This window comes from Anguilla anguilla, chromosome 7 (assembly GCF_013347855.1).
Source record: "Anguilla anguilla isolate fAngAng1 chromosome 7, fAngAng1.pri, whole genome shotgun sequence".
In the NCBI taxonomy this organism is placed as follows: Eukaryota; Metazoa; Chordata; class Actinopteri; order Anguilliformes; family Anguillidae; genus Anguilla; species Anguilla anguilla.
The window spans coordinates 56,996,709-57,104,375 of record NC_049207.1 but is presented as its reverse complement, the minus strand read 5'-3'; the positions used below and the strand labels follow the sequence as shown (position 1 = coordinate 57,104,375).

General features: G+C 44.4%; 3 protein-coding genes across 4 annotated transcripts; all 3 read right to left on the bottom strand.

The window, feature by feature from the left end:
- Positions 1 to 7,232: 7,232 nt before the first annotated feature.
- LOC118232414 (rho GTPase-activating protein 10-like) lies at positions 7,233 to 47,418 on the bottom strand. Its single transcript, XM_035427396.1, has 23 exons — positions 46,851 to 47,418; positions 37,545 to 37,640; positions 36,935 to 36,996; positions 34,914 to 34,985; positions 33,568 to 33,669; positions 32,058 to 32,168; positions 31,304 to 31,408; positions 30,972 to 31,101; positions 30,421 to 30,527; positions 29,681 to 29,775; positions 29,119 to 29,200; positions 28,205 to 28,244; positions 27,193 to 27,261; positions 26,656 to 26,730; positions 24,799 to 24,886; positions 23,535 to 23,593; positions 21,769 to 21,874; positions 21,456 to 21,615; positions 19,494 to 19,632; positions 15,946 to 16,228; positions 12,798 to 12,899; positions 9,230 to 9,321; positions 7,233 to 8,545 (listed from the first exon to the last, which is right to left on the bottom strand). Exons 1-23 carry the CDS (start codon positions 47,002 to 47,004, stop codon positions 8,457 to 8,459), a joined length of 2,418 nt encoding a protein of 805 aa, XP_035283287.1. The 5' UTR covers positions 47,005 to 47,418; the 3' UTR covers positions 7,233 to 8,456.
- Positions 47,419 to 52,569: 5,151 nt separating this feature from the next.
- Positions 52,570 to 59,329, bottom strand: tmem184c (transmembrane protein 184C). 2 transcript variants are annotated; one of them, XM_035427388.1, is made up of 10 exons: positions 58,673 to 59,329; positions 58,107 to 58,237; positions 57,835 to 57,871; positions 56,822 to 57,027; positions 56,317 to 56,391; positions 55,957 to 56,050; positions 54,620 to 54,732; positions 54,223 to 54,322; positions 53,365 to 53,536; positions 52,570 to 52,956 (listed from the first exon to the last, which is right to left on the bottom strand). In XM_035427388.1, exons 1-10 carry the CDS (start codon positions 58,787 to 58,789, stop codon positions 52,613 to 52,615), a joined length of 1,389 nt encoding a protein of 462 aa, XP_035283279.1. In that variant the 5' UTR covers positions 58,790 to 59,329; the 3' UTR covers positions 52,570 to 52,612. The 2 variants fall into 2 exon arrangements, with proteins under 2 accessions (XP_035283279.1, XP_035283280.1); XM_035427389.1 differs by having other exon boundaries at positions 59,259 to 59,308.
- A 4,830-nt stretch (positions 59,330 to 64,159) lies between these two features.
- Positions 64,160 to 78,405, bottom strand: LOC118232589 (endothelin-1 receptor-like; the record flags this gene model as incomplete). Its single annotated transcript, XM_035427650.1, has 7 exons — positions 64,160 to 64,844; positions 66,067 to 66,175; positions 66,517 to 66,650; positions 67,133 to 67,285; positions 68,948 to 69,146; positions 73,458 to 73,585; positions 78,034 to 78,405. Coding segments are annotated over 7 exons (1,236 nt in total), but the record flags the coding sequence as incomplete, so codon positions are not given.
- Between the last annotated feature and the right edge of the window lie 29,262 nt (positions 78,406 to 107,667).

Genomic DNA, 107,667 nt, shown 5'->3' with positions numbered 1-107,667 from the left:
AATATATACACTATATTACACAAACATAAAACATTTAACATGAAATTAAAGGCACTATTAGAGGAGACTAGTGCTGTTAAGCAGAAAATCAACTGGTTAGATGCGTTGTTTCCTGAATTAGGTGGTTAACTTGGGACGTACATTGAGAAGTTCATTGTATGTTATTAAACTTTTTTCCAGTGCTAGTAGTGAAGTAGAAAATGGTGCAATTTAGCTCCACTTGCAATACAATATGAACCTAGTGTTTTTGTCTCATGACGTGTGTAACTGATTTATACATAATCTTTGCCATAATGAATGCACTTGCATATTAAAGCCAAGTAGTTTGTTCTTTTTTTATAGTCTGATAGTCCAAAACCAGCTCTTTGTGAAACCAAGTTCTTGAAATAGCTTTATTTCAAGGTTTCTAAAAATAAAGATTCATGAACATTTCTATGAATTAAATAGATCAACTGATAACATTTTATAACAAGGTGCTTTTTTCCTACAGCAGACCAAAAATGTCTGCAGAACTTTATGCTCGCTGCACATGTACAGATTATAATCTGATTTATCAAAAAGTCTGAAATTTACTGTACTTGCGCTTGTTAGAGAAACCTTGGAATAAAGTGGAACCAGCATGATAGGTGTCAGTAAACGCTGAATGAATTTGTATTTCAGCTGACCTGTAAATGCCATTGCAAACAGAACAAGAAGCTGTAATAAATATGGGTTGATGCTGTATAGAAGCTGGCAATACACAATGGAAATTATCAGTGACACTGATACATTGAATGCATTAGTGAGCGGCTTTCTTGTGTCATACCCCTCAAATGTGTCAACTGAGTGTGGACACGTCTTCATTGGACCATTTTTTAATTTTTATATCATAAAAATTACTGGTCACCAAAACAACAGTGGATGAGATGTAAGCCGTTTTGTGATTGTGTGTGGGCAGCGGTTGTTTTGGCTTCCAAGAGTTCATGTGACTAGATACTCAAAATGGCAGTTTGTTACTCTCACAAAGGATTATGGACTTCCTCCTGTCTACCTTAAATTTCACACAGAGGAATAACTGTGACTCTTGGGGCATTATTGTTTGTTTTATTGCTGAGAAATGTTATTTAGACTTTGGGTAGTTGCTCTTTGACCCCTGATATAACATTGGGGCACATCAGTGTGCATCAGTCTGTCTGAAGGAAAATGACAGAATTATGACATTAGAAAATTAATGAAATAATTAAAAAGAAATTTCCAGGCTTTTACAAATTATTTTTGCAATCTTTGCTGTTCTGTATATTGCTGTATAAAATATTGTGAAGGACCTGAAATAAGCTGTAAGGAGTTTTTTGTTTTGTTTTTTGTTTATACACAAACAAAATAAAAGATACTAACTGTTAATGGTTCATAGGAAGAATTGGAAAGTATTTTTGGAAGATGTCTATTTTGTTGGAAAAAATATTTAAGTACTTTGTCTAAAAATCATTTTTTATGTAAAGTGAAATGTTTATGCATGTTTACAGAAGAGATGTTTACAGTGTGTTCATGAAGGGAAAGTTGTGCCTTTATCTTATATTTACCATTTTCCAGTATCTGTTGTAAATAACCACAGTGAATAATTTCATTGATTAGCATAAAACATTTCGACTTTATCATGTTGTCTAGTTGGAAAACTCATAGTTTCTGTAGGTCTTCACAAATTATAATCATGTGCTTTGAGTTTTATGGCGTATAACGGTGAGAGACCAATAGTATGACCTAAGCCCTAACCCAATGGAATGAAAGCTGGACACCATAGAATGCCTTCATTGATAAGATGTACTCTGTTATCAATTGCAAGGAATTTATTTTTTCAAAAGCATTCTGAAATCAGACCTGTTAGCCATATGCAATTCAATAACACCATTATAACACCAAGCAGGCATTTCATTGGTCTGTATTATGTGTAAATCAGGACTTTTTTACTATGATAAGAAATGGTGTTGAGTATGTCTAAGTGTTTCTTTTCCAACAGTTGATCAAGGCCTTGAGGATATTAGCACTAAAGAGCTTTCACCCCTGCTGCAGGTTACTTTATTCAACTTTTTTAAATTTGATTTTATTCTAGATAGGACAGTGCAAAGATACCAGCTGGTGGTAACAGTTCATAGTGAATTGTTTGAGGTCCCTCTGGATTAACACTGACATCTTCGAGGGGGGGGGGGGGCGGGCAGGGGAGCAGGGGGGCGGGGCAGCAGTCAGTAGAGGGTGGGATAGGTAGCAAACAAGAGGAACGATAACGATTGATAATCAAACATGTCCACACAGCCAGGTAACAATACGGTTTTTAATCATAGTAATGGCAGGTAGTTATTTCTGCATTTTAACGGAAATTCCACAGAGACACATTTGCTCAGGGACAGAAAGCAGGCTGACGGGTTGGGCAGGACTGTCTGTGCAGACTCATGATCCCTGCCTCCCCTGAACCTCTTTCAGATGAAATGTTATTGAAGAAGGACTGCAGTATACAGTACAGAGGTTTCTGTTGTCAGACCCATTTGTGGATTTAGCAATTAAACCATATACCCATCACAATCACCTAAAATTCCCCCAGTAATCATTAGTTTTACAAAATATAACTTTTTTTCATCCAATACTTTGTGTAATATCTCTCTGTTACTATTTACAGTATATTAGCTCTTATTCATTATAACATCAGCAAAACAGTTGATACAAACAACTTACTGTGTATCGTTTATGCATATGGCTATAACTGTATTTGCAAAAATTCCGAGCGATTCAAATAAACCCTTTAACAAAGACGTGTTTTCATCTTTTATTTTTATTCTATTTATACATTTGAAACATTAAGTAATGCTGGCACATTTTAATTTTCCTATTAGGTCATTTCTCTGTTTAAATGGTCCACATGTGTCAAATAGAAATTTTCTACCATAAAAACTATTGTAAGAAAACAAACATTAACTATAATAGCATGAAAGTGCTTAGCTCCAGAACAAAATTAATTTGATAAAATCAAATAAGAACATGGACTTCAAAAATCTGTAAATATTTACTTGGAAAATGCAGTTATTTGAGAGCACAAAATGTACCCTAATTGCTCTACCTTCACTTGTGCTGTAAGGCTTTAGCGATCACAGTTAACAACAAAACCATGCAAGTATTCTGACTTGTAGCAGTAAAATTGCAGTATTCCCTGTAACCAACTGAAATACAACTTGTTCCGAGAAAATGATTGATCGATTTGCCATGCTGTAATCTTGGCCAGTACAGTATTCCAATTATTAATTTTTTTGTTCCTACATAACAATGATACAGAATTGTTTCTAACATTAGGTAATGAAAGTAGTGTTTTTTTATTCATGAAAACAAAGCTAGATCAGTAACAGGGTGGCTGTGCAGGGAGAGGAGAGGAGGAAAGGAGAGAGGGAAAGGGAGAGGAGAAGAGGAAAGGAGAGAGGAAGAGGAGAGAAGGAAAGGAGAAAGGGAAAAGTGAGGCAAGCAGGGATAATTAGTATTAACAAAATGAGTGCTCCTCTCCAGAGAAACGCACAATTAACCTTGTTAAGGCTGCCCAGTCTCCAGGCCGTTTGCTCTTACACAGTTCAGTTCCACATCCCACTCCAAATCTCACACACCTCCCCAGCTTTGCTGTCTCATTCTGCCAGACATCAAGAATCTGTCGGATCAGTTGGATTTCATGGCTGCTTTTTTCCGTTCTCTGCCCCACTTTACCATAATTTTACTTCCAGTAATAGTATGATTCTCATTTTCATTGTGGGTTTAAGTGAAATAGAAATAGTCTATTACGCTTGTTAAAATTAAATAGAATGAGGCATTTCTCTTGACCGAAAGGACATTGGAGCTCCTGATTTTAATGGGAGATATTGGTATTCTGTGTGTGCATTGAGAGACTGACAGTGAGAGAGGCTCTGCTCTGGTTCCTTCAGAGGGGAGGAAAAGAGTACCCAGAATCCTCTCTGTCCTGCTGTCATTGGTCACACTTGTTCTGTGAGCAATGGACCTGGGGCAGCTGCCAGGGCTGTGTGTGGCACAGACTGGCATCGGCTCTTCCTCCTCAACACCTACCAGTGTTGAGCTCAGCATGGCACTGTACACTGGCAGGTCTGTCGCACCTTCTCAGGTACAGACTACCAGGAACACCTCTCAGATAGCTGCCAAATATTACAGAAAGTTTACAAGAGAAAGAAAAAACTAGCTTGACAACAATGTCATAACTGTCACTCCATCACAGAATACTGAAATCAAAGGTACTGATCGATACTGACTATATTAGAGTCAAATAAATTATGACATTCATCATAAATATTGGTTTCCGTCTTATACCAAACACTGAGTAAATGTTAACATCCTGTTCAAAAAAGTATTTGAAATCTGTCAAATTTAATGGTGGATTGATTTAAATGTATTTTGCTGGATCATATACCAATCCCATTAATTGTTTTAAATTATTTTAAAATTTCTACTCTAGTTTTAGCTGTCCACTCATTAAAGCTTGTTGACAGAAAGGTCATTGACAGATTTTTAATGAGTAAATTCACAGAGCTGTTTTGGTTGTGTAATCTCTACTTACAAAAAAAAAAAAAACTGGACAGTTGTATTAAAGGATCTAATTTTCTCCCTGCTGGTGTATAGAGTTCAGTATCTGCCACCACACATACACCGACACAGTCAGAGCTGAACCATGCCTTCCGTGCCTGAATAATAAGTATCTCTGTATGTTTAATGGACTGTAGCAGTGCATTGGATCTCTCCAGTGCTGGACTCTTTTTAGAAACAGGTCTGACAGGGTGTGCTGCAGGCTTGGAGCTGGATGCTGAATGTCACACAGTTGCTCCTGACTGCGCTGGAGTGCATCAGACACCTCTGCACCGCTACAGAAACCGCATTTTAACATTCCGAGGGTTTATACAGTATGTGCTCTTATGTTCAGTTTATACTCCTGTTTCTCAGAATTTGACATAAATCTCACAAAATACCCCATCACCAAGCTGTATATTATTTATTTTCTCTGCTTTAAAATGAACCTGCCTTCAATAGCACATGAAACTTTTAACATTATTTTTAACAGGCTCCTCCTGTTGCGGTGTCCTGGTGCAGCACAGACCCACTCCCAGGCTGCAGTCAGCCTACGGAGCTGAATAATGCAAATCATTCGCCCATCTCATTAGCTCTGTCTCGTCTCATTATGCCAGTGTGCTGTAGTAAGGGCACACAAGTCTACTGCCCCTCCAGACATGCTGCACATTGTCAGTTTGGTCCGACTCAGTTACAGTAGAAGGCATCTACAGCAGCCATCCGTGATCATTGTATAACACGCTGTACACAAGAGGAGCACCGGTGTTATATCGCTCATGACATCACTCATGACATCACACATCGCTTCCTCACGTCTTCAAGGCTCATAGGAACTATTTGCCCTAAGTCAAGCTTAGTGATGGGCTCCATCTACATCACTAGCAGTCAGAAATACTACAGAAAAAATGTCAAAAATAAAAAAGGAGAAAAAAAAAATTGAGCAGAAACCCTGAGATTAAGAGATTCCCAATCCAACTCCTTACCTCCCTGTGCCTGGGTGTCAACAGTGTGGGCTGCGATAAAGCCATGCTTTACAGCCAGACCCTCCCCCCTTCTCACTGAGCCCCTCCTCCCCCCATCTCACTGAGCCCCCCCCCCATCTCACTGAGCCCCCCTCCCCCCTTCTCACTGAGCCCCCCTCCCCCCCTTCTCACTGAGCCCCCCCTCCCCCCATCTCACTGAGCCCCCCTCATTCCATTGCCATTCTGCTGTTATTCTACACCACAATCCTTAGAGTTACTTCCTGTGCTGAATCTCCCTTTTTAAATCCATAACAGCGTACATTCTTTCCACATTTTTCACACAGTGTGTGTAACATTAAAATTGTCAAGAACTGAGTCGTGCATTTTGTTTGTGTTCACCAGAAAATTGTTAATCAAGTAGTAGTAGTTATTAATAATAATAATAATAATAATACATGCAGGATGACCATAGCATCGCTGGTTTGCACTTGTGTGTCATAAGCTATGATAGAGAATCAGTTGTTTCAGGTATCAGCTACTTCCTATAGTAAGAATGCTCGCTTACCTGCCAAAGCTTCCCCCAGCTGCTTGGAGAGGACATCTCAATAGAAAAGCTCCCACACACTAAGTTAAAACATCGGTTTATGTAGTAGCATAATATTTAAGCATATTTCTTGCTTTTGGTGTATTGATTTAGGTTGCAGTAGTGTTTAGAATTAGAGCATGCATTTATGAAAATGTATACGACATGACAAAATGCAATGCATTGATTCTCATCTCAGACAATTCAAGATCTTCACTTCTTTCATATGACTGTCCAGATCATAAGGTTTTAAACAACTTTGCCACGACATGCATTTTGTTCCTGTTCTTCACCAGAAAATAGTTCATCAAGTAATAGTAGTTGTTATTATTTATTATTATTATTATTATTATTAATAATAATAATAATAATAATAATAATAATAATATTCATTCTCTCTCTCTCACACACACACACACCTTTAATGCCAGTAACAGGTTTCAGCTTGTAACAAGGTTGTGGGAATGATTCTCTATGAAAAACAGAACTTTACTCAAGGGTACCCAAAGGACAAGTCAGCTTGCTCCTTCTGCCCACCTAATTACTCCTGTGAGCTGAGGATGAACTCTCTGTTCTTTGGAAGACTATGAATTAGCATTCACTGAAAGGCAGAGCATATTTCATGTGCAGATTATAATTTAATTTACATGTGTGGTTGAGGAGCAGAACATACAATGTTCAGTGTCCCTCTGGTACAGCTGATGCCAAACATGCATTGTAATAACCATGATAAGAATTCAAATCCACAGACCGACTGTCATTTATTTTACATCTAAGTGCATCAGTAAGACAAATGTCAACTCCTAAGAGATTTGAATCAAAAAACTCTTTATTTGGTTAACATTGATCAACCCTCCCCTCTTAGGCTTACAAAATGAAATAAAAGTAAAACTTTAATAATATATTTTATAAATCAATTTAATAAATTACTGTGATTTCATTTCAAAACAAAAAACAAAAGACAGCTTTTAGCGAGATTACTCTCCCCCCCCCCCACCCCCCCCCCTTCAGCAGTTGTGCACAAGCACACGACCCAGGTAATATTGAACACCACCACGAAATACATATGAATTCAAACCAAACTACAAAAAGGTTGGACTTCATGAATGCTAGTTTCCATTTGAGGTCTTTTCTTTAATATGAAATACAAAAGTAAGACTTGGAAAAACAGCTTTTGAGATAATTAAAAAAATAATATACAGTTAACAGCTTATAATAAAATGTTTTTGCTGGCACCCTTTTGAGCTGAAAATACAATTTTTTTTACTGAACAGAGCAGGTGTTTAGTGCATATGCACAATACATTTCAGTTCTAAAGCCTTATACACATGCTACAGAGCCTGTAACCCTTTCAGTTCTAAAGCCTTATACACATGCTACAGAGCCTGTAACCCTTTCAGTTCTAAAGCCTTATACACATGCTACAGAGCCTGTAACCCTTTCAGTTCTAAAGCCTTATACACATGCTACAGAGCCTGTAACCCTTTCAGTTCTAAAGCCTTATACACATGCTACAGAGCCTGTAACCCTTTCAGTTCTAAAGCCTTATACACATGCTACAGAGCCTGTAACCCTTTCAGTTCTAAAGCCTTATACACATGCTACAGAGCCTGTAACCCTTTCAGTTCTAAAGCCTTATACACATGCTACAGAGCCTGTAACCCTTTCAGTTCTAAAGCCTTATACACATGCTACAGAGCCTGTAACCCTTTCAGTTCTAAAGCCTTATACACATGCTACAGAGCCTGTAGTCTTCTGTAATAACACCATAGTACACTGTATATTATATATATCGATTCAATCAATTTTCCTACGGGTTTGATATGAAGAGTAAGCCAATCAGCCAGCAGATAAAGAGTGGAGTGTAAACGGTGGTCACGTGATCTCATGCAAGAGATTTTTTTTTTTAATGTAACTGTGGTTATAATATATAGTGCATTGCATGTAATGTGTCCATTCAATCATCACAGATTCAAAATCAAAGCATGCAATAATTCTGAACATTTAAAATGACAACATGCTGTCTATTAACTGAATTTAAAACACAACAATGTACATCCACACTCTTTTATGGGAGTTTAAAAATGTGCATCTCAGCACCATCTGTAAGGCTTTTTCTACTGTCAAACTATTCTTTGAATTGTAAGACAGCAGTCTTGTTGCAACAAAAAAATATGACACGGTATTTTAATTGGCAGTTTCTGGGTCCATCCATCGATATACAGTATACTGTGAGAGAAAGGCAGAGGCATAAACAGTATGCGTGTAAATGAGACGAGGTCTATTATAAGCGCTCATGGATACCATGCAGAGGGGACGGTGGGCTCTCAGGGCTAGAGCAGCTCCACGTAGTTCTCTGGGATGAGGCCGCGTTTGCCCTGAAGTTCTCCCTCTAACCAGCCCGGCTCTCTGGAGTACATCACTGCAAAGCACACACACACAGGGCCGTGCGCCACTGGTCACTCATGGGCACCCTAACCCCATTTGCCCTTCCCACTGGTCACTCATGGGCACCCTAACCCCATTTGCCCTTCCCACTGGTCACTCATGGGCACTCTACTTTACACTTCACTCACGACTCATCACTGTCACTCACGACTCATCACTGTCACTCACGACTCATCAATGTCACTCATGACTCATCACTGTCACTCACAACTCATCACTGTCACTCACAACTCATCACTGTCATCCATGACTCATCACTGTCTCATATGTTTTTTACCTTCAGTACCGATGGTGCACCAGAATAAAAACCAATATCTGATCACTGTACTAACTGAAACACATTTCACTGCGTTATCAAAGCCACACACTTTAAACTTACTGCAAAGCTTCTCGTGATGAAAACTCAGGAAAGAACAAGGTCAAACAGTCCAAATGTTTCAACTCTGAAATCAAAAAACTCCAAAATTTCCTTTTTGCCACTTTATTAAATTTCCTCCAACTGAGGTATCTCAAAACAAAAGATCGACCCACAAAAGCCCCGATCTCATCTCGGCAGCGGCAGAGTTTCCCAAACTTTTCAAAGGGACCTGAAATTAAATCTGCTGTCCAATTTCCCCTCGCCCCCACCCCCCACTTCTGTGGCACCGATCACACTCACCGTCGTGGAATATGGCCCCGACCTGGAAGGACAGCTCCGAGTCGTGCTCAGCCTCGCACGGGTACACCGCCTTGGCCTTCCGGCTCCTGACACTGAAAAACAGAGCCAATCAGCGGCTGCAGCTTTAGAGCCGATTACTCAACACTTCAGTTTGGGCTTTAGGGCCGATTACTCCGCACTTCAGTTTGGGCTTTAGGGCCGATTACTCAACACTTCAGATTGGGCTTTAGGGCCGATTACTCCGCACTTCAGTTTGGGCTTTAGGGCCGATTACTCAACACTTCAGTTTGGGCTTTAGGGCCGATTACTCAACACTTCAGATTGGGCTTTAGGGCCGATTACTCCGCACTTCAGTTTGGGCTTTAGGGCCGATTACTCAACACTTCAGTTTGGGCTTTAGGGCCGATTACTCAACACTTCAGTTTGGGCTTTAGGGCCGATTACTCAACACTTCAGTTTGGGCTTTAGGGCCGATTACTCAACACTTCAGATTGGGCTTTAGGGCCGATTACTCAACACTTCAGTTTGGGCTTTAGGGCCGATTACTCCTCACTTCAGTTTGGGCTTTAGGGCGATTACTCCGCACTTCAGTTTGGGCTTTAGGGCCGATTACTCCATACTTCAGTTTGGGCTTTAGGGCCGATTACTCCATACTTCAGTTTGGGCTTTAGAGCCGATTACTCCTCACTTCAGTTTGGGCTTTAGAGCCGATTACTCCGCACTTCAGTTTGGGCTTTAGGGCCGATTGCTCCGCACTTCAGTTTGGGCTTTAGGGCCGATTGCTCCGCACTTCAGTTTGGGCTTTAGGGCCGATTACTCAACACTTCAGTTTGGGCTTTAGAGCCGATTACTCAACACTTCAGTTTGGGCTTTAGGGCCGATTACTCAACACTTCAGTTTGGGCTTTAGGGCCAATTACTCAACACTTCAGTTTGGGCTTTAGGGCCGATTACTCAACACTTCAGATTGGGCTTTAGGGCCGATTACTCAACACTTCAGTTTGGGCTTTAGGGCCGATTACTCAACACTTCAGTTTGGGCTTTAGGGCCGATTACTCCACACTTCAGATTGGGCTTTAGGGCCGATTACTCAACACTTCAGATTGGGCTTTAGGGCCGATTACTCAACACTTCAGTTTGGGCTTTAGGGCCGATTACTCAACACTTCAGTTTGGGCTTTAGGGCCGATTACTCAACACTTCAGTTTGGGCTTTAGGGCCGATTACTCAACACTTCAGATTGGGCTTTAGGGCCGATTACTCAACACTTCAGTTTGGGCTTTAGGGCCGATTACTCAACACTTCAGTTTGGGCTTTAGGGCCGATTACTCAACACTTCAGTTTGGGCTTTAGGGCCGATTGCTCCGCACTTCAGTTTGGGCTTTAGGGCCGATTGCTCCGCACTTCAGTTTGGGCTTTAGGGCCGATTACTCAACACTTCAGTTTGGGCTTTAGGGCCGATTACTCAACACTTCAGTTTGGGCTTTAGGGCCGATTACTCCGCACTTCAGTTTGGGCTTTAGGGCGATTACTCCGCACTTCAGTTTGGGCTTTAGGGCCGATTACTCAACACTTCAGTTTGGGCTTTAGGGCCGATTACTCCACACTTCAGTTTGGGCTTTAGGGTGAGTATGAGTGAGTGAGCGAGTGTGAGTGCGTGAGTGAGTGTGTGAGTGCATGAGTATGTAAGTATGAGTGAGCGTCTGAGTGAGTGAGTATGAGTGTGTGAGCGAGTGAGTCAGGGAGTATGAGTATGTGTGGGAGTGAGGGAGTGAGTGAGCGAGTAGGCAAGTGAGTGAGTATGAGTATGAGTGAGTGAGTGAGTGAGCGAGTGAGTGAGTGTATGAGTATGTGTGTGAGTGAGTGTGAGTGTGTGAATGAGTGAGTGTGATTATGAGTGAGTGTCTGAGTGAGTGAGTGAGTATGAGTGAGTGAGTGAGTGAGTGAGTATGAGTATGTGTGAGAGTGAGTATGAGTGAGTGAGTGAGTGTATGAGTATGTGTGTGAGTGAGTGAGTGTGAGTGAGTGAGTGAGTATGAGTGAATGAGTGAGCTAGTGTGTGAGTGAGTGAGTATGAGTGAGTGAGCGAGTGAGTGAGTATGAGTGAGTGACTATGAGTGAGCGAGTGAGTGTGTGAGTGAGTGAGTGAGTAAATGAGAGTGAGTGAGTGAGTATGAATGAGTGAGAGAGTGAGTATGAGTGAGCGAGTGAGTGAGTGAGTGAGTGAGTGAGTAAATGAAAGTGAGTGAGTGAGTGAGCGAGTGAGTGAGTATGAGTGAGTATGAGTGAGTGACTGTGTCAGTGAGTGAGCGCAACCAAATGAATCGACTGGGTTATGAAATATTCCAACCACAACTCTACTCATTGCAGACAAAACTGAGAGGGTTATTTTTCACTCTTCCACTCGGAGTATGATGTTATGTTGCTATGGCTTTCTCTGGGTTCAGTTCTGTGACGTCACGACAACCCTATCCTTATACATGTGTGAAGTTTATGGAAAATATTTTTTTAGCTTCAACAAAAAACAGCAAAAAAACAATCAGCAATGATGCTGGAACAGCAGTATGGATTTTGGCCGGCAGTATTACAAGGTAAAGACAGGAGTCTGTCAATGGCCATAGCCTGATAAAAATGAAACTTGTTTTCTCAGCGAGAAAGAACACATCCACCATCTCATTCCGAAGGCTCGCAAACTCTGACAGTTCTGCCGTCATCATCCCCTGTGATGAGTTTGAGTTTTTGCTGCGTGCTTTTAACGGCCTCTCACAGGAATTACACACCCATACTGCATAAACAGCGATGCGCTGCAGATTAAAGCAAACGGCTGATTTATTTGCATGGTGTAGTGAAGGCAGAGAAAATGGTAATAAATCAGTCATTTGATTTCATCTTCGGTCCAGTGCTGTTTATGAGAGATCAGTGCCTGTAATTCCCCAGAGAGCCGTTTAGAGGACACAGAGCGGGACTCACGACAGGAAGTAAACAGGCTGCCTGCGGCAGTCGGCTCCGCATGGGGTCTCCATGGAGACGCAGGCGTGAGCACGCTCATGAGGTCCCGGTGAGAGTGTGTGTGTATGTGTGCGTGCGTGCGTGCGTGTGTGAGTGTGTGTGTGTGTGCGTACGTGCGTGTGTGAGTGTGTGTGTGCGTGCGTGTGTGAGTGTGTGTGTGCGTGTGTACGTGCGTGTGTGTGTGTGTGTGTACGACGGAGGACGGAGTGTAGCACAGTGGGTAGGGAACTAGACTTGTAACCGAAAGGTCGCAGGTTCGATTCCCGGGTAGGACACTGCCATTGTACCCTTGAGCAAGGTACTTAACCGAAATTGCTTCAGTATATATCCAGCTGTATAAATGGATACAATGTAAAATGCTATGTAAAAGTTGTGTAAGTCGCTCTGGATAAGAGCGTCTGCTAAATGCCTGTAATGTAATGTACTGTAATGTGTGTGTGTGCGTATGTGCGTGTGTGAGCGTGTGAGTGTGTGTGTGCGTGCGTACGTGCGTACGTGCGTGTGTGAGTGTGTGTGTGTGTGTGAGTATGTGCATGCGTGTGAGTGTGTGTGCGTGTGTACCTCTCTCCCTGCTTCTCATTCTGGGTGGTAACGGGTGTGGCTGCTGTCTCAGAGACGCCAGGCTCCATGTTCAGCGTCCAGGACACCATACAGCCCCGAACTCTGAAAGCACAATGAGGGGCAAAAGCACAGTTACTCATGTGTGCGTGTGTGTGAGTGTGTGAGTGTGTGAGTGTGTGAGTGTGTGTGTGTGCGTGTGCGTGTGTGTGTGCGCGTCTGTGTGTGTGTGTGTGTGTCTGTGTGTGTGTGTGTGTGTGTGCGTGTGCGTCTGCGTCTGCGTGTGTGTGTGTGTGTGTGTGTGTGCGCGTCTGTGTGTGTGTGTGTGAGAGTGTGCGTCTGTGTGTGTGTGTGTGTGCGTCTGTGTGTGTGTGTGTGTGTGAGTGTGTGTGAGTGTGCGTGAGTGTGTGTGTGTGTGCGCGTGTGCGTACGTGCGTGCGTGAGTGTGTGTGTGTGTGTGTGCGTGTGTGTGTGCGCATGTGTGTGTATGTGTGTGTGTGCGTGTGTGTGTGAGTGTGTGCGCATGTGTATGTGCATGTGTGTGTGCATGTGCGCGCTGGATCACTGTGGCTTGCACTTGAGTAAATGCAGAAGCAGAAGCATAGATCTAGTGTGTAGTTCATACATGTAGTTCTCCTATCCAGGTCTCTCTGTGGTTCAGCATTAGTGCTGCCCTCACCCAGATCTTCTTAACCGTAGCCTTTTAACCACTGACTCCCAATTTACATTTTCTTTGCAAATGGTAGAAGTCATCTTGGCTTGCAAGCGCCTGTTTCTTTTGTCTTGGAAATCTTGCGGAAGTCACAAATCAAAGTCACTTTGCGTTGGGACAAAGGGCATTTTCCAGAGGGAAGGAGAAAATCCAGATGTTAGCGTCGCTGACATTTGGAAATGAGGACGTGCAGCTGGGACGGGCCCAGGACAGGGAGCCTCTGTGTCCCACAGACAGATTGTGACCGCACCCCCCGACTCCACCTGTCCTGCACTGAAGCGCTGATCACACGTGGAGCTGCCGGCTCTAATCCGGCTGTGCACCGGCGGAGCTGCCAGCTCTAATCCGGCTGTGCACCGGCGGCAGCAGCTCCAGAGGGCCCAGGGCGAGGTCACTATCTCCAGCTCCAGCTGCTTCACTAAACCCAGTGATGCCGCTGTTACTACCCCGAGCTCACCTGCCCGGCTACATAAATAATCTCAGTAACAGATGCAATGCACGGCCCTCCTGTTCAATACCACTTTCAATAAAACCTCAATTCGTTCTGCTTGTTAATAAACGTTACTGTCTTTCAAAAAAATACTTCTGTTCAGTTCAGAGCACTTTGCTCAACAGTACTGAATCCAGGTTTTTATATTTTAAAAAATCATTAAAAAAGTTATTACTATCAACAGTATATGTTGCCACCCTGTTTGGGGTCTGTTGCTATCAGTGCAGTGGGGTAGGAACACTAAAGAAATCCATGGGTAAATGTTACTCATGAACTGACAACAGGGCCACAGGAAGCTTGGTAGTCGTGGGAACAGTAAGACTTGTTATAAAAACAGGAAGTGGCTACATTATCTTCCTGTAGAGGCAGTCAGTGTCTGAAAAATACATAAATAATCTGAAAAATACATGAATACCCCCAGGAAAGGCGCAGAGCAATAAGTAATTATCAATCAACGTGCAGGGTAGATATCATTATTACTTTTCAAACACTTCTCACTTTTCTTTCCGATGACAAATCAATGTTGAACCGTATAATGCATATTAGATAGCACTCAATGCTAAGTATATAATTAAGAAGAAACATTTTTTGTTCAAAATTTCAAATTAAATCTGTACTTTTTTATTTTGCTACTACCTTGACAATAGGTAAATAACATTCATTTTGAAATATTTTTTTCCCATTGCTTTGGAAAAGAATGCAAAACGGCTAAAACATAATCGTGCATTTTACATAACATAACATAATGATGAGAACAGGCCATTCAGCCCAACAATGCTCACCATTTTCCTGACTAAATTAGTGCTCTGATTACCTACAGACTAGATAGTATCTAACATTGTATCAAGCCTAGTCTTGAAAATCCCCAGTTTCTGCCTCTACAACATGACCTGGCAGGCTATTCCACACATTGACTACTCCTTGCGTGAAAACATTCTTCCTAATGTCTGTACGGATTTTACCTCTTGCTAATTTCCAGTTATGTCCCCTCGTCCTACTAACAGAACTCAACCTGAAGAATCTCTTGTAGTTCACTTTGTTGACCCCCTTTATGAATTTAAAATCCTCGATCAAATTACCAGAGTCTCCTTTTACTAAGCTTGAAGAGGTGAAGCATCTTAAGTCTTTCCTCATAGCTTTTTATCTTTCACACCAGGAATCAATTTTGTTATATCCAAATCTATCCACAGCAACCACATCTTCAGACAAATAGTAATCCTGCCATTCATGTTCATGCAAAATGAAATACACAAGGAGAAAAAAAATCCTAAAAAGTAGTATTTTAACAAGAAGATAGCTTCATCATCAACCAACAAGAGATCAGAGCTGAAGAGCATCCACAGCACTGTTCCTTCAACACAGAGCTGACGTGTGAGAAAGACTGAGACAGAGAGATAGGAAGACAGAGATAGAGACAGAGACAAAAGAAGAGACAGAAAGAGAGAAAGAGAGAGGGAGAACAAAAGCTCGCGCATGACTGTTGTTGCAAATGAAGGCCTTAGCCACGCATGCACAGAGTATGCAGATACACGCCTGTAAGACATGTGATCAGGCAGGGAGCCCACAGAGAACATAGTTTATGTGTATAATGGGCCTGGCAGACTGAGCTGTGACTCAGCACCACGCTCCTCACACAGGGGTAACCCTAACCCCAACCCTAACCACAGCTGCAGAGTGCTCCCATGCACACACCGCCACCGGCCTGTGGACAGGACGGCACCCGTGCCACGCGGCAGGCAGAGGGGACTGTGTGTGTGTGTGTGTGTGTGTGTGTGTGAGTGAGTGTGTGTGTGCGTGAGTGTGTGTGTGTGTGTGTGTGTGTGTGTGTGTGTGTGTGTGTGTGTGAGTGAGTAGGTGTGTGTGGAGGGAATGCACTAGCGCTGTACGCAGTTCTGCAGTCAGGTGAGCCAACACAGACCTTCGGGCGTTCTGTGTGTGCAGCAACTCACCCAGTGCAGTCCCTTGTGGTGCCCTCAGTGTTGCCTGCGTTGGTGCTCGCGGTGGTGCCTGCGTTGGTGCCCCCGGTGGTGCTCGCGTTGGTGCCCCCGGTGGTGCTCGCGTTGGTGCTCCCGGTGGTGCCCGGGTTGGTGCCCCCGTTGGAGCTGAGGTGCCCCTGGGGCTCCTCCATGGGCGACCCGGATGCAGACGTGGTGTTGGTGGAGGACTGGGACGAGACGGATTCTGTGCTGCCCAGCGAGGCCTCCTCCGACGCTGCGGCGTTGGACGTGGTCACTGCCGGGGGGGGGGGAGAAAAAAGAGCAGTAAGAAACAACAGCTGGAGTCCACAGGGAGGAAGAACTAAATCTGTTTGGGGGGCTGGGCTGGGGAGGGGCCTGGGTGGGGGGGGACAGGCTAACAGGACATGCTAACTGGACACACTAACCGCTGCACTTTGGCCAGGACCCCAGAGAGAGCAGCGCTAACAGGACAGGCTAACAGGACAGGAGTCATCAGCTCCTTCAGCCTGCTCAACGCACGTCTCAATCATGCCAGAGAGCTGGGGACACACCAGCTGTCAAAGTATTTAAAGCTGCACACAGCAGAGATTCTGCAGAATTCTACTGATTAATGAGGGAGAAACTGACTATTAAAATTGCAAAGTGGAGGTGAACAGGTGACAGCGGGTGTATTTAGTGCTTCACTGTGGGTGAGACACGCAGCTGTGGGGTCCATATAGGCCCTCGCTCTGTGACAGCAAAATAATCAAAATGGAGAAGACGAGATCTTCACTCGTAATCTATCATCAGTAAGACTAACTTCTCTAAGCATGTGCAATATCGCTTACAAATAAAGCAGGTCTAATTCTAAAGCTATGTAAAAAATCTGGAAAGCATTTAAATAAGAAACTCAACTTTTAGGCATGCATGCATTAACATTTACTGCTATAATAAACGGTTTCCTGAAAATAATTCTGTTTGGCATATCGTGTTCTACAGGTGGGTGGAAAGGCATTAAGTGTAACTGGTCTAATTAAGAGCTCTTTGAAGTTGGAAACCCATTAATATCATGTGTTTCCTAATACGAGTAAACAGCCGTTCTGTGAAAGTGCCTTAATTAGCGGGAGAAAAGGCAGAAGCACTACTGCACACCAGAGGAGCTGGAGCAGGATCGCTGCTCATATCTCCAGGTCTGCGGCTGCTGCAGCTCAAGGCATATGGATTTGTTTCTTTATTTCATTTATCATCCTCCTCCACCAACACACATTCCCCCATCCAAATTATTCCATTTCCATTTTTGGTGGAGCAGTACATGGCTCTGTATCCTGCTGACAAACGTCAAAACATCCCACGAAAGATCCCACAGCATTTACAATTGGACACAGACATCTAGCAATAAATTAACACAAACTTTGAAAACTACCATTTAACATAAAATTAACACTTTTTTGAAAGTCTGACAAACTTCACACACTGTTTGGGTCAAATCACGCATCCTTTTCTGAACCCAAGCATCAAGAAATGCAACTGACTTGTTATGCGACAAATACCCCTGTTTCCAGGTTACCAGGTTTCAGCAGGGATACCCGTTTCCAGGTTACCAGGTTTCAGCAGGGATACCCCTGTTTCCAACTGGCTCTAGCTCCCTCTAACAAGCTGTGTAGCTTATGGAAAATGACAAGCAGAGATTGGGGTGGTCACAGTCTCAAACGAGAGTCAACTGAGAGTATCAAATGGTGACTCCAAATGATGAGAAAAGGGGGGAATCTTAAAAATAAAAAAGAATTACACAAACGTGAATACCACACAATCACATGGCTTATATGTTATAATCTACTGTCCTGTAATGATTCAGAAAATGATCTTTGTCCAATACCCACAATGTTTTGAATACGTGGTCAACAGATTGTCAACGCAGTTGTTCATTTATCATGCTTGCTGGAAAGCCTCCTAGTGAGAAACGTGTTGAGACACTTATCGCTCAAGTGGTTTTTACTCAAAGCGAGGATAAAGATCTGGGGTAAGAGATGGTGGCCACATGCTTTAAACCCGAATGAAGTGCCTGCAATTTTAATTACTGTCCTTTAATTAGGTCTAGAGGAAGATACAAAAGTTAAACAAAGACTATGCATTTCACTTTTCACATTTATTAAATACTCTGAGGTCAACCTGCTGGACTACAGCAGGAAGAGGCAAGGTGGTTAGCAGATCTAACTTCCTGTCGTATTCCAGGGTGAACAGACATGATATCCAGCCGGCAGGGCGGAGGGAGGGAAGGCAAAGTTCCAGAATGTTCCACTCGGCTTTCACTGGGCATCGGCACACATATGGAAAAGAGCCGGGGGTCTGACATCTTCAGTTCCCCAAAAGATAATCAGAGCAGGGGGGACCACAGCCCCATACCCGCACCCGCACCCTAACCCTAACCCCCGAAACGTACAGCCCCATACCCGCACCCTAACCCGCACCCTAACCCTAACCCCCGAAACGTACAGCCCCATACCCGCACCCGCACCCTAACCCCCGAAACGTACAGCCCCATACCCGCACCCTAACCCGCACCCTAACCCTAACCCCCGAAACGTACAGCCCCATACCCGCACCCGCACCCTAACCCCCGAAACGTACAGCCCCATAGCCGCACCCGCACCCTAACCCGCACCCTAACCCCCGAAACGTACAGCCCCATACCCGCACCCTAACCCGCACCCTAACCCTAACCCCCGAAACGTACAGCCCCATACCCGCACCCGCACCCTAACCCCCGAAACGTACAGCCCCATACCCGCACCCTAACCCGCACCCTAACCCCCGAAACGTACAGCCCCATACCCGCACCCGCACCCTAACCCTAACCCCCGAAACGTACAGCCCCAGACCCACACCCGCACCCTAACCCGCACCCATACCCGCACCCTAACCCCCGAAACGTACAGCCCCATACCCGCACCCGCACCCTAACCCCCGAAATGTACAGCCCCATACCCGCACCCTAACCCGCACCTGCACCCTAACCCGCAGCCTGCCGAACCCTAACCCTAACCCCCAAAACGTACAGCCCCATACCCGCACCCTAACCCGCACCTGCACCCTAACCCGCACCCTAACCCGCACCTGCACCCTAACCCGCACCATAACCCGCACCCGCAGCCCACCGAACCCTAACCCTAACACACCGCTCCACGCGGAGCCTGCCGAACCCTAACCCTAACCCTAACCCCCAAAACGTACAGCCCCATACCCGCACCCGCACCCTAACCCGCACCTGCACCCTAACCCGCAGCCTGCCGAACCCTAACCCTAACCCTAATCCGCACCCGCAGCCCACCGAACCCTAACCCTAACACACCGCTCCACGCGGAGCCTGCCGAACCCTAACCCTAACCCTAACCCCCAAAACGTACAGCCCCATACCCGCACCCGCACCCTAACCCGCACCCTAACCCGCACCCTAACCCGCACCTGCACCCTAACCCGCACCATAACCTGCACCCGCACCCGCAGCCCGCCGAACCCTAACCCTAACACACCGCTCCACGCGGGTCAGAGGTCACACCCACCTGCCTGAATGTCCAGCACCTGTGGATTGTACACGGCCAGCGGCCGCTTCTGTCGGCTCTGCCGGGTCTTGGACTGACGGGTCGGGGCGAAGGAGGGGTCTGCAGCGGAGGGCGACACGCTGGGGGGGTCGGTGAAAATCTGCAAGAGATTTACAAATAGGACTGTTGAGCAGAGGCTGTAGTCCACTGGGGGTGGAGGGGTATTCGGAGCCTGCGGGAGCGGGGGAGGGGGGGCTGCCAAAAGAGGAACCAGGAACCAGTCCTGAGTGTTTTCCATAAACACAGGGAATGCCTGCAAATCCACTCTGAATACGAACCTGTCCAACTTCAGAAAGAGGCAAATTAAAGCATGAGGGGATGAAAGATGCAAAACACACACGGGCACTTCACTGCTCTCAGGAACCAGTGTGTGCGAGGAGAGCGTGAGGTAAAATATCAGCACATTAATCAACATGGACCCCGAGAGGACAGGGCTGCAGGGGAGGGGACATGCGTGGTGACATCATCAATCTCATTAATCTTATTCGCTGGTTATATTTAGTGTCTGTAGTTTGTCACCGGTACAACCGTGCACCGTGTGCAGTTTATCTTACAGTCGTATTTATCTGCACATCCACATCTTCAATTCATTTGACCCAATGTAGAAACACAGCAAGTGCAGGCCAGGGAGGCTGCCTGGTTTGCATAGCATGCTATTGGCCAGTACAGTGTGGAACTGTGTCTGATTCGATGCTTCAAATATGATTTATTCCATGCTATATATGCCCGGGGCCACCCCTGACCTACTGGGGGCCGTAAACATAATTTTATTTGTAACAGGGTCAGGGAAAAGGCCCGGTGAGGACAGCGCCTAACTGAGAGACTGAAAGTGGAGAAGAGAGGACAGAAATCAGATCGCAGAGCTAATTCCCAGCAGCAACCACTCCTCTCTGGACTGGAATGCAAACAGCGGGAGCAGACAGTATCTGAGGAGTCAGTCTGGAGCCCAGAACCGGCCTTCCGGTGAGATGGGAGAACCAATCAGCTGCTCTGTCTGAAGCTCTGCTGGTGCTCACGCTTCCCACATAAAGTTTCAATTTCACGCACACACGCACGCACGCACACACACATGCACTCACACACACACTCCCAATACACACACACACTTCATATATCTGGATATTCTGTGATATATATTCACATTAATGCATACGTACAGTATACACACAGACATTCACCCACACATGCTGTATGTGATTAAGTATGTCAGTGCAGAGCAGGAGAACCAGTATGTCAGTGCACAGCAGAGCAGGAGAACCAGTATGTCAGTGCACAGCAGAGCAGGAGAACCAGTATGTCAGTGCGGAGCAGAGCAGGAGAACCAGTATGTCAGTGCGGAGCAGGAGAACCAGTATGTCAGTGCGGAGCAGAGCAGGAGAACCAGTATGTCAGTGCGGAGCAGGAGAACCAGTATGTCAGTGCAGAGCAGGAGAACCAGTATGTCAGTGCGGAGAAGAGCAGGAGAACCAGTATGTCAGTGCAGAGCAGAGCAGGAGAACCAGTATGTCAGTGCGGAGCAGGAGAACCAGTATGTCAGTGCAGAGCAGGAGAACCAGTATGTCAGTGCGGAGAAGAGCAGGAGAACCAGTATGTCAGTGCAGAGCAGAGCAGGAGAACCAGTATGTCAGTGCGGAGCAGGAGAACCAGTATGTCAGTGCGGAGCAGGAGAACCAGTATGTCAGTGCGGAGCAGGAGAACCAGTATGTCAGTGCGGAGCAGGAGAACCAGTATGTCAGTGCGGAGCAGGAGAACCAGTATGTCAGTGCAGAGCAGAGCAGGAGAACCAGTATGTCAGTGCGGAGCAGGAAACACATTCCAAAAAAATGTACTTTTTCATTCTTCCTCAGTCCCTAATTTGAATGCTCCCAGCACTCTGGTAATGATTCCTCCTCACCCATTGGGCGGCGCCACGGAGCCACCCACCTTCTCGTGCTGCTCAATGAGGATCTCCACCACAATATTCTGGAATTTGAGGTCCATGATGGCGGCTACGGTCTCCTCCTGGGGCCGCATGAGTGTGGGCCCGAACACCACGCCCAGATTGGCCACCGTCATCAGGTTCTGCTTACAGTGCGCAGCCACACTGGGGGACAGAGCAGCCATCCATCACAGAAGGGCCTTTAGGTAATGTATGACTGGCCCTTAACGGCGGGGGGGGGGGGGGGGGTGTAAACTTGCCTCCCCCCCCACACATACGCAGAGCAGTAGACTCGGGGTAGCTCCTGGACGCTCTTACTTGGCCAGATGGCTCATCAGCACCCCCAGGAGGTCCCGGTTCTTCTCCGGCAGTTTGTGAACCAGGTAGTGGACCGCCAGCACTCGCGACTCTGGGGTGCCACATTCTGGAAGGAGGGGTAATGCCAAAACATCACTTCAAGAACATTACAGCCACTTTTGTCAAATGTCACTCTAGTAAAGACACTCTAGTGAAGATACTCCAGTGGAAGCTAATAAAAGTGGGGAAAACCTTAAACCTCACATTTCATCTCATTTTCAGAGAGAAGAAACATAATCTAAAAGCTGCATCTAATTTCCGTCTGAAATTTAATTAAATACACACTCTACTGTAGGACTGATGCCATGCCAAATAAGTGTCATCAATTCCTTCAAAAAATAAAACAGTCAATAACATTCCTCATGACCATATGCAGTGTTGAGGAAGTTATTAAGGAGGGTGAAAAGCTTTACTTTACGAGCCAAATGTCAAAACACTATCAAACATTAAAGGGGCACCTGCAAAAAAAAAAAGAAAAACAAAGAACAAAACCAACATAAAGTACCGCACAGCTCTGACTGGACCGCAGCCACTATCCTCCCACATGCACTCAGCCCATAACTATACAAACGCCAAGCCAGGATTTCAGCAGCCCAAAAGCTCCTCACAGTCCAATTCTATGAAAAAATATAATTACTAATCCAATTTTTAATTTCCTCACGAAGCTGTTGCATGCACAAGATAAAAACTTTATCCCATTGATGCATGTTGGTGTATGAGCTGTTCGATGCTCATTCAGTACAATACGGCCTGTCTATCAGTGAGCAAGAACAGTAGAGCTGAACTGCTGCAGCACTGAAAACTAAAATAAAAAACAGGTTTATATTTAAACCTCCAAACCTACTAGCTGACGGAGCTAGAAATTAAGGGCATGATTTCAGGTAATTTATTTCCAGCAGCTCCTAGATAAGCAGAAATAGGCGTTGAACTGTCATGATTAAAAACATATCTGTTCCCCAACAGTTCAGCCAAATTCACAACACAATCCAGGGCTAGCATTCATTCCAGCATGACTCTGCAAGAAATAAAAAAAATAAAACTCTCCGTCCAGTCATTCAAAGCTCTCATTCCCAGAAACGAGTGGAAATTATAATGCACCCTTACATCTAAATACTACCTTTCACTATTAGAGTACATCAATCATCAAAGGCCAGGTCTGCCCATGCTAGCTACTGACCTGTGGCAGTGCTGACCTGGAAGAATTCTAAATAGTCACAGATGGGAAAACACTATTGGATTCCAATATTTTCTTAATTCCTTGCATTCAAGATAGAGACTAGCAAACTACTACCTGACCTAACCCTAACCTGACACTGCTAATGTAGCTGCAGACGTCCGTGAGCCACAGTGACAAGCCAGGGAAATGACAACGTCCTCATCGTGATCTATGAGCAACAAGCCATTCGACCCCAGTCATTACACCTGAATTACGCATCTTTCTAAGGCTGTCAAAATCCAGCACTAAAGTGTCTGCATCACATTTGGTAATAGCGGGCACTTACTTGCCGGGTCTATAAACTCTTTGTAAAGCACATAGGGATATGTACTTGCCGGGTCTATAAAATCTTTGTAAAGCGCATAAGGATACTTACTTGCCGGGTCTATAAAATCTTTGTAAAGCGCATAGGGATACTTACTTGCCGGGTCTATAAAATCTTTGTAAAGCACATAGGGATACTTACTTGCCGGGTCTATAAAATCTTTGTAAAGCGCATAGGGATACTTACTTGCCGGGTCTATAAAATCTTTGTAAAGTGCGTAGGTCATCAGAGGTTCAGGGAGACTCCTGCACAGAAACAGGCAAGAGGATGAGCTTCAGAGCACGAGCGCACACACAGCACACACACGTACAACGCAGGGAGCAGTCACATGACCTACACAGAGAGGAGCAGGTTCACCTGAAGCTTCAGCTGAAACTGGTCCTGGGCTAATATACGAGTTCTCATTTGCACAGCAAGAACATGTTGAATTCAGCAGCAGGTCTGACGTGCGCTTTCTGTTCCGCTGGCACAGTTTAGTTCCATTTTCTCAACCTTTTAATCACATAAATTATCTCTAGGAACACAAGCAGGAAGACCCCTAACCACAGCAATTATCTAACTTCTGCTTCTGAGTTGATGGATCTTATTAATGAATCATACAGACGTCTAAATGGTCAACTCTCTCCCATGTATTTATGCTATAAACACACAAATTAATAAGGCACTTTCATACACTAACTTTACACTGCCAAAAAAATGTTCACAGTGATGATGTTCAACTCAAACAGTTGTTTTAGCAAAAATATGCAAATATTTTTTAAGATGGATTGTGCGAGAGAACCAGATTCTTGACCTCTTCGTTTCAGACCATTTCATTTCCTTGGAGAAATCCAACCGTAATCTTTTTCTTTTGAATTCAGACAGCCAGGAGTTACTGTGGATGGTGCAGTAAGAGCTGTTATTTGTGTTGCCTGAAAATATTAATATATTAATATTAATGGGAAAAACCGGCCTTGCCATATCATCAGAAAATCAGCAGACAGTAGGGTAAATGATGGGCTCTTACCTGGAATGGGTGACTCTGATCTCTTAACACCTACTTAACCTAAACCTAAATTATTAGAATTTATTGTTTTGCTTTATGAATTTGGTTCAAATGGATTTTTCTTTGCAGACATAAAATGATGTTCTCTAAAGACTCGGTGAGCCACGTCTGCTCTGCATTTAACGATCTGTTATTGAAAGAGAAAAGGAAGGAGTGGGAGTGCTTAGAGAGAGCGAGCGTCAAATTCACATGCCTGCAGATTAAGATTAGGGCCAAAGTGCAATCAGAGTGTATAACACTGAAATGTGGAGTGTATGCCTATAAAACATTATGGATCTCTACTGTAGGCTATAAAAACGAAGCAGCACCTGTGGGACCAGGCCTGGCTGCTTCTGTTTCTGACGTAGACATGAAGCACATAATCCAACACCCACTGCTAGGCTTTCACTAAACCAGTCGTCTCACCTCAAGTACAGCTTCAATGCGCTGGTAATGGTTTTGATGTCCCAGTCCTCTGCCACAGACAAATCCACCTCGTTGCAAATCTTCTCATCTGAAGAGTGACAGTGACGTCACGTTAATGACCTGCCGAGGCTCAGTGCACTCTACATCAACATGATGCCATTACAAACCTGTGCCATTACAAACCTGCGCAAACCTGTGCCATTACAAACCTGCGCAAAGACAAACCTGTGCCATTACAAACCTGCGCAAACCTGTGCCATTACAAACCTGCGCAAACCTGCGCAAAGACAAACCTGTGCCATTACAAACCTGCGCAAACCTGCGCAAAGACAAACCTGTGCCATTACAAACCTGCGCAAACCTGTGCCATTACAAACCTGCGCAAACCTGTGCCATTACAAACCTGCGCAAAGACAAACCTGTGCCAGTACAAACCTGCGCAAACCTGAGCAATTATAAACCTGCACAATTACAAACCTGCGCAAACCTGCGCAATTATGCCAGCAGCCATACCACCACGCACTCTGCTCCTGCCGACTGGCTGAAGCTAAGCAAGTGTGGGCTTGGTTAGTACGTGGATGGGAGACCACCAGGGAATACTGAGTTGCTGTTGGCAGTGGTGTTGGTGGGCCAGCAGGGGGCAATCTTCCCTCTGGTCAAATAAACCCCAATGCCCCAGTGCAGTGACGGGGACACTGTGCTGTAGGAGATGCCGTCTTTCGGATGAGACGTTAAACCGAGGTCCTGACTCACTGTGGTCATTAAAGATCCCATGACACTATTCGCAAAGAGTAGGGGGTTCCCCGGTGTCCTGGCTAAAATCCCAGATCTGGCTCTCACAAAAAACTTGCCACCTAATCATCCCCTGTTTTAACTGGCTAAAAAATGTTCTCTCCCTCCAGTGGAGCTGCTCAGTGGCCAACAATAGAGGATTGTGGTTGTACTGGGCAGCTCCCAGGTGTGAATGTGTATAAGCGTGAAGCAGGGCGTTGCTGCAAAAGAGAATCCGTGCTCAGCTAACCTACCCTGGGTAAATAAAGGTTAAATAAATAAATAAATAAAAATAAAATGACAAACCTGTGCAGTTACAAACCTGCGTGATTACAAACCTGCACAGTTACAAACCTGCGTGATTACAAACCTCTGCAGTTACAAACCTGCACAGTTACAAACCTGCCTGATTACAAACCTCTGCAGTTACAAACCTGCACAGTTACAAACCTCTGCAGTTACAAACCTCCGCAGTTACAAACCTGTGCAATTACAAACCTGTGCAATTATAAACCTGCTACAAACAATGTTTCTCCTGATCATATCTGAGTTTGTCATACTGTCGAACATGATGTGGCAATATTGTCAATAGGTGTGGATGAATGGAGCCCTTTGTCACATGCACACACACCAATGTAAAAATGGAATTTACACATTTAACTAAATCTCAATAAGATAAGGTCATAACAGTGCTTGAATACAGGGCTTGAATTGCATATACATATACCTTCTGTGCAGGACAGATCATGGTTGGCATGGTGCCGGACATTTAACTCTGTCAGTTTTCCCTCTTTAAGCTTTTTTATAACACATTTCCCATAACACACTGGGGCCTGTATCAGGCTCAAATGCAGGTGTCTACTGGCAGGAGATGTTAGAACATGTAAGCAGCACAGCCGCTGTATTTCAGCTCGTAAGGCATGACAGTACAAAGTAGAATGAAAGTGGAAAAACCAGTCTGAGGTCAGAAATTACTGGAACAATTCAGAGGTGGTGTTCGCACAGCTTCAGCATTTCTCTGCTAGGATATAATGCCTAATGTCTTTACTGTTTAGGCCTCAGAAGGCAGAACTAAAGGTAACTTACCAATCATCATACTTAACAGCCTCTGAACTTTAGAGCTGACCCCCACGACCCGGTACAAGCCCTGGTCACAGATTCCTACATGAGAAGAAAAAGCATTTACGTAACTTCCTGTGTGAGTAAATGAAAGTTACATATGAAAGCATAATGGAACTACTGAGCCTATTGCCCCTTCTGTCTTTCAAATGGTGAATAATGTACACAGGTAACTTATATCACTCAAAAACTCACCTCTGATTATAAAGGCCCATTTAAAAGCATTGATATGATGCAAGACACTACTGCCCCCTTGTGCTAAAATTCAAACATTACACCATTTGTGTTTTTTTTTTGGTTGGAACTTCTAGAAGTTGTTACTTTTTTACAAAGACCTCCCAGAACATTTATTTAAGTGTGAATGCTAATCAATCGCCCATATTATATATACCAAATACATTTCAGTAGATCATATAAGTATCTGTAGTGAAAACAAAAACAGAAAGATTCAGCAGACTTCCCTCTAAATAATGAAAAACACACCTATGATTTTGCTCATATTACCTCTGCTCTCTATGGCATGGATACAGTTTTTCACAAAGGAAAACCCAACTTCATCCAGCTGTGCATCAACTGTAAAATAAATTTGAATTTCACATTCAATCCTCAGGAGCCAAACAAAATACAGCAAGATACACACACACACACACACGCAGACCCTAGATACACACACACACACACACAGGTAGAGCCTAGACACACACACACACAGACCCTAGATATACACACACACACACACACACACAGGTAGAGCCTAGACACACACACACGCAGACCCTAGATACACACACACACACACACAGGTAGAGCCTAGACACACACACACACAGACCCTAGATATACACACACACACACACACACACAGGTAGAGCCTAGACACACACACACGCAGACCCTAGATACACACACACACACACAGGTAGAGCCTAGACACACACACACGCAGACCCTAGATATACACACACACACACACACACACACAGGTAGAGCCTAGACACACACACACACAGACCCTAGATATACACACACACACACACACACACACAGGTAGAGCCTAGACACACACACACACACACACACATGCTGAGCCTAGACACACACACACGCAGACCCTAGATATACACACACACACACACACACACACACGCAGACCCTAGATATACACACACACACACACACAGGTAGAGCCTAGACACACACACACACGCAGACCCTAGATATACACACACACACACACAGGTAGAGCCTAGACACACACACACGCAGACCCTAGATATACACACACAGACAGGTAGAGCCCAGATACACACATCATGGTATTCCAGGGGTGTGAGGACGTGAGAGCCAGACCTCCCAGTACTCACAGCCCAGCACAGAGGCACTGTAAGCCCGAGGCCTACAGACCAAACGTAGCCTTCATACCAACATAAGTCTGATTTCCATTTTAGAAATTTCATTTCATTTCCATCAAGGTACATTAATTACAAAACACAAGCATCATGACTGTCTTACTTACTCCCTCTGTCCTTTGAGTACGTTCTACCAAAACAACGCATCTGCGAAAAACAAGAAAAAACTCATTAGAATGGCACCCAGAATTTACTTTCCTCTTGCCTCAAGGAGCAAAACAAAAACAGATTTCAAATAAATGTCTAATTGCACAATCTATTTCCTGGCCGTTTCCATGGTCATGCTGAGAGTCATGCCGCACGACCACCTTCAACTGAACAAAAAATACATGAAATGATCTGAAAACCAACCCTGAAATGCGTGTTTACTCACTGTACTAAAGTCTGCTTAGTGCGCTAGATTACATCTCTTACATCACAGCCATTCAGCAGAGCTTCTCATCTGCAGGAGCGCATCAGTGCCTCCAGCTGATGTACATGCAGCAGTAGCTGTACAGTAACAGGTCTGTGATCATGGACTCTAGACCACCGTGAAACACTCAGGGAGGTGTGGTCGTGTGAGTGGTGACCGTGGAACACTCAGAGAGGTGTGGTCGTGTGAGTGGTGACCGTGGAACACTCAGAGAGGTGTGGTCGTGTGAGTGGTGACCGTGGAACACTCAGAGAGGTGTGGTCGTGTGAGTGGTGACCGTGGAACACTCAGAGAGGTGTGGTCGTGTGAGTGGTGACCGTGGAACACTCAGAGAGGTGTGGTCGTGTGAGTGGTGACCGTGGAACACTCAGAGAGGTGTGGTCGTGTGAGTGGTGACCGTGGAACACTCAGAGAGGTGTGGTCGTGTGAGTGGTGACCGTGGAACACTCAAGAGAGGTGTGGTCGTGTGAGTGGTGACCGTGACGTATGGTCAGAAGTCTGGGCAGCGACCGTGAAGCGTGAGCCTTCGTTCACAACCCGGTCCGGTTCGACAGGCGACCGTGAAACGAGCGGTTCCAGCCTCCCTTTCCCAGAACGGCGTTCACTCACAGGCTCCTTCCCGCCCATGGCCTGCATCCAGAACTTGCGGCCATCTTCAGAGAGGGCCTGGACCGTGAGGACCAGCCCGGGCCTGGAAGAGAGGATCAGAGGATCAGAGAACATCAGCACCTAACACTATCCCTAACCCTAACCCCACAGGCCTGTTCAGCACCTAACCCTAACCCTAACCCTAACCCCACAGGCCTGTTCAGCACCTAACCCTAACCCTAACCCCACAGGCGTGTTCAGCACCTAACCCTAACACTGCAGCGTTACACTAACACACTCACACCACCAGAACCCCAGTCAGGTCCCATCCCTCCCTTCTTGATCCACCTTTCTCCTGTCCTCATGCCTTCAAACGCTAATTAAAGCTTTGATTGTGTGCGAACAGAGAGCTAGGCAGCGCTCTGTGATGTATGAGAGACTAACAAGGAATGCTTTCTAAATTCATTATGCAAAATGAAAGTTCAATTCAAAAAAAAGTATTTTTCCACACTTTATCTGAAACAGCAGCAATGTTGCACATAGCACATAAAAGCCTAGACCTGGACTGGCAAAGATGCCTCACCGGTCAGTTATCTCGATGTCCAAGCAAAACCTCCGGTCAAAAACGTCATTATTCTTCCATGAGCAGGACTTGAGGGTGACAGACTCCGTTTCACCCTACGGGGGGTGGGGGGAGAGGGGTGTGGCTCAAAGCCCATTCCAGTAGCAGGACAGTCTGTCTCATGAACAGCAGCATCCACAAAGCAGCAGCCATTTTGCAAAAGCTGTAACCAGTTAACCAGTAACTAAGAGAACAGAAACATTAACAAAGCGCATCCTTTAAAATCTCGCATGGGCCATCTTTTCAGTGTGCTTTCTATAATGTGCTGCAAAACCAGTCTGTCGGCTTCAAAAAACGCTTCCCAGAATGCAGTGCGCATTTATGATAACCCAGACTAGAAAACACTCTGAACCAAATCACATTTTTATAGCAATGGCATTCTGCATATCTATACTTTTTGCTAAGCACCATTTCACACAAAATTTTAAAAATTTAAAAAATTCAAGAACAGTTCTATACCCCATAGTGTTAAAGGCATACCATGCAGGATTTTTTAAATTGGGAACACTGTATTTGATTACAAACACAGAGTCTAGAAGGGCCGAAAATGCTGCATAGTACACCTTCAATTTCACTTTTTTCTACTCAATCCTCCACAGTGTAAGAAAAAAAACTTCAGCACACAATTTGAACAAGCTGCCACACCGGACTAAGGTTTAGGTCTGGATTTATATTTTGCCAGCTTCACATTAGTGACTCACGATCTTGCCCCCAGACCGGTGGTCGAACGTCACCATGTGCAGCAGCTTCTGCTCTTTAATGTAGGTGCAGTACCGCTTCACCCAGCTGGAGCCGAACGGGGGCGGTCCTGGTGACAGACATGTTCTGTCATTCAGTCTTTATACACCACACACACAGTGCATATTCACACGCATCTACACTCATCTCTAAACAACAGACGACTGAACTACTACCCTGAGGCTCATATAAATACACCTCGTTAACATGTATGGTGTGTTTTCTAACTGCAAATATAAGCATAATTTCCTCAGTGATTGCGTCTGTATCTTTACCAGTGGTGGTGCTATATCAATGTTACAAAATCAGCCAGTCAGGGGCTTGCAGAAACAGAATCATATGAACAAAAGTACCACATCAGTGTCAAGGGTTAGCTGTCTAACGTGTGTGTGTGAAAGAGTGTGCATATGGGTATGCGTGTGTGTGCGTATGAGTGCGTGTGTGTGTGTGTGCGTATGAGTGCGTGTGTGTGTGTGTGTGCGCGCGCGCGCGTGTGCGTGTGTGTATTTCTCACGTTTCTCCTGGATGAAGAGGTATCCCTCGATGCTGAGCTGGCTGGTCTGTATGTGCTCCTGAGGACAGTCTTTAATCTTCATCATCAGCTCCTCTACCTCTGACCGTGTGGCCTCGAAGCGACTCCTTGTCTGCACATTGGTTGCACATTATTATGTACCGCTAAGCAACAATGTTATCATTAGCCAGAATTCACACTCCCCAAGGCTGAAGAACGTATTTAAAAGAAGGCTTGAAAACTTCTTCAAGTCAGCCACCAAGATAAGTGAATTCACAAGGAGCTTGGTTACTCTGGTGCTGGGAATAACTGGAGTTATTTAAGTGCAAGCTCACATTCTGAATGTTGATCTGCAAAGCTCTCTTGTAGTGGTCAAAGTCCTTGGCCAGCTCAAACCCCTGGTGGTAGAAGGTAAAAACTGTCTGAAAGAACGCCAGCATCTGGGAGATGGAGAAAAAGAGGAGTGGAGACGGGAGTTGTATGGGAGAAAATGCGCAAGAACCCAAATAATCTACTCTCCAGTTAAGCTGGTGCTAAAGAAATCAAAGGAGCAAACTGGACAGACGACTGCATTTATATACTAACTGATCGAGCAGATTGTGATGAGGATGTCTCCTAGACTGCTGATGATGTTTCAAAAGATTTTTTTCATCTGTATAACACTTATTTCATGTTTAATAAAGAAAAACACAAGCCAGAATGCTCACAATATACTTTGTGTTTAAATAACAGCTGTACAACAAACTGACTCCACCAAGAAAAAACACAGAGTGCAGTTCATGCTGCTTATTGTGCAACAGCTGCAGATGTTATCTGCAATATCAGCGGCTGATTCACTGAGATATCAATGCATATAACGCAACTGCAGCACCACACGCGCATGGTTAGAGAGCACAATTTACAAGCACAGTAATATGGCAATATGCAGCATTTCATCAACACTTCTGCCCTCAGCATAGCTCACGGCCACCATGACATTTACTCTTCAGCTGCGATTAGCTCCACGTCACCTGGTTCTGCTCTTCCACAGGCGCAAGCCAAGTACCTGCTTCCATTACCCACAGTGCATTGCGGCGTACGGGTACTCACGGGCTCCACGCACTCAAACTTCTTCCTCTCCTGGATCTCCTGCAGCCGGCACACGTACTCCAGCGACTCCTCCTGGAAGTGCTGCCTCATGCCCTCCACCTGCACGTCTGCCTGCAGGGGGAACACACCCTAAAACCAGCTCTGCAGGGGGGACCCCAAAACCAGCTCCTCTAATGCTCTGCAGGGGGGAACACACCCTAAAACCAGCTCTGCAGGGGGGACCCCAAAACCAGCTCCTCTAACGCTCTGCAGGGGGGAACACACCCTAAAACCAGCTCTGCAGGGGGGACCCCAAAACCAGCTCCTCTAATGCTCTGCAGGGGGAACACACCCTAAAACCAGCTCTGCAGGGGGGACCCCAAAACCAGCTCCTCTAACGCTCTGCAGGGGGGAACACACCCTAAAACCAGCTCTGCAGGGGGGGGCCCAAAACCAGCTTCTCTACCGCTCTGCCAGGAGAGAATGCCCAGTGTCATGTTTATGAGTCCAATAGGGACCACATGTACTCTCTCAGAGTCAAATTTACCCTGTATGAGTGGATTTAACACTGAACTGTGCAGAAACACACACAGGAACGCCTTGGGGAGGGTGGGGGTGGCACAGTGTGCAGTTACTTTTGTGGTTTTCAGGCCATTTTGCTTCAGCTGAACAGCAGAGTCATTGATAAGCTTTAGTGTTTATATTTATTTAAAAGTTATTACCCTCTTTTCACTAATAGGGTTAGGGTTAGGGTTCATTGCTGTCAGCTCTCATATCTGTCTGTGTGTGAGAATGCAGCTCGCTGCATTCTTTGTTGTGCGTATGGCATCATGTCAACAAAGAGAGGTTATTTAAGGTCACACAACTGCTTTCTGCTAACAGAGTGTTTTTGACTGCTATTGTATCAGCACAGATGCTACGAATCACAGAAATGAAGTTCGTTCAGCAGCAGAAAACGTAACACAAAGCATCTTCCAACGGTTTAATGTCTATTGTGGAGTGGAAACCGGAACGTAGGAGAGAACAGACTGAGAAGAGCGAGACACAGTAGCAGGAACATCAGCACTGCAGTGCTTCCTGTGGTTAGGGTAAACACCACAGAATAAGACGCTCTGTTCAAAGGTCACCCACTCTCAAGGTTAACCTGCGGAATCTGCAAGCGCTTTCTGAGCAAAAAAAAAGCACAAGTCAAGATTGCCGGGCTTTACGCAATCGTGTCAAGGATGTAGGCTGAACAGGTTCTGTCCTTAGAGGACACGTAAAGTAAAAACAATATCGCCAGCGCAGTGAGACAGGCACACCTGCACACACAGGCAGGACTGCTGAAATCAGCATTAGCAGCGTAGGCTGACAGGCCTGCAAACGCGCTGAGAGGCCTGCAAACGCACTGAGAGGCCTGCAAACGCGCTGAGAGGCCTGCAAACGCACTGAGCGTAAAATAAAGACTGAGGTGCATACTTCCGAGATCATAACTGCTGATTATTCATTATGAAATCATTCATTAACGTATTAGTAATAATTAGAAGAGCACCTCCTGTAACTGCTGGTCTTTCTTCTTGGCAGAGAGAGTCAGAAGCTTCTCCAAGGAGCTGTAGTACTTCTCCGTCTCCTTCTCATACCGCTTCCTCTCCTCCTGCAGACCACAGCAAGAGAAAGCAGGACAGGTGAGGGAGGCGGGGGGAGGGGGAGGAGGTGGGGCAGGGCTGGTGAAGGGGAGAGGGGGAAGTGGTGAAGGGGAGAGGCGAAGGTGGTGAAGGGGAGTGGGGGAGGTGGTGAAGGGGAGAGGGGGAGGTGGTGAAGGGGAGAGGCGAAGGTGGTGAAGGGGAGTGGGGGAGGTGGTGAAGGGGAGAGGGGGAGGTGGTGAAGGGGGGGAGGGGGGGTGGTGAAGGGGGGGAGAGGCGGAGGTGGTGAAGGGGAGAGGGGGAGGTGGAGAAGGGGAGAGGGGGAGGTGGAGAAGGGGAGAGGCAGAGGTTGTGAAGGGGAGAGGGGGAGGTGGTGACGGGGAGAGGCGGAGGTGGTGAAGGGGAGAGGAGGAGGTGGTGAAGGGAGGGAGAGGCGGAGGTGGTGAAGGGGAGAGGGGGAGGTGGAGAAGGGGAGAGAGGGAGGGGAAGAAGGGGAGAGGCGGAGGTTGTGAAGGGGAGAGGGGGAGGTGGTGATGGGGAGAGGGGGAGGTGGTGAGGGGGAGAGGGGGAAGTGGTGAGGGGGAGAGGGGGAGGTGGTGACGGGGAGAGGGGGAGGTGGTGATGAGGAGAGGCGGAGGTGGTGACGGGGAGAGGGGGAGGTGGTGAGGGGGAGAGGCGGAGGTGGTGATGAGGAGAGGCGGAGGTGGTGATTGGGAGAGGGGGAGGTGGTGATGAGGAGAGGCGGAGGTGGTGACGGGGAGAGGGGGAGGTGGTGACGGGGAGAGGGGGAGGTGGTGAGGGGGAGAGGGGGAGGTGGTGATGAGGAGAGGGGGAGGTGGTGACGGGGAGAGGGGGAGGTGGTGAGGGGGAGAGGGGGAGGTGGTGACGGGGAGAGGGGGAGGTGGTGAGGGGGAGAGGCGGAGGTGGTGAGGGGGAGGTGGTGACGGGGAGAGGGGGAGGTGGTGAGGGGGAGAGGGGGAGGTGGTGACGGGGAGAGGGGGAGGTGGTGAGGGGGAGAGGGGGAGGTGGTGACGGGGAGAGGGGGAGGTGGTGATGAGGAGAGGCGGAGGTGGTGACGGGGAGAGGGGGAGGTGGTGACGGGGAGAGGGGGAGGTGGTGAGGGGGAGAGGGGGAGGTGGTGACGGGGAGAGGGGGAGGTGGTGAGGGGGAGAGGCGGAGGTGGTGAGGGGGAGGTGGTGAGGGGGAGAGGGGGAGGTGGTGACGAGGAGAGGGGGAGGTGGTGACGGGGACGCACCTTCGCTGAGCCCAGCTGCTCTTTGCGGAATTTCTCCAGCGGTTTGAGCAGCGTCTCTGTGATGTTCCTCATCTGGAGAAACAAAACGCTCAGCCTCACACAGAGCTTCCAGCGACGAGTACGGGGAACTTCCTCAGTTTAAAATCAGCAGAGAGACTAAACCCTGAATTAGACTTCACACACAGTACAGTACTGACTAAGCCCTGAATTAGACTTCACACACAGTACAGTACTGACTAAGCCCTGAATTAGACTTCACACACAGTACAGTACTGACTAAGCCCTGAATTAGACTTCACACACAGTATAGTACTGACTAAGCCCTGAATTAGACTTCACACACAGTACAGTACTGACTAAGCCCTGAATTAGACTTCACACACAGTATAGTACTGACTAAGCCCTGAATTAGACTTCACACACAGTACAGTACACTCTCGCTGTCCATCTCTCTCTCTTTCGCTCTCTCTCTCTGTCCATCTCTCTCTCTCTCGCTCTCTCTCTGTGTTCGTCTATCTCCATGTCTTTGTTACTGTCATTTCATGTCTCTCTCTCTCTCTCTCTCGCTCTCTCTCTCTCCACAGCAAGACCAGGCCTGCCCACCCATTCCACCTCAGGCTGTGACATCATCGCTCAGCATTCCAATCTGGCGGGCCTCTGCCTGGCCTTGGAGCGCAAACAACTCCACAGCTGAGACTGACCAGGGTACGCTGCACAGCTGAGACTGACCAGGGCATGCTGCACAGCTGAGACTGACCAGGGCACGCTGCACAGCTGAGACTGACCAGGGTACGCTGCACAGCTGAGACTGACCAGGGCACGCTGCACAGCTGAGACTGACCAGGGCACGCTGCACAGCTGAGACTGACCAGGGCACGCTGAACAGCTGAGACTGACCAGGGCACGCTGCACAGCTGAGACTGACCAGGGCACGCTGCACAGCTGAGACTGACCAGGGCACGCTGCACAGCTGAGACTGACCAGGGCACGCTGCACAGCTGAGACTGACCAGGGTACGCTGCACAGCTGAGACTGACCAGGGCACGCTGCACAGCTGAGACTGACCAGGGCACGCTGCACAGCTGAGACTGACCAGGGTACGCTGCACAGCTGAGACTGACCAGGGTACGCTGCACAGCTGAGACTGACCAGGGCACGCTGCACAGCTGAGACTGACCAGGGCACGCTGCACAGCTGAGACTGACCAGGGCACGCTGCACAGCTGAGACTGACCAGGGCACGCTGCACAGCTGAGACTGACCAGGGTAATAGCGGGCAGAAGCCCTTAGCAAAGGGGCCCAGACATGCCCCACACCACGGGCAAGGCCGCCTCCTCCACTGGCTGCAGGCTGTGTGACATTACGCCCAGACAACAGTGAGGTTGGCTCTGGCCTGCTTCATACAGAACTGTGCACCACTTAGTCCCCCTATAACCTTTCTGTGCTTTTAAACAGCATCTGCGCACCATTTAGTCCCCACATAACCTCTGTGCTTTTAAACAGCATCTGAGCACCATTTAGTCCCCACATAACCTCTGTGCTTTTAAACAGCATCTGAACACCACTTAGTCCCCACATAACCTGTCTGTGCTTTTAAACAGCATCTGCGCACCACTTAGTCCCCCTATTACCTCTCTGTGCTTTAAAACAGGGCATTTCACCAGGCCAGTGTGGCGCAGTCTCTGCCAAAGCCTGTAATGGTGACTGCTGTGCTTATCAGTGATTCCCATCAGTGGGAACTGCACTGACTCAGAAGCTCCAGGGCCAGAGGAATAAGCTTGATGAGACTCTTCCCTTACATCTCTGACAAATTCAGGTATACGCACAGACATGCCCAACTGCAGGCAGAACACACTGGATCTCACCTGCTTGTGTAGACAGACAACCTTATCACCTGATCACCTAGCCTGTAAGAGCAGTGCCCTTCCACCTGAGGAATGTACACAAACGCTCTGCAGCATTAGGGCTTTTCCTGCTCTGAAGTCTGGAGCTCCCGCAGAGAGGCCCCAGCTGCACTCTCACCATCAGCTCCCGCTGGTCCTCCAGGTTCTTCAGGAAGGAAGCAAACTCGTGCAGCGATTCGTCTGAAACACAATCAGCATCGAGTGTCAACAGCACGCCACTGCAGACAGATAGAGAGGAGCCATATGCCTGTGTGACAGGCTACATTGCTACTGATACACAGTCTAGAGCAGGACTACTGATACACAGTCTAGAGCAGGGCTACTGATTCACAGTCTAGAGCAGGACTACTGATTCACAGTCTAGAGCAGGACTACTGATACACAGTCTAGAGCAGGACTACTGATACACAGTCTAGAGCAGGACTACTGATACACAGTCTAGAGCAGGGCTACTGATACACAGTCTAGAGCAGGACTACTGATACACAGTCTAGAGCAGGACTACTGATACACAGTCTAGAGCAGGGCTACTGATACACAGTCTAGAGCACTGCTGAACACACTTAACTCAGTGCAATCACCAGGTATTTAGCACAGAATGGCAACACAAACATAAGCACGATGACAAAAAATCCAGAAACAGGTCATCCAGGACCTTCAAAAATACTGAAATGGTGTGGTGGTGGGGACGTCAGTGGTGTAAAACGGTTGAACAGTCACATCCTTACCAATGCATTTCTCATCATCTGTCCTGGCATCTCCGATGTACTGGAACTGAAACTCTGCCAGGCACTGGGCAAACTTCCGCTGTGCCATCCCCAGCTCTGAAAGACAAAGCGATTCAGAGGAGCCCAACCAAGACTACAGAGCAAAAATAAGCTTCACAGGCAAGGAAAAATGTACAATTAGCATGCAGTAAAGTATTATGTATAGATATAACATGCAAGGATTGAAATTTGAGTAATAAAGTGTCAATGCCAACTCCAACAGAGGTGACAAGGCAGATACAAACAGTAATCCAAGCAGGCCACACCCTCTTAATGAGGGACAATTCAAACATTCCAAGTAGGCCACACCCCCTCATCTAAACGCACCGGCCGTCTCAAAGACAGATTAAGGACGAAGGCAAAGCCGTTTCTGTCCCGCGGACGTGGGGTACTGGGGAGCGCCCCTTTAAGGAAGAGGGTGTCTCACACAGGCAGCCGTTTCTGTCCCGCGGACGTGGGGTACTGGGGAGCGCCCCTTTAAGGAAGAGGGTGTCTCACACAGGCAGCCGTTTCTGTCCCGCGGACGTGGGGTACTGGGGAGCGCCCCTTTAAGGAAGAGGGTGTCTCACACAGGCAGCCGTTTCTGTCCCGTGGACGTGGGGTACTGGGGAGCGCCCCTTTAAGGAAGAGAGTGTCTCACACAGGCAGTGCGCAAGGGCTGGATCCTCTCCGGCCTGCCTCCTCTACTATTATTAGATGTGAAAGCTGATGTTTCGGCCTCTCTGAATACCGTTCATAACACTGACCAGGCTTCCATCCAGGCCAGTCATCACCATATCCTCTGTCCCATCATGCATCTGTTCCAGCTGAATATTTTCTGGACCACAGTCAGAACAATTTTGGTAACACTTTGACTGAGGGGTGCCCACCAAAAATAAACATCCTCTAGAATTTCCACACACTCTTCTTAAAAGTTCCTCCCCCACGACAATCACCAAATGTAGGCGGAGGCAGGGCCATTTTCAGACTGGTGTGTAGCCTAGCCAGGTTTGTGCTGACTTGTGTGTGTAACATTCAAACAGGAAAGCTTTCAAAACACTGATCTTTCCCCTTCTTATCCCGGGAGGGAAGAGAGCGAGCGTAGCCCGACAGAGCTCTGCAGGACAGGGAGGAAACGGTGACCTCATCCCTCCTGCAGTCTCCCGCTCCTCCAGGTCCCAGCTGAGCGTGCTCTTCCCCTGACCTCCCTGTTTGATCCGGAAGCTCAGCGCTGTGTGTGATGTAAACACTCGCTCAGGGAGGGGCCTTTCCTGACACGCTGCCAACATGAAGACAAGCTCACCGCGTTTACAGACCAGCACAGCTCAGGCTGGCACGTTTACAGAGGAAACTCTTAAAATCTGTTTAAAAAGTTAGTTTAAAAAAAGGCTTAGAAATTATTTATTGGAGCAACCTATCACAAAGGCGAAAAGGCTCTGCCAATGAATGGGGAATACTGCTAGAGGAACTGGTGGTGATGTCGCAACGTGCCGATCCCTACGCTGTTTAAATCACCAGATTCATCAGCATCTGCTCCTACACAAATCAGCTGGAAGAATAACTCATGCAGATCACAGATGAGGGCAACAGTACAAGAGAGGCTGTGGGGGTGACCTTTCGGCCACCTGCATGCATGCATTCACGCAGGCCCACATCTTTCACAGAACAAAACTTCACAGAAGATTGTGTTGCAATTAATGTTGCAATTCTACCTAAAAATGTCCTGCAAAAAAAAAAAAGAGATCTATAAATAAGGAATTTGGGCAACCAGACTTCTAGTGAATGCAATCATGCACCCAGTGAATGCAGACGAGTCTAGATATTTAAGCAAAATAACGGAGCCACATAAACCTCTGTCACTGGAAATAATTCTGAACTAATCTAGACCGTACAGCCACGGAAGCCATTTAGCACTAACCTTACACTAACCAAGGAGAGACAGAGAGTATGGAGAGTCTTCCATTCCTAACCCTAACCCTAACCCTAACCAAGGAGAGACAGAGAGTATGGAGAGTCTTCCATTCTGCTGGTAAATAAGGCCTCTGCCTTTACCTAAACAGCAGCAGCTCCTCATGGACTGACTACCTATGTGACTGTGCCTGCACTTCAGACAGCACTATGCTAGCACAGCTCCATACAAAAGCATGAAGATTACTCCGGTCCCAGCGCACAAGAGTCTTCTTTCCGCACAGCTGAAGTCACTCAGGGCTTCATAAACCTGATTAAAGTGGACCAAGTGTTTTAGAGTTAGGGTTAGGGTCAGGGTTAGGCAATGTAACCTTACACTCTGGAGCCTGCAGGGTCACCATTAGGTCTGAGGTTCATAAGTAGCTGAGGACTAGAAGTGTTAGGCTCATGTCCATTACAGATTTAAAACTTCCATTCAAATGTGCCACAGCTCATTTTGAAGAGGTTGCAATTCCAGTGAAAAATTTCATTCAAAAAAGAAAAGAAAAACATCATGAATTATGGAACTTAGCAAAATAGCAACCAGACTTGTGAAAGTGAAAACACTCTCTGAATGGGTCATGCAGTCACTACCTTCTGTGAGTACAATATTATGGCAGAATCTTCAGAAGTTCAGGCACAGAACTAAAATGTGAAATAAGCTTCAATTTAATCCAGAAATTCCGACTTAATTACACAATGGAAATAAAACAGGTACACTACAGCAGGAGTGCCTGGTAACAGTCTAACTGCAATGATGGACATTTTGAGTTTTCCTGGGAACATGGTGAGAAAAAAAACAAAACAAAAAAACTAGTGCCTTACAGATTAAAGCGGGCAAAGAACCTCAGCAACAGCATTACTTCAGAGGTTGAACTGCAAGACCACATATGACAAGCTACACCATTCAACCCCACGAGGCATCTTCCGACAAAAATAAATTGCTGTGAGATCGATGCAGCAAGTTCTTCAATGGAAGGGGGGGGGGGGGGCTGCTAGAGGGAGTGTCCAATGGGAAATCACTTGCATGAAAAAAGAGTCCACACGTGTCTTTGGTGTAAAATATATTAATGACATTCTATTTAACAGAATAATTACACAGCAAAAAAAAGCACATGTAGCCTACATTACACAGTGTGCGAGTTAACCTTCAAAATGCATTGAAGTCTCTAATAAAAGAGCGCTATCAACTGTGTGAAAAGCAACATCAACTCTAAAATCACCCTCACTGACAAAATCATTTTCAATCCCCCACCGAAGCAAAATGTTCCCCTCCCATTCTAATGCACCAAGGTCTACACTAACAATCTGGAGGGCGGATTGCTACTCACTTCAACAATGGCCTTGGGAAGGTGAAAAATTGCCACAACTGCAGAAATTTCCATAGAAAATGAGGATGGAATGATCTGTCACTTCTTCCAGAGGAACAAATAGAATCAGAGGCACATCCTGTGTTTCTTCCTCCTCTGAGGAGGGCAGCCGTGTTCCGCCTTTGGCCGAGAGCCTAGAGCTCACGCTTCCTTCAGGAAACACCACAACTTTCCTCCAGCAAAGATCCCATCTGTCCAAAGCACAGCTCAAACAACTCTGTCTGCTATCTTTAATGTCTACTCTTAAGCTAATAATTTCTCTTCCCCCTCTCATTTGAGTTAGCCTAGTTTACAGCCAAATTTAAAAGGATGTGAACTTAGCTGAGCCGAGCAGCAGAAAGATTAAGCTGTCACTGAAACCTACAGACCCTCCAGACGGCACGTTGCTTCGCTGTTTGAGAAGGGTGGGAATAACAGTAAAGCCACAAGCTTCTGTTCACATACTGAGTATGTTTTGCTCCTAGTGCATTTAAGTGAAGATCTAGGCCTCCCTAAAAAGAAACAATCTTCCTGAATTTGATATTATATAAAACATATACAGGGTACTACTTGAATTTATTCAGAATTCATTTGGCTGCATTAATATAGGTCGCTGGGTCAGTGGGGTCCATTTAAACAAGCGTGAATCCGCAATAGCTGTGATCGCACACGCGCATGCATCCATGTGTGCATGCATCCACACACACACCCTCACACAAATACGTGACCTCTTCTTTGGCTCATGATCAACCTTTCCACAAAATCTTGTGCAAATCTGTGAATCCATTTGGAAGTTATGCACCTTTTTGTGATAGGCCACACCCATCGCCACACCCCCCACTTGGTCAATCGGCCTTGAAAGTTACTCAGCTCTACCTTCGGTCATGGCCAACGTTTATGCCAAATTTCAGCCTCCTGGGGTGAAAACTGTGGCCGCTACGGTGTGGGACACTTTTTGTGGACCAACCGACCAACCAGCCAACCAACCGACCGACCAACCGACAGACAGAGCTATAGAGCTACGGTCGCAGTGAATAAAGGGTTCGGCAGCGCTGCTGCTGCTCAGATCACACCACACACCAGCCGTGGGCAGCCCATGTAAAATAGCAAACTCAGCATACTTCATGCATAATGACACTTCAAGTATTAAGAAGTATAAAATGGTATACTTCAGCATACTATTCTTCCACATGGGAAAAGTTCTGGACTATTTCTCACTTTTGGCAGCACTTCTAATTCTTCCCTCAGATCAGATTTATTTCCATCATTGTTACCAGTTACCTGGGGCAGTTGAAAATTTTATTCCGACGAGTAATATTCCCTCACATTTTCAAAAATGAATATATAGAGAAATGAACTACATACCGTAACCCCCACCTGTAAAACCCTCATTGCAAAACATTTTGTGTGCACCTGCCAGTGCTTCTGTTTCTGTGTCACAAAAGGGGGGGGAGGGGGCAGATACAGGCAACCAGTGAGGGAGGGGCTTCAGCTACTGAGGTATGACATCATCTTAAAAATCACCTTGTGTTTAGATTACACAGGACCCACAACACACTTCAGCAAAGACCAACTGGAATATATATACAGGAGGATGAACTGAACTTTCACACCTCTTCTAGCACAGACACAGTCAAGATGCCTGTCAGTCAAATCGCACTACCACAAATATGAACCAGCACATGCACTTCAGCCTTACTGTCAACATCATCCTAACAACCAGCTCATTTTGCTCACAGATATGAACCCATTTCCTATTTCTTATTAGCATATAAAGTTCAGAGGAAATCTAGGCTAATTTCATTTCGCATTTGTACACACAAGACAGCATAGCCCACAGAATGAAAAAGCAGTGATGTATGTGTCTTAGGAAGCGCACAGCGGGACTGTATGTGTCTTAGGAAGCGCACAGCGGGACTGTATGTGTCTTAGGAAGCGCACAGCGGGACTGTATGTGTCTTAGGAAGCGCACGGCGGGACTGTATGTGTCTTAGGAAGCGCACAGCGGGACTGTATGTGTCTTAGGAAGCGCACGGCGGGACTGTATGTGTCTTAGGAAGCGCACAGCGGGACTGTATGTGTCTTAGGAAGCGCACAGCGGGACTGTATGTGTCTTAGGAAGCGCACGGCGGGACAGCGCACGGCGCTTCTTTTTTTAACTGGAGACAACATCACTCGGTGACCTCATTCACTTTTTAGGAAGTAGATATATTCAAAAAATGTATTTTCCAGATCAGTAAAATTTTTATTCTCCCAAGAACTGCTAGAGGCACACTCAATTTGAGCTGTAAACCACTGAATTGTACCAGTCAATGATGCCATGTCCTCTCCTCCACTGCTGTAGAAATAATTACCAATAACCCCCCCCCCCACAGGGTGACCTTGGGTAATGTCACTGGCTGGGAGTCTATGTAGCACAAGCTAAAGCCCCGAGCTGATAAGAACCATGTGGGCTCAGAGCAAGACGAAAACAAGCTTTGCACCATCAGGAAATGCTTGTTTATCCTCACCTCTTCAATTATTCCTAAAGAAAATGAGACATAAGGTCATAAAAAAGATGAGTAAAGCCTTGTTGTGTGGAATACAGGCCTAACAGCAGGACGGGGCACAGGCCAAACCACAGATACTGCCCAGAGGAAGTAGCATAGCCAAGTCGTCCTGTTTGAGGACTAGTTGAGTGACTTTTTAAACCTTTTAAAACTATTTTGTAACTTTGTGATATTGCAGCTGTGCAACACTTCCTTTTTATTATGAAAATATTTTTTTAAAATCATACAAGAGAATACATTTTTTGCTCCTCAACTTTTCCTGAGGGAAGATTAACATTAACTACAGCACAGAAGCAGTTGGATCCTTCGACTGCGTCTACAGGCAAGGGCACAGTTTAGTCCAAGCGTACTGAACTTTACAGAACACTGAAGTGCAGAAAATGCATGCGGAAAGCAAAAATACAGCATCCAACACTACAATGTCTGGAAATATAACAGGGGACTTCTGCTGAACTGCAAAGACAAAGGAATTGAAAGAGTGTTCATTAGAAGTGCTCTATAACGGTGAGTAGGCAGGGTCTGCTCATATCCTCAGAGTGAGGTCCATGTCAGTTAAGGCTAGTCAGATCCTAGAGATCATCTCTTTACCACGTGTTAAGGGAGGGGTGACCCTCAAGATGACAATTCCTCCAATCACAGATCATGAGTACAAGGCCAATGACAGGAGGAACATGATACGCACCTCACCCACACGTCATGGTCATCTCAGTCACCAGGTCTCAGTTCAATCAAGCATTTATGGAATATTCTTGAACGATACCAGAGACGGTGAGCTCCACGTCCTTCCACTAAGCACAGCTGGATTGAGCTCCACGTCCTTCCACTAAACACAGCTGGACTGAGCTCCACGTCCTTCCACTAAACACAGCTGGGTTGAGCTCCACATCCTTCCACTAAGCACAGCTGGATTGAGCTCCACGTCCTTCCACTAAACACAGCTGGATTGAGCTCCACATCCTTCCACTAAGCACAGCTGGACTGAGCTCCACGTCCTTCCACTAAACACAGCTGGATTGAGCTCCACGTCCTTCCACTAAACACAGCTGGATTGAGCTCCACGTCCTTCCACTAAACACAGCTGGATTGAGCTCCACGTCCTTCCACTAAACACAGCTGGATTGAGCTCCACGTCCTTCCACTAAGCACAGCTGGACTGAGCTCCATGAGGAAGAGTGGTGTCTTAGCACTCCTGAAGAATTCTAGACACTGGTGGACTATGCCATGGTCCACAAAGACCGTACTTGCCTAAATTTGTTTGTTCACTATCAATATGCTCATCAAAGTCGATTCCTTAGCGAAGTAGGATTGGATTGAGAAGTAGGAAAACAACAATTTAGACCCAAACATTCCTGTGTAGTCATGCAATATACCTTGATGACAACCTACAAACATGTTGTTCCCTACACTGTCATCAGGGACACATATGACTGATACTTCACAGCTTGGCTTTCAGACAAATGCAGTTATAAAAGGTACGCAGTTTAAATTGTAACCTGTGAGGCATGACAACAGGCATAACCTAATCTGAATCAATTTTCAGAATTAAAAAAGCTGATCTGATGGATGAACAGCTTTGGTAAAATTACACTTTCAGTTTAGAGTGCAGTTTTTAGACACACACAAAGAAAGGTAAAGGAAAAAACTGATTTTTCCACTTTGCATTTGGTTGTGAAATCAGACGTACAAAAGGTAGGTGACACCGGTGTGTCTTGGATACCACACTGTTATTGGTTATTTTCTACAGGGATTTAATCCTTTTGCTGTATACTGTAAACCCTCTTAGCAACACATTCTGTCCATAGTGCAGTCAGAAGTGTACAGATTATGCATCCATTCCATCGTAATGAGTTGTGTTCCTTTGTCTGAACCCGTTCCGGGGACACATTGGGTATGTAGGGAATACATTCTCCACATAGCTAGTTTGTCCATATTGGCCACACAACATAAATAAATCCAATATACTTATATGCCCAGGATATAAACACATTTAAATATTACCACTGAAACTACATACATTATTAAAAATGGGATTGCCAAATTTTTTTTCCATTAAATATAGTCAGGACTATGCCTATTAGTGGTTTTGTTAAGTGACATAGTCATGTAAGCCTAATTTCTATTAGGGGTGAGATTTATTTAGAGCATAAGGAAGCATAAATTAATATGATAATCCAGATTGGTACAACTTTTTGCAGCTTTATTTTGGTGAACAGAATTTGACTTTACATGTCAGCAACCATAGAAACAAACGGGCTTAAACCGCAGCAAAAATTAAATTCTCTCATAAATTCCTCTCTTGCATATCCTGATTATGATATCATAACTCCAGTCCAGGTCTAAGGGTACTCCCCTGCCGGTCTAGGAAAGCTGAGGGCAACTTTAAGGTGTTTACGGAGTGTGAATGACCACATGCTGTGATTTTAGGTAACTAGTTTTTAAATATTAGTTAACATCTGACAAAAAGTGAGCAGCCTCTTGTAGCAAGACATACACTACAGAATACAGAATTGAGTTCTTGAAAACGTGTCTCTTAAATTTGTATTCGCTTTATTGTTATTTCCTTGTATTTCACTTGTATCTAAGGTTCAGCAACATAGACTGTCATACATTAACCCAATAAACATTAACGTCAGCAGCCATATACTGTACTTAACTGCAGGACTTGCATTGTGGTCCACGCCCAGTGTCTACGTGTATTTACCAACTGGTGAACGGAAGTGCTTATAATGCAACAGTTAATTGACACAGTGCACCCGACCATTTCCAACAGCTAACCAGTTGTAAATGAATTCTCCTTGCAATGATGTATCGTAGCGGATTAGTTCGCCATAACGTTAGCTAGCGCTAGTTAATCTAGCTGTATTGGTTTGCAAGCCTTTAGTCTAAGGGGCTGGCACAGCACCTAGTCGTCGACAATAAGGTGCAGAGTAGTACTAACGTTAGTTGACGTTATTTAACCAATAAGACTAACGTGTAACGTTAAGTTATCTAACGTTTGCTTAATTAAACGATAAACTAGCTAACTTGACGCTCTGTGCAAGCTTGCTCGCTGTTTCCAGTGAGTTTGCTACACGCTGCCCGGTCAGCAAGGCTCTAGCCTCGACCAGAATAACTTCAAGCAAACGTAGACTAGACCCGTAGTTAGATATTGACCAGCTAGTTAGCTAGATTTCATTTGCTAGCCTGCTCTGTTAAATTCGCTAACATTAACTACCCGAAAGAGGCGATTTGCAATGTTTTCCTGCTGGCTATCTCGATGGCTTCATATAAACACAGCTAGACAAGCTAACAAAAATGCCTGATTATTTTGAGACTAGAGTCTATGTTATTTATTTTTAAATGAAGATTTTTTGAGTTAAATAGCTATCAAATGATGAACTGGCAGTAAACGTTAGCTAGTTACCTAGCCTGGTGTGTTGATCTGGGGAAAGGTTTTAACTTACGTTTAGTGGCATTGATAAGATTCTTTCCATCCTTATGAAGTTCTTTTATAAATCTGCTCGTTTTATCCAGCTCTGCTTCGTGTGCCTTTATTTTCTCTCTGAAAGACGGACTGTCCAGGTAACATTCACTGAACTCCAAAGGGTGTAATCCCATTGCTGTTGATCAACAAATCCGAACCTGCTTGGATTGAAAGTGTAGAGCAGAACAATAATAAACGAGGAAAATAATTTTAGAAAGATCAGACACACCACTATGTTTGTAAACGCCTCATGTAAAATATGTGTAATCGACGCAGTTTGCGTCTCGGATTTGGTTCAACAGGTAATGATAGCAAGATGACTAATTTAGTTTACGCCTCTAGGAATAACCGCTGGGTAAATTATAACTTCAGTCACGATTCTCAAGTCCAAAACACTGAACTACTGGCTGTTTCCATCTACTACACGCCAGCATGTGGAAGTTTGTGTTAACAGTGGATAAAGTCCGCTTGTCAGTCACTTGCGGGCGGGATTTGGGCGTCTTCACTATATTGGCGTAGGTTACGTATTCCCCAGGGAGTCTCGCTTGCTCTAACTTGCTGCGAGTCCAAGCTAGCTGTAGTGACGTCACACATGGAGGGGCCGCTCCTCACAGTAGTAAGCACATGAAGTTCACTGGCTCGTCCTCATGTACATAATTTAGTAGTGAGACTGAGAATGAATTATTGGATGTACAGTTATAGGGAGTTGACTACATTATGCTACGTTGCCCTCATGTGTACAGTATGATATTCTTGTCAGTGGAACCTGTGGGTGCTCACTGGGTATTTATTACAGCGTAATTCATGCCTGCGGCCACCTGTTTCTGTTGACACTATAGTCACCACAGTAAGAGGACCTGAGCTTTCAAACAGCATGACATACACACCGCGTATATGTTGCATCCTGCTAAAAATAGGTTGTCAGCTGCCATTTGTTTAAAATTTCTCAGCATGCCACTATGCAACCGTAAGCAGTAACTATATTTTGAGCCCCGGTGAATTGTAAAATTCATTTCTTGGCCATAACACTTTTATCATTGATAAAGCATACTATTGAAGTACTGAATTATATATTGGCAGTTTATTTAATACAGCACAAGGCAGTGTATTTTTCCTGTAAGGCGCCTTTCATCCACTCTAATCCATTCAAAATTCGTCCTCAGTACACAACGTTTATGGCAAAACCGATTTGCACAACCAAAACCATACTTGAGCTTTTTCCAAGACCTGAGCTGAACTGCTCTTTCTGACAATAAAATAAGCTTAGAGTGACATCTAGCGTTAAGACAGGGAGGGTGCAGGTTTCATGTTCAAAGGTAGAAGAATGGAACCCATAATCAGTTATTCGTTGTGCTGTCAGTCACTGTTTTATACCAACCAGTGGACATAAACTGAGTCACTTTCCAAATTAATCGTTTTTACGAAATACTTCACAACTCGTCTGTAGCAAGGTCCGGTTGTTCCTCTCCCCACAAACCACACAGTTCTCGGTTAAGACGCACACAAGCTTTATTGTGCGTTCAATCGGTACGTACGTACAAACAAACAGCACAGGATAGGAGAAGGGAATACGCTATATAGCTCGCGCGTGCGTCGCATTCCAGCCCCAGGTCTTGCTGATGACAAGCAGATAAAAAGTGATTGCAAATCAGCTACACCGCTCCATCTCCACCTGCAGGTGACGCCCTAACCACACCACCCCTCTCCATCGTCATGAGGCATAGATTTTAGCTGACCTCTGATTATATTTGCTTGTGTAATGCAGTAGGATTTTGAGCAGATAACCGTGAAATTTGTTTGCATTGTAGTTGAGGTTTGAAGGTAATCGTTTTATAAAGGGCTATATTTTGTATATTATTATTGTATTGTGCATTTTTGTATTACATTGCTGAGTGGTATGTTTGAGAGAACAGCCTCTTGGAAGACAGTATATGAATATTCCTTGGGCACTTCTTGGTCTCTGGTGTTCTAGTGGAAACAGACTTTGCCATTGAAAAGAAAAATGAAGAACCAACTTTCATGTTCAACAATTGTTCATTTTAATCAGTTCATCATAAGGGTTAACTTACTGAACCAAGATTATCCTAGAATACATGGATGTAATTGCCTAACGACACAAATGCCTACCTATACTGCTTTTGTCACTGTACACTAAAAGCATGATTGTATATCATAATCGTTTACACTGTCTTTTACAATGTACTCCTGTTTTGGGGGGGGGGGGGTGGTTTGCATTGCCAGCAGCCATACCACCACGCACTCTGCTCTTGCTGACTGGCTGAGCTAAGCAAGGGTGGGCTTGGTTAATACTTGGATGGGAGAACACCAGGGAATACTGAGTTGCTGCTGGAAGTGGTGTTGGTGGGCCAGCAGAGGGCAATCTTCCCTCTGGTCAAATAAACCCCAATACCCCAGTTCAGTGACGGGGACACTGTGCTGCAGGAGATGCCGTCTTTCGGATGAGACGTTAAACCGAGGTCCTGACTCACTGTGGTCATTAAAGATCCCATGACACTTATCGCAAAGAGTAGGGGGTTCCCCGGTGTCCTGGCTAAATCACCCAATCATCCCGATTTAATTGGCTAAAAAAATGTTCTCTCCATCCAGTGGAGCTGCTCAATGGCCAACAATAGAAGATGGTGGTTGTTCTGGGCAACTCCCAGGTGTGAATGTGTATCAGTGTGAAGCAGGGCGTTGCTGCAAAAGAGCACCATACTCAGCGAACCTACCCTGGGTAAAAAAAGGTTAAATAAAATTTAAAAATTGTCTTTAGGAAGGACAAGGGTTTCTTCATGAATTCTTATAAATGCTAAATACATGCTAGTGCTGAAAGGATATTAATAATTTTCTAATTTTACAAAAAACAGCCTGCAGACACTCAAACACAGCAGACAGGAGCTTCTGAACAGGCCTTTTCACCAGTGTGTGCAGTCATCAGATGCCAATCAATCAATCAATCAATCTTTATTTATATGGCACATTTCATACAGTGGCTGTAGCCCAATGTGCTGCACATGACTGAAAGACATTAAAGGCACAAAAAAAGCAAATGGCAGGGAGCATAGTACTTCAGTCTGTCTGACAGATCGGGGCTATTTGTGACTGTGCCATAGAAGCTATTGATCTCCTGCAGTATGCCATTTTTATGTTCATGTTAATACTCTGAACACATATAGTTGTTTTACACAACATCACTCCAAGTTCCTCGCCAACTTCTCATGGATGTGGTAGTCCACCTGTTGAATGTTAGTTCTTACTGGTTTGTTAAATCTTCACCTCATAAACCCCAAGGGCCAGGCAGGCTAAATGGTTAGATAATGTTCTACTTTAGCAAATTGCCTTTCGTGTCAAAGTTCTTTGTTTTCATGTACTTATAACTGTGTCAGCATTGTGCGTTGATATTTGAAACTTGGTGTTTCACACCTGTCTGTGGTAAACAGAAAGTGTGTTGGCAGTAAGTGGGGAATTTCACAGGGCTCACCTCCATTTGTAAATGTGTTCATAAACCCTGGCTGGAGATGTTCAAATGTTTCTGAAAAATGAAGTTCAGGGTTCAGACTTTTCCTCATTACGGCTGCAACCAGAATATCATCACTTCTCATGGCTCCACGTTTAATGAGGGGCTACACACAGGGCATCTTTGCTTACTTTCACAGGTGAATACATTTCTACTGCTGATAATAAGAAGTGCAGGTGAATGAATTTTTTAAACCCAATAATAGTTAGAACTTGTGTTCTGTCCATAAATATTTTTAAGCATTGTGCCAATCTTGTTTTTAATAAAGCCACAACAAGCAAGTTTAACAGATGAGAGTAATTATTGAAACAGATGAGCTTTTCTCATAGAATATGCAGAATTATTTTAAGTGTCATACAGTACTGTGCTTTCTGAAAACATTTCACGTAGAGATACTCATCGGCGTGATGCTGCAGCAGGCCTTCTGCAGGTTAATGAGCGGTAGTGTACATCACATAAGGCAATAAAGCACAGCACAGTCACTACGGAAATGCAGGGCCCTCAGGACATCCCCAGGTCTGGATATTTAAGGAGCAGATATGAAACATAACTGTGAAAATACATCCCGATTCTGCTGACCGACATCCCCACCCGTCAACCGTCAACCAAGCTTTCAGCCACAATTGAAGGAGAGTAATCACATTTATACTTCAGTTAATAAGCTGCTATTTTTGTTTTTACAGGGACATCATAACTACAGAAAGACCATTGAACCAGTGTGTTTTTCCAACTGTTTGACTGAACATTGATAACACACCTTTTCCCACATTACACATTGCATCTTTAATTCCACTAAATGGCTTTCTGGTTAATGGTGCCTTCTCAACTGTCAATTGAAGGCATGTATTTGCTCTTAACAAAACCCAAAAAAACGGCAAGGAATGAAACTAACCTCATACCAGATACATGAGAGGAAAAAAGGGGAAAAACTTAATGGGGGAAAGAGAAAAAAACAACAGAATCACTTTGGTTAAAAGTTGTTATTAACCAAAAAGAAATGGAAGAATTGCATTGATACTTTTCTCACAAGAAATATGTAAATAATGAACTGACAAAAAGGCATATGAAATTATTTATAACATACCCGTTCCTTTGGATCAAAACCACAGAGAAAAATGTTCAATTTGAACACAAATTTGTCAGTTAATTTTCATACATTTACCATGTAAACCCTGCCATCAAAGCACAGCAATGATGCCGTGGCAGAGATTAGTGTAATACAAGGTCCAAACAGAAAACACACTGAGATAATGTAACTGCTGTATAACTATAGGATCATAAACTGCAGGTTTATATAGCAGGATTATTGTGCATAGCTATTCCAAGCCTGGTCCAACTGCAGACCATCAATAGCCTAAAACTGGCATTGCAAAATAAAGCAACTTGTTCCTATCTGCTGCACTGAATGCAGGATATTATTCACAGCTGGACATGCTAACGGAAAATTAACAGACTAGTGCTGGGTCATTTTATGAGAATAATGCTCCTTTAACATGGACAACAGCATTATCAACTGCCACAGAGTAACACTGCCTTCATATACAGCTCAATGCACTGAGCAGGCATCAGTTTATAAAACCCTGACTCTTCATGTAGTGGTGTAGTGTCATGATCAGGAGAATGGTGCTATGAAAACAAACTAAAACTAAAATAAAAATATTAAAAAAGGAAAAAAAAAACCCTAAAACGTCAGTAAATGCCTAAATAAGCAGGCAGACAGAGACACAAAGCTCCAGACCAGTGGCACTGTAACTGCAAGCAGGATAAGTACGGCATTAGCACCACTAAACACACAAACGAGGGGGGGGGGGGCGCTTCCTGATAATGTGGCCTAATGAAAGGGCCACTGGCACTAACAGCATACCCATGAGCCTCTACGCCCCAGAGCACAGCGTACCCATGAGCCTCTACGCCCCAGAGCACAGCGTACCCATGAGCCTCTACGCCCCAGAGCACAGCGTACCCATGAGCCTCTACGCCCCAGAGCACAGCGTACCCATGAGCCTCTACGCCCCAGAGCACAGCGTACCCATGAGCCTCTGCAGTCAGCCTGCTCCAGTGGTTCTCTCTCAGTTTCAGCGCTGTGTTGTGAAATAAACACAGGGGAGCACAGAGTCACTCACACCAGTTTCTGTGTCTGTGTTCCTTAAACGGAGCTGGGGGCTGGAGGCCGGGGGGGGGGGGGGGGGGGGGAGGGGGATGGTGATAGCGATGCCTGCGAGACACTAGGAAGTGGGGCGGCTGCCTGAGCCAGGGAGGTCTTCAGCATCTGGGCTGGGGAGGTCTTTAGCATCTGGGCTGGGGAGGTCTTTCGGGTCTGGGGGGGGAGAGTTTGGCCGGATGGCGTCCTCCTCCCAGCCCAACACACTGAGTCCCGCGGGGGCGGACCGGGAGTGGGGGGTGCGGGTGCGCCCCAGGCCCTGGTAGCGGCCCGTGGGCGAGGGCGGGATGGAGGCGGTCTCTGTGATGGGGTCCTGGGACCCCCCTGAAAGCAGGCTGGTGTGCTCGTTCTGCTCCTGCTCATCCTCTCCAAAATACATCTTCCTGGGACGGCCCAGAACCGTCCGTCCTGCAGGAAAAAGAGCTGAGATATGGGTACTGTCCCACACCAAAACGCACCATCACTGAAGACAGCGTCTGCTTAGGGTGCAGACTGTACACTGCAAAGAAGAAATCTGTGAACCACTCAGGGTGGTCCACATTTTCATTTATTGTAAACATAAATGTTATCAGATCTTCATCTTGGTCATAGAATACAGAAAAATCCAATTAAGTGAATAATACATGTAATTTTTTGAACAAGAAATATCCTTGTGTGAAGTACATGAGCCCTTAGACTCAATAACTTTTCGCATCTCCTTCAGTAGTGATGACTTTACCCAGACTCCCTCTACGGGTCTGTGCATTACTGAGTCTCCAGGGAGAACTCTGGGCTCGTACTGAGAAGCGAAGTGGGTTATGGGACAGGGGAACTCACCAACGTTGCGCACTTGTTCAGAGATGTCCGCACGGATGTCAGAGATGTCCCACATGGCCATGAAGGAGTCGAAGCAGGAGCCCTCCTCGGCCTCCTGGATGTAGGGCTTGTAGGTGAAGCTGAAGTGGTGAGCAATGGCAGCCAGAAACATCTCCACACAGATTATGAAGTCCTGCAAAACAACACACCTGTGCTTACCTTCCCACAACACACCTGCGTTTACCTTCCCAAAAAACACACCTGTGCTTACCTTCCCAAAACAAAACACCCGTGGCTTACCTTCCCACAACACACCTGCGTTTACCTTCCCACAACACATCTGTGCTTACCTTCCCACAACACACCTGTGCTTACCTTCCCAAAACAACACACCTGCGCTTACCTTCCCACAACACACCTGCGTTTACCTTCCCACAACACATCTGTGCTTACCTTCCCACAACACACCTGCGTTTACCTTCCCACAACACACCTGTGCTTACCTTCCCACAACACATCTGCGCTTACCTTCCCACAACACATCTGCGTTTACCTTCCCACAACACACCTCTGCTTACCTTCCCACAACACACCTGCACTTACCTTCCCACAACAAACCTGCGCTTACCTTCCCACAACACACCTGCGCTTACCTTCCCACAACACACCTGCGCTTACCTTCCCACAACACACCTGCGCTTACCTTCCCACAACACACCTGCGCTTACCTTCCCACAACACACCTGCACTTACCTTCCCACAGCAGAGAGGAACACCTGCGAGTGCACCAAAACGTGAGGGATGGGACAGGCGAACAGAAAGCACCTTTCTCGCCCCAGAAAGGCGAAGGCCACCAGCAGGACAGCGCAGTGTTTTTACCTGCAGTCCTGTGGCCACTGCCTCCACGCTGTCCCAGTCCCACGTGTGAGAGTCTGAAATGACTCCCACTTTCACCAGGAAGGCGATGAACACGGCCTGCCTGGGAGAGAACACAGCTGCGGGTTCAGAGGTGCTGAAGCCAATCACAGCATCCCTGCGCATTCACACTCATATCACAGCTCAGCCGCAGTTTGTACTGCAACATCATACGTTCACACCCTCAACAAAGACAAACAAAAACAGTACAATACAAAAGCTAAGCTGTATTTGAAATCTCAAACAATATTCCACTTTAACAACAAGCTAACCAACCAAAATTACACTTTTCTATAAATCTTTTAAAAAATAAGATTCGGATGAATGACGTTACGGGGAGCAGGGTGCCCACGGAACTTACCAGAAAGACACGAACACCACCAGCTTCACACACAGAAACTTCCCAACCGGCCGGATGGGGCTCAGCTCCTCACGCAGAGCCCTGTAGAACAGCACCAGGCAGTACATGGCAAACTGCAGGAGAGAAGAGACAGAGCGTTACACTGTAGGAGGAGAGGAGAGACAGAGCGTTACACTGGAGGAGGAGAGGAGAGACAGAGCGTTACACTGGAGGAGAGGAGAGACAGAGCATTACACTGGAGGAGGAGAGGAGAGACAGAGCGTTACACTGGAGGAGAGGAGAGACAGAGCATTACACTGGAGGAGAGGAGAGACAGAGCGTTACACTGGAGGAGGAGAGGAGAGACAGAGCGTTACACTGGAGGAGGAGGGGAGAGACAGAGCGTTACACTGTAGGAGGAGAGGAGAGACAGAGCATTACACTGGAGGAGGAGGGGAGAGACAGAGCGTTACACTGTAGGAGGAGAGGAGAGACAGAGCGTTACACTGGAGGAGGAGAGGAGAGACAGAGCGTTACACTGGAGGAGAGGAGAGACAGAGCATTACACTGGAGGAGGAGAGGAGAGACAGAGCATTACACTGGAGGAGGAGAGGAGAGACAGAGCATTACACTGGAGGAGGAGGGGAGAGACAGAGCGTTACACTGGAGGAGGAGAGGAGAGACAGAGCGTTACACTGGAGGAGGAGAGGAGAGACAGAGCATTACACTGGAGGAGGAGGGGAGAGACAGAGCGTTACACTGGAGGAGAGGAGAGACAGAGCATTACACTGGAGGAGGAGAGGAGAGACAGAGCGTTACACTGGAGGAGAGGAGAGACAGAGCATTACACTGGAGGAGGAGAGGAGAGACAGAGCATTACACTGGAGGAGGAGAGACAGAGCATTACACTGGAGGAGGAGAGGAGAGACAGAGCATTACACTGGAGGAGGAGGGGAGAGACAGAGCATTACACTGGAGGAGGAGGGGAGAGACAGAGCATTACACTGGAGGAGAGGATAGACAGAGCGTTACACTGGAGGAGGAGGGGAGAGACAGAGCATTACACTGGAGGAGGAGGGGAGAGACAGAGCGTTACACTGGAGGAGGGGAGAGACAGAGCGTTACACTGGAGGAGAGGAGAGACAGAGCATTACACTGGAGGAGAGGATAGACAGAGCGTTACACTGGAGGAGGGGAGAGACAGAGCGTTACACTGGAGGAGGAGGGGAGAGACAGAGCGTTACACTGGAGGAGGAGGGGAGAGACAGAGCGTTACACTGGAGGAGAGGAGAGGCAGAGCATTACATTGGAGGAGTTGCACGTTGCAACAATGTAGAGAAATGAGCAAGTATGCGTACCAGCTGGGAGACATTGTTGACGATCACCAGGTAGGTCCACGCGTTTCTGGAGCTGAAGTTGCCTTCATCATACACATCGCACAACTGGCAGATCCTGGCAGAAGAATTCAGGATTTTAGACAATTTTTAAACACAATGTGATGTCTGTACGTACATTAAGGACATGCACATCTGTTCAGTGTAATTTATTTTTTTATAACCACCAATGAAAAGTTAAATTAACCATTCACATCCCATGTAAAAGCAAAAAACAAAAAAGATTTTTCAAGGAAGGAAGCAGATTTCACTATGGGTGCTACAGAGGTAATGGTGTAAGATTAAAGCACTGCAGTTAGCTTGTTCCTGCTGCATTGTACTTACAGTGCAATAACCGTAGTAACGGGTCTGACGACTGTGTACTGCAGAACACCGAGTTTGCACCTGAATAACAACACCCTGCCAAAAGATAAAAACAAACCATTATCACTTGCTGCCTAGCAACATGTAATCAAAGATGGGCTGGTGCTACTGGAGGCAAAGCAACATCAGCTAAAAACATTACATACAGGGACCAGCATCAGGATGTGGAAATGGACAGATTTTAATGGAAAGACTATTATGGCATTACAAGTTTGTTAGAATGCTTTAGGTTTTTGGTGCAGAGAGAGTGATGTGGTGATTCTGGACTTCAACCAGGTCAAACACACAGACTGAATAAATGCCCAACAGCCCGACTGTCTGAAGACATAAGAGCAAAAATAAAGTCTACAGCACTACTAACACACCCAGCACTTCTTCTGTGACGTCTGTCAACAGAGTTTCCCATGCTAATTCTTGCAGCACATACAGTATATTTCTAAACTACAAATGAATAATATGGACTCACTCTCCCATAGGCCACGGTGGACAACAGCACAATGGTGGTAGATGTCTTTGCTGTTCTTGGACTTCCAACATCAACACCAGGCTGGGATACTGGTTCCCCAGGTAATTCAGCAGGAAGATCATGAAGTTATAGATGACATAAGCTTCATAGCATTCCCTGCATGTGTCCACATAGATGGCAATGCCGGGATACTTCAGAGCAATCCACTGCGGGAGAAACATCCAAGTTATCGTTGATGAAACCTCTGAAACTCCTTACACAATTCCAGGCAATTCTTGTCACATCTGCAAAGTCACCCTCTTTCTGGTAACACTTCATGTATATAACACACAAAAATTAGATTGACTAAGCTCAAATGCAGATATACGTCTGATTCTGGTGTTCTTTGGTATTTGGGTACCTGTACAGATGATACCTGTTCATATGGTACATGCTGTTATTTACAGAGACATTTTTACAACCAAGGTTGTAGGTCCATTTCCAAAGAGGAGCACCGTGGTTGAACCCTTGAGTAAGGCACTTAGCCTGAAATGCTTCAATAAATGTGCAGCTGTTTGAATGGACTGTGTGTAGGAATGTAAGCTGCCTAAATTGCTCTGGATTAGCGCATCTGCTAAAATGCATTAAAATGCAAATGAAAGCCAATAATGAACACAAACGCCCAGGAGGATGAATACAGATTCTCCTGTTACCTACTCGTCAGGGATTTATAATGTGTACACCAACCACTCTTCAGTCCTGTGACTGCGAAACACATCGTCTCCAATTTAAACTGTACAGGTCACCAGAGAAATGGTCTGGGTGCTCAAAACAACATCTAAAAATGGCACTTTTCCCAATGCTGTTACCACACTGAGTATTTGACCATTTTAAAACCAAATGAAACACGGGCCAAAAATATTTTTGTTAAAAGTCACTAATCACAGAACAATAATGAAAATCAAGACTGATCTTAAGAAATAACAAGGAGACACTACAAGTACCACACATTTTTGGAAACAACAACTACTTACGCTGTCCAAACTGTATATTGGTACCATCCATAATATCCTGAAAGAAGACAAGAAAAGAACAAAGAACAAACCTTGAATGTTGTTACAGTCAAATTTTCCAGGAAATCTAATCTTTCCTTTCAACAAAGAAAAGGTGATAACAGGAAGAGCATTTCAGCTGAATTCCAGGCAATAACAAGTCAACAAGTTCAAATGTCAATAATATGTAAGCAAGAATGACAGTATAAACCTTTAGTCCTTATGTCCTTTCAAGATACCTGAACAGGTCTCACCTGATGATTGGCTTTTGCAGTTCAGGCTGAGTGTAGTGCACAAGATGCTGCAGGATTCCCCACAGAGATATGGGTATAGTCATGAACACAAATATACCAGCGATGAACCATGCTTCGTTGTGAGTGCCAACCTGAGAGGAACAGAAAAGAGATCTGCTAGTGAACTGTACAAACGAGCAACGGGTCAGACAAGCAGCACGATTAACGGTGTATTATAAACGGATCGGGACCTGCTACAATACATAATAAAATTACAGATAAGAAAGTAAAAGTAATCCTAAGAATGCTACAAGTCACGAGTTGGGAAGTTTTTAGAGCACAACAGCACCGATTCAGGTGAAAGTGAAGCCGTATTATACTTGCAAAGCATTCTTAGGTCACTTGCATTCAATTAAGCAGTTAAAATCCATGTGTAGTGATTAACATTAACAAAGTAGCAACTGTATCTAATACAATGCCTTAAAAAATTAAGAAACTAAGTTACAAATCACGTAAAATTGTTTGCGGATCATCGGAACACTGACTAGTTGACTATCTGAAGGTGTAGGTTAATCGACAGGACTCACCCCAGATTTATGCAGTTCCCAAACACACAGCGGCAGCACCACAAGTAGCAATAAAATATACAGTAACACAACCAAGGGCCTTATCCACCTCCTCCAGTTCCCACAAGTGCAAGGCATGTTTAACCTAGGTTAGGGCTAGTTAGCGAGCTACGGTACATGCAGTAATTGTAGTCCCAACGTGAAATTATTTGCTTGCTAAGAAGCGAGATTTGAAAAATTGGTCGTATGTACTTAGCTGTCCACCATGTCTTAGTTGTGACTACAGAGTAGTCAGATACTACGCTGGACAAGAATAACTCCTATCATAGCATGCTTGTCCGCTAACACAGCTTAGTAAACAAACCATAACTAGCTAGCATATCCAGCTACATCGACTCAGATAACAGCAAACATACAAGCACTAGCCTAGCTAGATAGAGAACAGTGCTTTAGAACAAGTCCCATGTATCCATCTCCCTAATGATATTTTCAAGAATGTTGTATCATGTGTAGGTTGTAAAAACAGCTAATTCTAAAGCCTCGAAGAAAACCCACGATTCAAAGTCCAGCCACAAGAAAACAACTAATGTTTGCTAACTTTACTCACAAGCTAGCTAGAGGTAAAGTACCTCCTGTATTCATGTGTTCCGTTGTTATTACCAGCTACAACCAACCATGCTAAAACCAACCACAGCGGAGTCCCGCCTATTTGCTTCCCTTCGATTGGGTAATGCGCAGAAGCTATGGCAAAGTAAAATATTTTTCGCTAGCTTTTCAATCAATCAGTGCAAGGGCATTATGTTTGTATGCCACGCACAGCTTTCACGTGATGGTGAAATCACTGTCATCCAAGTACACCAGGGCACAATCAAAGATAGCGAGATCTAAGAAGATGCACAAGTTGTTTTGTAAGTCAATGGAGGGTTGTTGTCCGCACTCATTTTACAGAACAAATCAAGGCTACCTAAAAATTACTGCACAAAAATAAATTGGAAGTAGTGTCATATAAAGTGATTTTCACGAAATTGACTTACTGTCACTTTTCATTTTAATATTATCTTAACCGCGAAGGCATTGATAATTAATCTAAAGCATGATTTATTCTGTTAGTAAAAGAGTTGTCATGTTACTAGGCTGGAAAAGTCTAACTAAATTATATTTAACCATAATTAAAATATACATATATAAATAAATTACAACGATCTAATGCCATTATCTGATTAAAGGAACCGAATTGCCAATTAAGGACTAAACCTCCCGGGTTAGGCCACTAGATGGCCTCATAAATCTATAATTCAGCAACGTTTTCTATAAGTCTGTTTGTGATTATTACAGTGTGTGTGTGTGTGTATGTATATAATTGTTTTTGTGAAATTTATGCACACTGGCAATTGCTATAATATTAATTGTGTATAATTGCTTTTTATAAAACACATTGTAGTGGTAGTTCAATATCTAAGGACATCTGAGATACTCTTTATTATTAGAACAGGTCAGTAAAAATATGTAGATGGAATTCACTGATGATGTTCTGCTACTTTGCATTTCAGTTATTCCTTGTTTGTAGCACTATACAGATTGTCCATGAATATTAGATGGAACCGCAAGGCTTTTATAAATTAGGAATGGATGGGCCTCAACCATACTTGTGCCATGAATATTTGCTTTAAGGGAGTATGATGTAAAATGGCAGGGGATGTGGAGTCACAAAGGGTTCACAAAAAGAAAAGTTGAGAGGTTTCATAAAATTGCATTTATTTATGAACTATTAGCTCTGCACTGACTTTTAGAACAAAGCTGTTTCTTCTCAAATAAATTTATATTATACAAACAAACATTCTTGATTTTAATACTACAGTATCGTCAGTGGATTTTAAAAAAATGTTGTCCCAATATGAAACGAATAAGGTTAATACTATTACATTGTATGTTTCCTGAAAAAAATATGCTAGCATGCGGTTTCGAACGCTGCCCAAATTTCCCTGCCCCTCAGCCATTACTGCAAAAGACGTACAATAACAATATCAATACACAAACAATACTATAACTTCCCTTGAAATTAGACTAACCCATAATCGTCACCCAGCCATTATTCAAATTATAACTCAGATTTTCATGAGTAGTCTATAATATTGTTTTTGCCATTGGTAGGTTGGTTTGTCTAACCATTCCATTAAATATGTTCCATTTGACATTAAAGCTGATGCCAATATCCACTGCCACCCCACACACCATTCATTTGATATCACAGAACGCTCACAGCCAGGCAGAATATGTGCAATTATGCTTGAAACAATTTAGACTTACTAAAAACGTGTGTGATTTTATAGGTGCACAACGTGGTACTCATTTGATTTTGTGTATCGTTGTTGACACAGAAACATGTTTTCACTCCAGCAGGGATGTACATGCGGTCTGTTACTGACAGGTTATGAGTCTGTGTCTGGCATCAGACTACATGGAAACCAGGCTCAGCGATAGCTCAGTTAATTCACTTCATGCTACATAGACATGCCAGACTGCTTTCATCTATGGTGTGTAATGCATTTGTGATTTTTATTAACTTTCCATTTCCACCACATCAAGCTTGAGCAGTGAATAAAAAACCTCCTGGTTAACAAAGACTTTCAATGCATCTGCTTTGGTGCAGCTCAGCTGGCTTTGATAAAATTAACAGTTTTAACTGCTTTTAAGCTCAAAATAGCCTTTTAAAGAACTGTAACGAGTTTTGTTATTTACGCAATAAGTAATTCCTTTGGCTCGGTTCCAGTTTCTTTCATATTAGTGAAAAGACGTAGTTAACTTTATTAAGTTTTTAGGAAATGTTATTTGTTTTGGGGAATGATTTTTATTGGCACAGGAAGGTTGTATGTGTGATGAAGGATATTTAAATACTTACAGTAGTTTCAAATTACTCTGATCCAAAGCTCATGCACCTGTAGGGTTCACAGTATATATATACACATACATAGAGAAACTTCTGCAGAGCAACTTCACATTAGCTGGCAATGGGACGCCAGTGAGTGTACAAAAACTGGGCTGTTTGAGCAAATCCAAATATACATTAAAACTGAAGTACTTACAGAAACTCCAAAAAGTCAACTATCCCTTCGGTCAGAACAATAGCGCAATAAATGATCATCTATTTTTATTTTAATACTTATGATTTACACATTAAATGTACACAATGTTTTTGTTTAATATTTTGCTATCTACTGAAATAAGGAAGACAATTCTTTGCTGGGATGTGTGGAATTCATCTCTTGATGTCCATGAGTTAAGATATCTCTGTTTGCAATAAAACAAACAATGAATCGCTGTAATCATTGGCCATATGAACAATAACAGAACCTCTACAGAAAAATATGTTTTCTGAAGCTTTCTGTATTGGTATGCTAAATTATTAAATTTCCCTCTCCATCTCACTTAATATTATGATACATGTCATTTCTATATATATCAATTAGTAATAAATTCCAAAAAAATCTTTTGAGGAAATACATCCAGTTTTAAAGTATCATAACATACAAATTTCAGAAAACTATAATAAAGAGTTAATTATTGAATCTCTGGCTACTATTTAACAGTAACTAAATAATGCACCAGAATTGAAGTACAATGAAGTTTATTTATTTTAGCATTCTTTCATGCTCACACAAACACACACACACACTCATACACAGATACACACACAATAACAGAAATTATAACAAATACATAGTTACGTTCACTGTATTTCCTGAATAGAAACACAAGTAATCAATAATACTCCTTTTCATGCACTAATTATAGTACTCACTGTAATTAAACATAAATCAACACATATTCAGTCCTATCTCAGGCACTGGATGAAGGACAAAAACGCTTCTAAGAATAATTAGTACAAAAAATAAAAAATACAAAAACTTAAATTACTTCTGTCGAAATCATCTGATAATATGCTGACTTTTTCTTGTGGAGTAAACATACAATTAGCTTTAACATTTGCATTTTTAAAAATGTTTTTTGGAAAGAATTTGGAATGACCAATAGTATACAATATATATAGCCTGTGATTCTGGATTCTTTATACAGACAATTTAATATAAATAATAATGTGAAACCCAAATATTAACATTCTCAAGGACAATCAAGGTAAAACACACCTTTTCGTTTCAGTTTCAATTCAGCCAATTCCATATTTTTCTCCCATAAGCAACACCATTTATAATACATATTGGGAAAAGCATATTATCTATATTTCAAGTGGATTATCTCGAATAATCATCTCATAAATACTGCATGTAATACTTTAATATTTAGTCAGTAATAGGCTAATGTGGTAAAAGTGCTGGCCTGGGCCCAGACCCTTCAGTCCTCATTCACCTGGGCAGGTGGCTTGGCTTAGAGCCCAGGAGCAGGCAGCTCCAGTAACTGTTACTGTTGAATGAGCGTAATTCACGTTTCTGAAGAAAATGTGTATGAACAACATCAGCGCTTTCCCAAAAATATGAAAAGGCTCTTGATTGTACCCTGTGCAGATCAAACCTCCAAAGCATAGTGTGACGTCCTCCAGCGAACACCAGGGTGGGTCACCACAACCAAGCACAGTGTAACGTCCTCCAACGAACACCAGGGTGGGTCACCACAACCAAGCGCAGTGTAACGTCCTCTAACAAACACCAGGGTGGGTCACCACAACCAAGCGCAGTGTAACGTCCTCTAACAAACACCAGGGTGGGTCACCACAACCAAGCGCAGTGTAACGTCCTCTAACAAACACCAGGGTGGGTCACCACAACCAAGCGCAGTGTAACGTCCTCTAACAAACACCAGGGTGGGTCACCACAACCAAGCGCAGTGTAACGTCCTCCAACAAACACCAGGGTGGGTCACCACAACCAAGCGCAGTGTAACGTCCTCTAACAAACACCAGGGTGGGTCACCACAACCAAGCGCAGTGTAACGTCCTTTAACAAACACCAGGGTGGGTCACCACAACCAAGCGCAGTGTAACGTCCTCTAACAAACACCAGGGTGGGTCACCACAACCAAGCGCAGTGTAACGTCCTCTAACAAACACCAGGGTGGGTCACCACAACCAAGCGCAGTGTAACGTCCTCTAACAAACACCAGGGTGGGTCACCACAACCAAGCGCAGTGTAACGTCCTCTAACAAACACCAGGGTGGGTCACCACAACCAAGCGCAGTGTAACGTCCTTTAACAAACACCAGGGTGGGTCACCACAACCAAGCGCAGTGTAACGTCCTCCAACGAACACCAGGGTGGGCCCGACACGGTCTCCCCCCTGCAGCTGCTCCCTGCAGCTGTCAGCGGTGTTGCTGACACCAGCACACTTAATATGAATTTAAAAAAAATATGGGTAGCACTGTCGCCTCAGAGTGGCGTCCTGGGTTCAAATCCCCCGGGTCCACGTGGGTTTCCTCCAGGTACTCTGGTTTCCTCCCACAGTCCAAAGACATGCAGGTAGGCCAATTGGATTGGAGACTCTAAATTCCCCATAGGTATGAGTGTGAGCGAATGGTGAGTGAATGGTGTGTGATAGTTTGGTGGCCTGTCCAGGGTGAATTCCTGCCTCTCGCCCAATGCACGCTGGGATAGGCTCCAGCACCCCTCGCGACCCTGCCCAGGGGTATAGATAAAGGATGAATGGACTGACATGGTGCTAGCTGAGCAGAGCTGTTTATAGCTTGCTTTCACCTGTGACCTGTTACCGTGCCCTTTCGTCCTGTGCAAGCATTCTTGGCCCTTCCTGTGTTGACTTTGTTCAGGGTTTTGGGAGAGCTATGAAACGTGGTTAAGGACACTTTGGTCTCATTGTATGGGCTTGCCGTCGTGTTCTTGTAAAATGTATTTCTTGCTGCGTCACACTCAGCATCACTTCAGTCTTCCTGCAGAAGTGAAAGCTGATTTTGAAACCTGAGATTCTAGCATGTGTCACCAGATCAGGTCTGTTTCTGTCCTTTAGGGTGCAGATGGCCCTGATGAAGCTTTGATGACTCCTGTCAGTGGGGGGGGGGGGGGGGGGGGGGGTGTCCGGGGGGAGGGGCTTAGGTGTTGCTGTCCTTCCGCAGGCTGCGGTCCTGGTTGTGATTGTGGGCCTCCTGTGTTTTATACTGAGCGCTCGTCCCATTCAGGGGCACCATGCTGTTTACCAACATCCCTGAGTGACACCAACAGCACAGACATGACTGAGGGGGGGGGGGGGCGGGGAGAGAGAGAGGGAGAGAGAGAGAGAGAGGGGAAGAGAGGGGGAGAGAGGGGAAGAGAGAGAGAGAGAGAGGGGAAGAGAGGGGAAGAGAGAGAGAGAGAGAGGGAGAGAGAGGGGAAGAGAGAGAGAGAGAGGGAGAGAGAGAGAGAGAGAGAGGGAGAGAGAGGTTAATATGATGTACAGCTACAGCAGAAGAACCAAGATCCATAGATCACAAATGTGTACATAACAAACGTCTTCCACTGTACAGTATTCCCCAATGACATAATGGGCCATTTTTTTACATAAAAAAGACAAGCAGACATGGTTTGCTCCCTATATGGTATGTATGGAGGAAATACAAGGTTGTGCCCAAATTTGGAAAGCGCGGATTAGTGAATTTCCCGCAATCTACTTTCTTAGGATATACATGGCTTTAACATGACTCTTATTAGTATAAACAGCTGTGGAATAAATATCAAACAATTAAAATTTTTTGTTATAATGTAAACATTCCAGTCTGCTGTTGTGGTCTCAGATAGATTTCCTAACATTATGCCAGGGCAACAATCTCTCTTTTAATGTTTGAGGGTAACATTTTTTAAATGATGCAGAGGTTTCTTTACGTGTCGAATTGTTTCCAGTGTGGCCGCCCCAGTTGCTGTGCCGTGCAGTGCTGCTTCAGGTGCTTTAGGTTGGTGTAATAGGTACCGTGAGGGCTGGGGGTCGGTTATCTCTCTGGAGAGCGTGAGAGGGGATGTCTGGCCTGTCTCACGCTGGCCTGTCTCACGCTGGTCTGTCTCACGCTGGCCTGTCTCACGCTGGTCTGTCTCACGTTGGCCTGTCTCACACTGGTCTGTCTCACGCTGGCCTGTCTCACGCTGGCCTGTCTCACGCTGGTCGGTCTCACGCTGGCCTGTCTCACGCTGGTCTGTCTCACGCTGGTCTGTCTCATGCTGGCCTGTCTCACGCTGGTCTGTCTCATGCTGGCCTGTCTCACGCTGGCCTGTCTCACGCTGAGGGAATGTGCAGCATGTGGCCTTGCCCTGGCAGCATTCAGCTGCTTTCACATCGTGAGTGAAGTGAGTGAAGAAACCGTCCTTATCGTTACAATTTTAAAAAATAAAACTGTCTCTGAAGATGGATCTGCTAAATGTTTGTCTCTCTTCCAACAAGCGGTGGGTAAAACCAACAAGCATGGCAATGTCCAGCAGGGGGCGTACCTTGAAACAGTTCTTGAATTTCTTGCTGACAAAATAGAGGATGATGGGGTTTATACAGGAGTTGACAGTGGCCAGATTTATGCCGAGGTAGTCAAGCACCAACAAGAAGCTAAAATTAAGAGGAAAATCATTTTAATTAAGTTTAAATCCCTCCAGTGGAGTGTTCTCCAAAACATGTAATTGCATGGGGGTCGACAGTTCTGAAATGTAAAGCTATTTCTTGATGACATTTAAAATGCTTTCTAACAATGAAGAATAAAGAAAAATAATTATCAATGACTTCTAAATGAACGGTTATCATGTAAGTCTGTTCTTTTTAACTAAAACAGAGCTATTATTGTGGTACCAACTGATCTAGCTCTATTTTGTACACAAGGAACATATTTTAGTAAATTTAAAAAATGCTTATATTTATTCAATTTATTTAAGAAACTAAATATGTCTACTTACTTGAGCAGGTCACAGCGCCCGGTGTCACTGGGAATGTACATTAATTTCTTTAATATCCTGCTGAGATGCAAAGGAAACCAGCACAGTGCAAATATCAGCACTAAGCAGAACACCGCCTTGGCCACCTCTCGCCTCTGAAACAGGAAAAACACCAGTAAGACAGAGCATCGTAACAAAGATCTGTAAAAATCAGGATTTTCATCACCCATCACCCAAGGTTTATGAAAGTGTTAAGGGTTCCTTAAATATGTTATAACAGGACCTCTGAGCAGTCAGATAAAATGGCTGGAATACATGCGTGAATGAGTGAATAAGTGAATGCATGAATGTGTGAATAAGTGAATAAGTGAATGAGTGAATAAGTGAATAAGTGAATGAGTGAATAAGTGAATGAGTGAATAAGTGAATAAGTGAATGAGTGAATAAGTGAATAAGTGAATGAGTGCAACTGAAAGCCAGAAAAGTCCTTTCCTGTGTAAGTAACCAAGGCGAGAGAGTATTGCCCCAGAGTATTGCCATGAATAATGATTTAGGAATTTCATCACTTTTAACATTTAATATATGTGTTACTAATACGCAGTTTCACATTATTCACATAGTTCAATAAGTCTCTCACCTGCTTGAGGTGCTCGCTCAGAGCGATCCTCAGACTCCCATTCCTGCGGTGGAGCATCTCACTGGTCATGAGGGTGTAAAATATGGCTGTGCAGGCCAGAGGAACGCAGAAGTAGAAGCCAAAAAGCCACCAGTCTTTGGCATTCATGTAGAACTGAAGAGAAGAGCAGAGGTTTAGAAACAGGAAGCAAACTAGACAGAGCTCTCTGCACTGAAATATACACAAGGAAACTCTGTGGACCTTCAAAGCAAACATCTCTACCATGATTTATGGAGTTTCAAAATCCATAGAGCTGGTTTATGAGCTCATATTTCCCACATTATGTTCTGAAAACAAACCATCACAGCAGGTTGGGTTGTGTGAAAAGTTCCATAGGAAATAATTGATATTTTGAGAAGCCTAATCGCAGTTAGATGATTAGGTACTTACGTGTATAAACAAAGTCATTAAAGCTCTTCATACAAGCAAACAAATCAGGGTCAGGCTCTTAACAGGGCCCGTAGTTTTCCAGCATAATAGATTTACATCAGCTTCCCTCAGACACTGCGTGTTTAGCCATAATACCCTTGCAGATGCCTGCAGCCCTTAAGATTAGAATTGTGTGTTACACTGCAGACACATGGGGCAATTGGGAATACACACACTGGTCTGCTATATATGTGCATTCCCACCATGGGATTCCCATGTTTCCCATTGCAAACAATGGCTTAGCAAAAGGTCAAAGTCTTTAATAGCCTACTTGTTCTTTTCTAGTAAAATACCCAGCCTGTAATGTATACAGTAAAAGGATATAGTTCAGAGTACATAATGGCTAAGAATGTGCCACTTGCCTTTAAAAACAAAAATTCTTAAGCCCCCAAGGGACTCTGTTACTCATTACGTGTCTTACAGCCAGACAATACAGGGTTGAGCTTGAGTCTCTTCACCAAACATTGGCCTGGGCTGGGTCATCACCCAACATTGGCCTGAGCGGGGTCATCACCCAACATTGGCCTGGGCTGGGTCATCACCCAACATTGGCCTGGGCTGGGTCATCACCCAACATTGGCCTGGGTGGGGTCATCACCCAACATTGGCCTGGGCTGGGTCATCACCCAACATTGGCCTGGGCTGGGTCATCACCCAACATTGGCCTGGGCTGGGTCATCACCCAACATTGGCTGGCAGCCTGCAGCAGATGGTCTACCATAACCTGGGTCCTCAGGTTGCTGCTGCATAAACACGTCCTAGTGACTCCCCAGGCACTTACAGGTCACCAGATGCCAAAGCAAAGAGATGCACTCCTCCTGTAATCAGTGAGAGCTCTCCTGCGAGCCTCTCTATGGCTGGTGTAAGAAGTTACTAGTTCCCTGGTGAGCATGTTAGAACAGCATGCAGTTTCAGCACTTCCTGTGTGGGTGGCAGACCAGTGTTATAAGAGCACATTACAGCTTTCCATTCCTATTGGGATGAAGGGCTGGGGATGCATCGCATGCAGCTTTAATTTCAGAGACATGTTTGTTATTCTTCGGTTTGTGATGTTGTTGAATAACAAACACACTGACTGATGTCTGGTTTATACGAGCAGCTTACCACCACATCATTGCCCAATGCAGCAAGCTCTGGACTGTCAGGACACCCGGGTGTGCTGGGTTTGTTTTAACTATGGTAATAAAAATTATTTCCCCAGTATACTCAGAACTGTACATTGCTACAGTATGTTGATATTTTCATTGCATTGTGAGGAAGGCCAGTCAGCTCAGAGCATCAGTGAACCATGTATATAGATCCAATATATGAAACCCTTCTAAAATGAGTGTATAAGAAGTACTGTACCATCATGAATGGGGTCTGTGGGTAGAGCATGCAGGTTTTCATTGTGACGTTTTTGTAGTCGAAGGTGACGATGCTGAACCCAATGGCTTCTGGCACAGCCAGTAAGATGGACAGGACCCAAATGGAGATGATCTCCACAGCCGTGAGCAGCGGGATGCCGACGCCCTGGACCCGGCTCCATGAGGCCACCGCCCTGTACCTGGGACAGAGAGTACCACAAACAGCCTTATGATCCGCTCTCTACCACCGCCCTGTACCTGGGACAGAGAGTACCACAAACAGCCTTATGATCTGCTCTATACCACCGCCCTGTACCTGGGACAGAGAGTACCACAAACAGCCTTATGATCTGCTCTATACCACCGCCCTGTACCTGGGACAGAGAGTACCACAAACAGCCTTATGATCTGCTCTATACCACCGCCCTGTACCTGGGACAGAGAATACCACAAACAGCCTTATGACCCGCTCTGTACCACCGCCCTGTACCTGGGACAGAGAGTACCACAAACAGCCTTATGATCCGCTCTATACCACCGCCCTGTACCTGGGACAGAGAGTACCACAAACAGCCTTATGATCCGCTCTATACCACCGCCCTGTACCTGGGACAGAGAGTACCACAAACAGCCTTATGATCCGCTCTATACCACCGCCCTGTACCTGGGACAGAGAGTACCACAAACAGCCTTATGATCCGCTCTATACCACCGCCCTGTACCTGGGACAGAGAGTACCACAAACAGCCTTATGATCCGCTCTATACCACCGCTCTGTACCTGGGACAGAGAGTACCACAAACAGCCTTATGATCCGCTCTATACCACCGCCCTGTACCTGGGACAGAGAGTACCACAAACAGCCTTATGATCCGCTCTATACCACCGCCCTGTACCTGGGACAGAGAGTACCACAAACAGCCTTATGACCCGCTCTGTACCACTGCCCCAAGTGCTGCATTTCTCTAAATCAGTCTACATCTGTGCTTGCCAACCATTTTCCTGAAGATCTGTCATCCTGTAGGTTTTCATTCCAACCCTAACAAAACACACCTCATTCAACAGTTAGAGATCTTGTTGAGCTGTAAATGAGTAGAATCAGGTGCAGTAAATTAGAGTTGAAATGAAACTGAACTGGTAAGTCTTTATTTTTCAGTTCTGAGCAATTATGTAATTTACATATATTTATATATTTTATCAGATCAATATGAAGAGGATTCTTCTGAACTGTCTGGCAAAAAGTGCAAGGTCCCCCAAGGTACTGTTCTTGGGCCCATGCTTAGGCATGTGCTTTTCTGCATTATACTTCCCTGCTGTTGAGGCCACAAGCAGCTGTTGTCAGCCAAGGCAGTCAAAAGACATTACATCTGTTCTAAAACTAGCTGTGCTAATGTAGGAGCATGGACTAACTGTTGCCTAACTAAACTAAAACTAAAACATGGACAAACTGCTGGCTAACTAAACTAAACTGAAAAATTCACGAACTGATGACTATCTGCCCTTAGAGATGCTTTAAAGGTCACCAGAGAAAAGTGGCCAGACAGACACTTCCTGTTGTGGCAAGATGAAGACAAAATTTCACAACTAAAATTCTGCACTGTCAGGTTTCCTAAGCCACCCTTCATCCAGCATGGAGAAAGCAGCTGGGTTTCCTCACTAAAGCCAGGTGATTTCACCATCTTACATGTGTTCTAGTCTTGGTTGTAACATACTGATTGCCCAACTCAAGCTTACCAGAAAGCTCCTGTAATCCGCCATTTCAGACCACGTCCGTCATCTGGTCTGAGTACGCACTAATGGAATAGGCTCTACATTCAGCTACTCTGCATGTGAAGACTGTGGTCCTATATGTACAACTACCTTGGCCAGAAATTCTCCAGTGTACAGCAGGCTTGTACGCATGCAATACCATCAGTACATGAGGGAAATAGATAAAGGCTACTTTTAACAAAAAAAATATATTTATATTTCTATTCTGAGGAACATAAATGACTTTTCACAGCAAAGTCCTGTTGGCACGCTCTTTCAACATATCTTCCTCATCAAAACACTTTTTGTGGCATGCAGCATGAATAATTACCAACAACTACCAGCATTTTTTAAAAACTTTGAATGGCTTCAAGATGGCTGCTATCCTGCGATCATTACGCCTGAGTAGAGTTTACAATCCTTCTCACGATTCCTCAGAGCAACTGTTTTAAAACAAAATTGACCGCTGCAAACATTATATGCCGTGTCAATTTTTTTAAAAAGATGTCTGTCTTTTTGTCTCTCTCTCAGAGTTTCGTTAGTATTTCCAGGTTCCGTTAGTGCACATGTAAATATTTGCATCGTGACAGGAAGAGAAGGATACTTCTGCCCTTTTTTCCACTTGGTGGCATATAAGGTTTACAAGACAAAGAGCCTGTTTCTGGAAAAATCCTCTCATTTGCTTTTAGTCAATATCCTGCACATGGACTTTTGTTTGCTTGTCTGGCACGCAACTTTAGCTTGGGAATCTCAGTAGGAAAGTAACAAAAAGATCAGACATTTTAAATTCACATATGAAATGAAGGTAAGCATAGAATATATAAAACTGTTTAAGAGATATGAACTCAACCTACATTCTGCTACATTGAAAAAAGAAGACACAAAAGCTGCATCATATTGCCTGTGGCTAAAGACACACAGCAGTGCATTGATGTGTAAAAATGCCAATGTAACAGGATACATTAGAACCCTCTCAGAAAGCTTTTCAGCTGCACACTACGCCTGCAATGGCAGCATAAATAAACAGTAAGTGCTTGCATCCTCTTTGTCTTTTCAGCTTCTGAAGGGCATAACTAATTATCTTTGGAGGGGGGAATACTATACAATGTATTACAAATGGGAGAACCTCTTATTTTGGCGTTTTAAAATATATTTGTATCTGTGTGTGTCTTGGATGTTATATACACATCTACTGATGGAGTACTGCTCTATACGTTCTCATAAGGAGGAGCCAAGCAGACAATTCCAAATGACCTTATTAACTTCCGCAACTGCTCACCTCAAACACGATATTAACTGGCTCACACCCTCTATTTCCTCTTAAGTGAAATGAGGGAACTAATTAATCTTTCCGGAACCATTTGTCCACAGTCCTCAAAGGAGCTTTACCAGGACAAGAGAATAAACATGGCCATAGAACCTCACTGGCTTTTCCCTCCCTTACTTTTCAGACAGGTGACACTTGGGTCAAAGGTCAAATCTGGCTTTAACTAAAAGCTTTTCCTGCCCCGTGGAGTGCAGTGTCCGTGTGAACAGCTTTCTAGGTGGCTCTTTCAAGGCCCGCAGGCCTGCTCTGTCAGGGGTCAAAGGTCGGAGGAAAAGGGCAGGGCGTGTTCCCTGGTTAGTGATGGACACCACATTTCCTGAGCGACGCTGAAAGGTTCTTTTGTGCTGGGTAATGTCCTCGAGGCACGAATACATTCTGCACATAACCTCAGCGTACGCAGGAGATTATCTTTTGCAGATGTTGGCTTGCGCGGACATTCACAAACATCAAAGCCTCTTATTAACGTACATGCATAATATATCTACAGCTAGTTATATTATGTGTCCCATACCCCACTAAAAATGAATATTACCAGCGCTATTCTTCCCCTGGACGAATCAAATCCATGGTTATTTGATGTTTAGTTGTTTATTTAGTCAAATAATGAATAACAGCTAAAGTATTAAAGTGACCCTGGATCACAAATTTATTCCATTAAAACGGGAAGTTAGACATTCTACAAGAATGCAGAAAAAATGATTTATTCCAAAGGTCCAATTATTCCAAATGACTTTAAAACTGTTTTTCCAATGATTCCTATTATTCAGTTACAGTCTGAGGCTGTACTGTACTGTACCTATCTGTAACACAGGGAGTAATACTGTACCTATCTGTAACACAGGGAGTAATACTGTACCTATCTGTAACACAGGGAGTAATACTGTACCTGTCTGTAACACAGGGAGTAATACTGTACCTATCTGTAACACAGGGTGTAAATACTGTACCTGTCTGTAACACAGGGTGTAAATACTGTACCTGTCTGTAACACAGGGTGTAAATACTGTACCTGTCTGTAACACAGGATGTAAATACTGTACCTGTCTGTAACACAGGGAGTAATACTGTACCTGTCTGTAACACAGGGTGTAAATACTGTACCTGTCTGTAACACAGGGAGTAATACTGTACCTGTCTGTAACACAGGATGTAAATACTGTACCTGTCTGTAACACAGGGAGTAATACTGTACCTGTCTGTAACACAGGGAGTAAATACTGTACCTGTCTGTAACACAGGGAGTAAATACTGTACCTGTCTGTAACACAGGATGTAAATACTGTACCTGTCTGTAACACAGGGAGTAATACTGTACCTATCTGTAACACAGGGTGTAATACTGTACCTGTCTGTAACACAGGGAGTAATACTGTACCTGTCTGTAACACAGGGAGTAATACTGTACCTGTCTGTAACACAGGGAGTAATACTGTACCTGTCTACGCTGAGCGCACACAGATTAAGGACTGTGATGCCCACAGAAGCCTTCTGCAGGAAGGGGACCAGTTTACACAGGAAGAGTCCGAAAGGATGGTCTTCCAAGAGCCACCTTCCGGCCAGGAGCTGTATGGGGGAGAAGAGTCACAGCGTCACTGTAATTGGCTGAGGGGGACAGACACACAGACACAGCGTCACTGTGATTGGCTGAGGGGGACAGACACACAGACACAGCGTCACTGTGATTGGCTGAGGGGGACAGACACAGCGTCACTGTGATTGGCTGAGGGGACAGACACACAGACACAGCGTCACTGTGATTGGCTGAGGGGACAGACACACAGACACAGCGTCACTGTGATTGGCTGAGGGGGACAGACACACCAGCAGTGCTGATTCTGTGTTGTGTCACTGAATCTATGTCACCACCCTCAACAAGGTGAACACATCTCCACATCTGGCCTCTTTCCTTGCGAGCGCTGAAGTGCTGCATTCTGCTTTGCTCTGAGTGTCAAAGTGATCGAGTCTGAGTCCTTGACTTAATGGGTCTGACACTCAGACTACAGCTCTTGTATCACCCTAGAGGGAACAGCAGGTGTTCTGTGGCTGAACTATGCAGAAATTGGCTCTTGAGAGCCACAAAGTGGGATTTTCAAAAAGCCTCTTGACTGAATCATTTAAACCCAAACAAATGATGGACATTTCTGGAGAGGGGCTGGCATTGTTCCCAACTCCAGACACTTTGGTTGGGGAATTCAGATGTCGTGCCATGTTTGCTTTATTGCCTGATTTAATCCTGGCAAACTGATTAAAATGACACATTTGCTCTAGGGCTGCTTTTCCAGTGTATAAGCTGCAAACCAACACGTTAGCTTTGTCACTTAATGACAAGTGGTTTTGAACTTTGATTACTGGAGATATGGAAATGCTTTAACTTTTCCATTCAGTTTTCCTTCCTGGTGATTCTGCTTTGTTAGCTCTGGTTTTTAAATTTAAAAAAATTACAATACTTACAATAGCCAACATTATGTTGAAACAACTGACTGTGAACTTGGAGAGGTGATGACTGAGTTCATCTGAAATTCTAGTCAGAAGAGTTCAGTTTGATGAATGGTTTCCTGTCCGTTTCGAGGCCCTTACTCTGAGAATGCCTCGTCTGTGAGCTGCTCAGGATGTGTTCTGTCTGAACACCGCTGCGTTCTGCGGAAGTCCTGTCAGAATGAGATTCCTGGGGACAGTTTGAATGAATCTTTCCCTTTCCCATGACATGGGCATCGCCATTGACCGGCTCCCCTGCAGAACGCAGGACGACAAGGCAACTACCTGAGTTACCCGAGCTGTCACAGAGTGCTGGGCTTGGGGACGGATCAGTGGCAGTCAAAATGACACACAGTACAACGCGTCTTAGCCAAAAATAATGATTAGGGTCATAACCCCTTGCAAAATGGATTAAGCACCCATCTCAAGTTAAAGAGCTTCTTTTTGCCTTCAGATGAGATCACCCATTAGTGTTGGCAAAATATACAATAAACAGCATCACTAAGGTCTGACCATTTGTTTCTTGTCTGAAAGTCAGTAACCTTTGTTTGTTCTGCAACTCCATACATAAATTTGTCAGTTATTGTGTCAACATGCAGACTGAAAAACAAAAAACTGAAGTGAAGTGGTCAACCTCCGCTCCACCAGGGGGCAACCTGTGCCCCAAGAATGGGCTTTACGGTCGATGCCAAATAAAAACACAGAGATTGAGTTTACTACTGCTTCGGTCTATGCCAAATCCTCTCTGTTCACAGATGCTGAATTAATTTATTGAATGGTGGAGCAGTTTTCTGTTGCCTTTAACTAGAACAAACATTGTTCACTAATGGTTTTTACAATCTAGAAGTGATTTACTGTAGTTTTACTATTATTCACTGACAATCCAACATAAACAAATGATAATTACATGGCAAGAACTGTTCATTACTAAGACTGCTTTCACAATCTGTGCTGATTAAATTAATTTACTTTCTGTAAACCGCACAGACAGAAAACTGTAAACATGTTGGTTTTGTCGATTTGGAAGTCATGCTGATAATTTCCAGGCGCTGGCCATGTGGTGAGGTCAAGCCGAAGGCAGGATGAGGTAGCCGGTGGAACGGCCAGGCTCTGGTTCTCTGACCTGGCGGCGTCTCGTGTGTTTATTTTAGGAGGCCCGGTCTCAGCCACACTCATCGCAGGGCCTGGAGATTACAGTAGAGTGCTGCAGAGATAAGCCCCTGGCTCTCCGATCCGGGACCGGCCCATACTGGGACCGTCACCCCAACCCTTTGATCTCGTCTGCACATGCACGTTAAGTCACAATAACAAGACAAAATTGCCCTCCATCTTAGGAGAAAAGGTACATTTTACCCTACAATTTTAGGCCGCTCCTCTGTGCAGTATGAGCAAGTTCCAGTGTTTAAATGCGTACTACCACCACCATCCTGTACTGCTTGTTATTATCATTTATAGTTTGTCATTTGCCAGACACTTTTAGCCAAAGTGACTTACAAAAGTACATTCACAAGGTAAGAAAATATAAAGTCATAATGAGTTTAGTGAAAATTACTGTTAAATGATTCACTCTCAAAACTGATTTAGGGAAATTAGGTGCCCGGAATGAATGCTAACCTCACATGAGAGTCAATATTTCAGAACTTTTCATTCTTTATATTTCACCGGACACTGGCACAACCTGATCACAGCATACATGCCACTGAAATGTACTGTTTTCACTGCAAGAGACAGACCTCACCAGCATGGATTTGTCTGTCCTGTATCTGTGTCTGTATCTGTGCTGTGCCTGTGTCTGTATCTGTGCTGTGTCTGTCCTGTATCTGTGTCTGTGCTGCGTCTGTCCTGTATCTGTTCTGTGTCTGTGCTGTATCTATACTGTATCAGTGCTGTGTCTGTCCTTTATCTGTGCTGTGTCAGTGCTGTGTCTGTCCTGTATCTGTCCTGTGTCTGTGCTGTATCAGTGCTGTGTCTGTCCTGTATCTATACTGTATCAGTGTTGTGTCTGTCCTGTATCTGTGCTGTATCTGTGTCTGTGCTGCGTCTGTCCTGTATCTGTTCTGTGTCTGTGCTGTATCTATACTGTATCAGTGCTGTGTCTGTCCTTTATCTGTGCTGTGTCTGTCCTGTATCTGTCCTATGTCTGTGCTGTATCTATACTGTATCAGTGCTGTGTCTGTCCTGTATCAGTGCTGTGTCTGTCCTGTATCTGTGCTGCGTCTGTGCTGTATCTGTCCTGTGTCTGTGCTGTATCTATACTGTATCAGTGCTGTGTCTGTCCTGTATCTGTGCTGTGTCTGTCCTTCATCTGTGCTGTGTCTGTCCTTTATCTGTGTTGTATCGGTGCTGCATCTGTCCTGTATCTGTCCTGAGTCTGTCCTGTATCAGTGCTGTGTCTGTCCTGTATCTGTCCTGTATATGTCTTGTGTCTGTCTGTTATCTGTCTTGTATCTGTGCTGTATCTGTCCTGTATATGTCCTGTGTCTGCCCTGTGTCTGTCCTGTATCTGTCCTGTATCTGTGCTGTGTCTATCCTGTATCTGTCCTGTATCTGTGCTGTATCTGTGCTGTGTCTATCCTGTATCTGTCCTGTATCTGTGCTGTATCTGTGCTGTGTCTATCCTGTATCTGTGCTGTATCTGTGCTGTGTCTATCCTGTATCTGTCCTGTATCTGTCCTGTATCTGTGCTGTGTCTGTCCTGTGTCTGTGCTGTATCAGTGCTGTGTCTGTCCTGTATCTATACTGTATCTGTGCTGTGTCTATCCTGTATCTGTCCTGTATCTGTGCTGTGTCTATCCTGTATCTGTCCTGTATCTGTGCTGTATCTGTGCTGTGTCTATCCTGTATCTGTCCTGTATCTGTCCTGTATCTGTGCTGTGTCTGTACTGTGTCTGTCCTGTGTCTGTGCTGTATCAGTACTGTGTCTGTCCTGTATCTATACTGTATCAGTGCTGTGTCTGTGCTTTATCTGAGGATAACTCCATGTACAGGGAGCCAGCAGTCCCTGCTAGTCACCTGTCACCATGAGATCATAACTGTGCCAGCCAAGTGTCTTAGCCAATGGAGTGGCAGCCCTTAGACCCAACAAATCTCAGTGTTTTAAAGGCTTTTAGCACACATAGAAAAGTATGAATGCCATTTACCTGAATAATGTATGTTAAGATATAACTCGCTTAATTCTGTGTAATTCAGGTTTTTCTGGAGGAAGTGAACCTAATCATTGTGTTAAAAGTTCACTTCGGTTAGGTTAATCATAATTTAGGTTAATCATAGCATTCTGAAAGTTATAGCATAGTTTTAACTGCCATTTCCAAGGACAAGCCAAATTACTCTGACAGTCCAATATCGGATGTCTGAGACTAAAAACTTCTGTTCAAGAATTTCAGTATTATAACTGATCATATTTCCTCTGCCTGCATTTGAGCTTATACATTTTTAAGGATCTGTCACCATGAGAAAGCCCATCTTCCAAATGGCCTGAAGTTAAGCACAATGTACCATTGAGATGTTCACCATCCAGCAGCATCCATCCTTCCTACCTTGTACATGTTGATAGGGATGTCGATGGTGATGTAGATCAGGTCCCCCAGGGCCAGGCTGGCGATGAGGGCGTTGGGGCCGTTCCTCATGCACTTGTTCTGGTAGATGATCCTCAGCAGAGTGGCATTCCCCACCATGCCCACCGCAAAGATGATGCAAGAGATGACGGTGTTGATGTATTTGAAAATCCACTTGATGGACGTGTCCTGCGTGCAGAGCGGAGGAGGGACTGGCCCCACCCTCACTGAGCCATTGGACCCCGTGGGTGGAGGGGGGCCGACGGAGGGGCGGTCAGCTGCTGGGGGCTGGGTGGAGGGGGATTCGAGGGCCGGGGGCAGGGTGGAGGGGGGTTCGAGGGCCGGGGGCAGGGTGGAGGGGGGTTCGAGGGCCGGGGGCAGGGTGGAGGGGGAATCGTGGGCCGGGGACAGGGTGGAGAGGAGTTTGAGGGCTGGGGGCTGGGTGTGGGGGACACGCACCCGCTGGGTGGGGGGTTCTATGGCCAGGTCGCTGCTGGTGGTGTTAGTCTGACCCGCTCCCCAGCCGGTCGTGCAGAACAGCGCCAGCAGCAGGGCCACAGGGCCCATTCCTACACGCATTCCACACTCCGATTAAGAGATACACCGATAAGGGCTGCTGGACAGCCTTTCTGGGAAAGGAAAAGATAAGAGACATTTTACGAGCGTGCGCCAAGGGCTGGCATGGCAAGGCTCAGAGGTCTGACATTCCCACTTCCCAACCGACGCTGTTCCTGGAACAAATTAGCCAAGCTTTGTCCATTTTACTGAATTACGGCAGAAATTTGATCCAAAGTTCAAATGAAGGGTAAATAAATATTTATTTTTATTTATCATTTTACTGAATTACGGCAGAAATTTGATAGATTTGTTAGTTGATTTAGAAGTATATAACCAGTAGACAGCTCAAGGCTGACAGATGTGAAAAACAGTTTCCCCAGCAGTCATTTTTGAGAAAATAGTTTGGTGTCCGGCATCTTACTCCTAAACACAGTTCCTCTGTACAAACGGAGTATGCTTTTTCACACTCAAAAGTCTGAACAAACATAAAATACATTGTAAAAATAAAACACAATTTGTAGAGGTTTTTTAAAAAAATTTAGCAAGACATTGCATACACTTCACAATGTAGCTAAGTATCTGAGCAGTAATGGCTAATGTTCACAGGGAGGGGAGTACCGATGCTGCTTTAAGAGACATAATTACTCCTGATGAGCGAAGGGGCATCTCTGGGCCACGCGTGACCAGCCTCAGTTAAAACAATGACGTCGTGTCTCTGTTATTCCTGGAAGCACTGACTGGGTGTTGCATGAAGTGTCAAAATATAAAGAATGATATTTGTATTTTGTGTCATTTTTTAGTTTTAATTGGTTTTAAACCCAGGCATTGCATTATCACAGTGCTTTCCTCAGTTTGCATGTCAGTTTCTGATTTTGGGCCAGTCATATCACAAAATGGTTCTTTCAAAAAAATACCATACCTGATTTTTCAAAATTTATATTTTGTATTTTTTTAATATTGTTTATTTAGAGTAAACTGTGTACAAAGCATGTTTTATTGATGCAAACAGTAATTAATAAACCAGACAGTATATCAAATGCACTTGCAGAAACAAGTAAATAACAAAAGAGAAAAAATTTATGTTACGAACAGAACTCGGGTCTTATCCTCAGAAAGGAGCCCAGGCTTTACCTGTATATTGTGGCATTACCAAGAGCACAAACTGTCCTGAATAGAGCAGAACCATGTGCGCCAAATCTGGTATGTCAGCAGTGAAATGCTTATTTTAATAACTGTTTCCTGTACAAACTCCCAGCTGCCACTGAGTACACAAAGCTCTATTTATCAGACAGCTCCTGGTGTAGCATCACAGTTTAGGATCAGCCCCAGCAGTAGTGGAACCTGTGACAGCGCTCATACAGCACATTTATGAATAATAAATGCCTCCGTTTTCCACCTACCGTTCCTAAAACGTTCGTCTTCCTCGAATGATGAACTTTCGGCTGAGGCTCCCAGACATCCGCCGCGCGCCACGAGCGTAATTAGCGACGCATCAAAGTCACGCTGCGTCTCCTTAGAACTGCAGCGTCTGCTCTGAAGTGCCAAGCGCTGTGTCGCTGGGTTTCCCTGTCCTGTGCTTCTCTGTCCCCCTCTCCCTCTCTATCCCTCTCTCTCTCCCCCTCTCTATCCCTCTCCCTCTCTCTCTCTCCCCCTCTCCCTCTCTCTCCTTCCCCGTCTCTCCCTCTGTCTCTCTCTCCCTCTCTTTCCCCGTCTCTCTCTCTCTGTGTCTCTCACCCTCTCTATCCCTCTCTCTCTCTCTCTCTCCCCCTCTCTGTCTCTCTCTCTCTCTCTCTCTCTCGCTGGGTGGGATGTTAAGTCTCCTCCTCCGCTCGTGGTCCCAGAGGCCACGCCCTCTCCGCTGCTGCAGCCTGCTGACAGACAGCTCTGTTGTGGCACAGGGCATCATGGGAAAATGTGGCTCATAATACTTTCCCCTCTCAGACTGTCCCGCTCCCGTGAAACTATTTCCTAAAAAAAGATCCCCATAGCAGACAGAAAGCACAGTCTTGCATCATGTCTTTGGGCAGCCATTAGCAAGTCTATGAATGAATAATGAGTAATAAAGACATAGTAGTACCCTTATAGTTGGAGGATATTAGATGGTATGCACCAAGAACAATCTTTAGTTTGCTTGAGTGAAATACTTTTTGATACAAGATTTCAAATGCATAGAAATACATTTATTTTGTTCTACGCTCATAACAAAGGCATTTAGAAATGTTTTATAAATAGAAAATAATTTTTTTATCTATACTGCTGAAAGTGTATCCAGCCTCATCTTAAATGACTCCCAATAGCCTGGTGTCACCTGGAAACGTTTCCACAGGTGAAGCAGACACAGATGAGATAAGAATCTGATAAGGGGCTTTATGAGAGAATGCTGATAACACCATGCTGTTTATATAATAATATACATAACCATTCAAATGAAATAGCAGCACTACGTAGTGTGCCTGTACAATGTGGAGCATGCAGCGAAGCATGCAGCGAAGCATGCCGTGAAGCATGCAATGAACCATTCAGTGAAGCATGCAGCAAAGCATTCAGTGAAGCATGCAGCAAAGCATGCAATGAAGCATGCAGCGAAGCATGCAGTGAAGCATGCGATGAAGCATGCAGCGAAGCATGCCGTGAAGCATGCAATGAAGCATGCAGCAAAGCATGCAGTGAAGCATGCATGCAGTGAAGCATTCAGTGAAGCATGCAATGAAGCATGCAGTGAAGCATTCAGTGAAGCATGCAGCGAAGCATGCAGCGAAGCATGCAGTGAAGCATGCAGTGAAACATGCAGTGAAGCATACAGTGAAGCATGCAGTGAAACATGCAGTGAAGCTTAGAAACAACTAAAAGCTCATTCAGTTCCTGATTTATTTTTCCAGTATTGCTGGAGTGGTGTGAAGTGGGATATTTAAACTTGTTAACCAATGCCACACTGCAAATGACCAGATGCAAAAAAGCACATTTGTAGCATACATAAAAGAGCAATCACTGTTATACTACTGGGTGGAAAATTAGCAAATACTTCTTAAAAGCAAAAGCTGGTGCTGGTTTTCCAAAAGGAATAGTATTTTTATTTTCTGCTGTTTAAAGAGTTAACATTTTATATCTCAGGCATCTATTTGTGTCATTTTCTATTTGAATTGATATATGTCAAAATTAATCAGCCACAGGCCTCTCATTGATATGTAGTTTATGGTGATGTCCCCAGGGGCTCATGATTGGCCTCATTTCCTCGGATTCTCCAGTGTTTCTGTCCCTGTTGGCTGATTAGGGTTAGGGTTAGGGTTAGCGCTAGGGTTACAGCTATAACCCCAAGGGTAAGCCTTCTAAAAAGCGGTATAAATGAAATCAGTTAAACATTTTCATTGAATGGAATTTCAAGAGAAAAACAAAACATGAAATCATAAACATAAAATCTCTTTTTCCTTATCATAAAATAAATCAGTGAAAAACTAAACTCATCCTAGTGACGCACTGTGTACTATGGTTGTGCCCTTGTTCTGAGATGCATTCATGACTTTACTATGGTCAATCACCCTGAGCACTAAATGGAAAAGCATAACCACATAGCCAAGATTCATCCTTATGTATCACATGCAACAATCAGTTGCTTATGCCTGTATATATTTACTCAGTTTGTGGGGAACTGTTATCCCAAAACTCCAGCTGAACAGAAAGTATTCAGAATTCTGGTCCGAACCACATAAAATAAGAGGATGAATAACTTTACATGATAAAAATTATAGATTCAAAAAATGCCTCTTTAATATTGAATAACCAAATGCCTCTTTAATACTTGAACAAATGCCGGGTAAATATTCAATAAGCAAATGCCACGTCAATATTCAATAAACAAACACCTCGTCAATATTCAATAAACAAATTTCTTCAATTTGAAGGAAAACTAGATTTGGGGTTTTTTCCTCCCTTTCCTTTTATAATTTACAAATTTTTTTATTTCCGAATGAACAGAAAATACGAGGAACTGTGTGGATAGAAGCAGGGTTTTCAGAGCATACCATTAATAAAATAAATAAAACAAAGCCTGTAGGGCCAGACAATAATTTAAGCAAGGGGTAAAGATTTGATTAGCCAAGTCTAGATCTGCTAGGTGCCCTAGTGCAGGTGTTTTTAAATAAAGAATTGAAATTAAAAATAGCTTGGCTTCCTAATGCTCTTACAGGTCTAAAGCAGGAAAAATCGCATCCAAAAAATTTTAAAAGACCAGTGAAGTTCTAAACCAAAATAACACTGTTGACATGAGGTGTGCAGCAGGACATGGTAGGGTCAGAAAATCCCATTTCCTGCCCCTTATAATGCCATCAGGAAGGGTGTCATTACACCCTCATTGGACAGGAGAAAATGCACCACAGCTGCTCTCAATGATCAATTAACTGCCAGTCTCCAAGACTCTGATCAGCAGCTGATCCACACAGAGCCGTATAATCAAGTGCTGAGTCAGGGAATCTCGAATCGAGTGAGTTAGGAGATCGAGTAGAAAGTATCGAGTTGAGCAAAAATGAAAACAAGCATGAAGGAAACTAACCAGCACCATAGGATAGATGCCTGCTTCAAATTATACTATCAATTATTATTATTATTATTATTATTATTATTGGTTTTAGTGGCCTTAGTGGCTTGCTGCAGCAAGTAGAAAACTTTGGAAAAACTAGAATTTCAAATTCCAAAGGTTTTAAATTAATTGTGTCAGAAGTTGCAGCATTTAAATACCTTTGTTCTGTCAAAGCCATTGAATGACTACATTTTATAGCAATCATTTGTGTTTTCATAGGTGTACATTTAAGGTATATTTACATTTTTCAGTTGATAAAACAGCGGAATAACAGGATCTCTAAGATGAAAACTTTGAGCTAAACTGTTTGTAATATTTATGTTTTAGACTTTTCTAAATTTATATTGCAGTTTCATTTTCCCTATGCAACAAAGCGATTAGTTGTAACAGTTTCGTTAAGGATGCAAATCAATTTAGTTAGCACTGTTTAAAAGTTAATGTAGCAACGCTTCAGTGTTTATGGCTAATATTTACCATCATTTGAATTTTAAAGGATAATGCCTTTCCGTGATAGCATGCATTAAAAATATTTTATGTATGGAGTTGTTTCAGTCTTCAGAGGTTAATGTTTAATTTATCACAGGGTGACATGCAGACCCCCGGGGGCCCTTAGTGCATCATTGTCACTTGTGAGGGGAAGTTAAGCTTTGTTAATAAATGAATATAAAAATGATGAAACCTTTACCTGGCCCCCCTTTCATGTTGTTGTTGTTGTTTTGGTCTTAATAATGTATTAATGCCATTCTGTCAGAACTGAAAGGTGGCAGGCTGCCTGCTAATTCCTATGTTTGTTCTCTGATGATATCTGTGGAAATGTGCTCCTGCAGATTGGTACATGCCCTGTGGGAAATCTAAAGTCTGAGAGGGAGCAAGTGATCTCTGAACTGGGGCACTCGAAGTACTGAAGAAATCAGAGGCCACTTTCGATTTCATTATGGCTAACAGAACGAGCCTCGCTGGGTACAGTCAGCCTGGGAGGTTATGGAGGAACACAGTCAGGCTGGGAGGTGCTGGAGGAACACAGTCAGGCTAGGAGGTGCTGGAGGAACACAGTCAGGCTAGGAGGTGCTGGAGGAACACAGTCAGGCTGGGAGGTTATGGAGGAACACAGTCAGGCTAGGAGGTGCTGGAGGAACACAGTCAGGCTAGGAGGTGCTGGAGGAACACAGTCAGGCTGGGAGGTTATGGAGGAACACAGTCAGGCTAGGAGGTGCTGGAGGAACACAGTCAGGCTAGGAGGTGCTGGAGGAACACAGTCAGGCTGGGAGGTTATGGAGGAACACAGTCAGGCTAGGAGGTGCTGGAGGAACACAGTCAGGCTGGGAGGTGCTGGAGGAACACAGTCAGGCTGGGAGGTTCTGGAGGAACACAGTCAGGCTAGGAGGTGCTGGAGGAACACAGTCAGGCTGGGAGGTGCTGGAGGAACACAGTCAGGCTAGGAGGTGCTGGAGGAACACAGTCAGGCTGGGAGGTTCTGGAGGAACACAGTCAGGCTGGGAGGTTCTGGAGGAACACAGTCAGGCTAGGAGGTCCTGGAGGAGCACAGTCAGGCTAGGAGGTGCTGGAGGAACACCCCAGTGAGAGAGTGAATCAGTATCATGTCTGAAAATTTTACTGTTGATGTCAACTTTTATGTCTCTTCCATATCTCCTCTTATGCAGTGTGTTGGAAAGCATTCTGTGATTTAGGCTGTTGGACTGCAGCCAGATGAAAATTTTTTTTCACTTTTTGTCTGGAATTCACATGAGATGCGTTATCATCTGTGGCTCAGTTCAGTGGTCGGTTCTTTTAAATAAGATATTTGCTGCAGTGTGTATGTACAGCATATGTAAAGCATTACTGCACTATAGGAGCATTTAAACCTGGTTCAGTTCAGTTCACCCCGCTCAGTTCAGGCACATGCTTTCCTGAGGCTAACCCCAAACCTCACGTGTCTCGCTACCGTGCGGCTGCCTCAGAGGGTCGACCGAAGCCCGAGCCTTTAGAGATGAGGCCACAGTAGTGATGGTGAGGCAGTAAGTAAGAATACCTTTATTTTCTGAAGGATAAGATCAATGTTCCAGCGTAAAATCTAAATGTTATTTTTGGTGGTAACATTGAATAAAGCTACTTGACTGAGACATTCTGATAATTTCCCTTATGTTCACAAAATCTTTATCTCGATATTCAGTTTATTTTCACACCCCAGAGAGCATTATTGGTTCCCAAAGCTGGGAAAATGATCCCTTACAATCAACCAATATTATCGTTGAGGTATTATTTCTTATTACAATTCACTGAAATGTAAAATTGTTCATAGAGACCACAAACTCAAATATCATTTATTTTGTCTCAGATGTCAGAATTTGAATATATAACATTCTCTTTATAAATTTGCACGGTTGCATTGTATTTAAAATCTGATGCCACTGAAAAGCTATTACTAAAATACACTTTTGTTCACCTTACAGTTTATTATGTCTGTGGATCAAAAACTAGGAAGCATGTTCCAGCAGAGAGATCTTATTTTGTTCTGCAGATTGCTATGTTCTGATGTTACTTTTCCTGCCCAGGATGAGCGTCTATAGATAATGGATGGATGGATGTCACTATGTTACTGCCCAGGATAAGCGCGTATAGATGATGGATTGATGGATGGATGTCATTATGTTCCTGCAAAGGATAAGCGTGTATAGATAGTGGATGGATGGATGGATGGATGGATGTCACTATGTGACATTCCTGGTGTGTGTGATGATTTCTCATCCTGAGTAATGAATGAGAATTGGATTTCAAATTTCTTTTTAAACCAGTTTTCTTCATATTACTATATGTGAGCCTTTGTTGTATGTAGAAGTGATAATTGACATTTCTTAGTGCTTTACTGAAACTCAATGCACTACATCTGGCCCAAAAGAATAGACTTATCCAGCTTTTCCTTCACAGGTAGTAACACAGACAGCGGTATCCTGCAATTAGGTTGAGATGCATTTACTGAAACATTTAATCACTATGTAGCCTCTTGTCTAACAAACCTCTTGTTCTACGTGATAAGGGTAAGGGCTGTACCCCTATTTTTGTCCTTTTATCATTTGGATAGATATGCTGTGTGTCTTCAGATAATTTCACATGCTGAAGTACTCCTGTTCCCGAAAAGGAGCCGGACGCGAGGCACCCAGCATGCTGCTGTGACCCACACAGAGGCGAGGCACCCAGCATGCTGCTGTGACCCACACAGAGGCGAGGCACCCAGCATGCTGCTGTGACCCACACAAAGGCGAGGCACCCAGCATGCTGCTGTGACCCACACAGAGGCGAGGCACCCAGCATGCTGCTGTGACCCACACAAAGGCGAGGCACCCAGCATGCTGCTGTGACCCACACAGAGGCGAGGCACCCAGCATGCTGCCGTGACCCACACAGAGGCGAGACACCCAGCATGCTGCTGTGACTCACACAGAGGCGAGGCACCCAGCATGCTGCCGTGACCCACACAGAGGTGAGGCACCCAGCATGCTGCTGTGACCCACACAGAGGATGCCTGGCTGCCTCCCAGAGAATTTCTTCCCAGAGCACCACTCCAATTAAGCCTCAGTGCAATTTATAACCTTTTAGACTGTGTTTACTACAACATTATCCAAGCATTTACATTTATATAGTACACATAATGTATTAATAGCAAACCAGTAATGAAAAAATATTTAGTAATGTAAACATCCTGAGCTCTTATCAAAGTAAATGCTAGAAAATGGTTCCTTTTTTGTCCAAATTCATTTATTTCCTGTCAAAGAAATGTTGTGTGGTCAAGTAGGAGGTTGAGGAATTTGCTTTTGTTATCAAACAAAATGAGCATAATGCAACAGACATTACTTTTCATTCTTCCTCTTGTTTTAATTATACATATTTTCAGTGATATAAAACACACAAATGTAATTTATTAATGATCATTTTTTTATGCAAACAAACATGGACAGGGATCCATTAATAAAATGGAGAAATCAAAAATTATTTGGCACATGAGCCCTCTATGGTAAGAGAAGTCTTTTTTTTTTAAATCCTCTGAATACTCTGAAATCCTACTTGAGGAGCAAATAGATTTTTTGTGTGTGAACATTTTGTGAATCACGTACTTTCACATCTGTTTCAGACAGAAAATGTGTGTTATGTTGACACTCCAGGACCTCTCCCTGCTAGGACTCCTGTGGGTGAAGACCAGACAGATCCTGACTCACTGACTGCATTAGCCGTTCTGCTAGCGCCGTTTCCCCACTTCCTGTGGACGCTCTGCCGATACCCGCACGTCTCCCAGACTGGACTCACAGCGCCTGGGAAAGAATGCTGCTGACAGGTCTCTTTAGCGCAGGGAGGCAGCCGGGGTGCAGGGCGTAATGGGGCTCAGGGTCTGCGATACGACCGGCTCGTGTGTCTGCGATACGACCAGCTCGTGTGTCTGCGATACGACTGGCTTGTGTGTCTGTGATACGACTGGCTTGTGTGTCTGCGATACGACCAGCTCGTGTGTCTGCGATACGACTGGCTCGTGTGTCTGCGATACGACTGGCTTGTGTGTCTGCGATACGACTGGCTGGCGATACAACCAGCTCGTGTGTCACTGAAGCTGCACAGAAACAGACCAGGACTGAATAAGTCAGCATGACTGCAGCATTTAAACATCAGCTAAGAAATCGGTTCAGAGTTCATTATGAGTGCTCCCATATGTACAGACTTCCTCTAAATGGCTTCTTTCTCCTTAAAGCCAGGAAAAGTTGTTTACTTTTCTATTCCTGATACTATATTCACAGCTGTGATTAAACTTATGCTTCTTGAAACAAAATAAGCACATGACAATAAATCCCTCCTGAGTTAAAAAAAGAAAAAAAAAGGTTGGACCGAAATCTTGCTGGATGCATCAGAAAAGTGCATCTTTGATCACTCCAACCAGGAAATGAGAGGCCAGTCAGACCAGTTGAGGTTCTGGGGACATGACCAGGCTGTCTTTGGTGGCACAGAGAATGGAATAGAGTGGGAGTCACCATGACAACTGTGACAAGAATGGGAGTCACCACAACTTAACCATGACGAGACTGGGAGTCACCATAACTTAACCATGACAAGAGTTGGAGTCACCATAACTTAACCATGACAAGAGTTGGAGTCACCATAACTTAACCATGACAAGAGTGTCCACCCACTGTTACTTCCACTTATGCAAATGACCCATAGTCCACCCACAGACCTCCTTAACCCCACTTCTGTACTTGTGCTAGTATATGGGTCGCTGTGGGTGTTGAACAGACCAGAAAAACTGGAGTACTGTAGGCAAAACAAATGGGCTTAGGAGAGAAGCGTCTCTGAACAGGGTTGTTGTGAGAGACAGAGCAGGTTTGAAACACTGCAGATAATCTTAGCCTGGCACAAGGGCTGTCAACACAGCTGCTGAACATGGTGGGCTGGGGGGGGCATGTGTGTCGCCAGGGGGACGGGGGGACGGGGTGGCCTGAGTGTTGCTACGTCACAGGAAGGGGGGTCTCCTCACTGCTGCTCCTTGGGAGAGATGCAGGCTTATCAGGTTCTTGGCTCCACCACCCCCCCCCCCTCCCAACCCCCTCCATCCACCCCAAAATGTTTATGTCTCTGGAAGGATCCAAGCTCGCTTGAAAGAGACTCTTTGAGAAAGACCGCTTCATCCAATTGAAACCATCTGCTCTTTGAGGACCGTAACACATAACAGGGGGCAGGTTCCTCAGCTCCCTGGTAAACTGCAGTAATAAGCCTTTGATTTTAGCTTCATATGTCTGCTTCAGAGAGACAGAGGAGGGAGGCAGAGCTTGTAATGTACCGTCCATAACACAGCCACACTGTTCTCTACTGCACAAGCAGAAAATAATCTCAATCAGCCACAGGGCACCCCAGATTCAGTTGGATTAGCAAGCCACTTTTTCCATCTAAAATTCACCACTTCCCCGAGACACATTATAACCAGCTGGTTTTCATATGTAATGACCCAACCCCCCCTCCCTCCTTTGTTTTAAGACCAGGACATTAGATTCCCCATTTATATTCTGTGTGGTGAGCTGTGTTTCTCCTGTACTTTGATGCGAGCCACATGTGTGATGAATATGCATTTGTTAAATGTCTTTACCTTCCCTTTATGTGTATTAACTGTTTAACTGTCGCATGAGCAGGCTTGTTCTCTGTTCTCTGAGCTTGGGTGAGAACTAGATTTAAAACACAGAACTCTTCTGTGGTCAGACCGTCAGTTCATCTTCCCTTGACTGCAAGTCCACATACGGCTCTAAAACTAGCAAATATACTAAGGCCTCCTTCATAAAAAAGATTTTCTTATTATTAGTTCAACATGCAAAAAGTATGCTTTTGGGATTTTGTGGGAGGTTGTGTTTTCAAATTAGACAAAATTATACCTTATGCTATTGCTTTCCTTACAGAAATTGTTCTATCTGTAAGCTATGAGATTGTGGTGCTCCTCTAGCTTTCTTTGAGCTCTCTCAAATCAGTGACACAATGCAAAACCAAAACAAAGAGAAGAAAAGGGACTCTCATTACTGGGGGAGGTAATCCCATTACAGGCCCACTGGTGGGAACTCAGTAGTGCACAGGAGCCGTGTTATTATGAGCTCAGTGTCTTAGTCTGCTTCCTGCTCCTGTGCCTGTCTGGGCACAAAATACCACCACCTACCTGTGTGCGTGCTGCAGGACCTACAGGAAATACAGGAATCCATCTTTAGCATTAGCATTCAGACACACAGGTGTTCTGTGAGCAGGGGGTGTGAGACAGAAGCCAGGGACGCATCACAGTTCCAAATATGGAGGATGCAGCGCATGTGTGGACAGACGCACCGATGATGATAAAATTATTCAAAGAAAAAATAAAATACGAGAATATGGGAAATTATGAGGATGAATTGAAACTGTAACTGTGGGAAGTTTACTGCACAGCAGTGTGTTCCAGGTTGAAGGAATCAATGGTTACCCTGGTAACACAGGAAGTTATTGAAATCATAAATGCTATATGGTAGTAATGTACATTATAGATATTATTCTATAGATTCTATATTAACATACAAAAAACAAACTAAGATGTTTTTTAAAATGATTAATTTCAGATGAAACGTCTTGGTATTCCGTTGACAGAGTGAGCACAAACAGAATTGTTAAGTTAATGATCTGCTTATGATGCTTTAATTACTTTGGGAAGCCAGACCCTGAGCTCAAATATCAAAAGCAAACATCAAGCATATGAGGCATATTATAATAGCATGATGTTATTTTAAAGTATTATCTTTTGGCACAACTTGTGTTCTCGTCAAATATTATTGAATCATTCTTTCACACTATCTTAAAAAATGTCAGAAAGAGTGGGTGTCTGAAAGTGGCGTGTTTGTTGAGGCCAGCTCATAGGATATTTATTTATTATTTATTTGGGGCTTTGACGCAAGGACCACACATGCAGTCATAAGCTATCTCTGATCTTTTTAATTAGGGCCAGGAGAACTGCAAATAAGATAAATAGCTACATCATAAAATGTGCCTACATTCTTAGTTTGTATAAATAACCTTCATCTCACACACGAGACCTGATTTATGAAGCATGGAGCTCTTTACTGCTGTAAAACTCTGGGAGTGTCCATGTAGGCATGAATATGAATACATGAATCCAGTTTCCATCTGTTTTACATTCAAACGTGTGCACGGGCTTGTAAAAGCTACTTGTCCTGCAAAATGTCTATTAAAATCCTCTAGAATAAAGCCTGTTCGGTAAATATCTATTAAAAAGCCTCTAGAATAAAGTCTGTTCAGTAAATATCTATTAAAAAGCCTCTAGAATAAAGCCTGTTGGGTAAATATCTATTAAAAAGCCTCTAGAATAAAGTCTGTTCAGTAAATATCTATTAAAAAGCCTCTAGAATAAAGCCTATTTGGTAAATATCTATTAAAAAGTCTCTAGAATAAAGTCTGTTGGGTAAATATCTATTAAAAAGCCTCTAGAATAAAGTCTGTTTGGTAAATATCTATTTAAAAGTCTCTAGAATAAAGCCTGTTGGGTAAATATCTATTAAAAAGTCTCTAGAATAAAGTATGTTGGGTAAATATCTATTAGAAAGCCTCTAGAATAAAGTCTGTTTGGTAAATATCTATTTAAAAGTCTCTAGAATAAAGCCTGTTGGGTAAATATCTATTAAAAAGTCTCTAGAATAAAGCCTGTTGGGTAAATATCTATTAAAAAGTCTCTAGAATAAAGCCTGTTGGGTAAATATCTATTAAAAAGTCTCTAGAATAAAGCCTGTTGGGTAAATATCTATTAAAAAGCCTCTAGAATAAAGTCTGTTTGGTAAATATCTATTTAAAAGTCTCTAGAATAAAGTCTGTTGGGTAAATGTCTTTGTTGTGAAAAATCACAAGGGGCTAGATGCCTTCAGTAGTAGAATAAAACCTGTTTCTCATAAATTAATATTCCCAATAATAGTGTTGCCAGTGGTCTAGATTATTTCGGTAATTGTGGAAAATTATTACAAATGACTAACCAACATTCACCTCTATTTAAATTAAATTAATAAATCAATGATCACAAATTGTGAAAAGAAAATGATTTCTGATTGTAGTGATTAAGTCTCCACTACAAAAGGCATTTTGTCACTGACCTGTGTATTATAAATATCCGCTCCTCGTTCATGAAAAACATCAGCATAAACGCTCGAGAAACACACCCAAATGTAGCTGAACATCAGCCAGACTGGAAACAATCAATTCTGAAACTAATGCAGTTTGTTGAAGCCTTTCTTTAATGCTCTTTCTGTAAGTGATACATCATGTCAGCGGATTTGTTTATGTGCTGTGGTGATTAATGCACCACAGGGAAATCACAGCATTGAGACGTGACCCCTTCTCCTCTGAGATGCGTCCTCCGCTGCACCTGGGGGGGGTGTGGGGGGGTGTGGTGGAGAGCGTCCCACCCCCAGGCCTCCTGCCACCCAACCTTTGCATAGAAGCATGTCAGCAGGGGTCAAGGGTCAGTGGACACAGACCGTCTGGGAATGATTATGTCACGGATGAACAGCTCAATGCAATCAGAGCCTTGTGCTGTGGAACAGACCTGTATTTACCATTTAATGCATTTCTAAGCGTGCAAGGTTTGAGAGGGAAATGAGTGCTGAATATCTTAAGGCAAGTGCAACATGTATTTCATTTTTTTAACGTGCATGGGCTTAAACTTTAATATTTGTGGCTGAATATGTTGCTAAGGACCTGGAGTTCATTGGAGCATTGCATATCACAATTTAGATGGATCCACAAATTCTGAAATGTTAGAGAAAATAAAAAAATGTAGGTGGGACTATTTTGGCACATTTAATGAAAAGATAAAGATCTCAATTTAATGTGTTCATTGTATGGGGTCTTTGAAAGAAAAGTAATTAAATATCAGTTTTTAACATAAAGCTATGATGCTTGTTTTGACATAGAAGGGCAGTGGTTTCAGGACAGACTGCATGTTTGCTTCTCTCTTTAGCACCAGCATTAAAAGGGAACGCTAAAATAAAACACAATGCTGGAACTTTCTCGAGTGTAGTATTCCAAATACCTGATATATGTGGCTAGTGTCACAATACATATCTTGACTTGATTCATAATTTTAATGTTACATGCTGGTCATGTCTATGTACATTTGTGTCGAGGGCTATTGCATTATTTAGAGCTTAAGTTATGTAGGCATTATGAATGCTTCGTGAAAACCATGAGATTGATTTTGCTAATGACTTTGATGGACTGTTTTCCAATTCAGGAAGTGTACCACAAGCATCCTGGTCAACTTAATTCTGCTAAAGGTTTAGAAACTCAATGACGTGAAGCCAGTTTGTGTATGCAGCTGTGGTCAAGACTTCTGCTCTTCAGTCCCGGAGCCTCTGACCCCTCAACTACACTGATGTTTCTCTGGCAGGGTTGGGTTAGGGTTGTGGCAGGGTTGGTTTAGAGCTGTGGCAGGGTTGGGTTAGAGCTGGGGCAGGGTTGGGTTAAAGCTGTGGCAGGGTTGGGTTAGAGCTGTGGCAGGGTTGGGTTGGAGCTGCAGCAGGGTTTGGTTACGACTGTGGCATGGTTGGGTTAGAGTTGGGGCAGGGTTGGGTTAGAGCTGTGGCAGAATTGGGTTTGGGTTAGGCCCACATAGAGACCACTCCCAGCACAGACACAGGCTGAGCGAGAGAACTGGGGCCTGTGATTGGCTATGACCAGGAGTGTTCCTCCAAACCCCTCTTAATCAAACCACGGCCCTCGAGGTCCAAGAACTGCTGGTTTTCCACCCTCCTTTTACCTGGGAGTCAGGTGTGAATACAGTCTGGCCAATCAGTAGCACAGATTTTCAGTTAATTACATGAGGGGAAAGAAAACCAGGGCTGGATTCACAGACCAGATTTGAGTATCAATGCTCCAAATCAAAGTTGTTTAGTTTCAAAGGTAAAACTGCAAAGATGAAGGCTAAATTTACTGCACTTTTGGTTATTAAATGCAAACATTCAAAAAAGAGTGTCACTTTGAAAGTCAATATACGAGTGCCACATTGGAAACATATGGTTGCATGGAATTAATTCAATCATTTGTTGTCGACTGTAACAGCAGATTCCAAATGATATGTGGACCGCACAGCTTTTTTAACTTTTTGAAGACATGTGCTTCTAATGATAAGGATGCAATAAATGAGGAAAATCTTGTGTCTCTCAAGAAAAAAACAAATTATCCCCGAGGCTGCTGCCCTGGATGCCAGTGTTATTTGTTTTGGGAAAAGCTTAGCTAGGCTTTTGGCATCTATTGATGTTTCTTGTGTTTTTGGGATGGGCGCCTGAAAGGAACAGGAGTTGACGCTGGCACTTCAGAGCTTTAAGGAAAAGTCCCCAGCATTTTCTCTGCTGTTAAAACTAGTGCACTCCAGAACGGCTGTTAAAGCTAGCACACTCTGCTGTTAAAGCTAGCACACTCCAGAACTGCTGCTAATGCTAGCACACTCCAGAACTGCTGTTAAAGCTAGCAGACTCCAGAACTGCTGTTAAAGCTAGCACACTCTGCTGTTAAAACTAGCAGACTCCAGAACTGCTGTTAAAGCTAGCACACTCTGCTGTTAAAGCTAGCACACTCCAGAACTGCTGTTAAAGCTAGCAGACTCTGCTGTTAAAACTAGCAGACTCCAGAACTGCTGTTAAAGCTAGCACACTCCAGAACTGCTGTTAAAGCTAGCAGACTCTGCTGTTAAAACTAGCAGACTCCAGAACTGCTGTTAAAGCTAGTACACTCCAGAACTGCTGTTAAAGCTAGCACACTCTGCTGTTAATGCTAGCACACTCCAGAACTGCTGTTAAAGCTAGCACACTCTGCTGTTAATGCTAGCACACTCCAGAACTGCTGTTAAAGCTAGCACACTCTGCTGTTAATGCTAGCACACTCCAGAACTGCTGTTAAAGCTAGCACACTCCAGAACTGCTGTTAAAGCTAGCACACTCTGCTGTTAAAGCTAGCAGACTCCAGAACTGCTGCTAAAGCTAGCAGACTCCAGAACTGCTGCTAAAGCTAGCAGACTCCAGAACTGCTGTTAAAGCTAGCAAACTCCAGAACTGCTGTTAAAACTAGCAGACTCCAGAACTGCTGTTAAAGCTAGCACACTCCAGAACTGCTGTTAAAGCTAGCACACTCTGCTGTTAATGCTAGCACACTCCAGAACTGCTGTTAAAGCTAGCACACTCCAGAACTGCTGTTAAAGCTAGCACACTCCAGAACGGCTGTTAAAGCTAGCACACTCCAGAACTGCTGTTAAAGCTAGCAGACTCCAGAACGGCTGTTAAAGCTAGCACACTCTGCTGTTAAAGCTAGCACACTCCAGAACTGCTGTTAAAGCTAGCACACTCTGCTGCGAAAGCTAGCACACTCCAGAACTGCTTATTTTCATGACTGGAACTGTCATCCTGAGGCTCAGCCGAGGCATCTCTATTGTTCTTGACAGAAAAGATGTTTCCTTGTTTAAAAACAGACAATCTCTATTTGTGGTCCATGGTTATTTTTGAGCATTTAGCTTTGTCAAAATGCTTTACAAAATGCAACACAACCTACAGCAAAGCTGTAAAGAACATTTAATCCTGCGATTTAATCCTATTATAATATCACATAAAAGCACACTGTGAGAGACCAGAGGCTCCTTTCCAAAGCATGGGGATGTTTGCTCTTTGCTGGAATGTCTGGACTACATAAACCAGCCTCAATCAGAACAGTCCTGACAGAGCAATTTAGATTATTTATTGGGTTCCTTGAAAGGAGCAATAGAAAGGTGTCTCTCAGATGACATGTATAGCCGCAGCCCTGTCTGTTGTCCTGTGATGTGTCTCATGACTGTCAGTGCTAACGGTCGCTGGAGTTCTCACGTTGTTGTTAAGAGAAGCTTATGTGGCTACTTTTCATATCCTGTGAATGTATACTTCATGGAAGATAATATCCTTTACTTTCATATTTATCCTAATTAATGGAACACAATTCTAAACAATTTACTTTAAATTTTAAACCAAATTAAACATTAACCAATTATGTAAATACATCAACAAGCAAATGGTGCCCACATTTCCTGAGTTTGTCTGGGCTGGGCTGCTTCTGGGAAAAGGGGGTTGCGTAAGGAGTCAGATTTAGGGGTAACCTCCCTGTCCAGTCATCCACCCTGACCGAGGGGAGAAAGGGTTTCTCTCAGTGGGAAATGCGGGGCCAAAAAGTCAAGGTATACGAAGGCTGGGGTGTGGGAAACACACAGACACACACACAGATAGACAGACACACACACACACACACACACACAGACAGACCCACCCACACACACACACACACACACAGACAGACCCCCCCCCCCCCACACACACACACCCACACACACACACACACAGACAGACCCACACACACACACACACACACACACACAGACAGACACACACACAGATAGACACACACACACACACACACACACACACACACAGATGCATGCACATGAAAACACACACAGAAAGACCTGGAGAGAGAGAAAGAGAAGCAGCTCACTGTCATCACTGACTGCGCTGACTCTCCAGTGAAGATTGTAGGAGAGGCTGTTGCCACACAGCCAGCCGGTCACAGTTCCCCTGGGAATCCATGGTGGGAAGGGAGAACATGATTAAATACAGTATTGAGAAATTCATTCATTCCGTAACAGTCACATGCCAGGAATGTTGCATTAATCGTACATCAGTGTTTTACTTTGTATTTCCAACAAAGTTTCTTGTTATGAAAGTATTACTCTGCAGTTTGACTTTAATAGATGTCAGTATAAAGTGCTAATACCACGTGCAGCATGCAGAGAAGTGCAGTTTTCAGTGGTCTTCAGTATTCCAGGGGGCTTTGGCCCCTGAGTTGCATCATGCAAATGAAAGGACGGGTGCCCTGAACAATGTAATTTTTTAGCATAGATGTTGCATAACCAAATAGAGAAATGTGGGAATTCTATCCTCAGTTTATTGATCTTCCAGCTTCATGCTTTTATCCAAAAGTAACGTGAGCGTGTTTTATTTCAGCTGTCCTCCGTCTTCAGTTCATCAGCACCTGATTGACCATGTTAATCATGTGATTATGATGTAAAATCAAATCAAATAAAATCAAAAATTATTTATAAAGTGCATTTCACAAACAATTGTCACAATATGCTTCACAGACAACCCTGGCCTAAACCCCCACAGGAGCAAGCCTAAAGCAACAGTAGCACGGAAAAACTCCCTGTGGCAGATGGGAAGAAACCTCGGAAGGAACCAGGCTCAAGGGGGAACCCACGGTCGGCTCAGGGTGTAGGTTTGTAACCAACATGGTCAGTCAGTCAATGTGATTATTATTATTATTATTATTATTATTATTATAATTGGCAAGTCTCTGCTAGCACAGGATGGGCGCTTCTGTTCCCATTATTAGGAGATTATAAGAGCTGAGGAGAGGAAGAGGGGCTGAAATGAGTTGTGCACAGAGCCAGGTTCTAACCCTAACCCTAACCCTACCGCACAGCTGCAGTCCTCCATTTCAAAGCAGGGGCATTGCTGCAGCAACAAACCACTCAGCTTCCCAGAAAAATTAAATCAAGCTGAGACCCCCCCCCCCCCCCCCCCCCCCAACCCCCACTCAGGGGACTGGTCGTGCTATTCCTGCAGGTCTAGGGTCTTGGGGGGGTCTCAAGGGGGGGCTGTTTTCAGTGGATGTATTTCATGTGACCATGTGTCCTCACAGGGAATGGGCTGTGGAAAGAGGCCCCAGAGGTTGAGTACACAGGAATCTCAGCCTGTAGCTGTGTGCTATGCTGCACAGAGAGACCTGTAGCTGTGCGCTATGCTGCAGAGAGGCCTGTAGCTGTGCTCTGTGCTGCACAGAGAGGCCTGTAGCTGTGCTCTATGCTGCACAGAGAGGCCTGTAGCAGAGAGGCCTGTAGCTGTGCTCTGTGCTGCACAGAGAGGCCTGTAGCAGAGAGGCCTGTAGCTGTGCTCTATGCTGCACAGAGAGGTCTGTAGCTGTGCTCTATGCTGCACAGAGACCTGTAGCTGTGCTCTACGCTGCACAGAGAGGCCTGTAGCAGAGAGGCCTGTAGCTGTGCTCTGTGCTGCACAGAGAGGCCTGTAGCAGAGAGGCCTGTAGCTGTGCTCTGTGCTGCACAGAGAGACCTGTAGCAGAGAGGCCTGTAGCTGTGCGCTATGCTGCACAGAGAGGCCTGTCATTAGTTTCATACAGCAAGTTGGAAATGATTCCAGTAATTTGGAAAATAATATATTGCGCTCAGTATTGTAGTCGCAGTGTGCTTCTCATGCCCAATGTGCCACACATCCGAAGGAAACACTTCTCATGTCCTGGCGCTAATACTCAGCTGCAGGTTCCCATGAACGGTCGTATGTTTCTCAGTGAAAGACGAAGTGTCTTTGAGCTGCAAGCACAGGAAAAAACATTCGCTGATTTTTTTTGTTAGCAGACACACATAAATTTTGGAAACTTGATGAGGGAAGTTTGGCGGAGGTCGTGTCCTTTGCACTTTCACAACACTTTTTACTGCCCTCAGTGGGATGGGCATCCAGAGAGACACCGGCTTTAGATTACTGAGAAACCTTTCCCGTGAAAGAAGAATGACAGCTAAAATCCCACAGCTGTATTAAAGATTTTGCAGTTCCTGACCAAACAGCTTACTGAATATACTTACATTCTCTTATGCTTATTCTCATATAATGGGATCTGCTCCCAAAACTGAGTAACAGTCTTCAGATTGACCTTTTTTCTCTCCTCACACAATATTTCAGTTTTGTGTGAGACATGAAAGATGTATTTCTTGCTAAACCCTCCCAGTTTAATGACAAAGCACATTTTATTTCCACATAATGGCCAAATTCACTTTAGTCTGAGACTATTTATCATAAGGCAGAAAAGAAGGCTGCAGGCCCAGATAAGTCAATCTGCACAGACAAATTCACACTTAAATCAACTCAAACATGATTTATGGGAATCCAATGGTGACCAAATGTATTTGATTAGAGTTAAAAGTACTTGATATGATTTTACTCAGAACTGCTGTGTTCTGGTGGAAGAACAGTCTCTAAAGCATTAAATGTTTCTTTGAATATATTCAGAAGAGATTTGGGGGGGGGGGGGGGTAATCATGTCTTAAATGTTAGGTAATTAAATCAACAGTTTGAAAGAAAGAAAAAAACGAAAATGGCGGATATAATCAGCCACACAGCCTCAGGTTCCCGCTGCTATTGGCGCTAACAGCTTGTGTAATTAGTGCACGGACCAGTGATCTATATCCCAACAGTGTCTGGGGGTCACACAGGCACATATGGAGCTGGGAGCAGACTCTAGAGCGGAGGGGGAATTACATTTGGTGAAGAGTTTCTGCTCAGCGAGAGACCATGAACTGAACTGAACTTAGCATAAGGACTGCAGCTACAGCAAACTACAGCCACAAGAGCAGCAAACCACAGGAGCAAGCTGCTCATCTATCTATCGCTCTATCTACTGTGTGTGTGTGTGTGTGTGTGCGTGTGCGTGTGCGTGTGCGTGCGCGTGCGCGTGCGTGTGCGTGTGTGTGTGTGTGTGTGCGTATGTGTGCGCGTGTGTGTGCGTGTGTGTGTGTGCGTGTGTGTGCGTGTGTATGTGTGTGCGTGTGTGCGTGTGTGCGTGTGTGTGCGTGTGTGTGCGTGTGTGTGTGTGTGTGTGCGTGTATGTGTGTGTGTGTGCGTGTGTGTGCGTGTGTGTGTGTGTGTGTGTGTGTGTGTGTATGTATGTGTGCCGGTCCTGAGGTCAGAGTGCCGCATCGATTTGCACGTGGAGAGAAACTTTGTGTGGCACAGCAGCTCACAGTGCTGTAGAAACAGTTGCATAAATAAAAGATCTGTAAAATTTACTCTGTAATATACTCTAACAGCAGTTATGTAAAGCGGCGGTGTGTAATTCAGTTAACCTCCATGGTTAGTGTAAATGTAACAGGGGGCCAGGGGGAGAAATTCAGGGTTTAAACAAACAGAACGTTTTCCAGACAGGGTCGTCTGGGCGGTGTCAGAATCCAGCTCCTCAGACCAGTAACATGAGAGCATGTCTGAGGAGCAGAGGCCGCCGCAGAGGAGGCAGCGATGGAGGCCGCCGCAGAGTGCTGAACAGGAATTCAGACCAGCCGCTCACTTACAGACCCGCGACAGACCAGCCGCTCACTTACAGACCAGCCGCTAACTTACAGACCCGCAACAGACCAGCCGCTAACTTACAGACCCGCAACAGACCAGCCGCTAACTTACAGACCCGCAACAGACCAGCCGCTAACTTACAGACCCGCAACAGACCAGCCTCTCACTTACAGACCAGCCGCTCACTTACAGACCCGCCACTCACTTACAGACCCGCGACAGACCAGCCGCTCACTTACAGACCAGCCGCTCACTTACAGACCCGCCACTCACTTACAGACCCGCGACAGACCAGCCGCTCACTTACAGACCCGCCACTCACTTACAGACCCGCGACAGACCAGCCGCTCACTTACAGACCCGCCACTCACTTACAGACCCGCGACAGACCAGCCGCTCACTTACAGACCAGCCGCTAACTTACAGACCCGCAACAGACCAGCCGCTCACTTACAGACCCGCGACAGACCAGCCGCTCACTTACAGACCCACGACTGGAAAAGCCCCTCCCCCCGCGACACTCGATCCAAAGTAAGCACATATATCACTGGAAAAGCATCTACAGTTATGGCAGCATGATGGTTTTTATTATTACTAATGAAAAGTATGAGAAGCAGACATACATTGCAAAGAACATTTTTAATGATTCTGTTTCCTTTGCAGTCTGGGTCTACAATAGCAGAAATACCACAATTTAGGCAGATATGTCAAAACATGTAACCCATTGGATTCAAAGGAATCTGTGAACAACGCAGAGACAACACAGCAGTCTCATTTACCTCATTTGTAACAATGGTGTAATCAATGTAGGCTTTAGCCAAAAATACTTATAACCCTTTGCTTCTGCAAAAGCCACGTTGCAACATGTAGGCGCATAGCAATCTGAAGAGCAGATCTCGCTTATTTAACCACTGTGTGACTCACCATCATTATGTTTAAGTGCTGTAAATGTCCTCAGTGTGTCTGTAATATTCACTTCAGAGTAAGATGTTAGTTTAAGATTTTGTAAGTTGCTGCAAACATCCACTGTATAATATCCCTGTTATGGGTCATTACTCTGGATCAGCCGTCAGAAACATATCATCTTGTCAGATTAATAATTTTACAGTTTAGCAGAATGATATTAGCTGATGCTTATTTTATGAATGTTTAAGTGATATGCACACATTATTCTTACATACTGTGTTGCACTTAGAAGAGGAACGTAGATGCATCATGTGTGTTAAAACAGTTACTGCAGCATCAGGTTTATTAGCACTAGTTTACAGCTTGCTTTTACAGTGTTTAGTGTATTGCTAGTTATTTTGTTGTTTTGAAGTTTACAAAATAAAACACAAAGTAAGAAAAATGAACAACTATTCCTAATAATAAGGGCTTGTGTAATTATTAACATTATCTTAATTGATTTTTCCATTTTTATATTGGCAAAATATATATAAAGAACACATTTATCTGAAAAAAAAATGTCTTAATATGTTTTAACATGTTTTAATGTGTCGTAAATACACTCATTCCAAAATCTTTGTATGTCACTGATTTATTTAAAGAATATCAGTAAATTGAGAAAATTGATTCCACTCTTTGAATATGAAAGGACTGTCAGAGCTGGTGTGTGGTGATTATGGGATGGCAAACCTCCATCCATAACGCTGTCAGGAGCTCTGCTCAGTGCTATGAAGCAGTTAGCGCTGGCAGACCTGGGCATTCTGCCAAATAATACACACGGAGCTGAACTCTCAGAGCGGCCGGGCTTTTCACACAACACGCTTTGGACATTTCATCAAGGAAATGAAATGCCTTAACAATGAAAAAACCGCTCATTCAGAGGCTGAACAATCATCGTCCTGTTCTGTGTGTAGCTACTATTTTACTGTGTTAAAGGTTATGTCGTGTTTCAATGTGGAATATGGCATAGTTTTTCTGTGAAATGAACAGCAACACTTGCGGGGACTTACAAATGTTTCAGGAAAAAAGCTGACTTTTTTCCATCTGTCTTTGCTGAATTAATTATAACTAATCCCCAAAAATAAAAAATTCACAAAGAAATGCAAAAATCATTGAATTGTCAGCATTTTGTGCAAGTTCCTTTCTCAGGCTGAAAGAGCTGATCTCTGAGTGCTGATGGTGTTCTTCCATAATAAAGTTTAAATTATATTATAAAAGTGTTTTGGGTGACAAAAACAAGTTCCAATTAATACATATTTTCTAAATGATTATTTATTTGATTTCTATTGAATGCAGTATATGCTTCAGCATAGCAGAACCTATGGTTCCTAAGATTAGGATCAGAGACTCTACCCTACAGGGGCAAAAATGACTTCCTGGGTAATTTTCTAATTTATAAAGGCAGAAATAACAAAATTCCCTTTGGTATGTATAAACATGAGAGCTAGAGAAACGACACAGTGTGTCTCCTTTCACTCCATCTTCCCTTCAGGTTAGCAGCCGTCTCACCCCCCTCAGCTTAGCAGCTAACAGTCACACAGCTGATTAATAATATAAATGTCACGTCCCACCAGCGGATCTGAGTACTGTTCTGAGTATCTGCTTTGGCCCTGAGGACACACATTGATCCTGACACACTCCACTGTTTCTCCGAATGATTCACAAAGGCCAGCTTTGATGTTTCTGTCTCTTCTGTTTCATAGATTTGTTTGCGAATGAAACAATGCTGTGGTCTGCCATGGCTGCTGCTCCTGCATGTGCATATTTACTAATGAAATATGAGGGCTATCACCAGTATGTGTCTAATATAGGGCTCATATTTAAAAAACACTGCATACAGAATTGCTAAATATGCACTAATGGCCTTCTATATCTACAGAATTTCATACTCCAAACATGTTTGATTATTAGACGAGCCACCTAAAATCATATGAGTACAACATGTTGAAAAAACAAATCAAATGTAACAGGAAAAACTGAAATAACTGAATTCTTGGCATATTTTGAAATTCATCTTTTATAATCTTATGTAAACTGATATATGTATGCCCCATTTTCAAAAATAACAATTAAGAAGTTAAAAGGACCATACAAAGTTTTGAGGTATTGTTTATTATAGGTATTTATTTTCAGAGGACAGAACACATGTGTGTTTTTCCCTTTTTACAAAAACAATTTAAAAGACTGCTTGTATGTAACAGTGTAGCCTACATCTAATAAAGGTTGACGTATGGTTGATGTATTTAGGAAAATATCCACTAGATGTCACTATTGTTTGCCTTTTAATAACACCCATTATTGATCGCATTAAGTTGTACTTATAGTACAGTCTGAACTATTTCTATGATTTTTGTGCAAGTGCATAAATATAAACATCTGGATTAAAAACCCTATATTTATATACCAGACACTTTAATTTTCTCAGAAATGTAGACCAGTATTTCAGTGAAAGGATGGCAGACAGCAGAAACTATGCTGTATGTCCAACTTCCCTGCAGCATAACAGCTACTGTCACTTCACACTCATTCATTTACATTTCTGTGGTCTTATTCAGGGTCAGGGAACAGAGGTGATTGTGTTTGTAAGGGAAGTCCATGCCAGGATGAGAGCAGACTTCTCCTTCAGTGTCTCCTTTGTGTTCCTGCAGAAGGTCCTTCAGAGCAGAGGGACAGGGTGAGGGAATGTCACATGACTGACCTGTGTGCTGAGGGAATGTCACATGACTGACCTGTGTGCTGAGGGGAAGTCACGGTAGGAGTTACATCACGGATCAAAATCTCAGAGCACATGGTACTTGTTTCAGGGCTAATGTGTTTTTAACGATCCACAATTTGGTTGGAAGAGGAAAAGATCAAAATGACTTTTTGTTAGCATGCTTATCATTTCACCCAGCCCATCATGACAAGCCACCAGTGGCATACTTGATTGGACCGTCGAGATAATTGAAAGTTTTAATTCAGACAGCAGACCTGTCATCATTACAGAGTAAAAAAAAATTCTTGTTTAAGATGGAAAACCTCTATTCTCAGATGAATATTCATACTATTCTCCGATGCCTTTGAAATTTTTGATTTCAAAGTTCAAAGACAGTTTTGGAAATCGTTAAAAATGACTTTTGGTCCAGTAAACAGCAACACCCAGATGGGAAAGGAGGAAGTCATTCAGTATCGTTTATATCAGAGCAGAAACAATTACACGGAGAGCTCTGTATGTTAACATGGGCATGAGCGCACAAATAAAACACCCTTTACACTGTACAAGGGAAGCTGAGGCACTTTATAACATCCCATACAACATTCCTACGTTTGAGAACATTGGAAACTAAGGAGAACAGTAGAACTCTGGATGGTCATTCTCATAATACATATTGTTTTATTTAGCCCAAACTATGTTGATACACAAATATGAAATCACAAAATGCCCAGTAGTGAGGAAGTGAGTGAGGAAGTTTGTCAAGACCATAGCTCTGTAACACTTTCACTAAACTACATGCCTTAAAGCCTTTATAATACATAACCAGTCATGACATGCTATGTCATGCTTATGACAGTTTTATGTAGGCCTTTTGGTAAACAGTTAAACTAAAATTCACAAGTCTTAACATGACTAGAGGGGGTCGGGTACAGTACGATAATAACAAGGTACTACATTGCACGGAGCAACTTGTATGTTGGTTTGTTGGTTTGTTTGCTGGTTTGTCGGATTGTTTTTGGTTCTTTTGCTGGTTTGTTGGATTGTCTGTTTGTTGTTTTATCAGAATTCCTCTCAGCTGGAATGCCTATGCATCTGTCTCCACATCGTCTACACAGCAGTGACCACTAAAAGCAAGTGGAAATATTCTCACTCTCACAAGTAAAGGAGGGGGGGGCCATTCTAGTCTTAAAACTTTCAGTCTTCACTCCCCACCCAGCAGAGAGCGTGAGAGAGCTGCCTCTCCCTCGGGTGAGTGATGAAAGCCATGGTCTGGGTCCGACCCCCCCCCCCCCCCCCCGCCCCACTGCCAGCGTGCCCCACCCAGCCCCCACCCCACTGCCAGCGCACCCCACCCAGCCCCCACCCCACCGCCAGCACGCCCCCCCCAGCCCCCACCCCACTGCCAGCGTGCGTCCCCCCACCCCACCGCCAGTGTGCCCCACCCAGCCCCCACCCCACCACCAGCGTGCCCCACCCAGCCCCCACCCCACTGCCAGCGCACCCCACCCAGCCCCCACCCCACCGCCAGCGCGCCCCCCCCAGCCCCCACCCCACTGCCAGCCTGCACCCCCCCCACCCCACCGCCAGTGTGCCCCACCCAGCCCCCACCCCACCGCCAGCGTGCCCCACCCAGTCCCCACCCCACTGCCAGCGTGCTCCCCGCCCCCCCCCCCCCCCCAGCGCGCCCCCCCTCATTTAGGAGCGCAGCCTGGATTCCTGCTTCTCCTTTAATTAAAGCCTCCGTGTATACTGCACACCCAGAGGAACCACCAACAGACTTTAAAGCTGCACTTCACAGGTATATTTAAGTTCACCAGGATTGACCAGATGGAGCATGTATCTTGTATAAGAGTCGGAATATGATGGCGGTGAGAAAAAAACATCAACCAAGTGAAAAAAAAACATAGTTAAAAAAGATGGGGGGGGGGATGTTGGGGGGGGGGGGGGGGTTCCAGAGGCTCGGCTGAGGCACATGCTTTGAGGTCTCGGTTGCTCCGGAATTCAGACACCGAATGCTTATCTGGCGTTAGATAAGATATTTGTGTTAAATTGTTAATAATCATCATCCATTTCAATCATACTGCAAAAATTTAAATAAAAATGCAATCAAAAAGGCTCTGTGTCTTTAGAGTCATTACAGCAGCCCCCACCGGGGTTTCTAAACCTCCAAAAGGTTCTGTGTTTCATCTGTGGAGCCATGCTAGTCGCCGTTTGGGATGACTTGGAACAAACTCACTCCACTAAGCTGATGTGATCAAAAAGCCTTCTTAGACATTAAGCAATTCTTCATAAATTTCAAAATTATAGTTTGTCATGAGGGATTACAATTCAACTGCACCACTTTGAAATGATCAGCCACAATCTCTGCCACCTTATCATATTTGTCCCAACTGATAAGCCTTCAGAAGTTAGACTTACAGAGGGGTTTGTTTTATCCAGGCAAATATAAAATGCAACTTAAGACAACTTAAGACATCTTATTTTCAAATCTAAAATCTGCTAAAAAAAATCAAATAAAATATATCCTAACGTGGTGAAAAAAGACAATATTACATTAATATTGATAAATCATAAAAAATGCAAAGCTGTATAGTATTTATTTACTTTACTGCTTTGCATATTATTTTTAGCTAGCCATATCATAATATACAGTAGCACGCTTCTAACATATTCTGACAATGTAGGCCTTTCCTTCCAGTGAGTCTATAAAGTTTGTTTCAGGCTCAGTAAACGTTTGTAATCATCTAGTCTTCTGTGTCGGAGTCTTTTGCTCCATCTAGTGGACGGTTCTGGCATGAGACCAGGGCCGTGTTCAGGGAGGCTGAAGTGCAATGGCCTTCAGTAAGCAGTGGAACATTACAGAATGGTGGTGTGCAGTTTCCTTTGTGCACCTCGCGTTGAGCGAGCTGCCTTCACAATCCTCTGCTCCATTAAAGTTTCAGAGAGAGGATCCCGCAGGACAGGGCAGCCATGCGCAGCCTGCTGAAGCCCATGCAACACTGACCAGCGCTCAGCTTCCTCATTGCTGTGTGATTACATCATGTGGGCGATGTGATTCTTTCCAAGTTTTGTTCATGGCACTATGACCCATACTGTGTCTCTGCATGTGTCGTGTCACACGCACACACACACACACACACACACACACACACACACACACTCACACACACACACTCACACACACACACACACTCACACACACACACACACACACACACACACACACTCACACACACACACACACACTCTCACACACACACACACACACACACACCTCACCACTCTGTCTAGCAGCCAGACACAGCCACTCCCTTCCACTTGTGTCCTGTAACAGGTACAAACCGGAGACCAAACAAATGGCTGATGGAACAGAGAGCACGGGAGAACCAGGCCTGGTGGGCGGGGGGTTTTGGTGAAGAACGCACAAAAAAACTCACAGTCCTAATTATTACAGGGTGATGCAAAAGGCCAAGCCCTCCAGAAATAATATTAAAGGAGTATTTCTCTCCTGCACAAATATTTTTCCCTTCTGTCAAGCGGAACAGTTTTGTTTGTGTTTTTACTGTGATGAGTCCTGTGTCAGCTTTGGTGTTTGGTGCATCAAATTTGTCTGCCACTTTTTTCTAGTTTTGTCTTTACTTTGAAGCACATACTATTTCAAAAATTCTAACTTGATGAATATAAATTTACACCTAACCACTTTTTACAGAAAATCAATGTGTTATACAAACAAAAATGACTACAAAAGGTAAATGTATTAATAATGAATTCCTAGTGCTTAAATAATTTGCTGTGACATGTTTAATTGAAGCCATGTAACACACACTGCCAATTAAACACAAGCAGAGACAGAACATTGCATAGCTGAGGACTTCAGGGATAAGGCCCCTGGCTTACTTCTCTCCATGTTGCCCATTACTTCCCAGTTAGTTGGACAGGAGCAAATATAATACATATGCTTATATAAAACTATATTAGAGTTAGCTGAAATATATCGAACCAAGCCTGAATGTTCATTTTGTGCGTGTTAATGTGATGTTAATTGTTATTATTATTATTAGAATAAGAAGAAGAAGAAATTCTTTATATAGCACATTTAAAGTTTACATAAAATTAAACAGATATACCATACATAAAAGATTTAAAGCACTCCT

What these genes read in the sequence shown, in the direction of transcription:
- LOC118232414 (XM_035427396.1), bottom strand. Translation starts at nt 47,004, where the DNA reads ATGGGATTACACCCTTTGGAGTTCAGTGAATGTTACCTGGACAGTCCG. An exon ending in AAGACCAGCAGTTACAGGAG is followed by an intron (nt 32,169 to 33,567) that starts GTGCTCTTCTAA and finishes TTCCCCCTGCAG; the next exon opens with GCAGACGTGCAGGTGGAGGG. An exon ending in CCATGGGCGGGAAGGAGCCT is followed by an intron (nt 28,245 to 29,118) that starts GTGAGTGAACGC and finishes TGTTTTTCGCAG; the next exon opens with ATGCGTTGTTTTGGTAGAAC.
- tmem184c (XM_035427388.1), bottom strand. Translation starts at nt 58,789, where the DNA reads ATGCCTTGCACTTGTGGGAACTGGAGGAGGTGGATAAGGCCCTTGGTT. An exon ending in CCACCGTGGCCTATGGGAGA is followed by an intron (nt 56,392 to 56,821) that starts GTGAGTCCATAT and finishes ATCTTTTGGCAG; the next exon opens with GGTGTTGTTATTCAGGTGCA. An exon ending in GTGGTGTTCGTGTCTTTCTG is followed by an intron (nt 54,323 to 54,619) that starts GTAAGTTCCGTG and finishes GTTCTCTCCCAG; the next exon opens with GCAGGCCGTGTTCATCGCCT.